Genomic DNA, 128,619 nt, shown 5'->3' on the forward strand with positions numbered 1-128,619 from the left:
TTTGACAATATGTTCAAGGTTATTTTTATGATTGTTCATGTAAGGTTTTATTTGAACTAACAAGTTCTTTTTTAAATATTTTTTATTTCTTGAAATGAATAATTTATTTTCTTTTTTTGAAAATTGGTTCAGTGGCTTCATTTAAGTCTTTAAATTGGAGTCTTTATTCGGTTTACATCGGATGAAAATAGGTACCGAATTCAAAGAAAGTTTCTGAATGTTTGATACATTAACCGAATGAAATTGAGCATTTGCTATTTTATCACTGTCCCTGTCCTCCATCTATACAGGAAAAAAACACTTACATTCCAGGGAAGGCGACATTTTTAATATATCAGTATACTAAACACAGTTTTGTTCACTGTTTTTAATTTATACACTTTTCTTTAATTAATAATATTTTTCATTTATTAAAATTAACTAACATTTATTAAAATGTATTCGTTAGTTTATTAATGGAGATACTCCAATTATCAATCCTTCATCTCCTCGTTTGATATGGTGAGGAATTGTCTTTGGAATCATTCTAAAACAGAAATTTTTTACTAATTATACCACTTGATAGCTACTGAAAAAATATATTAAAGCCTGGACTTGTGGAACCATAAAAGAAGACTGGATATTTAGATTTTTTGGGGGAATTTCAAAAATTATCGGCCACTTGCTACATACTTTACTGAGCAGATATGCAGGATTATTCACCCAATCCGTCCATTAAAAATTTATTAAGATCTAAAAGTGATACGAATTTGAAAATTTGAAATTAAGTTAACTTCAATGTGTACTATGTATTGACACTCTGTAAAATATGAACATTATGTGTTTAATGACTGCGGAGATACGCAATTTTAAAATTGGTCATTTCAGAGGCACGTTTTTAATTGAAGATAATATATCTCAAAAACGGTAATAGCTAAGTATAGGACATTATACATAAAATATATCTCAAATATTACGTAGAATCAGAAATAAAATAATATACTGAAAGTCCCATTTAAAATAAGCAAGATGACAGTTATTTCCGATTAAATCGGAAGTGGCAGGAAGTTGAAAATATTTTTAAAAAATAGTACATGTCAAAGTTAACTTAACTCTAGATTCCCAAATTCGTATCACTTTTAGATCCTAGTAAACTTTTAATGAACAGATTGGGTGAATAACCCTGTATAATACATAATTTCAATTAGGTGAAGGAAAATGGATTTCACCTTCACATGTGATTGGTTACTTCAAGTCAGCCAGTGAGATAGGAAATCGATAAATCGCAACTCATATTATCAGTGCGATATGAAACCAACCAATGACAGCTCGCATTTCCATTGACTGGTCTATCTATTTTATAGCAACAACTGTAAATATGTTGATTTCTTAAAGTTGCAATTTGAAATTAATAACTGATGATTTAGCAAACGAGCCATGAATATTTTTCCAAGAATATGTTCTTGTACTGTCTACATTTTCTCTTTATTATTGCAGTATGTGGAATATTTATATAGCATTTAGGCAATAATTCACGAGGTGGATGATTAACGAGTTGAGCGCGGTTTAGTAACTGAAAGTTCATTAATTTGATCCCTGATTGATTTTTGTAAATTATTGATCGTAGAAAAAATAGATTGTCCAACTTAGATGGATTATTCATGTTACTTTTAGACCATCAAAACTTCGCCCTAGTCTTACTTGACCGTCCTATCTACCCTTATTGTGCAATATACTTACTATTCTGCATTTTTTGAAAAATAAACATTCTTTATTTACAGTTTATAATGTTGAGGTGCCCTGTAGAATTCCTTATAAGGTAAAAAATAAGATTTACTTACGTTATGCAATCAATTATAGGACATACGGACATACATAGGGTACAGCCAGTACAATCATCAGTAACACGTGCAATGTGCGTATTTGCATCAAAATGAATAGCTTGATAGCCAGAATCATTGCAGGTCATGTAGCACTTACCACAATTAATGCATAGATCCTAAAAAAATGAGTTTAAAAAGAAAATTTAATAACAATATGAGACTTTTTGATCTAAATAACGAAGTCAATTTTCATCAAATTTAGGCGCAAAAAGTGGCTAATTAACTTAAAAGTGACAATTTCTCCTTTATTATAACTTACATCATCTATTAAAGCGACAACTTGTTGTTTATTATCCAATTTCTTATAAGGTCCAATATATTGAAGAGCACGACCGACGATATCTTCAATTTTTGGTGTTCTATTGGTTGCTTCAAAGCCCTTATTAGAATAACCTAAAGATGCTCCATTGTGATGAAGAGGTGTGTCGTTCGAATGTGGAAATTTTCCCTTCGTGTATAAATCTGCTGAAATCTCTTCTCGCTTTTGTTTGAATAGACCGTAATGTGGAAGTTTCTATCGAAAGAAAATGACAATAATTCATTTAGAACGTACTATTATAGCACATTTTCTTACTTTTCTTCCAAAAATGATTTAAGAGTTAAAAGATATATTCGAGAAAAAAAAACATACGTTTCCGACTGCATCATAAAGAGGATACACAGGTTTCCCTTTCTGGTGCTTGATTGTAGGAGGACTTTGACCATCCCACTCTGGAAGGCGTGCATCTAAGTACAGTAAGGCTTTCAATCCCGTAATATAATCGTCAATTAAGGTGAAATCTTGGTTTTGGACCGCACTGCAAATCTAATAGGTGCCCAAAAAAATATTTAAGTTAATGGCTGATAGAAGTTCCCTTTCTTTTATCAAGTTATTAAAATCACCAAATTTTTAATTAAAACTCACAATCAATATCGCTCAAGATCTTAGATCGCTGAGCAAATCATAAAAGAAATACACATATATTCTGCTTCTCTTATTCTTGCCGACAATGTAGTTTCAATTATATGTATATCAGAAGTTTCACTATGGTCTATTTCCTCTTACTTACCTGCACAGCACGTGCTCCTACTTGTAAGAATTCAAATGCAGAATGGGCAGAATCTATACCCCCAATACCGAATATTGGAAATCCTGGAAGGGCTTCTGCAATTGCTGCAACTGCACGTAAGCCCATGGGTCTTGTGGCATTTCCTGGAAATATTTAATTAATTAATCACTACGAATCGGGTGTTTCATATAAATCAACCACTGAATTTTTCTGCTTAAGCATAAGATTTTTATAAAAAGTAAAATATATGTCTTATAGCATTTTTCCAAGCTATCCAAATATCTTATCAAAAAACAGTTGAATCAATTTTGAATTCTCTTTGAACATGTTATCGTCATGTGTAAAAAAATATTTTTTCTAAAATCTGTTTCTCCCTCTAAATTTTAAAAAATTTCGTTCATCCTTCCTTGATGTTTTGACTTTGCGGATTCTTTTCAGTACGACCCTGATTTTCTTTATTGTTGCTGATTCGTTTAGCAATTTTTCAAAATGACACCTGTAAAGAAAAAATATAAAAAATATCGATTATAGGACGCTGTTGAACTATAACTGGAAAACCTATTTAAATAAGCAGGAATTTAAGCAAAAGCTATGACAATGCCAGAAATACGCATAGACAAAGAAAATTCTAATTTATACAAGGGCTCTAAATTTGGAAGTTAAATATCACATCTCAAAGCTTAAAAAACCAAAAAAGTCCTAGAATCTTTCAAATCTTAATCGAAATCGAGTTTATCAATTGAATATATGCAATAAATAATACAAATGCTCACTTGTTTTTCGAAAATATATTTGGACATTTTATTTTTTATAAAAATTCCACTATAAAGCAGAAAATCTAGTGAGGTCCAGGAGTTTCAGTTTAATAATACATGAGACTCCCTGTTAATGCAAAATAAACCACTATTTAAAGTTATTTTTCCAGACCTGAAACTCCGCCAAACGTGGTACGACGGGCAATACCAATACGAGGCCATGGTTCTCCCTTTGCATTAAGACCCATTAATCCTGAGACGGTATTAATGGCCGACACTCCCCAGGCCCCACCCTCATGGGCTGCTTTGGCTATCACAACAATGTCGGTAATATTGGGAGTGAGTTTAATAAAGAATGGTATTTCTATACTGTTTCGAACCCATCGACTTATGTTGCGAACCAATACTGGATCCTAAAGGAAACGTGGGGTATCAATAAATTAACAATCTAAATTTACTATGGTGAAGGAAATATGGGTAGGAGAATGAAACTACCCAGGACTTAGAACGTCATAATGGCGTGTATTGTCTGGTATTCTGCATAGCCAAACCATTTGGACGTCATTCCTGGAGAACTATCTCCTCCCCAGAGTCAAGAACCCAACTGGACCAGTTTGGGCCCAATCCGATTGTTGACAGATATGATCTACTTTGAGTTCAAAAATTTCTTAGTTTAACCATGAGTTTATTATGTATCATAAACTGGTCTTTCGGTTCTCTTACCTGACCACAAGCAAGTCCCATCCCAGATTCTCCCATACCGTGCGGACAACTTAAGTTTAATTCCAACATGTCTGCTCCACATCCTTGTGCTTTCTGGGCTAATTCTCTCCAGTCCTCTTCGTTATAGGAACACATGATCGAGGCTACAATAACCTTCAGAAAAACGTTTTTGTTATGTATCGTTGCGATAAAAATCTTCATAATGTACTTTGCTTGGAAAGTCCTTCTTGAGTTCCGCAATGCCCTTAAGCCAATATGCACAGTGCTTTTCTGATATGACTTCGATGTTCAAGAAAGAACTCTGATTTGGACCGAAATTGTGCCCCGAAGTTGTTCCTCGTATTATTCTTGGTGAAACGTTGGTCACTTCATCCTGCAAAAAAATCGTTCCCGCTTGGTTTCACTTGGAATTTTGTTGTTGTTCTTCATAAAACTGATATTTTTGAGTACAGACCTTATTCAAGGAGAAAGTTTTAGTAACAACAAAACCCCATCCTTGTAAGAAAGCTCTTCGGATCATGGCAGGAGTCGTAACAGGGGGTGCCGAAGCCAAACCAAATGGGTTTTCGAATCTAATTCCACAAATTTCTACAGATAGATCCACTTCATCGATAGGAGTATGAAAAATCGGTAACTCTGGGGTGGTATCAGGTGGAATGTCCTATTGAATCATACATGATATGATGATGAAATAAATATACAGTGCTTAAGGAAAGCCTTTCACAAATTCGATTAAAATTCAGTTTGTATTACGTTAAGGTTAAATTCATTATATTACAGTTAAAACTGGACATTAACTGCCACTGAAAAACCCTTTGCAACTTTGCCTCAATTTATCCGACTTTCTATCTCTTATGGTTGCCGAAAATCCCAAGTTAGTAGTTAAGTTTGCGACACCCTGTACAAGGTGGTCCAAATTCAGCGCTTACCATTGTTATCTGAGAAATTATGAAATTTTGGTTATCTTGAAAAATTGTACAATGAGTTACTCAATAGGATTGACTTTAAAAAATGTTTGCAAATTGGTTTTCATTATTTCATGATGCTGAAATGTTTAACATTTTATACCCATGAAGTTTTTCGAAATTTGGAAATTTTCGACCGTCTGAATCACGAAGTAAAATCGATTAACATTTACCTCTTTATTTTGGTTTTTCACTCTCAAAATTCATGCCTCACATCTGAATATTTTAAGATTAAATTTAATCTTAAAATAAAGTTATTTTTGTATAACTAAAAATGTACTAAACTTTAGGGCTGCACCTTGTAAGTTCTTTATTCGAAGTCTATTAGGGCGCGTCCCGACAAAATCGATCATTCCCCGCAAAAGAAAAAAATTGCATATCCGACCTCTCCACTCTGAATTCGATGCGAAGGTGCCCATTACACACCCTTAAAATCTTTCGAACATTTTTCTTGACTTGGAATTCTTTCAGCACATATTTTTTGAGGTTCAATTTCTCTTTTCATTTCGTCACCTTTTTATGCCCAACTAGCCTTTTTCGGTATAAAGGTATCTTTTCAAATATGTTTGTTTAATGGATAATTCCAGTAAACGTAATATTGTTGGAGGAGAGGTCCTAATTTGAATTCCAAATTACCCCTAAGAGGAGAATCTGACTGAAGTCCTTTTCACTTCTTATCCCTTTCCCGATTCACCGCTAAAGTAGAATCTTGAAAACCTCATCAAATAGAGGCGAACGCAACCACAAGCATAATCAATAAACCACAAGCATAATCATTTCCTTACATTTACATGTAAGTCTTGATATAAAAACGAGAAAAACGAACAGGTATTTACCTGCAAAGCGCAATGCATATACCATGCGGCGGTTTTACCATCATTAACCGACTCTACGGTGGTTTCTGCTATACCGCCCATATCGCCTCCTACCCACACCTTTTTATGGGAACTCTGCATGGTGTTGGTATTAATGATGGGTAAATTGCTTTCATTTAGTACTAAAGGATGCAGGGATTCTATAACTAAACGAAAAAGGGACTTAGTATAATATGAACTTTTTCATACCTGGTGTAATCATTAAGAACATCAAGGTGCACATACCATGCCTACCTCTAATATGCACGTAATATGCCATTTGGTAGTAGCCGGTAGTTTATGGAAACTACTACCTAGTGGTAGATCAATGAGGGAAAGAGTTTGTTAATAGGGAATTGCCTATATTGTTACCCGTTAGAAAAGAAGCTCATATCATGTTTTGTTTGAAGCAAATTATTGAAGAGAGATTCAAGATCCAATTGGGATTTGATAGCAAGAATCGAAGGCAAATTTATTCGTATGAATTTTTAAGGAAAAGGTATAATTCATTTGCATCAACATGAATACGGATAACGAATGTCTTCTACTAGTTGCCAAAACAGGAGAATTTTGCATTTTCCGGAACAGTTACATCTGACTATCCAAAATCTTGGATTTAGAGAATCCAAAAGTACAAAATCTATGAGATTCTAAGAACTTTAGCAACATACACCAATACTTACTGTCATTGTCCTCTAATCCAGAACCAAAAGCAGATATGACGAAGTCGGCTTTTAATGTCAGTAACTGGTCATTATCTGTAATCCATTTGCCATCTGATTGCTCTTCAGTCCGAGAGAACGTAACAGATGATATTCTATCCTTTTTCAGGTTAACTTTGTAAGGCGACAAGAACCCCATGAATTCGCAGTGTTCTTCCAAAGCTAAAGAAACCTCTTCTGGAACGGCACGAATATTTTGGAAACCTCTAAACAAATACCAGCAAAATCATTTCCATGCAATATGTATAATAGAAAAATACTGCACGAGTGCTTGGAATAAATTCAATTAAAAATCACATATAAGTCGGGGATTAATTGAATTGAAACAAACGCTTTGTTAATGCGATTCAGGGTGTCAATTTTTTTTTTAATCCACATAGCTCCTACAGTTCTTGAGATATTTATTTCAATTTTCAAGTGCATCTTAGGGCTCACGATTTGCATAATTCACCTTATCAAGTCATTGGTGCTGTGCACATGGCGTTAGTTTTCCTTATATCAGGCCTTCTATTACCATCCTTAAATTATTTTTAGAGCGCCATTGACTGATGCCATACATACGTTAAACAAATTGGACAAAAATGAAAAAAAAAAGTGCCTGGACTTACTTCCGATATATCACAAAGACTTTCCTGGCCCCACATCTCAGTGCTGTTGTGGCGCAATCAAAAGCGGTATCTCCCGCACCTAGCACTAATACTATTCCATGAAGTGGCACCAGGGAAGAAGAAACTGAACTGCAACCCATTTTTGAGCATGAAGCCACCGGTGGAAGGAAACTTTTTGAGGTGTAAAATCCATTGGATTCGGTTAAACCCATAAATATTTTATCAATCTGTAAAAGTGGTATTTATGTAGTAGACCTGTTTGCACAGTTTAAGTATAACTTAGCATGCGGTTAAACTTAAGATTATGATAAACAACAGAATATTTGTCAGGTCTGAAGCTTAAAATTCAGATCGATTATAATTCCTGGCTGCACAAAAATAGGGCTTTAATAAGTCAAGTGGTGTGTTTCAAATAATCAAAGCTCAAATCCGCTATGAAAATTAAATATCTACTCATGAAACGCTCTGAATTTGAATTATGCATGGTCCCTGAAATTGCGACAAATGATTAGTCGATAATCTTACTTTGGGATTTGGTAATCCAATTGCTATAAACACAGCATCGAACTCCTTCACCAGGCTTGCGACAGTAAGGTCACTAGCTGAAAGGCTCCTCTGAAATTCGATGGTAACACCTAAATCTCTGACCAGTTTAGCTTCGAAGTCAACTGCTAGTTGTGGTAATCGATACTGAGGAATCTCAGAGGTGCTGCACCAAAATTATTTAAATAGAAACAATTATATACATATATATATGGTATCTCAAAAATATAGAAAAATATATAATATAAATATTTACATAAACACTATAAGTATTTTCTTTAGACAAGAAGCACATATTCCCAGATCAAAAAATCTCATAAACAGATTTTATTAGAACCTCGCGTATGTTCGCTTGACATATCTCTTAGAAGATATCCTATGATTATTGAGATAATTGGACCTCTTTACGTTTTTGAGATATTATGTATAACGTAATAATACTATTAATATTTAATGTAAATAGTAAATTAAAATAGAGTTACAGAGATGGAAAATATAGTTACATGAAATTATTCACCACAAATTAAGCAGTTCAATCCTACCTTAATCCTCCGAGCCATTTCTGCTTCTCATATATGATAATATTCAAATATCCTAATCTGGCTAAAAATGTGGAACACGAAAGGGAAGCTGGTCCTCCACCAACTATGGCAATTTTGGCATCCAATCTCTTGGATAATGGAGTACTTTTATTTCTAATCTGGGGTACGCCCATTTTACTAAAAACCTAGTAAAACATTATGGTTTTACTACTCATCTCTTAGGCTACTTGCCGAAAAGAAAAAATCAAAATATTCAAATCTAAGGTTTTCACAGAACCACTACACGACCAACACTTCTCTGGTATTATGTATATGAGGATGGACTTAATACTCAAACGCAAACTCAACATACTTCAACTGCAAAATGTTGCAAGCCTCCAATATTTATGGCACCTTCTTCTGTGGCAGCTAAATTGCATCCCCCAACACAAAGATCACTAGTTGGACAGACCATTCCGCAAGACAGTCCCAGGGGATTATCACTTAGTATCCGTTTTGCTGCTCCATATGGATTTCCATTGGCAATTGAAGTAATGAACGCCTTTGGAAATAAATACATAAATACAGGGTGTCTCAACCATGAGGATTTCGATGATCGTAAAAGATACGAAATCGGCTAGATTGGGGCAAAGTTGCACAATTTAGAGTTCAAGAATAAGCCGTTTAAAATTTGAAAAAATCCAATGATTCTTGGAGGTGTTTTAAAAAAACTGAAATTGTGGAAACATTTTTCCTTGTCCACCTCATTTCATTAACCAATGCGGAGAGTCTTGAAGAAAAATGAATATCACCCGTTAAATTCCATTTTAAACAACAGAATCATGTTGGCCGGCATGTTCATCAGATCTGTCCGTGTTAGATTATTATTATTTACTAAGAACAATGAAAGTAAATATCATTTATTAATCTGTACCCACCGACATTACTGAGCGGTGAAGGAAGATTATCACAATTTAAAGGGCCAAAATAAAAAAGGGACGTTTTGAGAATTTAAGAAGACGCATAGAGCTGTGCTTGAAAGGAAAGTGCCAGCGTCGAATGGTTGCCGAAAATCAAAACGTTGAATTTCAAATATGGGATCCCTACATTGTGGAGGAGAAATAGTGTGATAATGAAATGTCAATCATTTTGAATCACCTCGACAAGTACGATAAGAAAAAATTATAAATGTTTTTCCAAGATTTCAGTTCTTTTCTAATTTCGAGAGACATATTCTTGAGCTCCAAATTAATCAAATTTACCCCTATTTAACCAACTTCCTATTTTTTATAGTTACTGAGATCCCCATGGTTGAATTCGAAAATGGACACTGTATAATAAGAAATAACAAAATCAAAATTAAGTTATTTAAGTAAAAATTTTGGCAATTGATGTCGCCTATAGATACGAATTTATAATAGGAATCGTACTTACTTTTATATCTATTTGCGTAGGACAAGATTTTTGGCATGGAGCATCCGCGCATTTAAGACACCGTGCTGCTTCTTTTAATGCCCCTCTTTCTGATAATGTCGTAGGTTTTATGTCGGAAAAGTTGTTTTCCAAACTTGTGCATGCCTTAGGAATTACAAATCCAATGAATTTATCAAAAATAATTAGTACCTCGAAAGAAAAGAAGTAAAAAGGTAAAAGGGTTCAAAATGTATTGTGCTGTAGGCAGCTCCGCACCTGATGTCTATTCGAACCTAAAGTTAAACTCGAAAAGTCTTTATGCTACATCTGGAAAACGAAGAAAACAGCTTTTTCCAGAGTATCATTTTCTTCGTAGAAATGTATATCAAAAATAGTTTTAGGCTTTATCCTAATCAAAACAATTTACGAGATATTTAACGTTAAAATAATTATCAGTTTTCCTATATTTCAATAACGTAAATATTTAGTTTTCGTTAATCTAAAAGTGACAAAGAATTTTCATAGATACTAAAATTACCTAGATTATATACAATATACAAATCTTTATCTCGCAAGAAACAGGCTATCGACCAATTGGTCTTTCTGCTCTAGATTAATATTTTCATTACAAAGCTTACATTGCATTGCTTCCCTGTGCTCCGTTTCCAGTGCTGTTTCCCTTTTTTGGTAGTAGCTGTAGATTGCAAAGTAGAATGATGTCGTACTTTAGGGTTTAACTCCAAAAGACTCTACAAATTAACATTTTTTAAAGCATGGAATATCCGTTAACGGGAATATAAAAATGTCGCAGTGCTCTTGAGATAGTTACCAAGGAGAAATCAGTTAATTTGTCATAAACTGAAATAAACACATGTGGGAATTACTAAAGTAAGGAATTATCAATTATTAATCCATTTCCTATATTTCTCCTTAAAATGAAGGTAAGGTGAACCATACACGTTTCCATATAAAAGGCAGATATTGTTGTCACAAAAACAATTGGTAATGGATGTGAAATTAGTGCAAAAATGAATAAATTACATAACCAGAAATTTTGGGGATCGGGATCGTTTTAAAAAATCTCTCGATTCGGCTTAATTTCGATTACATAAAATTTTCTTAACATGTTTATACTCTAAAATCTGCATGTTGAAGTAAACAAGGCATAAAAAATGATTTTCGGAAATTTGACTTTCTGACTTTAAAAAATTCTTAAATTTATTGATTCAGACATTCTAGAACCAATGGTGTCTCGATCTAACAAAAAGAGTAGGTTCAATAGGGGTTCAAACTGTAAAAAATTTAAGGGTGGCAGCTCTGAAACCCTCCTACCTGGATCGTATTTTTTATGAGCACGAATTTGCTATCCATTTATTAAAGTGATCTCATTATCTTTAGGAATTTAATATTAATATTTTTCCCTTTTGGTTGTGTTGTTGGGGGATGGATACAAAAGTAAAAATTCCAAAGGAAACAAGATGTATGACAGGATGTACGATCCAGATTGATTGGTAATTGGGATGAAAAAAATAGTATATCTTAGTAGGAGTAAAAATCTTTGTTGTGCTTCATCCAGTTGCTGGCCTCAGTTTTATTTGGTCTGCAATCTCTGACCTCGGCACAAAAAAAAACACTTTTGCTCCTAGAAACGTAATATACGATTACATGCGCGGAGGACAAGCAAAGCACATTTCTATGACTCTTTTGCAATTAATTGGAAAATGGGATAGATACAGGGCCAGCATTAGTAAATCTGGCGCCGTGGTCGTAATTTTTAATCACCGCTCCTCTTCACCCAAAAAAAACCACCGACCAGGAAAGTCTTCCCCACCTAGCCATCCCCCAACCTCGGCCCCCCATAAGGCCGCTGAGAAGTAGGTACACATAAAGATTTCTAAAATGAACTTCTCATTCATGTTGAGTTTTTTAATTTAATTTTTACAACTCTTAACACACTATAACATAATCTTAACACAGATTAAACACAGATATGTACTGTATTTAGTGCTGAAAAATCCAGTGAAACTTTCTATCATAATATCATAAGATCTCTTACCTCAATATCTGGAATATCCACACTCACTTTTGCCATCTTCTACTATATCAGACTTGTATGTAAAATACATGAAATGCATTGACTAAAAGTCTAGCAACCATTTAATTCTAGTTATCACATTAAGATTATGAGCTGTTTATATTTGTAATAATTTCTATATTATTACGAGGATACTGATAACTTATCCGAGTACTAAGCGTTACAACGGCGAATACATGTGCCAAGTGAAATAGCTGTACAGGGTGTCATGACGATGAAAGCCAATCATATATTCTTTGAACATATCGAAATCAGAGGGTAGCAAATTTCAATCATCTATTTTGCTCCCAACTCCTATAGTTTTTGAAATGCTATCATCCTATTTTTAGCATAATTTATTATATGTCTGGAAATCTAATTTGAAGCACACAAAATTATGCACTTCTTAGGATTAATAATTGGAAAACGGTGGCAAACACGTAAAAGACGCAAGAGATAAAAATAAAACTAAATTGAACAAATGGCTATCACATACCGCAAAAAAGTCTGATACGGAAAAAAGAGGACTGCAAAAGCCTCAACCAACTCGAACTAACCAAAAAAATATCACTTTGAATAATTGAGAAGTCTACATGTTTAGACTTCATACTCTCTAAATTCATATTGCATTTAATTGTCAATATCTCCGAAACTGCAGGAGCTCTCAGAAAAAAAATTAAAATTGAACTTGAACGCCTTCTGTGTACTTCTATGTCTTAAAGCTTTGAGAAATAAGAATCCAATTGGCTGGCTTTAGATTTTTTTAGGCACAACAAATCTGAGTTTCAGGACACTCTGTATGCCAGATTAAATATTACTACTTTTTCTTTACCTTCATGTCTCAATTTCTTTACCTTCATGTAAATCCCCATTGCAAGAATAGTTAAGCAGCATGCCTAATAGAGGAAAATTTACGTAGTAAGCTAATCTCGATGTTGTTTTCGAACAGTTAGCACATTAAAGAGTTAGTTGTTTCGGCAATGATAATTAATATTGTACAATAAATTGTTTTTACGAAATGTTATTATTAACATTATTGAGTATAATAATCGTCCTTATTCAATATGAACAACAAGATGCAAAATACAATGAAGGCGCGTTCATCATATAAAAAATAGTTTTGAGATAAAATCCACGATGTTGGACGTGGCATTTCCAACTGAATTGTCTCGTTTACATCACTAATCGATCAGGATACTGAACAGCCTGGCCATCATGGGTAATCAAAAACGGGGTTCCTTTAGGGAGGGCTGGAGAGCGAAGACACCCCACAGTTGGCCCAACGTCCATGCTTTGGAGGCATTTAAATTCTTTAAGTGGTTCTTGGGGCCTCGAGCCATCTTAGTATCTTTAAGGAAAGAAAAACCAAACTGCTTTAGTTTGACTTTGACACTGGTCACACTTATCTATAAATCTGTTTTGTCACCCGGTTAGGATGCGAAAACTGTCACAATGTTTGTTAAAGTTAGAAAAAGAAAAGAAATGGTTTAATTCTTCTATTTGTAATTTTCGGATTTTGCGTTTCAACGCAGTGCAAAAAATGATTATTACTAGTTAAAAGCTAAAGGGGGGAAGCTAAAGATGAAGCGGGGGTTCTATCGTCGCAATCCTCACTGAATGTCCCAATAGCTACCCTAATGAATTGTTTAGATATAACATTAAATTTTAACTCTTAAAACCTCTTTTCTAAAATTTAACATCTGTTCCCTGCAACCTGTGCGGTAGCAGGTATATTATCCAACAGTTCTATTAACGTAAATTTGTTTTGTAAACGAAGTTATATTTCCGAGTTATTTGTCAGGACTGCCTGTTGTGTACCCATTTTATGTTATGTGAGGCATCACTAACCGGCATCAGTGATGTCATAACCTACTGAATAATGTTAAATTTAGATTTCGAGCGCTAGTGGGAAAGTTGGGTAAGTTGATCATTTAGCCACATATTGTTACTGAAATATCGCCATATATAAGTGAATCAAATTTTCGAAAAAAGTTATTAGAACTGATGGAACATTGAGTGAATGTGAATGTGAGGTACCATGGCCTATTGCTGGGATAACCGAGTTGCATTTGTAGTGAGGTATCTGTATGGTAAGTACATGGAAGGCTGAGATCAAAATAAGTATCTCCTGATGTTTGCTGGCTGGAGCTTGTCGGTATTTTTAATTGACTAGATGCCGGGTAATGTTACCTGGACTTGAATTAAGCAGTTATTTCGAGAGAAAGAGTCGTTTTATCTTTGATACAAATCTTAAATCCACATACATATTAGACCCTTTTCCCATGATCACCTACGAAAAGGTTCATAAAACTTATTGCGTGGACGCTTGAGGCTCAGCAATAGCCTTCAGTAGTGAGTTAGAGAATCGTAACGTGGTAGGTTTTGATCAATCAGAAAACAGAAGAATTTTTATCAAATGTTGATAAAAAGTACATTTGTAATAGTTAATTAGACAACATATGTATATTTCAACCAATAACTAAACTACATGCTATGTGTTTCCAAAAGAGCATAATGATGTTAATTTGGAACATCAACTAAACATCAAAAGCATCAATCATGATGAAGGTGATATTATTGTTTGGTTCAGTGTTGCCGGGCTCGATTCCAAGTCCGGTTTATTAATTGCTAATTCGGGTTAGTTCAGGTTAGTTGAGAGGCACTAGGTGTGTATACCTATGCTGTAGTCATATAAGTTAATTTTTCAGGCAGCGACCTAAAACAGACAGAAAAATGCTAGTTTTACTGGCTAGTCTGGGCTGTAATAACCTTTTTAACGTTACCTGCGTGCTAAAATCATTCATACAGGAGCTAAGACACAAATTCATATTTGGTAAAACAGATTTTTCTTGCTAATACGGTTTGAAAAAGTTTAAAAAGGTTCAAAATTCCCGTACTTCTATGTAAACTGGTGACGTTACATAAAACTGTTTTTAAACCGTGGTCAAAAGTTTCCAATATGTGTTTTTAAACTAGATTGGAACAATACTCCGCATTTTCGTGGAATGGAATAATGACGGTACAGTTGAAATGAGGTTTAAAAATCTATAAGTATAAAAAATGTCAAATCAGAATTTTATCGACACAGGTCAGCGAAAAACTTAAGTATTTTATTGGGCGAATATGTAAATTTACTCCCTTACCGTTTGTCATAGCCTCGAGTTCGACTCGGCTAGAAATATTATATGACCTTTCGTCTCACCCCATAAAATTTTTTGAAATTGATAAAATTGATGAAAGAAAAGAGAAAAAAATAAAATGCAAAAGTCGAATAATAATTAAACACCTATCACAAAACAAAAACTAATTGTTAGAAGTAGGTAAGCATAATAAAAAGGTCGATGGATTATGGTATTACTTAATTGTTCCTTAAAGTATATTTATTGTGGTACATTATTTACTCTCTTAAACACAATTTTTGGAGGCGTTTATCTCATTTAGATATGAATAATTTTTACTTTCCATTAAAACCACATTTTCACTTCTAATTTTACCTCTTTAATTCAAAGTCTGTTATGGAAAGGAAATGTTATTTTCTTGAACTAGTTTCAGATTATTTAAGAGATTACTCATCATTAACTAAAATTATCGAAATACATATAATTAAGTAAACCAAACGTATAATTAGTTTTATCATATTTATCTACATGTTTTCCGCGTCATTTAACGTTTATATTACTCCCACTTGACCTGGAAAATCTGCCAAGAGATCATGTTAGTTAAATATCCTACGTATCTGTATTGGCCTAAAAGACAGGAAAAACGGAGGTACCTACCCGTCTATTATATAAGCGAATTACATAGTACATCTATGTACCTACATTTTTTGATGAAGTAAACGGAGGTACCTAGATCGATCGAATTTTTTCCTACATTCAAAATAGCTAATTACTACGCAAATGCAAATATATTCACACCAGTAAATTGCCCAATATGGGGATTTAAGACGGGATGTGCGAACTCCACACATAGTGGGCGTAAATAATAACATAATACAGAATTGAAAATATATTCATATCAAATTTCCTAGCAACATAACAAAGAGCTTTACATTGTATTGATTGGTTGATACTCGAATACAATTAAAACGTTGTTTCCAGATATTGATAATGATGGATATCTAGATCACAGAGACTTCGCCTGTTTAGCCCTTAGAGCCACAATAATCGAAGGTAAAGGGGAGTTTAGCATTTCCAAGTTGCAAGAACATCAGCACCTAATGCTAAGTCTTTGGGAAGAAATAACTGAATTAGCAGAATTTGACAAGGTAACACGGTTTTAAACAGAAATAAATTAGGAATCAAGCAAATTTTACAAAGTTTCGTTTTTAACATCATGCGTGGGTAGAGACATACATAATTTTCGGCTCATACGAAACAGTTTTTTCAGGAATTATTGGAATACGGAAAAATAACTGTAGATGAATTTAAACAGGCTGTTCAAAACTGCTGTATAGGAAAACACTATGAAGATCTCCCACAGGCTATGAAATTGTTTATAGGTAAAAGTATAATGTTAAATATTAGCAATTAAAACTAAAAATACACTTTTATATTTATTTAAATGAAAATTGCATAGGAACTTACCTACTTAATTTCACCCACTACCTCGCATTCATTTTTGTTCTCTTTTCGTATTTATTTTTTTCATTTTTTTATCTTTATGATTGAACATAAAGTACTCGAATTTTTCGATAACATGTCTTTATTTTTCAAACTAGATTCAAATTTTAAAATGGTTGACACAAACGATGATGGAGTTATAGATGCTAACGAATATCGGTTTAACTGCATTACCAAGTTTGCAATAGACGACGTGGAAATTGTTGACGAGGCCTTCAAAAGTATGTTAAACGTAAGTAATAAACTTTTCGGAATACATAAACAGACTGCTCACAAAAATGATCAAAATGACACATATTTTCTTCATTTTTGAGAGATCGTATGGCGGGAGGTACCAAATTTTAAGCGTTGACATTTTAGGAACCTTAAGAGCAATTGCATCGAAAATACCAATAAATTTTTTTGCTGCGATAAGCTCCGTCAGCTTACACTAGATGGGTCGCTTTGCCTCTTTCAGTTCCCGTGATATAAACTAACATTCATGTTGATTTTCGCGATTTTGAAAACTCGTCAAAATGAAGATTGCATTTTTATAGTCACAGGGCCTAAAGAAAAGTCTCCAGGATTAATATAGGATGCAAATTTGTCGATTACATTTACAATTACAATAAATATAATTCCAAAAGTTTGGATATATTTCTTTAAATTTCCAAATAAGTGAGAGATGCCTAATTCTAACCACTTTTTTAATTTTTAGGGCCGATATCTTGAAATTTCTTTCTATTTGACTTGAAAAGTTGTTTGTGTTGAAAAGTTGAAATAGGGATACAAAAACCATTTTCGCTACTCTCAAAAGTGCTAAACATGTTGTATTTGGAAGGTCACTGGGCGTTTTCAAATCACAGAAGCGCCTTGGATCGGCTTCCCAACATAAATATGAGAGTGAAGCACATTGCGATGCCCATTCGAAGCAGTTTGAGGGCCTGAAAGCATCCAATATCTCAAAAAAAGTTAAAAATCAAAAATTCTATAACACGAAACATGCTCAGGGTTTCAAAATGAACCCAAAAATGGCTAAATATAGATACAGTTTTAACAAAAAAGTTATCAGAAAACTAAGTAGAAAGCTAGCTAGTAGATACTCAAAACTGAGAAAGCCTCCAAAAATGATTTAAAAGCAGCTGTGATTTGACGACAAATTTTAAGCTAGAGCTGTAAAAAAAACACTGAATTTTTCCGACGAAAATATCATATTTTCAATATCCCAATTGAGTTTAAAAGTTTAAAGTACGGTCGATATGCACTAAGTGTTTTTGCTCCTAATACAAAATAATATTTCAGGATGATGACAGGAGAAGGGGTGGAATAACGTTATCAAGATATCAAGAACTCTACGCCGAATTCTTAGGGAATCCTCAAGAGACTAACGCTGTGTACCTCTTTGGACCTTTAGCGGAATTTTTTAATGAATATGAAGTCGTACAGTGAAGTTGTCTGTTTCTAGTTTAGTGTGTTTGTTGCTCATTTAATCTATATTCTCTTAATATATTCAGCGGTAGGTACTAAAGTACACTATCCATGCAGCGATAGCTACTGACCTTTCTGAAGGATACAGGGTGTTGTTGAAGTGCTAATCTTTCTTCTCGTAGCTGAATGGAATTTAAAACGCTTTACTTGTATATTCCAATATTGTTCAGCATTTCAGTCTTTTGTATCATACATTTCAGAATACAGACAGATTCTTTTATTATCTTGATACTGATTGTAATATTTTTATATTTATTAGTTTAATAAAAGAAAAGTTTGTTTAATTCATAAGACTTTTTTATTCCATTTCATCGTACATATGGAAACAAAACTGTGGAAGTTCTAATACAATCCTAAGTGCAACAAAGACATCAAATCGGTACCTAAATTCACATATTTGAAAAATATATTTAATTTCTAAGTATGTAGTACTTTAATTACTGGGTCTTACTAAAGTTAGAAAATGATCCAGTTGATCGTCGGGCCGAAGTTCTTAAAGAGGCACTTCGAATTTTTGGGCGGCAAAAGAGGTAGGCATTGAAATGCTCTCGGAATGCCTGACTGATGAAATAAAGTGCCACTGGATTCACGCAAGAATGGAAATAGCTGGACGCATAATGGAAATATATGTTTAGATTTAAAGTTGAAGAAATAAACTTACCTTAAGCAGAATCCGACAATTTTTATTCCAGCCCACATGTCATTGAATATCAATGATGCACAAGGTTCAAAATTAAACCAAAGAATAAACACGTTTTGGGGCAAAAAACAGACGAAAAATACTGAAATAAGTAGAATTGGGGAGTGCGTAATGCAATTAAAAATTTGCTAATCAACTTCATATCTTCATAAAAATGGATACTCACATAACACAAATATTAATACCATCCTTGCTACATGCTTCCTTGACTTGGTTTGGGCAGTTCCCTGAGTACTAACTATTTCACTTAATCTACTATTGGCGGAACTATGAAGTCTTATAGCCATCATAATGTAGAATGTTGATATGGTAATTAGCGGTATAACGTAATACATCAAAGCTCTGATGATTACACTATATTTGTCATAGTTTTTAATATCCGGGAAAGGATAACAAACCCGGATTGTTTGGTTGCTGGAAACGTCCAAAATTATGGAATTTTGTTCATATTTTTTCGAAGAAAGGAAATACTTATTCAGATTTTTCAAAATATGGAAGTATATTTTAAAGGTTTTAAGTGGTTTAACGTCGTAGGTGTTTACCTACGAAGTTAAGGGCAAAGATAGAAGTTTAACTTACCCCAATATCTCAATTGGCATAATTCTAGAAAAGATGGCGGTTGGTACCGCAAGTGATATTGCAAGAATCCATATGATTAGTGCATTTACTACGGTCAGCGGTCTCATCTGAAAATCATCAAAACACTGTATGTTTATGTATAGAATCTTAGTTTTTTAACGAATTTGGCAGATGTACAGGATATTCCATGGCTGCTCGAAAAAGTAGACGACTAAGAGCGCAATTCAATTGATAGATGCAGATAATAGAAAAATTATTTGCTTATTTTCTAATTAGTTATTCAAGACATTTTATTTTGTTACAATTTGATATTTTTGAGAAAACTTTTGAATCTCATGACATTTATGCTTTTAGTTCAAATGAATTTATTTCATTTTTAATCGGTTATTTATGACAATTTTGTTTGAAAGTATCAATATTTTTTTATTATATTCGCTATCCCGCTATACTTATTTGTACCAATACTGTTGGGACACCGTAAATCTCGGACTTCTCAAAGTTTTCAGTCCATAGAAACTATTCCTGGTTTATGCAACCTCTATAGACAATCAAATTCACTACTCTTAATTTAAACAGCTTCTGTAGACAACTAAGTGGGTTAGCTAGGAATATCAGTGATGGTAGCACAACTTATTCTATAAGAACTCCACACAATATTCCGTTGGTGGGATTCTCCCTGAACTAGTAATGCACATTTCTTTTACTGAAATTTCCATTTATTGTTACTTGACTCTCATCTGACCAAATAACTTTATATTGGAAAATTGGTAATGTGGAAAATATTGCGAATATTACTGAATGAATTTGTAATACAAAGTTATCTTAAAACCAATAAAAAATTTTTGCCAGGACTGTATTTAATGAAAAAGTTGACTATTTTTGACAAATGGAATATAATCAAAACTGCCATGTTGCAACTTATGAAAAACTGTAATGGAAAAGTGATTTTAATATTTATCTATCACTTATAATTCAAGGCAAAAGTAAAAAACAAATTGAAAAAGTTCGATTTTTTTCGAAATAAGTGAAAAACCATAAATTATTGTCTAGGTCTATTTGCATAATAAAACTATTCTCTTGAATACGCAAATTTAATTCTATTTAACCAAATCTGGAAACACTGTATATTATTTCGCGTTGTGTATCGATCGTCCTTTATGGTACGACCTATGAGCTGTACCTTTACAAAAGGCAGGCTGTAAATTTTTTTACATGTTTTCGTACCGATATCATTTCTTAAATAATTCAGTCGAGGTTTAGCAGCGCGACAGAGAAGATGTGCTATACCGAATAATCTAATAATCGGAAAAATCCGGTGTGGTTTTGTTTTTAAGATTCTTGAGATACTTCACTAGTGTAACTAGTATTTAGTGAGTGAAAGTGGGTGTCGCCAAAAACTTTTCTCCTCTTGTGGTGAAAGGGAAAATTGTGATACTCAATACTGTTGGTGCTCTGATGTGCGTTTCTCAATCCAGGCTAAGTAGAACCAAATCTCCATTCGTACTCTCTCACGTTAAACTCCGGTTTAACATAAGGAAAATATAGAATGTAAGGGCTAAGACCTTGCAGGAGGGAGGCAACTTTGAGTGCAGAAAGTAATTGCATATCTGGCTGAAAACTGGAATCAGTTCATTTTGGAGTAGCATTTCAAGTGAGATTTGAAGTCCTATTCGGTTTTGAACGTCAATTTTGGTGTTTTTTAATTTTTTTTTAAAGCTCCGGAAGTTACGCAAATAAAAAATTTTTTGCACTTGCAAAAAATTTTATATACGTATGACGTACTTCTTTTCATTTTCGTTTATAGATTCTACAAAAATGGAATGTTAAACACGATCGTTTCTAATAGTTTACATGAGCCCTATGACGATACCGTAAATTAGTCGTCAATTATATTCGAAAATTTAAATCTACAAACTGCTGCTTCCACAATATTTAATTAAAAACGAAACTTTTTAATTACTCACTTGAATCCTCTTCAGTGGATTAACAATAATCGAATATCTTTCCGCAGAAAGTGCTGTTAATGTAAATACTGAGACTCCTACGCTTACATCTTTTGCCCATTCCGATATTTTACAAACTGCCACTCCCCATGGCCAATATTCAACTGTATAAACTATAGAAGTGAATGGGACACATGTTAATAAAACCAGTAAATCCGCCACAGCCAGAGAAAATATGTATCTAGAAAACAAATATAGACACTTATGTATTTAAGAAAACCCATACCTTATAATAAAGTTTCATGCAGCAATTTCTTACATCTACTAACTAAAATTGAAGATTTTATAAAAGGACCTCACTTCTATAAAAAAAACTTACGTATTAGGAATGCTTCTCATCTCATGATGCCGCATAAAAATTGCAACAAGGGTACCGTTACCAACGATTCCCACAATAAAAATCAACAAGAATAAAACTGGGACTATGTAGGTCTCTGGTCGGTTTTTATATGGCGTATACCCCCCTTCTGTAGAAGTGAAGCTTGTGATGTTACAGTTCATGTCTTATGAGACACCTAAATGTACAAGAAAGAGTTGAATTTCATAAGACATTTTAAGTAAACATTGCAAAAAGTATTTTGCAAGGATATGATTTGTAAGGCAAAAAAGTGAAAAACTTGGCTGCCATCAATTATTATTTTCAGTTCAAAACATAATATGCATTGGAAATATGTAATTTTCATACGTACCTGTTAATTAAAAAAATATATTAAATATTGTGTGGTTGGCTGTAAATTCGAATTCTGGAAAATTTAAACGGAAAAAGCGAACTGCGTTATACGGCAGAACAAGTCTCCCCTATGTGTGGAAAGTGTATGTTGTTTTGTACTTAATGTCAAATAAAGATTGATTGAGAGGTTTTAAGTGTACGTGCAAATATGGTGGCTAGTGAATTTCTGTTAGAAAAGAATATAGTTGCCTGCACAAAAATAATACTTAAGGAATATTTGCTGTGAAAAAATATTGATATGGGATTCCGATATTCTGTTCAAATTAGTTTGTTCTACTCCTATACCGACAAATAGCAAATATCGTAAGAAAAACCTATAACCAAAAATCACCAATTACAGCTAAGCATTTATAAAGTTTCAAATTTTAACAATATTACGTTACAGTGTTGCATAATAAATTAGCATAAAAATACGAACCCTAATAACTATGTAAATGTTCAGGTATCATAAAATTTTAAAAATACTCAATGTCACTCCCAGATTTTTTAAAATACTCCATTTTACATGTTTTAGGAGTTTTTCACCACTTTTAAGGCGAAAATTTATAATATTTATTGCCAACATCGAATGGTATCGAAAAATTCTTCACATCAATACGGTTTTGGCAGCAGAACAGTAATTTCCTAATAAGGATTTTTCAAGCTTTAACTACTTCCAGTTTCTGAGATATCCCGATGATTTCTATTAATAGATCAACCAGTACTACTACCTTATTTGGATTAGGTACTCAAAAGTTTTTCTTTCAGCAACTTTTAAGACTTGCCACTCCCTTAATTTCTGTTTCCACGTGATTAGGATTCCGTTTTCACGTTTAAAAATACTTTTAACTTACGTCCACTAGATATATTAAATGGTACACCTATCAATGTGCACCAACTAATAACTATTTTTGGCGGAAAGTTGTTTGAACGTGACTTTGGACATTGGCGAATGTCATTAAACATAAACGACGTAAAAATTTAGTTCTTTTTTATTAATTAACCTTACATACTGTTTAGTAAATGTTTAATTTTAACATTAAACATTTACTGCTCCTTAACTTCTCTAAGACGTCTGACTGCGGACCTTACAGATGAAGCAGCGGTAGTTGCGTATACCCAGGCCCCTCCAGCGACAACTCGTTTACATCTTTTGCAAGACCAAATTCCAACAACTGACCTCTTCATGGCATCCTAAAACAAATAAATGTTCAAATGCTTACCCACTGCACACATTTTTTTTTTACAGTTATGTAATATAAAACGAGAGACATGATCTCTCTGAAAGTTCACAAATATAAGAAAACTGTCTTACTCTACCTACCTAAATTACCTTACCTACCTACCTACCTAAATTACACCCTGCATATTATTTCATTATTAAATTTACTACTTCTCTTTAACCATTTCAGCTCAATATTTCCTACGTCTATCTCTGCCAGTTTTTGAAATATTAATGTTTGTATTTTTTTTTATTAAGGTCCTAATCAAACCTGTGATACAACTGTATATCAGTATCACAAAATAATTTTAATTATAAGATTAGTAGAATGCTCTTATTGGACATAATTAAATAACTTTTTCTTAGGTCAGGATCAATTCTGTAAAGAACTAAAAAAATTGAATTGTAACTTACCTTTCCACAGAAACTGCAGGAATATTTACTGTGCTGAGTAATTTCCATTTTCTTAACCATTTTACGAAGGGAAGCGCCATAACGTGTTCCATACTTCCCGGTGATCCCGACCTTTTTAGTACGTTTGGCCTATTAACAAAAAAACTACTGTTAATAAAATAAATGTACAATTTTACTGGGCTCATTAATTTTTAAAATATATTCCATATTTGAATAGAGTTCACTGCAGATAATTTTATATTTCAAATTCGTTTCCAGTTTTAGGGCTTTTGAATATTTATGTCGTATTAAATTAATAGGTGCATAGTGTTAAATTTGCTTGTGAATGTACAAAAGTGTGAGTACTGATAATGTCTCTAGAGGATAGAGCATCACGTTCACACCAAGGTCTTAAATAAAATGGAAAAGTGGTTGTAGTTTTTACCTATCTTTTACCATAACTTAGGAAAAAATTTAAAGGGAATTCGGGAATTTTGATTTTTTCTAAATAATTGAAAACTGAAAATTATTTACTCTTTCTCCTTGATTTGTGCAACTTTTATCCCATTTAAACAAGTTTGTATCTATTACAAGATCTCCTTCCTAGATATTCTAATCTTGGCTACATTGTATGTAAAGGGTGTTATTTATTTAACAGGATTCAGGAATTTCAATAAAATATAGTCACTACTTATGATGGCGGTTCAGGTGGTTTTTCAACCCTTATTATTTATGGGATTGTGATATGAATGTTCAATAAAAATGTGTTTTGTTTACATTCCCTAGGATCAAGTAGCAGGCACCTTGAGAACATGTTTTCCAGTTTCAATAGAGTTTTTATTAAAGGTTTCCTTTGCAGGCCATCAATATAATGCCTGTTAAAAGCACCACCCAACCCACCTTTATTATTAATGGTAATAACTGTTAGGTTATTTTACCTATTGTTTATTTTAAAAAAAAAGCAGCAAAATACATTACATCGAAATTCTTATTACTCATCTTAGAAAAAATATCCTGGATGAGAGCAGTGTTTAATTGGGTATTTACCAATTATCTCACTTGAGCAGCACTTATGACAGTGGCTGGAAGAGTCCTGTATTGATACATTATGAGGGTAATTTGTCACAAAAATAACAGGGCTGATTAAATCACATCAAGAGCTAGTGGGCTATTGATCAACTACAGAGAGGGCGAGTTTATATTAGCTTAGTTCAATCATATTATTTTCCCAAGAAACCCAAAAAAATTTTGGTAAAAATATGACTGCAAATATATTAAACGGTTAACAAACAATTAATATCAATTATAATAAACTCTGTTTAACTTTAGATTACCATTATAATTAAAGATATTTATTTTAGAACGAACATTTTAACGATTTACTCACCATTTTTACGGGTTAATAGAAAATCCGCTGCTGCAAGGAACAACAACAAAACTAGAAGAAATTTCCCGTCAAAGTGTCAAAGTCATAATAACATGCAACGTCATGTGTCAAGTGACTGCATTGACAAATGATTTGTTTTAGAGTTTTTGCACACAGTTCACAGAACAAAATTGGATAATCTTTCCTGATAAATTGTGCCCGATTGAAACGAAGAATACAGAATCTTGAAATAATTCTCCGATCAAGTGATTTTTAGGAATGGATCAGAATTATATGAGGATATATATATTTTTATATACATGCATCTGCTGGTGTAAGATGGGAAGACCGAAGCCTATAACCAATAACATATTAACTCAACTGTCAATATCCTGTTCTTTGTTTTGTCACTATGTGGTGCACCATTACTATCACTACTGTCAGTCTGTCATCTTACTTTCTTTGTATTTTCATTTCTGAATTTTTATTTGTTTTTGTTTTTTCAAGCAAACCTAACCTCAACCGCTAATAGCAACAACGACGGCCCACCCAAGTAGGGTCACATACAGACCACCAATATAGCTTTCAGTTTTTACGTTTTACTTTGTTTTCGCCCCTATGTGTTTTATTTTTTTACCTTTAGTGCTTTAATGTTTAAGTGGATCGACGTGCATTGCGTTTCAACGATATCCCAGCAATTGCAATTACTTTTTATATCGTGAATACTAATAGTCCACAATTTTAAACTGTAATTATATTTCTAATGTATAAAACTTGCAGTGATAGTTCTATTTGTTAAGTAAATATTAATCTCTTTTGTTCACCACAACATCTGAAGTATATTTTAACAGTGATGAAGACACTCATTTTAATATCATCATGCTTAAGTTTCATTTTTTCAATTGACTGTCGAGCTCTGTCCTCCAGTGTGTTCCAAAACTTCAACAGTTCAGAAACACCATATATCCGACATACTTTTGGCGACAGATACTTGGATGAAATTCCTCGGTTCTGCAGAAGGAAGGCAACATGTGTACTCCTTTCTAACACTACATGCATGGGTGCTAAGCTACCCTATCATTCAACTACTTTGGATTTAACTGATTTAAGTAGTCAAACTAAAGTTCAAGAGAAGCTTCAGCTGTATGAACAATACTTGCGCTATATTCCCACTTGTTGGCAAGTAATTCAGCCATTTTTGTGTGCCTTGTATATGCCAAAATGTGAACTAGGAGAAGTAGATTTACCTTCATATGAAATGTGCAAAGTCACTTTAGAGCCTTGTAAAGGAATTTTTAATAGTACCTTATTCCCAGAGTTTTTTAATTGCAAGGACAATAGACTTTTTCCTTCTATGTGTCGAAATGAAATCCATGATATGAAGTTTAATTTAACAGGGCACTGTATGGAACCACTTATAGAAACCGATAATCCTGAATGGTACTTTAAAGGTAAATAGTCAGTGAAGTTTAAAGTTTAAGATAATATTTGATGGAAGTTGCCTGGTTAGATGCATAAGTGTTATTACATAAAAATTGCTTATTTATTATCTAAAGAAAACTTGTCTGCAAACTGCATTAAGTTGTTTTCATATTGTGCCAAAAAAGTTCTGGACTTGTCAAAAATAAATTTACCAAATTAACTTAAAATTTCTTTACTTTCAGACATAGAAGGATGTGGTTTGCACTGTATGGACGCCAGATACACGGAAAGTGAACACAACCAGATTCATCAACTTATTACTTATGGAGCGATAATTTGTATCATTTTAAATTTTTTCACTGCCCTGACCTTTTTTATTGACTGGAAGTCTGCTAATAGATATCCTGCGAAAGGAATATTTTTTATTAATATTTGTTTTGTTATTTCATATAGTGGCTATTTGGCACAATTTTTTGGTAAGTATCATTATAGATTTTATGAGACACATATTAGAAAATGTGTAAGTATTTACTGGTCGAACTACAATTTTAAGTACCTTGAGCGATTGCAAACCTCGCCTCACCAGCTCGCTTTGCAAATTTCATTCGCATTAGGTAACAACCTACTTACTACTACATTTGTTATGTAATATACTAGAACTAAAACTTGAAGTCTTTAATACATTAATTACAGGAAGTGATACAAGAGAAGATATTGTATGCAAAAAGGATGGAACATTAAGAAAATGGGAACCCAGTGCTACTGAGAACCTATCATGCGTTACAGTATTTTTCGTGGTTTATTATTTTTTAATTGCAGGCCTTGTTTGGTTCATGATTTTTTGCTATTCTTGGTACATGAACTCACTGCAGGCTTTAGGTAAGTATTTTTTCCTTCATGCTAACAGGCTGTAACACTTCAGTATTTCTTTTTTTCAGGAAAAATTCAGGAGAGAATTGACAAAAAAGAAGCATATTTTCATCTGGTTGCCTGGAGCTTACCTCTAATGTTAACAATCACTACAATGGCAATAGGCGAAATAGACGGTGATTATATTACGGGAATATGTTTTGTTGGCTTTGCGAATTGGGCAGCTAGAATTGGTCTGTTTCTCTTTCCATTTGCTGCCATTATGCTAGTTTCCATTTATATCATTATCCGAGGTAAAAAATGAACATAGTAAAGGATAGGGGAACATAAGCAAAATTGGTGTCTTTAGGTTTAATTCTCCTAATAAAAGTACAAATCGACAGCAAGGAGGTAATATCGGAAAATTCTACGAGAAAAATTCGATCTAATATTATAAGAATGACAGTTTTTACGATATTTATGGTGATATTTTGCGTGGTCACTATCGTTTATCACGTGTATGTGGCCTCAAATAGAGACCTGTGGCAAGCTAGTCTAGAAAATTATGTTTGGTAAGTTCTTTTATCATTGTGCATCTATGAAAAATCGGTTTTTAGTTGTTTCAGAGGGTAATAAGCCAGACAGATACTGTATATTTCAAAAACTTTTTATCTTCACTCTTCCCATTTGTTTCAATTTGTTTGTGTATCTTTTTCCCAGATTTTCATTAAAAGGGAAATCACAATGTATCTCCTCCTTCAATCACTATATAATCAAATCATATGATTTCCTATAGATAGCCAAACACCAAGAAGTTTACTTTTTAAATACTGCGTGTTCAGGGCGTCCCAGATTCAACGCTCGCCATTGTGATTTAGAATATTTAAGATTGGTTTTTGGAGCAACTTGGGACAGGCCTTGACGTGCTAATACCATACTTGAAATCCAACGTCTCGTTTCTTCAAGACCTTCATTAACTTTTTTTTTTTTTTCAGAAATATCTCATTTGCTGTACCTTTTGACCAAAATATTTATCCTGAAACAAAATTATTATTAGGAAAAAGTAACCACGAACATTGCAATTTCTATTTTTTTCCCTATTTTTGAGAACTTCGAAATGTTTAAAAGTGAAATTTCACGTCTGCTCAAATAGGACCCTTTGCACTCATTTAAATTAAATCGTATCTCTTACGATTTCCCAGTTCACAATGATTAGCCTGGAATTTGGAGCACCCTGTACCTACAAATGAGACAGTCGTTGGCTCTACGTTGGAAATCGTTGATCGTCCAAATCTGGAAAAAAAATTCTTATGTGAATGATGAATGAACACAAATAACTGAGATAGTTATACACCTAACAAATGTAAAAAATAGTACTTCCCCATACAACACTGTAGTTGTCCGAAAAACATGACGCGAAGGGTAGCTGTCTTTCTGCACGTGGGCAGCTTTTGGTAAAAATTAGACGAGAATATATCCACAAAGGTGTTAAATATCTTGTTGAATTTACGTAGTAAGTATGTTAAACCACATTCAATCTTCGACATGTTTTCTTAAAATTTGCTTTGCCAGATGCTGATACGACAAAATCACACATATTTTCAAAACGTCTAGAGATGTTTGATTGAAATTTTGTGCCTTATGCTAATAACTGTATACGTCGTAGGCTATATATATTGAAAAGTATTTTCTTCCATTACTCCAGGTCTTTTATCTAAGACTTTTCCGGGTTTGGTGCGATCAATGATTTCAAAGATACAACATGCGTAGTTCTTTGTATGTACATTATTATATATCCGGTATAGGTATACTGCTTGGAAAAGGGTGTTTGAAATTAAATAACTTGATAACATATAGAAAATTATTTTATCAATACATTTTACTAATGATATATAGTTTTAATCAATTATTAAACATGTAAACTAGTCAATAATATTAACATAAACTAACTTATAACGCATGCCTTTGGGACTTTTTAGGTTTACTTGGGGAATCTGCACATCTTCAAGTCTAGCATGCTGGAAGGTATGTCCTGTATTTTTAGACTAATAATTGTAGATTTACTAAGTCTAGATTTGTAGTAACGCTACTTTTAATACTCGCTTTTCGTGTGACTGTGAAATAATGATGTGAGCATGATGAATGTTGTTTTTTTTTCTTTTGACGAAAAAATAGACTGGAACTCGAATAACGTATTTTTGATCTGAGAAATCTGCGCGTCATTGTTGTTGAAGTTCTGTGAGTAAATATTGCGTTATTCATTTGTATCCACGATGTTGTGAACCAAATCAATTAGCAAGAGCCATAATTCAAGGTTTCAATAAGCTAGCGTCCAAAAAGGTGTCGTTAGTGAGTAGAAAAATGTTATACAGAAATCCGTCTATCCATCAATCCATCCTTTTGCTCTTTTAATCAGTTTCTTCAAATAATTTTTTACAATTATTTTTACGTTATAAATGGTTTATGGGAATTCCCGAACGCCTGCCATTATAACCGAATCTACAAGTTGCTTTTCTTCTTCTCAATCGTGTCTGCCAAACAGTACCTTGCCCTTCCTTTTTCGCACTAAAGAGGAAAAGAAAATGGAAATTTTAAAAGTTTAGATACCACAATGACCTGCGGTTATTAACAGTGCAAGGTTTTAAAAAAGTCGGAAGTATTATATTGCAGATTAAGGTGGCAGTTTAATAATAGCGAGGAAACACATACTTTAAAAACATTAAAAAATATTACATTTGGATATCACTGATAGGATGCTCTCTATACAAAAATTTCCCAGTAGATTTACCCAAAAAAATTACCTTCAAACAATTAAAAAAATTACTAAGTACTTACAATACCTTGGACATCACTTACGAAGGTTAAGTTACACCTACAACCATTAAAAGTGTTCTTATTGTAGGTGTAAGCTTACAAGCTTTGGCACTGGTTATTCACATTGTAAGCAGTCTGAGCGACCGAGCGTTGCTATGCTGCAGTTGCATCTCATAGCAGTTTTTGGAAAGGGTGCTGCTATGGCGTCGTGGGTGTGGTATAGTGCCACTTTGCATGCTTGGGGAAGATTCATCAGGAAGTGAGTACAGAGAAGTTGAACTTAGTGACCTCAATAACGAGCATACGTTCCTCATGAAGATAATGGGACATACTCTTCTCTGTAATTGTAATTTGTATTACTTATTACATTTTCAATATTAATGCACGACGTGATGTGAATTGTTTTCTATACGTTCCAGAAAATTTCACTGCGAAGTGGAAGAGCCGCTGAAAATCAAAAAACATAAGATAATTGCCCGCGTCTTTGCTAGAAGGAAAAGATTTAATGAAGGGGGCGTCATATCTATTTGTAGCGCCAATCATACTGACCCCGTCGGATTACAGTTCGAATTGAACAGTGCTGCAAGCAACGGTCTAAATTTAACTTCCTGGGCAAAAAACTTACCCAGATTGGTGAATCGACGTCCGGCGGTTCCTAATGACGTAGGGGTTGATAATAGCTACCAGTCAATTGATAGTGTTAGCTATAGGCAAGTAATATTAATCATAGATATGAATAAAACTTGTAGACAATTTTTGCCAAATATGACTATTTTTATTTATTTGATTTATATTATAGACATGTTAGTATTGAATCCCGCCGGAATTCTGGTGATAGTCAAGTGTCAGTACAAATTGCAGAACTGAAAGCAACAAAGAGAGTGAAAACGAGAAGAATGAGAAGATCTGATAGGCACCAATTCAGAAGAAACTCAAGAAATATTGGTGAATTTTCTCAACTATTTTGCCTAAATTCTTTTATATAACCAATAAAAAACCAAGACACTAGCATTTATAGATAATCATGTCATTTCGCATTTGTAATATGAAAATAATAGCCTTTTAATAAAATACTCGACGTTTCTAGGAAACTCAACGCGTGCACCTTCCCGTAGAAGTACAAAGAGGGGCAGTAGTACCAGTTTGGATTCCAATTTGCAATTATTGAACGCTTTAGCGAACGCCAGTGACGGTTCAAAATTCGCTCCAAACTTGGGTAGGAGAACTGCAATAGCAGGTTTGGATGGAGCTCAACTTGGACAATTACTTTCCAATGGAAAGCTAAGTGAGTTAAAGATGGCGATCTAATAAGGAAATAAAGAACAAATAAATGACATGTACGAAGAAAATCGTAATAGGCGTATATGTTTACAGTTTTTTTTCTTCAAACATAAGATGCTAAGGATTCAAAAATGATTATCACTTTTCCTTCCTTGCTGGAAAAATTTTCAAGATATCTAGTTAAAATTTTGTACGCTTTTGTTGCTTCTCAGTATATACAAGATTACACTTTGAAAAATCAAACCCGAGATTGTCAAAACGGCATGTCTCTAACTTTAAAAACAACTCAGAAACCCCTTAAAATGGAATCTGAGACACCCTGTACGATTCATACTTTTAGTAGATATTTTTTAAAATTACACCATTTCTATTGATTTTTCAGTTTTACCACCGGCAGCTCAGTCTTGTTCCGAAGACGAAAACGTGTCGGTTACCATTTCAGAAACTGCAGTCAGTATGCGTGTTGCTAATCAGAACCTTGATCTGAATGATCATTTCACCATCAGCCAACTAAAACACGGATTATGTTGGCAACCAGCGAGTTCTGAAAGCGAACACGAAGAATACGAAAGCCAAATCTGTCCACAAATTCAAAAGAAATCAAGGTACGCAGTTGTATGATTTGTGTGTTATATTGCAGTCGCTCAATTGCTAAGGCCTAAAGCACATTTTTTGTGAAAATTAGTTTTATACACCAAGGAATTCTAAATTGTAAGTAAAATAATGTTATGGTGCTTATCTCGCTAGATTTTTTGTTATGCTTTATAGTTATTTACATTTTGCATCACTCTGATTGGAAGTTAAAATTATAAAATTACAAATACCTTTATAACTGAAATTTATTATATTATATGCTTGCGTGTCTGATTCATCACTATATTTTTCATCATTTTTTCTTTAGAATAAAGGGAAGCTCAGAATCTAGGCTGTGTCTACAAGCTCTCGCGGATACAAACAGTGATAGTTCAAGCGAGTACGAATTAAACCCGTTGGACAAAGACAATGTGGCTAAAAGCAAGCAAGAAAAAACAAGGGACAATAAACGGTTTCGCAGAGAAAGCAAATCAAAAGAAAAGTATCAATGCGACGGTACTACAGACGAGAAACGCGAATTATGCGATGAGTCGGGTAGAAAATACTGGGATAATGACGAAGAAGTTCTGTTTATCAAGGGTAAGAGCCAAGTCTTTATCCAAAAAAGTAAAGAGTTTTAGAACTTCGTGGAATAGACTGATTCTGCAGACTTTAATTTGAATATTAATTCTAAACGTTTTATATGTAGGTACATATATTGAAATTCTTACGTAATAAGGTTTCAATTTTGTATTCATCTCAGTACCAAAGGATTCAATTATTATAGATTTATAACTGTTAATACTTTGCTACTGTAGATATATCCTTTTTAAGTACAGATTTTTTGGTGTTCTTAAGCATGTAACCCAAACAAATATATTCCGAAAAAACATTAGGTTTTCCCCATGGCAAACCGTACAAAAAATAGCCTCTAATGTTTATTTATTAATATATTAAAACATAATAACATCATATACATATAGAAAAGGTAATGTTTAGTCCACAACATTAGAATCGCTGCACGTTCTCTTCCGTTTTCCCTGATTTTTATGACTTTTGGACATCTTTTGGTCACCCAACCTGGAATCAAAGCTCAGTCAATGAAAGTAAGAATCTCTTTAGTGACTGATTTAGTATATAAGTGTTTTTATAAAATATATATTCAGTAAAAAACCTAAAAAATTTATTTTACTTAAATTTGCATCAAATTAAATATATATTTAATTATCGGCAATCAAAATGACATTTTAAAATCACGTATTGCTACAAACTCACTAATTTACTCATGAAATCTATATTGTAGCAAAAAAATGTGAACGTGAGTTATAATCATTTCAGAAAACCTTGTAGGTATATGTGCATTTAAAATATTGGTAAGTATATATTCATTTTTGGGATATTAGATACTTACATTGTCTGAGAGCGCGTACCTGGACCCCAAAACGGTAGCGGATTGGTCTGATACCTAAGAAGCCCTTTTATCTTTGACTGCGGATTGGCTTCAGGATGGAGCTGGAAAGAGTACTCCCTATCCGGAACCTGTTGCAATATTGAGCAGGCAACATTATTGCCTGCAATAGTTTTTTTTGATGCTGGATGCAGTTTTTCCCAGGATCTCATTATATCCCACACTACTTTAGCGGGCGCATTCGTCTTCACTGAAGTTTTATTCATATGTGTACAGGATACTTTATAACCAGCATTTAAAATTGCTGACCTGTGATAAAAAGAAAATTCAAATGCAATTTAAACAATTAAATATAGAAGGAAAAAGTACAGATAGACAGTGCCTCTTATTTGAACGGTTTCACTTTAGTCATACTTGAAAAGATACAGAGAGTGTGATTCAAATAAGAAAAAAGTTTCCATCTTTGAAAGATTTTGATATGCCGTTGCCAACAGTATATTAAAACTATTCATTAATGGCAATTTTTTTCCAATTTAACCGATTTCGTAACTCTCTTGTCATTGCAAATATGATAGGCAATAGTGGAACAATTAAGATATAAGAGCCTATTTTTACCTTAAAACTAGCATTGACGGCGTTTCTACTCTTATTGTGCCAGATAACCGATCTAAGATGTAATATAACGGCACATCAACTAGCTCCTCCAATATAACGCTTAATACACCCTGAATTCTTTTATATGTGTTTAATCTTGGGTCGGCCGAATTTAAAACTTCTTTTACAAACTCCATTGAATGAAGGGGGGCGGACCATATAGGACCACCTATCTAAAATTGAATAGAAGTAAATATTTATCAGTTATTCGGTAAAAAGGTTTAACTTACATGATAAGAACTTCCACAATGGTCACATCTGTTCGAAACCGGCGGACCAGTAGGAACAGAAAACTTGACTAATTTTTCGTTTTTCTCATTTTGTTTAATAATCCCCAAGGGGTGTAAAACAAAACTATCGCACCCGGTACAATGGTATACATGGGATAATTTGCTAAAACAAAGAAAACTCTGTATTGCTTAATTTATAGTTTTGTTAACGTAAGCCGTAACTTTAAGACGCAGGAAAAATTAATATATTGATAGCATAATTGTCGACTGTTCTACAGAATATTTAAAAAATGGAATTTAGTGCCTGCAACAGATTGTCCCTTACCTTGTAGTATATTTACACTTGTGTGCACCAGTGTAAATTCTGACAAAAACTCTAATGTAAAAATCAGCGGAAAGAGATAAAATCGGCACAATGTAACGACCGTATCTATTAGCGTGGGCCTCAATGCACTGCAGCAATATTCGCAGAGCCATTTCGTGACAGGACTTGATTTTAAGCGATACTGCGCCATATTTGACGTAACACGTTTCAGGGCTATTTCCAGCCAGAACTGCCATATCGGTTGCTGTAACTAAAAGCAGTCCCCCATTCTTAATTGATTGGACTGCAGAATCCAAGAAAATAGAAGGACATCCGTAGGGATCTAGATCAATTACATCAAAACGGTCTTCTCTTCTATGTTGGTACATAAGCATCCTAAAATTTAGAGTTTTGTAACTTCTGATTAAACTCACGCCCGCTTCAAAAATGTATTAAGGTGCCTTCCAATAATTATGCTACAGTACTTATTATTTTGTCCCTATTAGGAGCGACTACGTCGAAATCTTAACAGCTTTACCAAGAAGAGAAAATTCATGGAAAAGATGAAATAAAGACAGAGTATTGGTCAGTTTGGTGATTTCCGCGAAAATTATCTTCCAGGTAAAGTTAACAGTATACTAGTCCTAAGTGCAGAAAAATCAAAGTCCAAGTAATATTATTCAAAAGATAATTTCCATAGAAATCATAAAATAAGAGCACTTCATTAGCTTTTTCATGGTTTCCATGGAGCCTATCTTCCAGATAAATTTGTCAAAATTTTGATCCATTATACTAAATAAGTAAACAAACATTTCAACAAATATGATATTCACTGACAGAGCCAACAAATCAGAGTGATGCCAAATTTATCTAGAATATACATATATTCTATGGAGACTTCTAATCTGATCAATGCTCCGCCTTTATTTCATTGTGTTTATGGGAGTTCTACTAATAAATATACCTGAACTTTAACTTTTTGAAGAATCAGAAAATAAGTAAATACCTACGTTGCATCATATTGGCTCGCAGTAACCAAGTGATTGACTTCATTAAGTCGAATATTATTATTGATATTGGTTACAGCTACAGCGGATATATCATTAGCAATAATATTTTTCACGCCTGGTATTTCTTTGGCATATCGGATACTTCGAAGGCCAGTTGCAGATAAGGCTTCCAATATTGAAATGCCATCTTCATATTTAATCCCAGATTTTCGTGTTTCATTAAGTGCAGTCTTTTCTGTGTGTTGCTGTCTGCTGTACGCAGATATAACTGCAATACTGAAAATGCAAATTGTTTTAGTTAATAAAATTTAAATGACTATTTAGGAAATTATTTTGTACCAGACTAGGACTTACACAGTTGCATTAACATCATACCTTGATTGATAGATAATATAACATATAAAACCCATTTGCTGTCCAGTTATTAAATGGACCTCATTGCCCTTAGACACTTTTAGCATAATGTATGTATTTTAAGTGGATAGAAGAAAATTGAAAAATGCAAGACCAAGAAGACACATTTAATTAGTAAACAATATATACCTTAAATCTCTGTTAAATTCCTGTACAGGATTATAAAATACACTGCCAGCTGCTTGTACCTTGGCAAGTCCCTCTGCTATTTCTTGGATGGGTTCACTTACTTTTGTTTCACTCATTTCTTCAATAGTAAAGTGATTTAGATCAGGGTAGGTATATCCCATTTAAATATAATTTGCAAAACAAAAGGCCATGGAATCTTTTATATTTGCCCATGTATTCAAGCTTCCATGACCTACGACCTTCTTGCACATAATAAAAAAGAGTAATGCTGAAAATATGTTATGGTTTTGGAACACCCTTTATATTTGAAAATATAGTTTGCTTTGATGTTATTTATACAGGGTGTTAATGAATAAGTATTACAAACTTAGGTAATGCAAAATTGACCAACTTTTAATTATTAATAAACTCATACTAAAAAACCTGCTTACTTACTGAAGTTTTTCAAGAATCTTAAAATTAAAGAACATGTCGCTTTGGCACCTCTCATTAATTAATACAAACAGGCAATAATATTAAAATTCCTACATCGTAATATCTGTATTCAGTGGTTATTGCCCAAGTGCATCAAATTTACAGATAGTTTTGCATGAAACTTTGTTGTCTAAAAACAGCACGAGTTTATTTGCGTATTGTAGCAAAACGGTCCAGTTGCCCAAGAAAATTTACCTACTTTCTCGTACAGTAAGAACACTTGGAAGCCTACAAAATATGGCCACAAATTACAATGCAATTATTAATGTACGACAGATCAGTATTTCCTGGACAATCGTCTAAATGGACATTTTAAAATTTAGAGTAGAAACAAAACCGATGTAAATTCAAATTTAAGATTGAGGTTAGGGAAATCAAAACAAACACATACAACGCGGTCATTACTAAAATAGACGCGTGGTACTGGGCTATATGACATATTGCCGTTTTCTGTCAAAGCCCACGTTGCTTTGTATCGAAACTATCGATTCTTTGAATTTATGCTTTTGAATGTAAAATGAATCCAATACTTCCATAGAAGAGCAATTATTGAACTCCTCTGCTATTACCGGATTGTTATTTTCGGAAAATGTCTGCACATTTTCCTTTTTCGGATTAACAATGTACATTCGATGTGAGATGTCGATTTTAGTTCGAACTTCCTATGTCCTATCACTAGGGAACCGATTCTTTAAGGAGATGTGAGAGTGAGAACGAACATTTGTATCCAATGAAATTGGAGAATGAACATTTTTGACCAATCAACATTAACGAAAATTTCCCTCTCTTTCACAGTTTCCTAAGAATTGGGAGATCAGTCATGTCCTCTGTATTTTTTAACCTATATGGCGCGTCTAATGTTTACATTTTAGAGGCTTTACTTTGTGCATTACATTTTTAAAACCGTGTATTTAGGTTCCCTATTTCTGAATTCTGGTATTGCTGCTTGTGGATTTTGTACCTTAATCCCAGAGGAAAGTTATAGGTTGTAAGCAGTATAAGCAGAACCTGTCAAAGTTCAGAAAAACAGCTCCAAAGATCTCTTCAAACCATGGTTATGGAGAGCAAACGGAAAGCGGAAGATTTTGCCTTGGTGCCCGTACAAAAGAAGGCTAGAAATGAAGTGGTCCCATCTAAGAATAAACAAATAACCCAGTTGCAACCAGTAAGCATAAAAATAAAAATCTCTTTACCTCAAGTTAAAACTGTAGATTTGAGCCAGATTTATAGATAGTCATAGCATAACAGAAGAAACGTGAAACTTGCAGAATATGTGGGCCAACTTATAGATGCACTAGTTTAGCAGAACATAGTAAGACACAATATACAACCATGTTTCTTTTTTTGGGTTGTAGTATGTTATGTATCTTGTGTCAAGCCAATCAAAAAGTGTTGTTTTGAGTGATAAAATACACAACAACAAACACTACTCATGCATTGAGTTTCACAAAGTACTTATGCTATGCTTGTCTTGTATTATGTCATATCAATCTATAGAACACCTTATTATTTAGGTTCAGAGAAAATATCATTTAGTTTACAAAGGACAAAAAAAACTTATTTTCATAATGTTCTATTTAGTTTTTGAGTTTTTCAATGCATATACTCTGAATTGTTGAATACATAGTTAGGATAGCAACAGAAATGTATCTGCATAAAATAGTGAATGAAACATTTATATTAGACTGCCAAACTAAAATCCTATTTGTTATGGAGTTCATGAAATATGTGACTTTAGTATCTCTATCTACATATAATTATCATAGGCACCGGCTCGTACATCAAATCTTTTTGCACCCATCATGGTATGTGAAGGCCATGAAGGTGAAATATTTACTATTGATTTCCACCCAGAAGGTCAATATTTTGCCACATCAGGATTCGACAGAAAGATTTGTAAGTAAAATATAGAATGAGCTTAAAAAGCTTCAAATTGACTTTTCCCTTTTAAATCCATTTTACAGTTTTATGGAGTGTATATGGCGAATGTGAAAACCTATCAGTTCTAACAGGGCACACTGGGGCAGTAATGGAACTTCATTTCACTACTGATGGGGCCAATATAATTACTGCCTCCACTGATTATACCTTGGGTCTCTGGGATGTGGTTACTGGTCAGAGAATTAAAAAATACAAAGGTGTGTTTAATATCAAGGCCGCTTTACAGTTGTCTATTTTTCTTTCTTGTAACAATTAAAATTTTTCCAATTTTGATTCAGCAGCATACACACATATAACATTATTACGCTGCCATCAAATTACAACAATATTTTTTGCCGACACAGAATGTCGCAGGCCAATTTCCAACGAACTAATTAACTCTTGTTGATATCTTTTTAACCAGTTCTTGCAGAACTTAGTTGAGGTACCACATTTTTATTAGTGGCAAAATTGGCAGGTAAAACACCTTGGAAATTTACTGGAAAATTTATTAACTGTAAAAGGGCCTTTAGAACCTTAAAATCAAAGTCTTAACACCAATAAATTGAAGGTCATACCACGTTTGTTAATTGCGCACAACCATCGAGAAGAGGACCGCAATTAATAGTATCGGGAGGTGATGACAGTACTGTGAGAATCTGGGATCAAAGGAAGAAACAAAGCGTTAGCATTTTAAACAGTTTGTATCAAACCACTTCTGTTTGTTTCAATGACACGGCGGAAAATGTATTCAGCGGAGGGATTGATAATGATATAAAGGTAAGTTCAATAGTTCGACTCCATGTAGATGTTGTAACATCCACTGTTGCTGATGACGGCTTTTAAAACTTGATATAACTATTCCAAAATGTTTTCAATAAAATAATAGTTCAGTATATGTGTTGGAAATACGTTACAAAATAGATATGCATGGTATCAAAGTGAGCAAAATTACAAACTATAAATTTGCAAATTGTTACATTGCCACAAAGAGAGCAATGACGATAATATCTCCCCTATATAGGTTTGGGATATTCGAAAAAAAGAAATAACCTACACAATGAAAGGACACACTGATACAATAACAGGCCTTGCCTTGAGTGCAGATGGTTCATACCTATTAAGTAATTCCATGGATAACACCCTAAGAATATGGGATGTTCGACCTTATGCCCCGGCGGAAAGATGCGTTAAAGTGTTCAGCGGACATCAACATAATTTTGAAAAAAATCTTTTACGATGTGCTTGGTCTCCTGACGGTAACAAGGTATGTTATTTTGTTAAAGAAATAGAGAATAGAGAAATTAGGGTCCCTTTTTCGAGATGGGATAAATGGTAAGTAATAAATTATAATGTGATGCTCGCTTCTTTAGACTTTATTAAAAGTTATTAGTTCTTCCGTTCCACAGGTGAGTGGAGGATCCGCTGACAGATTCGTTTACATTTGGGACACAACATCTAGGAGAATAATTTACAAATTGCCGGGGCACACAGGATGTGTCAATAGTGTAGCATTTCATCCAAACGAACCCATCGTCGCATCTGTAGGTAGTGACAAACTAGCCTATATCGGTGAAATAGATTAAACTGGGTAACAAATTGTTCAAATTCTTTATTTCTTCTTTTCCACATAACATTAATTAAACTTCGCAGATATTATTTTTAAGTTGTATGAATATAGGAATATGATGTATAGAACATTTTAAAAAAGCCAATAAATGTGAAATAAAGGTACCAAATTGGATATGAAAGAAGTACATCTTTATTAATTTTGTATAAAAAATGACGCGGTTACTATGTTTCCTTTACGTGCATCATAGAAAATAAGTTACAATTAGATTGCAATGGATTTTGCTTGTATTTTGTATGATCGAATATCTTTCAATGTGGAATATAAAGTAAACGTCTTTTTGAATTTCTTATCTGATGTTTTGGCTCCTCTTTACAATATAGTCAGTTTCTCCAAAAACTAAGTTTTAGGGTGTTTACCTACTTTGAAACAATACTTTCTGCATATAATTTTGCGTCGAAATATATACAGGGTCTTCGATATTGTTTAAATTATAAAAGCTTAAATATGGATGCGGTGTTGCCAAATTTCATTTTGTTTACGCAATACTAAAAAAATTTGAAACTTGAAATGTTGAAACCGTTTTTTCAAGATAAATTCAAAACTAGGGATTGTACAAAAAAAGTTCAATACGAAACATTGTTTTTTTAAGCCTTAAACACTGGTCTCAATACATTTTCTTTCCGCTGTTTAGTTACTTATATTGTTTTTTTTATTTAGTTAATTATATTGGCTCTTACTTAATTTTTTTAAATGTTGCTCTAATTTTTTTTGCATTTTAGAAATACATTTTCTCAAAAATTCATGATATATCACACGATTACATATTTCACCATTCCATTTGGAAGAAAAGCTATATATTACTATATGTTTTGACCAAAACTCAATTTTAAATAACAAAATTTATATTTCTTTACATTATATACAATAAATTATTATAAACATGTATTAAAATCTATTCCGTTTGCGTTATCGGAAGAGTACTTCTTAAGTCATTAATTGAAAATAGCAATTCAGCTAAATAAATGCTTTTTATTACTGGCTAACATATTCTAGTGTGACATCACAAAACCTACGAAACTAATTGCATAATAATTAAATAATGCAAAATGCCTTACTATGTTGCATCATAAGTTTTACTGAAATCCCATGAAAAGTTGGAAAATCTAAAAATCTACAACTTCGTACCCCGCATGAACTTTCTAAAGTTGCATTAGACATCCGGGTCTTTGATACAGCAGATTTTGGTCTATAATTCCTAGCAACTAATGGGACATAGAAAAATATGTGAAAAAAGGACACAAAAAGAATCTTTTGATACAAATTTTGATTAAAATCGGATTTTTTGAACAGAAATTATATTGCTTGTTTCTCCGTTAATGTTTCGACTTCCGTAGGACTAGAGCTATTAAAAACATAATATAATGACGCCCATGTTTGACTCTCAGGTGAATATTAATCAAAACATGAGAAGCAATAAAAAAGGGTTAACTAAAAACACATTTAAATGTAGTTTTTGCTTAGATCTAAGTCCGATGGGATCTTAGTACGCTTTGCATTTACTTTTGCAATTGCTGTTTTTTAAAAGACATCTTAATGATGTGAATACTTGTGTTCCAACAATTCAGATTAACTTGATACTGTAAACCTTAGTAGTCATCCCAGGCTGCACTTATCTCTGGAGACAGAGAAAAATAGAATCGTACCATTTTTAGGTATCTTATTTATTGGACACAATGGCAAATTGTAAACGGACTGATATCACAAACTAACATTTTTTTGAGATTTTTCAATAGTCATTCATACATATCGAAAATTAATATTATCCACACATCCACAGTTCCGTAAAAAAATATAAATAAGATTATTAATGGTACAATTTATTTAAACAATTTTACATGCCCCCAGTGATAACCGGAGCAATGAACTTAATGGTTGCAGTTTCGCATGTCTAAAAATATCGTATATTGATTTATATGTATATATATATATATATATATATATATATATATATAATAAAATTAAGATCCAGTAAAAATCGGTTTTAAAACTGAAAATATTATACTATTGATAAATATTTCTCCAAAAAAACAACCAAAACATTTAAGTTGACGTAGAGTTACGTCGTTTATAGGTTACCATAATAGTAGAGTAATAGTAAGAATTACAAACGATGCCAGTGTCAGAACGAGGAATGCCTCTGTAGTATCATATAAACCTGCTTTGGCTGATCACTTTTATTAGCTCTTACAATTTTGATTCTGTAATTACACCATACTTAAAAAAACAAAACAAAAAAGATTTTCAAGAAATGGTCAATATAAACTTATAACGAAACACAGTGAAGAAGAAACAAGATACTGACGATCTTAATTCTGCATATTCTAATATCATTAAGAATACCCCCAAATTTAAAATATTTAAAACATCTAGATAACACAATGATTATTAATAATATAAAATTACATAATGAAATAGAGCAAATAAATTCGCTTCTTATATATGAAATGCTTTTACGATCTACCTGTATACTTTACACTTACAATCATAACTAATAACGATAATAATCAGACTCCTTATCTGTTTATTAAATTTAGTATGGTATATACCTTCGCACAGCTCGGTTGCACTTAAATGTTATATCCCCCTATATATATAATATATATAATTCCATATATATATTTAAGAGTTGATTGAAATGACAATTCTATTGCGAGTTTTTCTCTGTCTCCAAACATTCCATTCATATGAGCCAAACATGAATGTTGTTATATTATATTTGACGTTGTCGTGATGATGGTTTAAAATATAGAAGCCGAAAGTTGGTCAAAAAATCGATTCTAAACGCACAGAATCTCGATTAATCTACTGATTCGGTAGGATCAATGCTACAAACTACAATATTCATTAGGTAGGTTACTTTTTGATAATTATTCCCAGCTTAAATTCTTTACGATCTTCTTTTAAATTTCTTATTTACGTTGATTCGGAGGTACACACGACCAAAAATTTTTCCAATAAGATAAATACGAAATTCTTCCACAACAAAATCTTAAATATGAAAGATCTGGGTACAAACCAGCTTAATCTTCATGCACGCTTTGTACGTAAATAATATTCTCAAATGCCACAAAAAAAAAACAGAAAACTCATGTTGCAAACGCGAAACAAGATAGAAAAACAGACATTTTTAACTTATTTAGTTTAGTGTCGTAATTGGCGGGAAAATACAATTATCGTTTTGCGCTTCATGCTAAAAGACTACTATATATGGCCTATAATTTTAGCATATTTCCAACTAGTAACGCCTTGGTAAATTTGCAAGTCCAGACAACAAAATAAAGATCAAATAATTCAGTTTACGGTCAAATTTCTCTTTGCCATAACCCACAACTTAATCCTAACCATTAAGAAACCTTCACGCACGATGGAACTCAACGAAAATATATATTAAGACGCTTAAGAAATTACAAATAATTTAGAACGCAATTCCCTTAAGTATCTTACTTGTACAACCAATTTTGATAATAAGTAACGGACGCACGATATTGCTGGAATCCACTTTAACAGGTACAGAGTGTACCACATATATTATTAGCTGCTAATGAACCCCGCGAACTATGCATCTAAATCGTTGATAAAAAGTACTTCGCGGTTTTTAAGTCCAGCCTGCTCTAAAGTCTGCACTCGATCCGCCTCGTGGGATGGTTGACATTTAAGGACTCGCTTCGGAAAATTTGTGGTAATTTCGAAGGCGTCCGGCGAATGGGGATGACAGAAGACAAAATAGAAAACATGCTGTAAATATTAACACACTATAATCCGTAGAAGTTTAAGCGATTTTCCTGACTTACCTCTAAGGAATGACTTTTCAAAAACCTTCTCTCTAATCGAATTCCTGAAGGTAACTTAAATACCACATGTACAGCGTCCGGGTGTAATGCGTCGGGTTCTGATGGCACTTTATCTACTGATTCGATTTTTTCTCTTTGTAATGCCACTTTTCTTTCTTCTTCCTCTCTAGCTTCCTGCAAATGGAATTACTTATTTAGTTGATAGGTGTAGGAAATGGCCAAAAAGAAAGTTTCTAATAGTGGCAGAGGGAATTACCCAAAGCCCAACTTTCGACGGAAAGCATTAATCGCACGATAACATTAAATATTTTTTTTGGAACCTTGAACAGTTTTTAGAACTTCAGATTGTTCGATTTATCAAATTTGACATTTTTCAACTTGAATTTTTTTAGCAAAACTCATGTAGTTACTTCAGAATCACGTTACAGAAAATGAGCTTACAACGCTTTCATAAATTTGTAGTTATGTTTTTTCTAGCTTCCATATCTCATCCAATCGCATTCGTACATGTCAATCATTTCCTAATATGTTGCCAAATTACTGTTTGAAAAAGAAAATCGTTTAAGGTGTCTTACCTGCTCTTGCCTTATGCGCTCCTCTTGTTCAGCTCTTCTCTGCTCTTCTTTCAGTCTTTCTTTCAATTGGTCTGCTTTCAGACTTTCCAAAAATGCTTCATCCTGATGTTGACGAATAGACCTATGACATGAATTAAAGAAATGCAAAAAGTTTCAATAGTTCTGTATACCTGTATCTTAAATTGTCAAGAGTTTTTTTTGGGGGGAACGATATAAAATTAACAATAGCAATATTATACTTCTTTGAAATGTAACATTCTTACCTATTTATGCTTTGCTCTACCCTGTCAGCTCTCGCTTGAATAAGAATACCTTCAAATTCATTGACGACTGTACGCAGCCTCTGAAGTAGCAAATCAGGACTTGAATATCCTTCTAGTCTTCCCACTGTTGTTAATCTGAAATGTAGAACACAATTTACACTGAAGAACTATAACATACATACAGTAGTGGCCAAAAGTAGATAGACAAAGTGATTTTTCGACGTAAAAAGTAAAAACGTGATAAATTAAATAACATTTTTAATCGATATAATACAATACCTAAAAGCAACAATAATTGTTATAATAAAAATATATAGTTCTTCACGAAGTGTTAAAAAAATATAAATTTATGAAATTTAATTGGACAAAAGTAGATAGACAATCTGTATGTGCGCATGAATTATGAGAAAATACTGTTAACCCTTTACAAATATGAATAAAATCTATTCAATATTTTGTAAAGTAGCCATGGTTGTTAATTACTTCTTGACATCTTCTTGGCATCGAATTCAATAAGTTGTCAATTAGTGAACTGTCTATATTCCTCCATTTTTCTTCCAAACTAGTAAAAAGACCGTCACTTTTTGAATAAGTTTCATCCCTAATTTGACGATCAACAATCTCCCATAAATTCTCAATGGGATTTAAGTCGGGAGACTGTGATGGCCATTTGACAACATCAATTTTTTCAGATTTTAAAAATTGTTTTACTAATTTGGAAGAATGTTTGGGGTCGTTATCTTGCTGAAATTTGAAAATAATTGGAAGATATTCTTCTGTGAAAGGAATCATGACATTTTTGAGTATTTCACGATACATAAATTTGTCCATAATGCCATTAATACGGTATAAAGGTCCCATTCTAAAGCCGGAAAAGCAGCCCCATACCATAACTGAACCGCCACCATGTTTAACAGTGGGTATTGTATATTTGGGATTCAAACGAGAATTGGTAGGTCTTCTTACGTACTGAATACTATCAGATTTAAATAAATTAAATTTGGATTCGTCACTCCAACACACTTTTTTCCATTGTTCTTTAGTCCAGTCCAAATGCTCTCGTGCAAATTCTAATCGGGCCTTCCGGTTTTTCTTAGATAATAGAGGTTTCTTGGCAGGACGGCGGGAAAACAATCCTATATCCACTAATTTTCGACGTATTGTTCTTTCCGAAACATCTGCAACGCCTAATGTCTCTAATTCGGCTTTTATTTGTCTTGATGACGCGAAAGGATTGATTTTACTAATTTTGGATAGTTGTTTAACGGCGAAAGCACTCATTTTTTTAGGACGTCCCGTCTTCTTTCGATTATTAAGAGTACCGGATTTACTGAAATCTTTAAGTACGGCCCATACGGTACCTCTTTTCACCTCAAATTTGCGGGCAATCTCAATTTGGCGTAATCCACTTTTATGAGCGTCGATTATTCGCGTTTTTAAATCTAATGATAAACGTTTATCACGGGACATTTTGCGATCTCTAAGTAAACTTATTGCAAACTGAACACAAAATGCCCAATTTTTCCAGTTAACAAAAAAGTAAATATTTTGTCTATCTATTTTTGTCCAAATGAATTCTGATAAATAAGATTTTTTGCATTTATTGAAGATAGCCATTTTATCTGTGTTATCATTTTTGACCTGCATTGAAATAAGAAATTATAATATACATACATACTATATAAATTATTTCTAAATAATCATTTGTTTTATTGTAAATTGGAAAACTAGTTTTGTCTATCTACTTTTGGCCACTACTGTATGTACATTACACAGATTTAATTAACTCTTAAATGATCTCTCAGTTCAATGATGTTTCAAGTGTTTCTTTACTGACTATACATAATAATGATAAAACTCTTCAAACAAATACACTTTTAGAATAATAATTTACCTGTTATCTTTTAAAACCAACAAAGCCATAAAAGGAAACTGTCCACATCTAACAGCATTCATTGTTCGCCTGCCTTCATCCGACTTGGACGAACATGCCCAAAATAAGAAGTTACTATTAATGTACCGAATTATTTCAAAATTAGACAATGTATTTTGACAAAATGAGTCACAATCATTTGATTCGGGATTGTGCAAATAAACTGCTAGAAATCGAAGCTCCCTTTTTGCATCATTTAACACCTGAAATGATTAAAATTATATTTACCATTAATGTAAGCAATAAAATGAAAAAGGAGCTACAAGGAAAGAGTTTGTACCTGTGAAAATGTGCCTTGATAAAATACTGGATGCTCACATCCATACTTCTCTTCATATAACTGAATAAATTCCATTACTTCTTGCAGCGCTTCTGTTCTTGGTCTAAATTCAAGACCTGTAATAAAAAGTTATAAATCTAGGTACAAGCAACATTTTTTATAATAGTAAAATTTACCCAAAAGTCTTCTGGTAATCTGTAAGACAGTTATAATAGTGCTATAACATACATTCCACATAAATCCAAATAATGCTCTAAAATATCTCTTAAATCCTGATTGAGAGCCATCGATAGGTGGAGCGGTGTATATCAATTGCCCCAATAAATCATTGACCACCGCAGGTGGTCTAGATTCAGTGGCATATACTGAAGGCCTTCCCTCTCGGATATTCAGTTGTTCTTGAACAGCTACTTCTAAGTTCCATTGATGACGCTGGAGAACGTCTCTACATATGGTGATATCTTCGATACCTGTATGAAAATAAAAAAACAGAGTTATTTAATATGAGTATGAATCTATGAAAAGTAAGAACAACATTAATTATTTAGAAAATGCTGACGCTTTTCTTAGGGGCGTGAAGAAAACTATTGAAAGGACAGTTTTAATGGTGAACTTTTAATGAAGTAGAAAAGAATATTTTATAACTGCCTGCAACTTTAACTCCAAATGGACTAAAATTAACTCTTTTGCTGACTGTAAGGCCCACTACAGACTACAGACTTTTGGTCAATGTAAAAAATTTCAAAAAGATATTTAGCAAAATGCAGGATGAGCATCTGAAATTCAATTACAAGGTGTGGCCTATTCCATAAGGAAATTGACCATTTAACGCATACCATCTTACAGGAAGGCATTAGCCATAGCAAGATATCTGCCATTAAAGAGTTGCTAGCTTCCTGAGACAAGCAAGAAGTAAGGAGCTTCTTGAAACTATGTACCTACTACAGGAAATTTGCAGAAGAGTTTGCCAACATTACAAAACCACTAACAAACTAGAAAACAAATCATCTTTTTCACAGTCACAAATTTAGTTAGAAATGTACAAGGTAGCTTCTGATCCAGCCCAATCTTGACTTATTCTACAGGGAAGAGGTTTTTCATTGTAGCACACATGCAAGCAACAATAATCTAATTCCAGTACTCTTTCAAAGGCAGAACTAGCAAGATAGTAGGTAGAAGATAATCAAGTACTACAATAAGGTAATGAACATGTCAAAAAGGGTGCTACTGCATTATTAAAAAGAAACTGTTAGCATTTGCTAAATCAATCAAGCATTATCACCACTATTTATCTGAAAAACGTTTCTTGATTAGAACTGACCATTAAAATAGGTATAGCAAATTTTGCAAAAGGATATGTTCCCACCAGAAATTAAATTACTGGTAATTTGTCATCATTACTGGAGCTGATATCATGTTTGCTCTGAATTTCAAACAGCTGTATCAGTTACATAACTGTTACCTCTGTGTTACTCTCTAAAAAGCCCCAATGAATAGTAATGCGAAAAATGATAATCAAAGGGAAAGCTGCTAGTTGATATTGGGTAGCCAATGGCTGTCGCATATTTAGTAGCCAGTGAAATGATAATTTTGCGAAGTTTACAATGCAGAAGTGATAAATATTAATACCTGTGAGGTCCTGAAACTGCAAAACTTTATCAGTTTGTTGGGTTGTTAATCCCAGTGCACCATTTTCATTAGAATAATCCATTGTGTAAGATAAGTAAAGACTGTGCGGAGTTAAGAACTGTGAATGATAATTATTAGTCAAAAAGACATTAGAATAGAGAATTACAATTAGAAAATAAATGTAACTACAAGTTTTTCCTGATTACTATCACAAATCAACATTCGAAATTTTCATCAATCTTCAGATTTTTGTCATGTTTTTGTTCACATGTCGGATGTCAAACGTCACGTTTTTTGTGTTTCGATGACCACCCGTCTCATTAACAAACTTCAGCCAAACGGTTTTGTTTTTCAATATGGCGGACGAAGACTAATCTGGGCCTGTCATGCCTTAAGCACACTGTATACATATATATATATATATGCATGTATACATACTGTCCATTTCTAAAAAATTCTAAGCTTAAACTATTTCTCGCAGAAAACAAATCTCTATTTAATTGCTACTGTTCATGCTCTACTCCGTCTGCTCTGCGAGTGCAAAAACGAACGTAATGCAAGTAGCCATAAATCATTTGTCAACTGACAACTCCAGATCAGATAATCAGACGTTTAACGTCATTTCTCATTCAGTGGTTGATCGTAGTCGTCTTTCGTCCATCTATTAAAGTAGTTATAATCGTGATTGTTTTTTTAAGTTGCTATTTTAGAAAAAAAGCACTATTTTAATTCTACTTTAATTTTTATATTATTTCTTTGGAAGTACATTTTGTGTTAAAAAATTACAGTTAGTTGTGCACAGTTCCTATTTGTTTGTATATAAGTAAGTTCGAAATGTAAATTTGGATGGAGAATACTGAAGTGGAATGTGGACAAACATTTTTAAGGTTTTTTGGCGAACTTTTAATACCTTTTAAATTTGATGAGCTGCATAAACGTATGTTCAGTTACATCTCCCAGTCATCAATTTCTTAAATATATTTAATATTAAATTTAAACCTTATACCTGTTGGCCCAGCTTTTAGCCCATATTACACAATATTATGTTCATTTTATACTGAATTCAAACTTTCGTAAAGTTAATAAGCACATGATTCCTAGGATGTCTTGTCCATGGGCAAATATTAAGCAGCCAGAGTCTATGAACTTGGCTGATATTATGTCTGAAGAGTTAGCTAGGGATTTGCAGGCAAAAGCTGAAGCAAAAGCATATGAGAACATCAGTGACAACAAGCATGAACATGTTGGTAAGTTGACTGCAATATTGGGCAATAGTAATTTTGATAAAGGAAGATTAATCAATTTTTAAGATGCCTCAAAATCCTAAATTGAATAGGAAGCTAATTGTAAAATCTGGTACATACCTAAGTGAAATCAGCAATAATTCTCATAATCTTATTTCTAATTTTAATAGGTTGCTTATTTGTTATTAGTTTTAACCTATTTTCCCTAGGAACTTGCAGTTACAAAATAGCTTTACTACATGCATTTGGGAGGTGAAAGTAACACCAAATGCTTGTTAACTTTGTTGTTTGACTTAACCCATGTATTTGACTATATTAATAACAAGTCAAATTTAATAATTATATTAACTTTTAACACTATGTGTCTCAATAATGAAGTGTTTGTAACATTTTGTTTAAATGAAAGATCAAGTGAAAAATCATCTTATTTTACCTAAGAAATGACTTTCTGAAATATTTGCATGTCTTTTTTTTGGATACTTACAGAAGCAGATTAATTTGGCTGTGGCTATGCAGCAGCAATACAGAAAAGACTTCCAGTAATAATTGTCTTGTCCATCTCAAATCATTAAGATCATCTATAAGAACATGAAGAATGCTGTCTGTCCCAATGAATTACTTAATGTATAATTCTTTAAAAAAATTAAAACTCATATGATGCAAAAAATCTGAATGGTAAAAGTAGATTAAAATTTAAAAAGAAATTGAGTTTGGGAGCTCTTTTAAATAAAATGAGGGACAGAATTGATGCAGTCTTACATGCTCCATATCGACAGTTAAGAACTAACAAGTTAGTAGTAGTGGTTAGTAATTCATCTAAGTCACATGTCAGAGCGTAAAAGGGCGGACCAACAGAAATTAGCTCAATTTATGTAACTCAAAGAAGCTACTTCATTTGGGGACATTTCATTTAAAGGCTTAAAATATCATGCGGATAATTCTGTAAGGATAAACAATTCGGTCAACCAAACTCAGAATAAATAAATATATGATGTACTAATGTATTGATAAGTTATTCTTGTATCTTTTTAGATGTTGGTAAAGAGTCTGAAGCCAATGCGCGCGTCACAATAAACAGTCAAGAGGCAGTTGATAGAATCCCAGATGAAGTTCTTAAGGCAATTTCAAATGAATCAATGGAAAGTGACGCTTTGATAGCACAATTACTACAGTTGCAGTTTGATAAAGAATATAATGAAAGTTTGAAAAGGTCAGAACGGAAGTTTAATGGCTCCTCAAAAGTTTCAATATCATTTAAAAATTTTAAAAGGTTACCAGAACCTTATGGTAAGTGTAATATTTTCTGATTTTCAAATGTTCAGATATTCAAAATGCAATAGGAACAATTGTATGTTTATATTAATAATCAATGTAAAATTTAAACTACAAGCAGACTTTTTTGTCTCACTCAAGACGTGAAACGAAATTCCATTGAGAATTCGGTTTTGTGAATATAAAGTTTTAGAAAATGTCGCACTCAGGTTTGTTAGTTTAAAGAAGTAGTGCTCATATATTTTTACCTTTTTAAAAAAAAACACCTTTCTAAGACGTATTATTGAAATGCTTACTTTTTTTTGCCAATATGAAGTGTGTTTTGTCGCTCATGAAAAAAAAATTTAGGCGTAGAATCTAACCTTGAGTTTGAAGATATTTAATTTGAGCAAGACGCTTTCGCTGGTTTTTGCGCTGTTGGAAGAAATATCAATCTTGTTTTTAGGTTCAATTTTAGGGAAAAAATTAAGACGGATATGCAAAGAAAAACCGTTCCGTCATTTTTGTCAAGACCAGAATTTCACGTTTTTCTAACATTTTCGCTATTCTTTTTCCAGGTTTTGAAAGTGATGAAGAAGAAGAAATTGAGGACATCCGTGACAGAAAAGATTGGGATAGATTTGACAGTCTATTGAGGGACCTAACTTCTATGCCAATTTGCGGATATAAGGTCAATAAATTAAATATTGTTACAATGAAACGTAATATTTCACAAAATGATTTGAATCATTAAAGAAATCTTAATTATATGACGAAAATAGTTTATAAGTTTAGTGATTCGCTTGATAATATGTTTATTTTACAGATCAATGAAAATGGCGAACTAATTACCAAACATGATTTGGTTAATAACGGCAGAAAAAACGCCTGTAAGCTTCTGTCTTTTCCCCCAGAGTTCCGCACTGGTGATGGAGAAGACTTCGATTTAAAGCTTTCTAACAAAGTTTTTAATACGTAAGTTATGTCATTGTTTTTATCATAACTTTCTTGTTTTGACATATAGATAAACGCAAAGCGATCGTTTTCTTAATTGAAACTAGTGATTATAAATTATTCATTTCATGATGAAAGCAGATACTTTTATTACTTACGTCAGTTTATAACCGGGATCAATAATAAGATTTGTAGTGGTAATTCTGGAGATATAGGGTGCATTGATTGAAGATTAAATTTTTACCATTTTCTTCTGATTTTTTCGTGGCAAAGCAAAATTAGAGAAAAAATCGTCAAGAAATGAAAGTCCAGAGACCTCACTCTATAGGAACTCCAAAGGTCTTGATTCTTTAAGAACATGTAAAAGTGAGAATGAAATTGGTTATTCAATAAGACTTCTCAGTTAAAATTTTTTTATCAATCAACGTCTTTAAAAATTTTCTTCTCATTATCACATGTTCCTATAGAATAGGGCCCTGGGTATTTGGTTTTAGATTGAAAAGAAAAGCTAACTCTCCTTATTCATTTTATATTTCATAACTTGGGTAGTTATTTTGATGTAATTTATAGTTTGAAGGCTCATTCAAAAAAAGAGCAAGTACGCAAGCATAAACTTAACGACAAGAAGTTAGACATTGCCATCAATGAATTTGGAATCGATGCACAAACTCGTATTTGTTTATTCAAAATGATTGACTCTCGCTTTTTGGAAATAATTGACGGCCTTATTAGCATAGGTAAGTAAATTGTTTTTTCATATTCAACTCCATTCATTTCAATTACCATATTGTGCAAAATATAAAATTAGTAAAACGTACCGAACGGTCAGTTTGGTTAGTGAACATTAAAAGTATGAGGTTTGCAAACTAGTAAAAGCCAAAATTCTACTGTAATGTCATTAGCCGTCCTACCTGCTGTAAATCACCCGTCAATATCATTTTATACGTAAAACTATCAACTATTACTATCATTTTTATCATATATTTAACTTATTAATATATATCAACTTATACATATAATCATTGAAATGTAAAAATAATTCTGCCCATAAAAAAGAGATTTGGCTACGTAGATATCATTTTCAATTCATCTTAACTGATATTTTTTTACAGGAAAGGAAGCGGTTTTATTACATGCCCAGACCAGTTCCGAATATCCATATGCCAAAGAGCCGTTACCACCCGAGTGCGCTATAAAAGTGTTTAGAACTATATTAACGGATTTTAAACGCAGGGATAAATATATTAAAGACGATCACAGATTTAAAGATCGAATTGGTAAGTAATTAAATAAATAAAACTTCACATATGAAGGTTTTGTAATATTCAATTCCACATAGGCAATCAAACATCTAAAAAAGTCATTCATATCTGGGCAGAAAAGGAGATGGTTAATTTAGCAAGGCTTAAAAAAGCAGGAATACCATGTCCAGAAGTGATAACCTTGCAGAAACATGTACTTGTTATGACGTTTATTGGAAAGAACAACGTTCGAGCACCCAAACTCAAAGAGGCTCATATGAGCGAAGCAGAACTTGTTCTCGCTTATGACCAGGTACGGATTTATTACAAAAAATAGGGAAAATTTACCACTGTCATTTCTCAAAACCAGAAAAAAACACAACCAGATTTATAATGGAAAATTTCGAGAAGTTACAATTTACAATTCTGTCAGTCGCTGATTTCAAGCAGACTCCAGATAAGTTTTGTTTTACGTTTAGTAAGTTTGAGTATTGTAAGGTGAAATGGAATCAATCTTAAGTAGCTAAGAATACTAAACACTCTCCTAGACAATACCATTATTTTTTATTTTTTGTAACTTCACAAAACAAATATATAGTAGAGCATTTAGTTTAATTTTTCTGTATCTTTTTTAGGTGATAAGCGCAATGAAAACGCTGTATACCAAGGCCAATCTTATACATGCCGATCTCTCCGAATACAATATATTATGGTACGGTGATTTGTGTTACTTTATCGATGTGAGCCAGTCAGTCGAACCCAGCCATGAGAATGCGTTCCATTTCCTGCACAGGGACTGCTGCAATATTATTAACGTGAGACCTTCAGACTACTTATTCCTAGAGTTTTTAAGCTGCTAAAGAAGTTTCACGATATCAGAACTAATCAAAACTAAAACTTTTTTTTTCAGTTTTTCACAAGAATGGCAGTTCCTAATATCCTAACAGCTGATGATCTCTTCGAATATATTGTAGGTTGTCCTTTCACTGACCAAATTACCCTCTTGGCCCTTCAAAAAACTACTAAAATGAAACCTCATCTCATGAACAGGCCAGGTGTAGAGTCATCATTTGCTTTTGAGACTGCTTGGGAACAATCACAGCAACAAAGTGCTTTACATAAACGACTCAAAATCAAACCTGATGAGGATCAATGCATGGATTAAACGCTTAATGATATTGCTCCAGTAGCGGTAGTAAGCGCCCTGAAAATATTTGAGAGTATATTTGTATTTCGATACGAGCTTGTGAAATTATTGCAAATACTATGGAAAATTAATTCAATAAATAAATTTCAGGTGTAAGTCGTATATGTTGCTTAATGGATTAAAGGTATTCATATGTATTCACTGTTCTAAATCGGCTGATGAAAAGGATTGATGTAGACTGCACGGGTGTGCGAATATACCCGATCCTACTAAACTATCGGTCGATTGTTTGGTGGTTGTCGACTAATGAACAGGTTGATAATTAAAATACCGATATTAAAATCATTGGTTTTACTACATAAGATTTTATCATTGAACATAGCTTAAAATAAGATTCAAAAGGTACGCTAGGAGTTTCCAGTGTTTTTTGTTACATATAAATAGTACAAACTGCACTATATAACTAAACATTTATCATATTATGTCGGATTTGAACCTTAGAACATTATCCATACGAAACCCCTAATCATTATCCATCAAATAATTTTGGTATTAAAAATTAACAATTATCTTAGATACTTTATACAAAAGTGTATGTTTTACCAAAATGGACACCAGCCAATGTAACATTGACAAAGGTTTTCGTTGCTGGTGGCGTGTTGAATTAGTAATTCTACTTGTTTTGAAATGTCCAGCATTTCTTCTGAATGGAAATCTTTACTGGTTAATTTATCTCGAACTCTAAAAAAAGATTAAAAAAATACAAGTCCTGATACAAACATTTTCAGTTAGAAATTTGAAATTATAGAAATATCCATTAAATTTTAATTGCTTCAGTTGTTTGTTTCGTAGCTCTTTTGGAGCGTTGCATTATTCGACAATAAATAGAAAACTGTAACTTTACCTGTTTATAATGGTGACAGCTTTTTTGCTGACCATTTCCGGTTGCGATCCTTCGTTGACTGTTTCGGCTAGTACAGATCTTCGGTGTATAACACTTAGAGACTCTGATAGGTCATCCTGGGAAGTTCCTGTCGAGTAGCTACCGACTTCACCCGTATTGGATCTGAAACAGAGTTCTGCTTGTTATTCATTATTAATTTTAGAACTTGAACGTAAGTACTTTCTATTAAAAAATATTAAACTATTATTGACACACAACAGTCTTTCGATGTATACAATAAAGTTATTATGTTATAAGGTTTGGTAAAATTATTAAAAAATCACATATGCTACTTAAATGTAAAAAATAACTGTATTTGAGGGTAACGGGACTTAACAAAATATGCCTGAATATTTTTTGTTAAATCTCGTTCTATTAAAAACACTAACTTGTTTCTATGAGGAGTCTCGATCAGACGCCAGTTCAACAAGGGATCGTACACAAAGGCCTCCAAGACCGCCATTAAGCTGTCCTTGTTGCGATGCAACACCGACATCACGCTTTCGCACGTGCGTCGATAAGTTCCTTCAATTCCCGTGACCTCCATTGCATTAATCAGCATACGAGTGAGCCGGAAAGGAATTTTCTCAGGAAATTTCTCTCTGTCCATAGCAACCTTAAAATCGAATTGCAAAAAAAATAACATAAATTCTGGAAATTAATTATTAAACATTACTTCAAAGCAATCCCCGAAATCGATATGAATAATTTTTCCACTTAAGCGATCTAACATCAAATTAGATGGGTGTCTGTCTCCCAAGCCTAATATGTAGCCGACCATAGACATCACAGCCAAAGATCTCGTGTAATTTGTCCTTCTCTCAAACCACACTTCTGAAGAGGGACTTTTGAGCCATAGCAGTCTGGCTAAGTCATCTCCATGCGTGTGTTCTAAAGCGTGCTCAAAAACTTCAACCTAGAAAATAAAGGTTTGTTAAATAATCCTTGTTAATATTATACAAGGTAACCTAAAGCCAAATAAGACAAAATGTTCAATTTAAAAGTTGTAAAGTATCGTTAGATCCGTAAAATTATGCCTTCATATTTTACACATTCAGTATAGTTTCATTTTCTGCGTTGAATACTACATATTCTGGTTACAATTAAAAGTATCCCGTCAACCTTATAAATTTTTTTAATATTCTTCCATCCACCCTTTAACCCATATTGATAAAAGTCTAAGTCCAATTTTCATGGATAATAAGATTCATTAAATAAGTGGACACTAAACACAAAATATGTAATAAGTACATAGCAAATAGGGAATTAAAGAGCTTTATTCACCTTTGTTATGTAGTCACTTACCTTTTGCATTACGGTTAGATGGTCGTAATCCGGAGCCATTCTCAACATAATCCTATGCTCGATATTTAAAAGAATTTTCTTTTTGTCCCTGTAGTCTCTAATTAAGGTGTGCAGTGTGTCGCAATGTGGGACCCACCCAATCAACCCGCTTTTCGTACTTAGCGGTATTACGACATAACGCTGAATTGTTAAATTTCGACGGAAGGTATCGGGATCTTTTTGTAAAAGCGTATTAACTAAACCGAAAAGCTGCATCACCCTTTCGTCTTGTCTAAGATCCTCGTGGCCCTTTAACAGGAACATGTAATCCTTGCCATTGCTTCCACGAATTATCAATTTTCTCGGTCGTTGTTTGGACGTTATCACCTTAAATAAATGGTATTTTTAAGGATTATCTTTAAAACCTGGACGTATTAAGATTATGTTAATGTAATACATGTTTGTTAGACGTTTCCAAATACAATTGAAGGGCGGCAAAGCTAAATGCTCTAAGTGCCAAACTACAGAGTCAAAATGTTAAGCGCAGAATGGCATAATGTGGTCAACTGAAAGCTCTTTTTACTCTACCATTATTTACTTACTTCCAATGATCTTTGAAAATAAGCAATTCGTACAATAGGTTGTCCTGGCGCATAACTTCCTGGTACGGCAAGTTCTAAGTCTTGACATTTCAACAGGTTGGGTGAAACGTAGTGTAATTCTAGAGACGTTAGTTGCGGTAACTGTCTAGAAATTCTTCTGAACACATGGTAATACAAATCCCAAGCCTGATTTAAATCCCTTATGTTCCCTAGAATTAATAAATGCATTCTCAGTTAACGAAAGAATAAATAATGTATACGTAGTAGTTTATTCCTCAAAAAATTAAGATTCTTAACAATGAAATATGATAGTATGCATTTCCTAAATACGGTGGCCAGTTGTTGTGCCTACAATAGTCTAATTGGCTAAACAACGTACAGCAGAACTCTTAATTTAATAACTAACAGTAATAATAATAATATACATATAAAATTATGTACTGTAGCAGTTTTCCTAAATTAAGTATTTAAAGACTTTTGTGTTTTTTTCGCTGCCTTTTAGTTCTTACAGAAATAGTTAATCACTTGACACGTGTAAGCAAGAAATCAGTAAGTCTTACCAGACGCCCGATATTTTCGACACCAATCGTGTGCTTCAGTTAAATCTCGTCCATACGCTTGAGTAAAACTGGTCTCCTTTAAAGTTTGTGGGCCTCTTTGCATCATTTGATGCAGTGGATCCAGAATTCTAAGCATCCCATCGACATTCCTTTCACCGAAAAATAACCTGAAATAACGAAAAAAAAATGAATATTTAATCAACGAAATAATAATTACTGAATAAAACTTAAAAATTAAAGTTCGTCATATTGTAATGATGCACAGGGTGTCCTTGAAATAACTACAACGCTTGATCAAAAATTCCCAAATTAAAAATAAAGGGTTTTAGGCAAATTCACCTATATCCAATGTGGCTTCGTTTTACCGCTACAGGGCGACAAAGTTTTCAAATTAATATCGTTTTTTTCCGAAATCATCTCGGAACGAAGAGATACTACATAAATTGATGTATTTTTTTTATTGCGTGGAAATATATTAAAATAGCGCGTGGTTGGTAACTAAAAGTATGTATTTTTGTTACTTTCTGTACAAATGACTCATTTTTTTTGTCTATCACAAACTAATTTTATTTTTAAACTTTTTGGTTTCGAATCATCAAACTTTTGCGAGCATTGAAAGGCAAATTATGGAAACGGGTAGTTTTAATCCAAATAATTTTAATTAAAGACGCCACAAATTGAGAAGAAAAAATATGGTGCTATAGCAGTTAATTCATAGAATATCTAGAGAAGTGGAAGGTACCAAAGAGACCCATTCCTAATGGAGTCTCTAGTAATTCCCATTATGAAAATAAATAGTAAGAAAGCTTTCGGGAGATCTATCGAGGGGAAAAATTATTTTTATATATTTATGCAAGTATTGAAATTACCTGCATAACTCAGAAACGTACTATTAATAAAAATTACAAATTCTGGACGATTTGATGAAGGAAAAGATGCTATTGCAGGATCGCGACACGATGTTTATGGCTATTGTTCATAAGGGAATTAAATTTATAAGGTCACGTATGTTATTCAACCCTTCGAAGTTGTTTTTAACAGACCGAGATAACATGTTAAGGTTAATTGTGGCTTTATCTTTATTATATGCGTATGTATATTAATTATGAACATGACGTATGAAATTCTGAATTAGTATTGCTGTCGAAAAACATCAGATTTCTTTTTCGATCAAATTTTCTTTGTAATAAGAAATGTCTTATTTCGTCGGGGTATGTTTGTATAATGAAACTACTGCTTTGAATTCGCAACTTTTCCTCCATTTTACTAAATCTGGAAACATCGCATGTTATTTTCTATCGCCTATAATTTCCAAGACCGATCAGCTGTACCTTTACAAAAGGTACGTTGTAAATTTTTTGTACATTTTCGTACCGATATCACTTCGTAGATGATTCATTCGAATGTTAACGGGGCGGTGAACAAGATATTCGTAATGCACGCTGCATTAATAATCGGGATGATCGGGTTTTCTTTTGTTCCAAAAACTCTTGAGGGACGTCGTTAGTATATCCATGACTTAGTGAGTGGAAGTGGATGTTGCTGACGTGATTCTGGCTCACGCTTTTGGTGAGTTCTGATTGTTGTTTCTTGTTAGGTCAGAAAAGTCTTGTCAGGTTTATGAAAACGACGTAATTAGAATTTTATTTGAAAGTCGAAATTATTTGCAGTTTTGACAATTTTTTTAAAGGTAATTAAGACCATATTTAGATGTGGCCGAAGAATGATATTGTAACTTGAACTGCTTTGAAAATTTTAAAAACTTTTAAAGAATTAATACTGTTTTTTTTGTGGTTCAGATCTCGAATTTGTACGTCTCTGCTTCCAGTCGAAATTAATTCGAAATTTTAATCGTTTTGAAGATTTTTTCATGAATTTATATTCATTTTTTTTTTCAGAAATTAATGTTGAATTTTTTTGTATCACAGAATTCTGAACCATCAAACTTTCACGAGTATTGAAAAGCAACTTAAGAAAACGGGTAGTCTTAATCCAAATGATGTTAATTGAGGATGTAATCCTACAATTAACATTGTGGAGATCGAAGAGGCAGTTTTAAACAAAATTGAAGATGATCTCAAACCAAGCTGTAGACGCTTGGGATTCGAATTGTTAATTTCCGAAAATACCAATTAATAACATTTTACGAGAGCAGTTACTCCATCTGTACCATGTGCAATACGTGCAAAATCTTTTGGATGTGAATCTTGAATATTGGCTGACATTTGGCCATTTTATTGAAACAATGAGAATAGCAAAAGCGACCAATTTTTGGTCAAGAGTTGCACAGTTATTTCGGTATATAATCTGGTGATTAAGGTTATAGTTCCTTTCCAGTGTTCTGTATGTAAATATATTGATAAGTTCATTGTTGCATTATCATAATAGTATTATTGCTTTTGTTTAGTTGATTTTAATAATTTCCAGTAATTAAGTTTTTGAAGTGTTTTCTAATTGTACTGATGAATTTTGTTGATTAAAAAATTGTTTGTTTAGGAATTTATAATATGTTAAAACTAAATTTTAACCATCACCGAAAAATGCAAGTTTACTTTCATTTAACCCAAAGATTTTAAAGTTACCGAGACCTTCATGTTGGAAGTGGCGTTTGAGACACTCTTCACAGCATTTAACTAGTATATTACTATGATTTAATGTTTACCTAGAGGCTTCTTCCAACCCTTCATGCCACATCTCATGCCATAAAATAGCAACTCTGATAAGCTCCTCAGAGGCTGTAATGGCCTGTCTGACCAAAGTCGGAGAATGTTCGCTCATGGACTTTAGAATTTTATTAGCGGCACTTCGCCTGAGCGCTGAATTACTTTTTGACGCCACTGTCAAAGGGTAAACAAGTGCCTAAAATTTAAAAAAATATATTCCAAACTGCCGAAAGTATCAAAGGTTTGGATGTATCACACTTACCTGAGGATGTATTTTTCCAATATCAACCAACAAATAATTTATACTTTTTGACACCAGTGATCTGTTTGTGTCTATGCGGGCAATTAACTGAGGAATCACTTGCAACCATGTGTTCTTATCGACCGTGCGAATACCGTCCGATATGGCTTCGGATACTTGAGGCGATGTTCCGTGTTCAAACCACAAAGTTAACAAGCGCAACGTATCCTGAAGGGAACTACCCCTTGATAGATCAATGGATCTAATGTTCAAAAGAAAATGATTATTAATAATGATTTATAATCGAAATCATCACACGCACTTAAAAAATCCCTTGACTGCAGATACCGTGTGTTCAGTAAGATCAATTTCTTGACTGCTTCTCTCCATCTGACTACTGTGTGAATTATCTGGATCCTTTTCCGATTTGTTGCGGTACAAGAGTACAGTTTCGAAATTAATGTAAGCCCAAGAGTGCCAGGCCTTGTACCAGTTTTTATCGTACTCTGTAGCTTTTTCATAGCACATCAAAACGGATCGAATAGAAACGGGATTGATGTCATCTAAACTTTCTTGCCACGTTCCCAGTTTTAGGTAACACCTGAAATGTTTTCATGTTGAGCTTATAAAGCTTTAAAAAGGACTTTGAACTTTGCTGTCTAAGCTCCCACACATTTTTTTTGTTTAAACGAAATTACTTATAAAGGTACCTTGCTAAAAGTCTGTGCCTTTCCTCCACGCTGGAATCTACTCCTTCCATTTGAACGTACGAAGTCAGGAACCTCTGCAATTGATCAAATGCTCTTTGCCTTTCTCCCACATGCCACAAATGTTTGCAGTAGGCATAAGTAACTTGGGGTTGGGACACGGGTAATGGTTTATGTGGGGTAAGTTCAGGATCGTAACCCAGCAGCATAATCAAAGTTTTACCGGATGGTTTCTAGAAAACGTATATTTGAATAAATCAATCAGAATAAGGATCAAGTACACGGAACTAAATGTGTTAGATATAATTTGCAAATTGCCTCCCTGTGCCAGTGAGAATTGTGTCCTCTTTTGGGATAGTTTTGATTTATTAGAGTAAATGTTTGTATTGTTTTTCTAATTTCTCATTGTACAAGAAAGAAAAAATTAGGTATGAGATTCATTAGGAAACAGTATTATATTGCAGGATCCCCCTTCGTTGGCCCCGCAGAATCTCATTCGTTACACAAAACTGTGCAATTTTTAACTGGTTGAATAAATAGCTACGTTACTTGATTTTATAACAGAATTATTAAGATTACATTAAATCGAAAAAAACTCAGACAAAATATCATCCTTACCACAGAACCGTTTTTCCTACAGAGGGCTGCATACTTCAACCAAGAATTTACGTCCTCGTGGGGCTGAAGAACTAAGGAGTGAACTTGAATTAACTTTTGCCAGTCTTCCACTAACTTTTGCCCTGCTTGCAGCCTTTCCCACCACATTTGCTTTAAAGTTTCTCGCCGTTCCGGGACCAATTTATATTGCATGACCTACACAGTTAATTGAAAGCATGAGCAAAACATATATTTTTACTTGAAACATTTTGCAAATTTGATTGAAAATGAGTAAGGTCTTCTTTTATAGTTCTTATTGAAGTAAATATTTTTTAGAGATTACAATACTACAGAAACGGTTATTTACTGTCATCAGAAAAAGAATAAACACATGAAATTTTGACGTCCTGTATCACGCAAAGTAAAAGTTTCCTACCTCAAGTTTAAACAAATATTGTTATGCCATATTTTAAAAAGTTGTTTCAGTTTGCACACTGCACTTATAATACACATATTCTTTCATAATGACCAATGTTTTAAAGAATCAATTAAAATTTTAATCTTCACGTACCTCTTCCAATTCACTTAGCATTTGCACATGCACCATAGCGCCGTATGCCCTTTGATAACTCTCTCCAGCCATAGCTGTCAACTCTGTATCGATCATATCTCTGGAAATATTAATGAAATCTTGTGCTAATTTGTACTGTTCTTTATGTATGGCCAAGATAGCTCTATAAAACGAACCGTCCAGTGTATCTTGTGGAATAACCTTGACAAACCTATCAATTTACGAATTTAGCCCATAGATTTGTACTAAACGATGATTCTACATACTTTTCCATTGAATGATAATTATGCAAACCAAAGGCAGATGCTAACGCTAGCCGACAAGCCTTCTGTTTGTTATCTTCCACCAAGATGGAAGATTTATTTTCGAAAACTTCATGTAATTGGCCCCATTCACCTAGAGCTTCAAGGCACCTAAAAATTTGTAAAACTTTATGATCGACATACTATTAAGATATAAGCAAAATATTAAAAATATTCTGTACGTTGGAAACCGAGGGTTTGTATATATACCCTTAAGACTAAACATGCCTTTGAAGTTTAACAAAATCAATTGTATTGGTGTATATTACAACCTACCTCATCTGCCCCAAACAGGCATCCTGATCAGATGGATCGCTGTTTAGTTTATCCCTATACATTCCCAATGCTTTATCCCAATTATGGAGTTTTTCATACCATTGTACCTTTAACGGGAAAACAGTTTAATCATTCTATAGAAAACCTAATGTCTTCGTTCATGCTTATTATAGATGTTCATATTAAATAGAATTAATTTTTTTTGTAACTCCGCCTATTTTAGAACAATTACCTGTACTTGCACTTCGTTTCCTTGACAAATAACACATTGTAACAAACCCTCCGCAGACTCTTTTTGTTGTAATTTGTTGTTAATCGAAATTAGTGCCTCGATAACACGATGATCTTTGCTGCCACCCCGTATAAATTCGTCTTCTTTATAGTGCAAAGCTTTGGCGTAAGCTCTAAACAGACAATATATTTTGGAATCTCAATTTGCCATCAAATTTTGTATAATTTAATTTAATTAACAAATTTTTGCACAAGGGAGGAAAGTGATATCTTTACTTCCGCAAATAAGGCTCAACCCAAAGCGGAGGGTATTCATGTTCGAAGGAGTAAAAGACACTTTCTTTCATAGGTGTGGATCTAATTTTTCTACAACCAAATTCCAGTATTATACGAAAGAAGCAGCTATTATATGTATTTAGTATTATATTATGATACATAAGGAAACCTACTTGCAAGAGTAATATAAAGTAGGTCATTAAATAAAAGTATGAGCAAAGTGAAGTTAGGGTAAACTATGATGAAAGATGTCTTTTTTACATGGTCATAGAAAAAAAGTTTTGGCAAAGAGTAAAAGCGCGATTTTACTTCAAAAATTAAGAATTTTATCATTACCTGCAATGCATAGCATACTCGCCCAACAAATGGCCTTCTAAAGGCAGTGGACCTTTATCGCAATGTTCCATAAACTCGGCTAAATTAAGGATAGTTTGGGTGATTTCCGGGACATCAGGCACTGTTAAGGCTCGTTCCAAACAACCTAAAAAATTGGGCACATATAATAATTAAACAGAGGCTTTCAAATTTTCTTATTATATGTGTAAAATAATGGACAATCTTGGAGAGAAAATCTTAGAAAAACATGCTTGCCAATAAGTTCTTTTCGCATGTTCTCGTTTAGTTCCGTCCAGCAACTAACAAAGGCAGCATTGAACAAGTCTCGAGGAAGTTGTGAGTACGTTTGAGCCAATGGCAGGCATGACCTGAGCGCTGGTATTGGGGATTGCTTCAAAAGTTCTAAACTTAAGCCTCGAACCCATTCCAACCAATCATCCTATGGAAATCATTAGTTTAAATTCCTTTGAAATGTGACTTTTTTGTCGAATAAAACAAAAATTTCTTTTGTCACGAAGTATAATTTTGAAGCTTCAGAAAAACGAATGAATTGCTAATAAAATTAGTTACCTACCTTAGATACACCTCTAATGGGAACCCAAGCTTGTTGTAGGTTCTTCTCAGACACCTTCAGTCTTTGTGGCATTGCAGATAAGTCTCCAGAAATCCCGACATCCCGATTTTTCCGTTGCCTAAAGAAGTTGTTGAATTCAAGATTCACTTCAATTTAACAATTTCAATAAACACTCGACATTATTTACCTATTACGCGGTATAGGCAAATCTAACTCATCAGCCATTGTAGAATCATTTTCAATGGACGAAACTAGAGTTTCCCACCTGCATAAATTGTAAAGCAAGTAATTGGGATATTTTGGTCCACACAGTACACTTACCTTCTGTGATTAATTTTGTGCTTCACTACCACCCTCTGCACCATAGGAACGAATATGCAAAACTTTCTACCCAGTTGCGTAACCAATGAGCATAACGTGTCCATTGCTGTATCGCGTAACTCGGGATTTCGATCTATAGTGCGTACTAGAGGATGGGTAATTCTAGATATATAATCTGAGAGATCTATTAACTCAGCCAATTGATCTATTGTTTCTAAAGCCTGTTTGGAAACAGGCACGGGACAGTCGGACGCATCGATAAGTCTGAAACCCAGAGCAATTTCTAATAATGTATTATATTCAAAATTGTTTTTGATCTAACCTTACGATAGGTGGCAACACTAGATGCATGTAATCGTCTAAATTATTTCCGAATTTGTGTAAAGCTTTCAATAACTTTATCGTATGCTGCTTCTCTTTGGAATTATCGTGATTTAATACGCGTAATATCTGAGGTATTAACTGAGGCAGGTAGACCTTAAATTCTGCCCCTAAAGCCTCAGCAATATTCTCCAGAAGCAAAATTATAGTTCCTGGACAAAATGTTGTCACTAAAAACATTCTTCATACAAGAATATTATCTACCTTGTATAGCACAATACGGTGTCCAAAATTCCTTAATTAATTCACATATGTCGTCAAGATAGTTGCGAATATGTTGTTTAACTATAGCGATCAGCTGTGCTAGTTGTTGGAATAAGAACTCTCGAGCATTAACATCAGCGGATCGAACAACATTTAACAAACTTGGAAGAACCTGCGCCGAAATATGAGTCAAGAATAATGAACTCTTAGCGGGTAATAAATACAACCTGTGCTATATACGGTACGCACTTAATTCCTAAACTTTTGAATGTAAATGTTACGGCTTGAACCACTATAGTATGGTATTGGGATAAAGCTGGATCCCGAATGATCTTTAACAATGTAGCTATAGCCATGGCTAAAATGTATTTAATAATTAATATCATATTTTAAGCATTTCCAATTATGACTAAAGCTAATTTTCAACTTCAAATAAAATTAAGTTATACAAAGACAATACAGTATAGCAAAAAGTAGAATAGGAAGAAAATAACTTACCTAAATAATATTCCTCTAAAGTACTGGAACTCATATTGACAAGCATCTCACTTGAAGTAAGATCACTGTCTTCGTTTAAATTTTTGTCCGGCATAGGAATTAACGTAGGAGCTTGCGGAAGGTGGTCGATTTCACCTTTTTGCATCTTATGCCTGTAAGGATCCAAAGCTCCTGGAACGTTTTAAATGATGAATATAAAATGTCTGTTACTTGTAATGAGATGCTTTTACAAAGATATTTTACACAAGATATTACAATAAATAATAATAATAATAAAGGGCTCTCCAAAATAAATAAATAGGACCCTTCGTAACTTGGGGTCTAATTTACCTAACAAGCCTAAAACTCGAATAGTTTCACGGCGAATCGTTGGATGTTGCTCAGTTTTCAAAAATCCAAGTAACACGTCCAATAGAGTAGGATATTGGCTGTAAGGTTTGACTACATGTCCCGTTGCACCTACTAGTTGACCTAACGTAACCAAGGCAGCACATCTTTTGTCAGGGGCGGAAGCGTCACCCAAAATCTCTAATAAAGTGGCCTACAATAATAAAATCACTTATTTATTGATAATTAACAGTAAAACCAACATTAGAAAAAAGGTTATAAAATCGATGTAACCAAAAGCCTCCACCTTGGTATTAATAACCTAAAATTATAATCCATATAAAAAATGTGACAATCCTGTCGTACAAAACTAAAATCTGTCTTTTTTACCATTAAGTCCTGCATCCAAACTTGAAGCTCTGAATCGCCGCCTGTAACTTCTGCAAGGTCTCCAATAGTAGAAAGAACAGAAATCATCACTCCGGGATTTGGCTCGCCTTCCCTTAATTTAGGAACTAGTACCTTAAATTTTAACAAAAAGCACATAACAAGACCACAGAAAAACAGCTTTGAATGAAGCAATGTCGATGTCAATTTAGAAGAAATGTGTATTAAAATTTGATTATTATCCACTGGTATCAAAAATTCTATGTATTTACCTTTAATATAGGCTCCATATAGGGTCGAATTATCCTAGGTGCCCTCACTACCAAATGATCAAGAAGAATAGCTCCTTGTTCCTTATTTCTTCCTATTCCAGAGTGTTCCAATTCTGTGAGGAGCTGCACCAACACCTTCCTTAAACTTGGTGTAATATATGATGGATTCATACAACTCAGACGTCCTATGGTAAATAAAGCTACCTAAAAATTGTTTCTAATAGAAAAATAATTCCCTTTAAAGAAAAGAAATTGAAATGTAGTTAATTTGGTTGATGAGGGCACTTTTTATGGGTCAAATTTGAAAGAAATACCTCACGTATCCGAAATTCTTCATCTTGCAGGGCGATAAATAATGCTTCCAAGGACTCTGCTTGAGCTAAGTGGTGATCAAAAGTAGGGTCTAAAGATGTAAGCACTCCATAGCGCACTTGAGCTTCACTGTCAATCAGACCCACACCTAAAAGAAAAAATTATCTTGTTGAAACTTTTTTTTGTACGTAGAAAACAAATGCTTATGTTTAATTGCACAACAATTTTGTAAAAGAAAATTAATAATTCTACGATATATTTGACGGATTTTCGAAAATATCCAATATCAATAAGTTTTATAAAGCATATTCTATTCCGGTTTTCGACGATTTTCTTATGTTTATTAAAAAAATATAATTTTTTGCATTTTTGAAGACTGAAATTTCTAGAACGAAAAAAGGTTGAAAAGTACTTAAAAATTAATTTAAAAAAAAATTCCGTAAAAAACAAACGTGTTGATAAATTGAACTTTTTAGTTTAGAATGAGTTTTAACCTAACTGACAAAAAAAATACTCACTTAACAATTTCTGTAATACATCAGCAACTGTTCTGGACACCGTCTCACTGGGACTCTTATCAGCGCTTTTTACAGCATGTCTTAACAGACGACTAGTGGTTTTTACTGCCTCTAAACGAATATCCATCACTTCGTGCACCAAAAAGAAGTTGGCGCAACGTTGAACAAATGGCAGAAGTCTTTGACCTTCGAAATCAAACGTTCCTAAAAAATTATTAGAAGTAAAATAATTAGTAAAATTGACTTTCATGGGCAGTTTATTTAATTAGAATAAACGTAGAAATGTAACGTTATATATTAAGCAGCATAACTTTAACGTTTTCAGTTTAAATGTATGTATATCTGACTAAGTTGTCACCTAAAAATAAAGATAAAACAGAAAAACAAACAATTTTTACTTACCCAAAGTATGAAGGGCTAATACAATCAGCTGAGTATCATTAGTGTCAACAAATGAATTTATGGGAAAATTCGAAGTAAGATTTCTGGGCATTCCAGGATGTAACAAGGGTCTATTTAAAAGAATATGAGAAAGAATTTTCAGCAGTCCTAAACTGATTTTGTCTTTATGGATCGGAACTTTCTTAGCCAATTCGCGAAGGCATATTGTTAACGACTGACTCAATCCTGTTGCCAACATCTGAAATTAAACATTAAAAGACAAGAGTCAAATAGATTTTTTTAAAGATTTTTAATAAATATCAGATTACCAGCCATTATTAAAAATTCACCATGTAAACTACCTGTTCTAATATGTTAGGAATTTCCATTTGGTCGTGTTTCTTTAAAGCTAAAGCCAAAAATGTAACACACTTGAACACGCAACTGTCTATAACAGGACGTCTTTTGCCGGGTGTTTCTGTTTTTGGCAGAGACAGTTTTATCAGCTCCATCACCCTTTCAACATAAGGATCAAATTCTTCTTCTACGGCTACAGCAATCAAACCTTAAACAAGCAATAAGCGTTAATTATCGTTTTAGTTGAAATAGGAGCTGGTAGATTGAGGAATTCCACTTGAGTACTTCTTTATTATAAGCGATTCCCGAGATTTATTTAAAAAACTATCGCATTATTAAAAATTAAACAATCACTATATTAAAAAACGTATATGAATAAACATATGAAGTGTTCAAATTTCAAATCACTTTTCGTTTTTTCTTTATACTTAAATTGATTTTGGGGCGGTAAAACGGGAAGTGACGCTTTAAAAAATATCATCCTGTAGATTTTTGAATTGGCTTTTGGGTTGAAATTTAACTACCAGTTACGCAAAATCAAGGAAGTGTAAGTAATATTGTGACTTACCAATAGTTACAAAGGCGCTGTTTCTATCTTTTTCCCTCCCCCTAAGAATGCTACACAAATAATTCATTGTGCTTGGAAGATACTTCTCTACAAATTTTTCTTTATTAAAAGCTGCCAATCGGGGTAAAATTGTTAACAACGTTTGCTGAACAAAGTTAACTTTCAGTGACCTAAAAAGAAATTATGTTCTTATAACTATAATACATAATCAATATAAAGTTAAAATTATTGGCAAAAAAAATTCTTTTTGCCATAGAACTACAATTATTTAAAATATGTGAAACTTGCCATAATATCAAAAACTTCTTACTTTTGGGCCAAAACATCAATGCATATGTACTCAAATTTCTCTGCCACCAACTGTCGACAAACAGAAGACTCAATAATGATTGGTTTCTCAGGAGAAAGAGTAGATGTAACCATATTTGTAATCATACTTGTAGCCTTCTTCTTGGCATGAATTGGGTACATGAATGGCGGTCTGTTAAAACTAAACTGTTCAATCTCAAGATCTGGTTTGGGATCTGTACTCTCTTGGAGCGAGAGATACTTGCGCTCCCATGTCGCATTTGAACAATACAAGAGCTCATTCAAAATTAATAAAGAGCCGTGAATACGGTCATCCCGTACACGTTCACCTTTATCGACTGATAAAAGCTTTCCGGATACGTCATAACATTGGCGATACCTAAGTAAAAATAAGCAATAATTGGCGAAGTAACTGCATGTTGAACGAAAAATGGAAAACATCTATTTGAAAACTTACCAAGATGAGGAACCTCTATGATTATCTTTGGCATTTTCTCGCTGAGTCGTAACAACTAGAGTTGCCCGCAAAGCCTCAATAGCAGCTTCCCGGATGGCCTGTTTAGGATCTTGAATTGCGTTGAATATTGAATCAAAAAACTGCGAAATTTGTTGAAAGAAATACGTGGGAAGAGCAGTGGCAAATTCTTTTAAAACTAATACGGCAGCATGGCGTTTTGACTAGAATGTGAAGATGTAAAAATTATGCAATTTACAGTAAAAAAATTATTACCTCAAGTCGATCGCCACTGAGCCATTCTAACGCGGTTTTAACTTCAAATTCAACATATTCAGAAGCTTTTGAACCAGAAGCTAAAGCTAAACTTGCTGTAGTTTTGGCCGCTAGTTCCATCACGCTAACGTCATTAGAAGGCAATAAATTTCTTACATAATATGCAAATCTGCTGATTCTTGTAGTCATGTTTCCCACGTCTGCTCCGATGAGACATACTACAAAAAATAATATTTTTTTTACATCATTATTAAATAAAATAAATATACTTCATTTAGTAAAATAATGTTTAAAACCTAATTTAGGTTATACCTACATATACCTAATTTAGGAATATGGTTATTATTAAAAGTTAAAAGAATATAGTTGTCTTACCAATGGCCAATATGCCTCCCTTCTTCTCATTGACATCTGCGCTTGAAACCATTTCAAATATATGATGATTGAAGTCATCAAGGAACACAGTGATTTGCTCTGGTGTTGCATCTCTTAAATCATTCTTCACGTATACGTAAAGTTCCTTGGCAGCCTTTGTCCTGATTTGTTCATTCTTTGATTTTAAGTTGGAAACAAACTGGTTCATAACCACTAGAGACATCTTAAAATGGTTGTGTTTTCACTCGGTATGAAATATAGGTATTTATAAAGATTGCTGGTCCATCATTTTTACATTCCTCAGTCCTCAGAAACACTTGCAACTCTCTATGAAATAGATATCAGAGTAGGTAAAATTACATTCTGGCAATGAAAACATTTTACAGTTATTAGCATAACTTTTCCAAATTTAGATAGACTCATGGACCAACACTGGAGTCAACTAAAAGAGATATAAATTGGATTAGACAGATCAGATTAGCTACATCAACACATACAGTGAATAAATTAAACAACAGATAAAGGAACCACCAAACATAACCATTAAAAATATATTAAAATAAACTATCTCCAGCATAATACATCAGTTATCTTATTTTCTAACAAAAGATGTTTGATTTTCAAAGCAATAAAATTTTTCTACAATTAATAGATACACACTACTGATTTTCCGAATGAGGGCATGAAATAGTAGTTTGGAGATTTTGGTGGACATTTGAGTGAATAATAGCAGATATTGTGTTTGGAAGTTGGCAACAACTATCTATGAATCTGGCTTTAAGCATCCCATAGCAGAATAAACAAAGCTCTTTCATTATAGAGAGAGAAAAATCTTTATTTTACAAGAAACAGGCTATCGACCAATTGGTCTTTCTGCCTCTTTGATTATATTATCATTAAAAACACTGTTTTTAGAACATCTCTCTAAATACCTAATATGAGTATACCTACATATACATAATATATATAACCCATGATCATTAAAAAAACCTTACAGTGGAAAATAATGGTTTGTAAATGTAAGGTTGCAATGTTAAGTCTTATCAATGAATTTCGTGTTTCTTCAAATCTTACCTTGGCACTTCCTTGCAACTAGTACCATTAAACTTCCCTGATTTAAAGAAGCCAGGAATATGGTGCTAATGAGTAATTCAGTTTCTTTACAACTTATTATTAGCCTCAAAATTTGAGGCAAAAGTACTGTACAGTGTAGTATAGAGCGTATAGAAATGGTCTCAAACAAAAATTGCAACTCAACGTGGGGCTGGGTGCTGGAATGAAATTCTTAAGAATATGAGTATCCAGAAATGTAGATCACAAATTTAGATTGCACTACCGCACTCTCGCTTCCTGGTTTCGAAATGAAAAGCGGAAAAATTGTGAACAAAAATAAATATAATAAATTTCCACATTCCACAAATTCCGGATATGTTTTCTTTCAGATGAGAAAAACGTAATCGGTTCATGTGCTATGAGCATTATCTCTCCTTCCAACACCCCTGGAAATGTCTGTTTGCTTCTCTCTTTTTTTGTGAAAAATTCATATATATATGTATATATTCACAATGTCCTTGGTCATTGTCACGTCATTAGAGTCGATTGTCGTTTTTGTGCTTTATTTCTGTTTAACCATCGGTAATATATGACCAAATTTTTGAGTATTGTGCAAATTTAAACAGTGTTTCAGATTGCAGTTGAGTCATTACATATTAGGGCGTAATAAGCGTCCTGTTATTTCCTGAGTCCCATTAGTAAATTTGCCACTTGCGAAACATCATGTAAGTGTTTTTAATTGATGATTGTTGATGCGCTTCTAGGTAATCAGCTACCCCAGGGCCGGCATTTTATGAACCTCCAACTTAGGTTTTATGCCACTGGTCGTAGAAACTAAATTAGGGGGTTATGTTATAGACGGGATATATTAAGTCTATCACTTGACTTGTTTGTGAGCTTCACCATTTCCATGGTAGGGCTGTTCCCATGTTGGTTGGCTCCTGATATGAATTTGTTGTTCTGCTATCTCAGCCACATTGGCAGTAAACAAACAAAATTACAAATTAAAATTTGCAAGCAGAGATTTTGCAGAAACTCGTACTATATTAAGGAATTTTATCCTGCAGAATCTTGCTCCTTACGATGCTTTTCCTAATAGACTACACAAACAGTTACAAAATAACTGAATAATTTTGAAATATTAAGGATGTCACTTCCACTGCCCCAGTGCCTAAGAAAATCTTGCATATTGAATTTATTAACTGATTCTATATTTCCCACTCAGGGCAAAGCCTGGTACTGAGTCAGATGCAGAACAAAAAGAGAAAAAAAAAGAAAGAGGTAGGGATCGGAAAAAACGTTCAGAATCTGGTTCAAGCAGCAGTGACGATAGTCGAAGTAGGTAAGAGCAACCACATATCACTATACAGGGTGATTCACGTAACTGTTTCATTAGAAACTTTTGTACTTGTAACAAATCTAAATTTTTCATATTTGGGAGTTAAACTAATATAGATACACTCTACTTTTTTAAAATATTTTGAAGGTCATATCACTTCCGGTTATACCGGAAGTTGAGGTCAACTTCCTTATTTCAAATAGAACACCCAGTATATTTTTGCATTTTTGGAATCTAGTGATTAAGCTGATTAAATTCTTATGAGATATTCCTATACCTAAACCTAACCGTTTTAAATATATTTTGGTTTAAAAAAAAAATCTTTTTAAAACACCATTTCTATAAAATTTCAAATTCTCAGCTATTATTGAAGTTGGCTTTATAAAAATTTGCTGACATGTTAACTAGATATGGTAGATTAGGTTAATGTGAAAAGTTTTTATAAATATCATACAGGGTATCCAAAAAACACGTCATATTTAAAGAACTTTGATGGCAAAAAAGTCGCTTATTTTAAATGGAACACCCCATATATTTTTATATGTCTAGAATCTAAATTTAATTCTGAATTGATTACTATTAAGCATCCCTATACCTAAAATTAACGCTTTTGCTCTAATTTGCGATTTTTTAACATTGTACGATAATAATTGTACAATATTAATTGTACATACAGGGCTGCTTCCTGTAACATGCGTTAAACTGCTGAGCGAACTTATTAAATTGATAATTATATTAACGCATTTTACAGGAAGCAGCCATGTTCTTTTCAAAGCCAACTAAGATACTTACAATTATTATTGTACAATATTAAAAAATCGCAAATTAGAGCAAAAGCGTTCATTTTAAGTATAGGGACGCCTAATAGTAATCGATTCAGAATTTAATTTAGATTCTAGACATATAAAAATATATGGGGTGTTTCATTTGAAATAAGCGACTTTTTTGCCACCAAAGTTCTTTAAATATGAGGTGTTTTTTTGGATACCCTGTATGATATTTATAAAAACTTTTCACATTAACCTAATCTACCATACCTAGTTAACATGTCAGCAAATTTTCGAAAAGCCAGCTTCAATAATAGCTGAGAATTTAAAATTTTATAGAAATGGTGTTTTGAAAAGATTTTTCCTTTAAACCAAAATATCTTTAAAACGGTTAGGTTTAGGTATAGGAGTATCTAATAAGAATTTAATCAGCTTAATCACTAGATTCCAAAAATGCAAAAATATACTGGGTGTTCCATTTGAAATAAGGAAGTTGACCTCAACTTCCGGTATAACCGGAAGTGATATGACCTTCAAAATATTTTAAAAACGTGGAGGGTATCTATATTAGTTTAACCCCCAAATATGAAAAATTTAGATTTGTTACAAGTACAAAAGTTTCTAATGAAACCGTTACGTGAATCACCCTGTATATATATATACACCATATTAAGTAAATAGAAAATTATTTCTATGAAAGTAACTATCCATTCTTATCTATCCAATATTGATATTTAAAACTTGATAACATAAAATAACATGGTACTCAGCAGATAGAAATTTCATAGCAGTTTGCCTTTCATTCCAACCATTTATTGACCTGTAGTTATTTGAAAAATGCTACTTAGTATGGAAAAGGGACATGTTTGTGACCTGATACTCAAATATTTACTTTCCAGGACTAAATAAGCTTTGTTTGCACATTTATATATTATTTTTTTGAAGTTCATCTGATAGCAGTACCACTTCTTCGAAGTCTTCAAGCAGCTCAAGTTCAGGCTCTTCTTCACGCTCCAGCAGTTCAAGTTCTGATTCCTCCAGTACTTCAAGTGGAAATGGTAGAACTCGTCCAAAACAACGGTAATTCATATTATTGATATATATTTTTTTAATTAAAAAAGTCGACGTTCAGTATTTCCATCAAAAACAACGTTTAACATGGATTTAAATATTCATTATGCTATTTTACGGTAGAAATATTAGGCGATGTATTATTCCATATAGTTCAGAAAACAGCGATCAAAGAGCTTCATTTTTTCCCTCACTTATATACATATGTATATATATTGGTATGTCACATATCTTCATAATCATTAGATCTAGGTCGACTACTAAAAGATTGAAAACTGGAAGCAAGAGCCACAGTAAGGAAAGAAAGGAGAATAAAGAAAAGGATAAAGATGCAAAGGAAAAAAAAGACGACAAAGAGAAATCTGATGTGAAGAAAGAGGACAAAGAAAAGGACAAGAATGTTCAACCTGGAGAAAATAAAGATAAGGATAAAGACAAGGATGGGCGAGATGCCAGGCACCGTACAAGGTAAAACTATTTTGATGTCTTTTAATTATGGTATGAATTTAGAATGGTCTAGTTTTGGTGATTAGCTTTCCATCTTTAATTTGGTACAGTCTTTCAGTTATTCTTGTCGTGTGGGGGCGTTTATATAGTAATCGGTTAATTGTTTAACGGATTGTCGGGAAAATCATACTTATTATATTAAATTTATTGAAAAAAATATACAACTATAATATAATTTGGTATTTTAGGTCACGCTCTCCTCGCAAGCGCCGCAAGAGATCGCCTACTCCTCGGCCGACCAAAATTCATATTGGACGTTTGACGAGAACCGTAAACAAGGATCACATTTCGGAGATTTTCGGTACTTATGGCGTAATTAAACATGTGGAATTTCCAAAGGTATGATGGAATGGTGTTTATCTAGTTATTGCAACATAAAAAAACTTTTTATTGTACAGAGCGCTCCGAAATTTAGTGGCCAAGAGAAAACGGCGAGATCTACAATAAAAAATAATATTGGGTTCCTATATGAACTATATTTAGAAACAGTCGTTTTTTCTAATAGTTTATATTCAAAGAACAATAATTTCTGGCATTTTGAATGGAAACTAAAATACTACAGAATAAATTAAAAAATCGAAAGGTTTTTGCCCTTGCATGTGAAAAGGAATTTGGTTCAAATAATAATACTATACAAATAGTAGCACCATATTTTCACTTGATTTTGCAGCTATCAACATTGTTTACGCTCTAATTCTGTAAAAATTAAATTATCATCAACTTTAACGACTTTCTGACTTACGATTTAGACGATACTCATGTTACTATGCTCATGGAAGTCCACGCTAAATGGTGGATTTAAAATATTGTTGCATTAACAGAAATGTTTTTTACGTATACTTAATTTATGAATATTTTATAACTTTCTTTAGGATCGCAATCATTCTAATCTGGGTGCAGGATATTGTTATGTCGAGTATAGCACGCCAGACGAAGCAGAAAATGCTATGAAGCATATGGATGGGGGTCAAATAGACGGACAGGAAATTACAGCCGCACCAGTGTTGATTCCAAAACCCAGGTAAATTTCCTTTATTCAAGTTGTGCTATTTATTTCTAGTCAATACTATACTTAGTCCAAGTTCATCTATTTTTCCAACTTTACAAAAATTCCAGAAATGCGCCACTTAGACGTTCTCCATTACCACCGCTAAGGCGTGGTCCCTATCGTAGGACTCCTCCTCGATTTAGAAGGCGATCACCGCCCAGGAGGATGAGAAGTCCTTTGAGGCGGAGACCTGCCCACTCAAGGAGCCCGCATCCCAGAAGGAGAAAGAGATCCAGCTCGAGCAGTTCAAGATAATTATTTTTGCTTGGTTTATTAACCATTTTGACAAGTGGCACTTGGCTTTCTTTTTTAGCAGCATGTTGCTGTGTATTAATTCTTCAATAAAATTGTGCTGCATTCGCGTGTTTTACTTCACAAAACTCCACATTATACAGAGTCTCCCACAAACATTGATTATTTTTGCACTGTATATTTATTTCTGATCCAGTATAAATTTAGAATAAAACTGCAAGGAACTTAATTAAAAATTCTCAATATCTATTTATTCATCCTCCTTTATTTACATCGTCTCAAATGGTGCAGTGTTGGAGGTACTGTAGTTAATAATATTACTTAATTAACTTCAAAAACCGAATTATATACATTTATTTACTACCTATACAGGCTGGTTTCCTCACCTTAATAACAATAAAAGTGTCATAAAATTCCTGTTCATTGTATTGACGGCACCATTTTCATATTTATATAACAAAAATACTAAATTTGCAACCAATGAATTCATCGAGGAACAATAGAACTATTATAAGAAATTTAGAATAGACACAATATGACTAACAAAAGAGAACAATTTTCGCATTCTAAATACCTATGCTTAAATATAATCTTGAATTGAATTAAATTTCATATACTGTTCGTCAGTTTTTATAATGTTCACTCACTGGTCACATTTTTATACACCCCACGATTACCTCATAATATGTAAAATTGATGCTTCTCGGACAAAAATGATCACAAAAGACATTTCGTCCAGGTTTCTGAACGCCTGGAATGTACAAAAGTATGTAATCCAGTGAAAACAATATCCCAAGATAGTTGCACGTTCATTCGATATCCGAAGACATAGCAACGTCCCCGTTACTTATAACTAGAGCGTCATCTTCATTAAAGTCTAGACTTAAAACCGAAGATCTCCTAATTCGTTTTGAGTGCGTCCTATCTAACTCATTTTCCGAGTCCGTCCTTTCTCCATCACAAACACCACTATTTTCACCGTTGGTCCTTCCGTTAGTAACTCTTAACGTACCATTTTCTTTTTGTAAAGTTTGCGCGAGGTCCTTTGACCGTTTTAGTTCTGTTTGTAGAAACAATATAGTGCTTTGCATTCCTTCGACGTCTTCGTCCAAATCCGCTAAGAACGAATCTAATTCGTTCTGAGATTGCCGCACTTCTTCCGAGAAACTCTTTTGCAAAGCCAAATCGCTTTCTAACTTTGCTATCCGTCCGGAACTTGTCAGTTTTCCTAACTCTTCGTTTTCTTGGTATAATAGTCTGCACTTTGCCATTAGTCTTTTACCCGTATTACTGTCAGGCGTGAATTTCCACGCAGAGAGCTCATTCTGAATGTTTTCCAATTTCGTTTTGGTGTCCTGCAACTCCAACCTTAACTGCTGTAATATACTGTTCACTGCTGGATCTAACATTGCGGATCTAAGTGAGGGAATTGTCGGCGCTTGGCAGTTTTTCAACTCATTTAACTGGCACTGTGAAAAAAAAGTGTATTAGAAATGAACGTGGTTCCATTGAAAAATAATATAGGGTATATAGGGTGCCGCACGTCATTGATTATGGAAAAACTATACAGGGTATTTGAGATCTTTTAATTTCATTTTTAAGAGGAAATTAATAATCTCAAAAGAAACTGATTACGCATAAAACATTTCAATAAAAGTTGTGAGGATAGGAGGGGAAAAAAATAAATTGTTTGAAACATCATGACTCTCCTTCTGTAACTTTTATTACGTCTTTTGGGCTTAATCATCAGGATGACTCATAAATAAAATCGCAGGACTTCAAACACCCTGTACTTAGGTAACTAGAAAACTCCCAAGAACTTGCCTCTACCAGGTGCCACAATTCATATCTGAAAACAGATTTTTTTTATATTTGGCTCCTGCCCACTTTAATATACAGGGTATCACAAATTGTAGATTATTAAAACAGGGGGTTTTGTAAACGGTCCAAAATTTCTTAACTAACGATTCATTTGAAATACACCTTACACATTTATTATTATTATTATAAAGAAAATATGTAGTATATTCAGTATGTTATTGGTTCTACATGTATTGGGTACTGGGTTTCCGTAAGAGATATAGAGTAGGTTAAATGGGAAACGTTTTAGAGAATTATATAAGAAACTCATACCTGGCTTAAAAATAGTTTTAGCAGTAGTTTCAAACCAACCGAGGGCGACTTTAAAAATAATTTAATTGTATTAGGACATTTTATTTATAGAAATTGAACAGACGGAAACTATTATTCGCTCTTATGTCTTGGAAAATCACAGAAAGTAATATGTAATGTAGAAAGAATCCCCAAATTCCTGGGGATGCTAATGCCATCACCATATGTATTGTGCTAATTGGACGTAGAATTTCAGACAACAAATCAAAAATCAAACTTTTTTAATAGTTGATTATCTATTACAGGACTATGAAATTCCAAAAGATTACACTAATGCAGGACTGCAATAACGTATCAAAAATAATTCTATAGTCATTTGTTTTCGAATTCTGCGTAGTAATTTTGTAAATTTTTTTGGATGCCATATTGAATTTTCACTTTTTCAGAAGGAACTTAGAAGATTTTTCCAATAATGTACTTGTTATCTGGAAAAGATGCGAAAGGATTATGTACGTCTGTCATATTCAAGGTGTACGGCGTGGTTATCGTAGAATTTTGTGTAATAAATTTGACGGTTGCGGTGATTTGGAATCAAAGGGTATTTAAAACGAAAGTTTGGGCTTTAGAATGCACCCCCTCTGAGGTCAATCAGGTACAGAGGGTCAAAACGGTGGCTTGTAGGCATGGGGGCAAATAGGATGAACCATACAGGCTGGCCCATATGAGAATGGACAGCATAAGGGACATTGACACAGTTTTAGGAAATACGGCATTCCATCTTACCTATACAATAATAATTAATTCGTCTCACTATCACTTTTTATCTCTACAAACCAACAATATCTGATTGAAAATATGACATTTATTATTGTCACAAGCATCCATGTACTATCAAATAACCCAAAATATCAAAAAATCGGCTAGTATAGAAACTATTCCTCAATATAGGGTTTTTAATGAAGCAAAACCCCTTTTACTTCTAATTTAAAAACTTTGTATTTTCTAAATTAGCATGAGACCCTGGATAATTTGAAATATTTCAAATAGGAATGGGCGACCACTTACTCAATGTAAAACATCACGGCATAGAAAATGTTCTTAACTGTGGCTAGATGATGCAGCGTCTTTTTCAATTATTCATTATACTACATTATTACTAAATTATATCGTATGCGTTGTTGGCACTTGCTCTTTGATACTTTGCTTTTCAACGAGAGATAATACAGAATTCGCGCCTATTCTTTGCCATTCATTGATTTTTCATTAAATAGACAACGGTATATTCTTTGCAGTTCTTTACCACCTTTGAAACAATGTAGGTGCCAGCAATTATTGCCACTGTAAGGTCACTTTTCCAATGTACTTGGCTCAAGCAACGAGTGCCTTCTTCCTTTTAAAAACAAAGTTTAAGCCTTAAATTAAATAATTCTTAATTTTGGAGAGGAAGTAGGAATGAAATTGAAGGCACGCTAGACTATGAGTCTTAACGCAGGTTGATTAGGTACCACTCTCATATGTGGGTCACTTCAAGGAAAAAAACTATGAATTACTAAATATCTGTAAATGCCATTGGAAGCATCATTACAGAAATATTAGAAACGCAATATACCTTTTTAAATGGCATTTCTTTTAAGTTTTTTAAAAATATTTCAGGAATCATGATATATCCATTTTTAACATGGATCCGCAATGAGTATTAAAATGCGCAACTTCTTCTTAACTTAACAGCCCCTGTAAGAATTAGAGCTGTTTCAAATATGCAAGATGGTCATCCAAATAATTCCGTTTATTTCGTATATTTGACTTCAATGAAACTTCATTGAAGAACACGCTACGATAAATGTTAGATCTATTATTGAACTCTTTACCTTTTGGCTAAAAAAATGGTGCTATTTGTCAGTCGCTGTGTATATATGAAATGGTGCTTACCTATCGTTTCGAATACGAGCGCGCATACCTCAACTAAACTTACCTTAGTCCAATAGTTGATAGTTCACCTTGGAAAATAAACATTTTATGTTAAGTAAATAACTTATACATTATATGCTGTTCCAACTTAATTAAAATCGGGTGGCGCCATGGACATCAATTGTATTGGCGAAACAGAAGTAAAGTGAATATATAAAATATATGAAATACTCTGAAAATTCATCCTCTCAATCACTGGGGAATGATAGTTTTTCACTTCCAACCCTAATGAACACGTAAATTAATATTTTTTTAAATTCTATTAAAAGCTTGAAATAGGCTACTTGCATGTTTCCAATACTTCCATGGATGATAGGCAGTGTCTGCGCATCATTATCAAACATTCATCTCTAAAGATGAAAACGATACTTTTGGTAAGGGTATGTGAAAGTTCTTATTTTTACGTGGTCATTAAAAAAATCAATTTTTTATATGGGGACAACCACAGGATAAGGTAGTTTAATCGTCATGGCTTACTATTGCTATATCCTAAACTCTTAAATTGGAGTTAGAAGATCGGTTAAATACGGAAAAGTTCCCAAATTTAATGATAAACTAAGACATAAAAACAATCTTACCAAATTTTATTTGGTATATATAACTTTGAAAAAATTTAAATATGTAAAGTTTTTCAAAACAAATAGAAAAAGAAGTATAAAAAGAGGTACTATAATAAGTGCAAGGAAAATTATCGACAATTTTTGGGGTATTGTCAGGAACGCAAATTAAGTTGAAAAAGAGCACGAGTACATTTCTATTAAATTTTTTAGATTCCACTAATATGTCTTAAGAAAGTATTAATTATTTCTCAATTATATATCGGATTGCTGAGTTATAGAGATCTCTTAGGAGAATCAAGTGTTGAGAAACCCACCGTAGTAAGAAAACTGAAAAACGATAGAGGAATGCGGTTTGCACCCATAATTTTTTCTTCAAAATCGAGCCCAGGAGGTATTAATAAGATTTCCAATATCTCCTCAAGACTCTTAAAGATCCCTAATTTCAACGAATTTGAACCATTGAATATACTGTCCCAAATTGACCTTCTATAAATGTATTAAGATTCCAATAGAATATAAATCATGAAGCCGATTAAATTGGGAAAGTTCTGGATTGTAATGTTGGTGTCATAAGGATGTAAACAGAACAGGTCTAAAAACCCCCGTAGGTTAGCGACTTTTTGTCAGTCGACATTTTAGTCGTGTGCTTAATGCTTAATATGTACATTAAATATAAAATCGATCGATAAACACTCGCATAACAGTAACACACCTCGATCCAACTAAACTATCGGTATAGTGTTTAGTCTGTGGGAATCTTAACTGTTCCTATTTTTGATAACAATTTTGAGAACACGTATAATCGTATATAACCATCACCAGTGCACCGATATTAGGTAATAGAGCTGGCCACGGTACAGGATAGGAATTAGTTTTTGCGTAATAAATAAACATTAATTATGGTTTCAGAAAACCGAGGTGTGGTATTGACATTTCAACTGCAAAGGCAAATTAAACTAAAAAATTTGCTTCAGCAATATTTTTACAAATTTGGATTATCTACGAAAACAAAAGATTCATAATGGTTCTTTTCAACCTTATGCTACTAACATTATGTTCTAAAACTTTCACCATTTAACCAATTTCATAGCTCCTACACTTTTTAAGATCCCAATACACGAAAGACAATTTGGGACAGATCGTATATTTGCCATTTTTCGATTTGACTGAAAATAAAATTCTAAATATATTTTGTCTAGTATATCTCAACCCGACTTTTGATATATGGCATGGATATTTAAAATATGATCCTTTAGCACCTTCAAAGGTCGGAGGTTTAAGTTACAGAAAAATGGTTTTTACATCTATATCTTGACATTTAAAATAAATCTAAGCAGTTATTTTGATAGATATCAAGAATATAAAAAAACTTAAGAGGTCAAACCGTAAAAAACATAACATCAGATTCATCTTGTGGCATCGGTAACAGTTATAATTCTATAACTCTGGTGCAATGTAATAGAATATTTTTTAAAACGTACTGCCAATTTTTTATCGGGCAACATCGTTCGCACGGTGCAAATGTGATCGAGGACTTATACTATTACATTAAATGCCAAGATTTCTTGACTTATATTTTCTAAAAATTTGTCTATTAACATGCACTCGGGAAGCCAAATGCGAATTTTTCCAAGCTCAATTTTTTATTTTAATGTATGATTTGATTATAGGCGGCTAAGTATAAACGAAATAAAAAACATGGTGTTGTTCTACTTGATGGTTACTCAGCAGCCAGAGACAGGCCATAAAACATTCAATTTCTGTCATCTGTCTATCTGCTACAGGTCATGGTTCTGTCACTACCATCGGGTTTAAATTTTTGAAATGAGGAACGTGCATACCCTTAAGAATAGCGAACGCGTTCATGTGTCACCGTTAAAATTGGAATTAAGAATTATTTTACTTACGTTAATAACTTACGTTAATTCAAAATTAAATTTTCTTCAAGAACCATGACCAATACCTACAGTATGCGGAAAAATATTGTAACCAACACCTGTATTCATGGGCCATTAATATAATTATTGGTTAAATAACTATAAACATATATTTCTCATAATTATCAACTTTAACAATTTTTTTACTCACAGGAGAAAATGAGAATTTTAATACTAGTGTCGTTTTAGATGTTCCTAAATGATCTGTACTCTGTACATCCGAACTACTACAGATTTCGAAGGCCAAAATTTGATTATTTAACTCAACTTACCTTAGTCTAAAAGTTGGTGCAAAAACACTGTCTATACTTAGATTGACTACCATAATATTGAGAATCGCGGATATCGGAATATATTAGTTGTACGATCACTTCAATGAGGAAAGAATTGCAGTTTTAGGCCACCATGGCATACCTAAATTTTTTGAAATCACGTTTCTTATACAAATTTCAAGTTTTTACCTGTCATTTTAGTGGTCTATGGGACTTACCATTTAATAGTTGATGGCAAACAGTATTATAAAAAAATAATATAAATAATTCTATAGGATGCCATGGATATTGATGCATATTATATGCAGTAGTACATTTTAACATCAAAATTGAAAAAATTGTTCTAGTTTCTTGCACAGCAATTCTTTTTCTATTTAGGTGACTTAGAAACTTGGATACAATAACGATTTAACGGATACAATTGGATTATATCTGTTAAACTGATTTTTAGTTTATCATGTATTTGGTTACTTGTTCGTTTTAAACCTCTTTAGTGTTAAAGTTAAGGAAATACCTAATATAAAAGCTTTATGGCAGAAAATTTAATAGCGAATTGAAAACCAATTTGACCTTGTAATTTTATTTAGTACCTAACATTTCACCAAATAGTTCTCAATTGCTAAACAAAAGTAGCTAAAGAGCAAAGTACCTAACAACAAGGACAATAATATCGGGAATAATATAAAGTAATAGTCTTGGTAATAGTTCTTTTAAAAGTCTCAAATAATATAGTTCTCAAAACACATACATTACTAATGAAGTAATGTTTTTAAAAGCTTCATGAAAGTAAATCCTCGGTTGACCACGACTCTTTAGTACTCTCACTACCCATCCCAGGACCCATCCCTTCCCAAAACCACTAGTAAATGTCGATAGGGCCTCAAGATCAACAGACCAACAAATATATCCAATTTCAGTTATTCAGCCAGAAGATATTTTTCAAACCGCACTGTCACTAGTCATCAAACACAAAGTTAAGAACATTTTGAACCGGTCATTTCATATACTGACCATATAATCTTGAGTTTCTTGTTCTTTTGCTGTCAAACGCCTCACCAACAGTTTTTCCCCTTGTTGGGCCTCATGGAGTTGGGTACGAACTCTGTCATTGGTCTGACGCAACTCGTGGATATCCCCTACAAGATGGGGTGCATATTACAAAGCACTCCTTTCCACGATTTGTTAGTGTTAAATTTCGATACACTTCACGACACTGCACCAATGATAACAGGATACAGCACAGGGCTTAAAACACAAATGAAGTAACCGAGATAGAAACTGAACTAAGTACCTTCTTGAAGACTTAACTTCCTCTCTAAAGTGGTGATGTAGGACTCCTGTTGGTGCCAGCGGTTTACCCACTCAGCTGGAGTTAGGGATGCTATTTCTGACTCGGAGATAAGAACTCTGGAAGGCATTTTATCCTTTTCAGCTGGGCTTGTGGGCTGCAATACATCGCCTTGTCCTGACATGCCTAGAAACGAAGAAGATCTCTTAATAGGTATTGGTTACGAAAAGAATATAGAGTGGGCAGCCATTTTTCCCCAGCCCGGCCCCAGCCTGCAATAAAAATGTGGCAAACATAAATAAAACTTATAACTTACTTTTGTTTAGCTTAACCCAAAGCTGAAAAAATCAGCATAAACTAAAGAAGCACTGAATACAGTGGTTAGCTAATTTCTTTTTAATTTACCCTCTGAAAAGTAATGAAAACACCGCCAATTCAAGAATCACTACACGCGAACCGCGAACGCCATTTTACTTTTCGTTTAGATTCGGAATTCGAATGTCACGGATACTTACATCTGTCAAATAGAGACACGATTCCGGATATTTTAAACTGAGCAGTTTGAACGCGAGTAGTGCACGTGTGAATTTCAATGTTCGGTTTTTCTTCATTTAATATTTTTTTAGTAAAAATCCACATTTCAGCACGATTAATTATTCTTCTCCATTTAAAACTGTCCAAAAAATTTAGATAACCTAATTAGTTACTATGTTCGTTTTTACAATTAGCGAAGTTAGATTTCTTGATGGCATTCGTGTATTGCGCATCGATCACTCTAAGTGCTTTTCGTTTGTTTGAAATGCTTTCTAGTGTTTTATAACAACTTACTTTGATTAGATCTTGAAAACGAGTGGACTGATTTTTTAAAATTTAATAACACAGGAATGTTAATATGAAAGACCCCTTGATATTGTGGTGGAGGATTCCTAATCCGAAAGTTTTTAATGTAAGGGTGAAGAAACTTAAATTTGAAAGAGATCTTGATGCTATGGTGAAGGAAAATTCGTCGTGATAACTAGCCGAAAAATGGATTGTAAACAAGGTTAAGAAAAGATCAGCAGGAGCCCGCAAGAGAACGTGTGACGTTAAATGTCTCGTAATTTAGAGGCCACTTAGAATGTTATAAAGGCGTGATGAAAACCCCATAAAAAATAACGGCGGAGTAATAAAAGTACACTCTAAGGCTATTGAAATGCGTATAGCGTTGCCATATTCCATATATATGTAATTACGTGTCTTTATACGCTAAATTGTGCAGTTTGCGCAATAGTAATTTTCCGTTAGAGACCACGGTCTGCGGCCACGACAAAAACAAAACTATTGGCAACACTGAAATTTACTTAAGAATCTTACTATCTAACCTCAATTCATGATCTCTCCTTTCAGCATATCTAATAAATAATATTTTCATAAATGTACATTAATAAACACTACAAAGATTAATAATAATTAATAAACAAATGTAAGATCATAACTTTATTCTGCAAGATTCAAATAATGAACTGAATTTCCAAAAAGTTCTTCAATGATAACAGAGTGCCTACAAAGATCACTCAGAGCGTAAACATCAGGGTGTAGTGTCCCAAGTAGATTCTCATTCGGCTGTTCTCATGTCTTTGTGATAAAGAAGTTCGTAATTACTTATTTAATTCAAAGTTAACCCTGTATATTCCCTAGTTCATTACCAGAGGCACCTTCTGACCTCACTGCTAATTAATCTTTTTAATTATATTAACTCAACATTTTTTAGGCCTCAAGACAAGGAGTCTTCATACCACTTTGTACTTATAAAACTTATAAGACTAATCTAAATATCCAATTTTGTAGGACCAACTGTAGTTTCAGTCACTTTATAGCTATAGAAATTAATTCTCCTTTGATATTACCTTGACTTCAAGACACTGACACCACAGAAATTTTAGTAATCTAATGTAGGGCCCAGAATCAACAATAGATGAATATTGTTAATTTTGCAGGCTTATTTATCTGCGAGTACATTAATTGCTAGTATTAGGTCCTACTGATTATTGTAGGATGAAATAATGCAAGCAATTACCTCTTAAAATTTGTTAACATACGTTTGTATCACTTTGTACAAACTAATCAACTTATATCTGCTGTACTGTTAAATATAATCTTGTGGGATAAGCGCGAACTTTATTATTACTTTTTAACATTCAATAACATTGATGAACTGAATCATTTTTTATTATTAAATATTCTAGATTCAGAATAGATTTGAGGCAACAAATTTAGAATGTATAGTAAGAGATACGCCATTTCTGATTGCCCCAATAGCCATGTAAAAACCAGAGTTTGCAAACCTAAATATATCATTAGTTCCCAAAACAGAATTTTGCCTCCAAAAGGATATTGGAGATTTGGATGAAATTATGCCAACTTGAAGAAAAATTTAACCCTAAGATATCTAAAATTTGTTCAACTCATATTAGACTTAATGATTTTGAAAGGGATGAGCTGTTAGGTAATTATTTAATACAGGGTGTCTTTTCAATTATGCCATTTGAAAATATGGCTAGACTACGTTATGGATATTTTTGTTACTACAAATAAATTACTTGGTTTCGCTACTGGGTAACATGGGATGCACAGCTTTTTAAAAAAAATGTATTTGCTTGTAAGTTTGCTAACTAGAAAATGGCTTTTTTCTGAGAAAGCTAAAAAATCGACATGTTTTGAGGTCCTCTACACGCACCTGTTCTGTGTCGGTTGCGTTACGAATCACCCTGTACATTAACATTTTTTTTGTCGTTAGGAAAACTATATTCGAACAAAAATCGAAGGTTCCAATATATTTCTGGAATATAAAGCTCCTAGAGCAACAATGGAAATGTTTCGAAAAAGACTTACCCAGGATGTGAGTACATATCAAAAAACATCCCATTCAATCGCCCATTTCTGTTAGTTTTGAATTCATTAAAATTTTCTCTTAGCTACCATCATACGACTTGTACGAATTTTCTCTATGGCTTACGGGAAGGTTTGTAATCAGAATTGAAGAAGGATTAAAAAATGTAATCAAAAGACATGAGCAATGTGCCCAACAACTCCATAACGGTGTGGTGGAAATAGATGTTGAATAAAACAACTCTAATGACAATTAGATTTGAAGTTATTATACTTAAAATAAGTTTTTGATTACTGCGTTAAAACTACTCAGTTCGGTTATTTATTTCGGCAGATCTAAAGCGGTTGTTGTTTGATTATTTTTCGGTGAAATGATTATTAAGCAAAACGGCATCACAAGCCAGTCCGGCTCCAGCAATCATCCGAATAAGCACAACATAACGGGAACAATCCTTTTTTGTAATAGTAATACGTTTTTTAATAAAATAATTAGCACTGTGTTCATCATTATCCTTTTTTTCTGGCAAAAATAGGGTTGGAGTTTTTTGTCAAAGACTGTCTTCAGTAACGACAATCAAAGTTCCCCCAAATGTGGTTGGCTTCGCTATGAAAAAACGAGAACTGAGAATTCATCGTTAACACGTATATTTAGAATGTAGGGATTTTTTTCAGTTACCATTTGGAAATCAGTGGTGGTTTAGGCCCAACCACAGGGAAAGTTTGGAGAATTGGTGTAATGGGGTACAACGCCATGGCTAAAACGTTTCCTTCACTTTAAGCGTACTGAAGGAAACGTTGGAGCATTGCAATAAGAACATTTCAAAACTTTGATTCAATAAACTTACATTATGAATTATTGAGCTGCTTTAAATAGAATAGATCCAGATAGATAGAGGCAGCGGTCTAATGAAATTGCTTCCTGACGCTAAGTCCATAACTGCAGTACCATCTGCATTATCAAAGGCGCTGAAGTAACTGCCGAAGTTATCTTCCGTAATTTTCGACATTGATTGAAGCGGTAACCATAGAACTATTCTAGAGAATTGAACGGGTAATATGCATCATTAATCCTTAACCAGAATATTAACTTATCCCCCAATTATCTTAGCTAGAAGATTTCGTAACTACCGATGGCCTCAAAGAGACTCTAACCAGCTCCATTCAATTGGCTCTAACTACTGCGAAAAGCAACCAGGAAATTATTGCAAACCATACGGAGTCTCTGTATGAATATCTGGATATTAAAGAGACTACCACCACTACCACTACTACTACCACCACCACTTCAACGCCACCACCCGCCAGTGATAAGACTCCAGAGCCGGAGGATGATGGCGCTGCCAGCATTGGAGGGATGGGCATGTTAGGGGTGGTTTTGATGGCTTTGTTGAATAGTTGGCATGGTTATTTATAAGTTTTTTGAATACAGTGTATTGAAATTGTTATGTTAGAATAAAGAGGCAAAATCAGTTTTGTTTCAGTGCAAAATGGAAGAAATAGGCGGATATTACAATGATCTTCATATTCCACAAAATAGAATAGATGTTTCAATGCGGTTTTTGTAATAAGCTTATGAGGTCTATCCAAGCGATTATTTTGAGACAATTTGAACCTCAAATTCCAGAGGTGTCGAAGGTCAAAATTCGGAAAAAACAAAATATGATGGACATCTCAATACCTCGTTTGTCTCAAAATGGCAATCACACTGTTCTCTTACGATCACCTCATTTAAGAAGTTTATTAGTGCGATAAAGACTGCGATATTACGACGGTTGTTCTGGATGACACCAATAACATTGAAAAACGACCCTTGACTTGTCTCAATTGAGGTTCTGGGGAACAGTTTGAGATATCAGTCATTTTAAAGATACTTTTAAAATTAAGGAAATCAATACAAAGGTGACGCTGTATATAAGAATCTAAACGAGATGTCCCGCGCTAAGTTGCTTAGGTTGATAGAGAGGAGCACAGTAATTTTGAAAAATGTTTTGACTCAAATCTACCAATTTGCATTCTAGATTTGCTTTTTAAATTAAAATCTACACGTAATGTTGAACTCAAGAGTAGTGTAAAAAGTGTAATTTTCGGACGCAACTGTTGAAAACAATTGACACGTCACATATACCGCCAATGAATAAAGTTCACTGATTACGTTCTAAAATGCAATTTTTTTTGATAATTCCATCCAAGAGATACTAATTACCCCTCATTCAAACTGTATTCCTGACCCAAGCCTCTTTTTACTCCATTAATTTCAGAATGGTTCCAAACTATAAAAATCAATTCAAAATCTCAACGTTAGAAATCAAGTGAATACATATTTATGTAAGATAAGAAGACAGAGTATAAAGGTATTAATGATTTTTATCAGAATACAGGAGTTATGTGTATAAAATAGAATTGTAAATTTGGAATTGCTGATGCATATGTTATGTGAAATAATTGTGTTAAGATATTGGGTATTCATAGCAGGACCAATTAGGAATAAATGGTGGATGCGAGAGAAGAGATTTTTTTCGTGTGGCGCCATCTGGAAATTAGGGATGCAAGTTTATTCTTTGTGTGTTTTTGCAGATTTCTTCTTCGCGTACACTTGTAGATTTCTTGTTTGTGGTAATTTTCTGTTCATCGTGAATGACAATAATGACATTTTTCAGTAATGATGCTGTGAGAGTTTTTTGTTTGTTTATTTATACAAATTAAAATGTGAAAATTAACTTAAAAGCATGCGTTTGAATGGAAAATGTGGAATTTAAAATTGAAAAGCAAAAAATAAAAGTGGTGTCATCTTAGTCGATCGATAGAATATCTGTGGAATTAGGAACTAGGAGGTAAGAAGGAAAAGAAACCCATTGCCGAAGGAGCTTTCAATAATTCTCCATTTCCAATACCTATTCTAATACTTACAGACCATACAAACTATTAATAAATATCCCTTTTTTCTAATGCAATCAAAACTTAATTTTGGTACCGTCCTAAAGAAGTTTTTTCATAAAGATCATTGTTTTGCCTCAAGTTGTACTTGTCATTGGAGGTTATCTCGTGTGAGTTGCAAGATTAGTGGGATTCCAATACTTTTGTGTTTAATTAATGATATTTTGAATATTACATTCTTCGTAGAAAGATACGTACTATAGCTGCCTGTCTCTTCTTTTCAGGACAAGAACTGCAGCCAAAGATATGAAATTGTGGTTCCACCATGAATGCAGCGAAAAAGATTGTACCATATCTAGGAAAGTGCAAGTTGCCTGCTAGTGGAAGTATTCTTGACAGCGACAGAAAAAGGTAGGAATTTAAAATTTTTATAGTGTTAGATGTGAATGAGAGTTACTATGCAATGGATTAAAATAATTGTTATCAAAGAAACAATTTATATTCAAAATTAATCCAATGAATATTACAGCAGTGAGTTAATTTGAAAACGCCCCACTTTTGATATTTCTGGGATTATAGAAAATGTGTTAATATACAAAAATAAGTGGATTTTATTTTCAAGAGGGATGTTTTTCTTTGGGATTTTTTTATTAAATTGGAAGTACTTTTTAGTAGGGGTGAAAAAAACCACTAAGATTTAAAATGGGTAGCAAAGTTGAGTGATACCTAATTTGAAAGGTTTTTTTAGGAAAAATAATGTTTAAAGCATAAAGAAGCTTCATTATTAATGTTATCGAAGAAAAATTAGTTATTAAGATGTTAATTATTCTAAAGGGCGTTTATTATTTGTCAAATAAGAATAAAGTGAATTGTTTTTACACTTTGATATTTATAGAAGCTTACACTTGAATTTGCTTGCATGTAGTGGTAAGTTTACTTAAGCTTTGTTGTGAATTATCATATGGACGTCACTTTTAATTTGTTTTTTTCCTTTTTTATAGTAAGACCTTAAAAGTGAATAGAATAATTACTTTTAAGAACGTTTCATACCAATATAGGTTCATAAACGTTTTGTTTTAAAGATATCGGGTGTGGAAAACTTTAGGAGAAATTTTAATTATTTTTCATAACTTTTTTAAAATAAATTTACCTAAGAACTATTAACGTTTTGTCGTAATTATTATTTAAGTGTTATGGATCAGGAATATGTAGTAATTTAAGATAGAAAATGAACTATATATTATTTTTAAGGAGATTCGGTAGGTATTATTATTTAAGTTTTTAGATGATTTTAATATGTATATAAGATAAGAACACATAGTGCAAAGGTACTAATGATTTTTATCACGATACAGGAGTTATGTGTATAAAATAGAATTGTAAATTTGGAATTGTTTGATGCGTACGTTATGTAAAATAATCGTGTCAAGACAATGGGTATTCATAGCAGGACCAATTAGGATTAAATGGTGGATGCGAAAGAAGAGAGATTTTTTATGTGTGGCGTCATCTGGGAACCTGGGTTGCAAGTTTCTTCTTTGTGCGATTTTACAGAATTCTTTTTGGTGTCTCTTTGCAGATTTCTTCTTCGTGTGTGCTTGTAGATTTCTTGTTTGTGGTAATTTTCTGTACATCGTGCATGACAATAATGACATTTTTCAGTAATTGTATCCTGAGAGTTTTTTGTTTTTTTATTTATATTAAGTGAAATGTAGAAATTAACTTAAAAGCGTGCGTTAAATGAAAATGTGGAATTTAAAATTGAAAAGCAAAATACAAAAGTGGTGTCATCTCAGTCGATCGACAGAACATCTGTAGAATTAGGAACTAGGAGGTAAAAAAGAAAAGAAACCCATTGTCGAAGGAGTGTACAGTAATTGTTTACTTTTAATAACTATTCTAGTACTCACAGATTAAATAAATTTGTCTTTTTTCTAACGCAATGAAAACTTATTTATGGTAGCGTCTTAAAGCAGCTTTTTGATAACGATCATATTGTTTTGACTCACCTTGTACTTGTAATTGAAAGTTATCTAGTGTGAGTTGCAAGATTGGTGAGATTCCAATACTTTTGTGTTTAATTAATGATATTGAATATTAGATTCATTGTGGAAACGTAGGTACTATAGCTGTCTGTCTCTTCCTTTCAGCACAAGAATTGCAGCTAAAAGATGTGAAATTGTAGTTCTACTTTGAATGCAGCGAAAAAGATTGTACCATATCTAGGAAAGTGCAAGTTGCCTGGTGGTGGAAGTATTCCTGACAGCGACAGAAAAAGGTAGGAATTTAAAATTTTTATAGTGTTAGATGTGAATGAGAGTCACCATGCAATGGATGAAAATAATTGTTATCAAAGAAACAATTTATATTCAAAATTAATCCAATGAATATTACAGCAGTGAGTTAATTTGAAAACGCCCCACTTTTGATATTTCTGGGATTATAGAAAATGTGTTAACATACAAAAATAAGTGGATTTTATTTTCAAGAGGGATGTTTTTCTTTGGGATTTTTTTATTAAATTGGAAGTACTTTTTAGTAGGGGTGAAAAAAACCACTAAGATTTAAAATGGGTAGCAAAGTTGAGTGATACCTAATTTGAAAGGTTTTTTTAGGAAAAATAATGTTTAAAGCGTAAAGAAGCTTCATTATTAATGGTATCGAAGAAAAATTAGTTATTAAGATGTTAATTATTCTAAAGGGCGTTTATTATTTGTCAAATAAGAATAAAGTGAATTGTTTTTACACTTTGATATTTCTAGAAGCTTACACTTGAATTTGCTTGCATGCAGTGGTAAGTTTACTTAAGCTTTGTTGTGAATTATCATATGGACGTCACTTTTAATTTGTTTTTTTCCTTTTTTATAGTAAGACCTTAAAAGTGAATAGAATAATTACTTTTAAGAACGTTTCATACCAATATAGGTTCATAAACCTTTTGTTTTAAAAATATCGGGTGTGGAAAATTTTAGAAGAAATTTTAATTATTTTTCATAACTTTCTTAAAATAAATTTACCTATGAAATATTAACGTTTTGTCGTAATTATTATTTGAGTGTTATGGATCAGGAATATGTAGTAATTTAAGATAGAAAATAAACTATATATTATTTTTAAGGAGATTCGGTAAGTATTCATATTTAATTTTTTAGATGATTTTAATATGTATATAAGATAAGAACACATAGTGATGTTAAGGTAATAATGATTTTTATCACGATACAGGAGTTATGTGTATAAAATAGAATTGTAAATTTGGAATTGCTTGATGCATACGTTATGTGAAATAATCGTGTTTAAACAATGGGTATTCATAGCAGGACCAATTAGGATTAAATGGTGGATGCGAAAGAAGAGAGATTTTTCTGTGTGGCGCCATCTGGGAGTCTGCGTTGCAAGTTTCTTCTTTGTGTGGTTTTGCAGATTTCTTTTTCGTGTGTTTTTGCAGATTTCTTCTTCGTGTAAACTTGTAGATTTCTTGTTTGTGGTAATTTTCTGTACATCGTGCATGACAATGATGACATTTTTTAAATAATTGTGTTGTAAGAGTTTTTCGTTTGTTTATTTATATCGAAATGTGGAAATTAACAAATTAACTTAAAAGCGTGCGTTTGAAAAGAAAATGTGGAATTTAAAATTGAAAAGCACAACAATAAAAGTGGTGTCATCTTAGTCGATCCATAGAATATCCGTGGAATTAGAAATTAAGAGGTAAGAAAGAGAAGAAACTCATTGTCAAAGGAGTTTTTAGTAATTGTCAACTTTCAATAACTATTGTAGTATTCGCAGATTAGATAAATTTGACTTTTTTCTAACGCAAGGAAAACTTATTTTGGGTACCGCCTTAAAGCAGCTTTTTGATAAAGATCATACTGTTATGATTCAACTTGTACTTGTAATTTGAGGTTGTCTAGTGTCGAGTTGCAAGATTGGTGAGATCCCAATATTCTTGTGTTTAACTAAAGCTATTGAATATTATATTCTTCGTGTAAAACGTATGTACTATAGTTGCCTCTCTTTTCTTTTCAGGACAAGAACCGCAGCAAAAGGATGTGAAATTGTGTGTGCGTGTGTGTGTCCACTCGGAATGCAGTGAAATGATTGTGTCATCTCAGAAAGTGGAAACTGTTTGCTGGTGGAAGTATTGCTGATGGCGACAGAAAAAGGTAGGAATTTAAAATTTTTATGGTGTTAGATTTGAAGGAGAGTTACTATGCAACGAAAGAAAATAATTGTTATCAAAGAAGTAATTTATATCGAAAAGAATTGAACGAGTATTACAACAGTGTATTAATTTGGAAACGAACCACTTGATATTTCTGGGATTATAGAAAAGGTGTTAATATACAAAAATAAGAGGATTTTATTTCCAAGAGGGACTTTCTTTTGGGGTTTGGTATTAAATTGCAAATACTTTCTTGTAGGGATGGGAACAATCACTAAGATTTTAAATAGGTTGAGTGATATCTAATTTTTTTATTTATTTTTTTTCGTTTTATTGAAAGGTTTTGGGAAAAAATTATGTTCAAGCCGTAAGGAAGTTTCATTATTAAATGTTTTGGGAAAAATGATGTTTAAACTGTAAAGAAACTTCATTACTAAATGTTTTGGGAAAATATGATGTTTTGTCATTAATGGTATGGAAGAAAAATTGTTTATTAAGATATCAATTATTCTAAAGGGCCTTTATTATTTGTTGAATAAGAATAAAGTGAATTGTTTTTAAACTTTGGTATTTATCGAAGCTTTTACTTGAATTTGCTTGCAAGTAGTTATAATTTTTGCAGGTAAGTTTGCTTAAGGTTTTTGTGATTTATCATACAGCTTTTACCTCGATTTGTTCTTTTGCTTTTTTGTAGCAGGACTTTAAGAGTGCATAGAATAATTACTTGGAAGAACATTTCATACCAACATAGGCTCGTAAACGTTTTGTTTTGAAGACATCGAGTGTGGAAAATTTTAGAACAATGAGGTTATTTTCATAACGTTTTTAAATTAAAATTACCTATGTACTATTAAAGTTTTGTTACAAAAAGGTGGGCCACCGTATTTAGTATTTCATGGTGTGTTTTATTATTGCAAGTTCTAAAATTGAAGGAGTTCTAACCTAGATGAAGATTCGCGGTTTTTTTTGCGACGTTGCCAGTTCCTCCCTTTTCTCCGAAAACGAAAATGGATGATATAATTTTCATTTGATCTTTGAATTTCACGGTGAAATAGCACATTTAACAAATTAATTGCTCAGGGAAATTATTTATCATCCTATTTTAAATAGGAAAAACCATCCCCGAGGTATTTCGGGCAGTAAACGTGTTAAAAAACACCTAAGAAACCGATGATGTATCAATTATTACTATTGGGTCATGAGTATTTGCATTTATTCGATTTAAATGGTTGTTTTAATAATTATTATGAAAATTTGGAAACAAAAACACGTGTAGTAAAGGATACCGATGAAGGAACGGTAATAATTGATACATGATTGATTTATTAGTGGTTTTTTAACACATTTACTGCCCGAAACACCTGGGGTGGTTTTGTCTATTTGAGATATGATGATGAATGAATTTCCGGAACAGGGAATTTGTTGAATGTGCTATTTCACCGTGAATTTGGGGAAGGTGTGAAAATGATAATTTTTGAGAGAAAGGGGGGATATTTTTGCAGAGAAAATGGGGATTTTCATCCGGGTTAGAATTTCTTAAAATTTTAGGATTTCTTGCACAAGCCGGCAACACTGTACGGCACCGGGCCCAAAGAGGGCCCGGACAAAGTGACGGACGCGACGCAAAGTTACGTGGAGGCGATTGGCCTCCAGGTAACTTGGCGAGGAGTCGGCCAGTTTGGCCGACCCCTCTTTGGGGGTCTTCAACCTCGTTTTTCGGATTCGGCAGAACGACAACGTCGACATATCGGAGTCATCCCCTTAGAGAGCGGGGGAACGCGGGAATTATTCATGGGGCCAGCATGAATAAGGCCTTTGTTCCCGGCGCTCTCCGAAAAGATGGCGGCGACATGCGCCGCTGCCGTTAACTGGTCTCGAATCCCGAGTAGATGAAGACGATGGGAATCGTCAAAAGCGCGAATGTCTATACACTTAATTTTCTGGAAGCGGTAGGGTTTTCGCGTGGCTCCATCTTTTAGTTGTCGGAAAAGGAAGTTAAAATTGTAAAAGACGAGAATGAGATAACCTCGTGGATTGTCAAGAGTGTCTGGAAAAAGTAAATGAAGATGTAAAATTTTGGAAGTTAATTATTAAAAAATAAAAGAATTGATTATCTACTGGATTCAAGATTAGAAGATTGCGATCCACAAATTTACAAAGTAAGAAGAAAGTAAAGAAATACTGGATTTTTCCATAAAATTTACTCTAACAGTGGAATTTGAAATGGTACCGTGGATGGAGAAATATTATAACAAAGAGGTAAATTAAGGATCTAAGAGCATACATTTCTAGGAAGCAAACGGAGGGACGTATTAAAAAAGGGAACACAGAAAGAGTGGGTCTGGAACAAGTACCTTTTTGGTTAGGTTTACAAGCACGAGATTAGTAGTGAGGATTTTAAAGAGAAAACCTAAAAGGATGGACCGAACGTTTAACCTACACATTAGGAAGAAAGAAGGTCGGTTGCTCCTCAGATTTGATATAAATAAGATTAAACCATTAAGATTATAGAGGATTTCCTCGACAGATCAACAATGACCAAGGAGCCAGAGGTAGACACACTTAACTTTATCCAAAATTTGTAAGGAAAGTTGGATTATTGCTCGTATTCATCGATAGGAAAGACACATTTTTGAGTGGAGGACCGAAAAGAATCTAGGTTAAGAGCAAAAAGATACCAAGGTAGTACATTGTAGCTTTATCGAAGAATAGTGCTTTATTTATTTCTTCTTAGCGAAAAGGATATGATTTATAAGGGAAGGAAAGAGGGTGGTTACTTGGATACATGGAATTTTGAAAGACAAAAATAGGAAATTACAAGAACAGCAAAAGTGAAAATGATCGAATAAGCTGACTGGGGCCGAGTAAAGGGAAAAAGAAAGGCAGCCAAAGTATTTTTTCATCAGGAAGGAGATATAGAGATTTGGAGGATTGCAAGTAAGTGGATTATTAGGAGAATGCTTTTTGTCTTAAGAGGAATAGGAATTTCTTAGTTATTTTGATGCATCAGAAGGACATTTGATTAATTTAAAAGGAATTGTGTGAAAAATTGTTCCATAACTTATGGATTATTTTGGAATTGAATATTTGAGAAAATAGAGTATTTAATTGGAGCACCGTACTACCGGAAAGGGTAATTTTATTTTGAATTTGTATGTGAGTATAGTAGGTAGGGTGTTTTATGGATATTTGGAAAATTCACCATTATAAGTATTATTTGTCTTATTGGAAATAATTTATTTAAAAGGTAAGAGACAACAGAAGTTATTACACATTGAAGATTAAAATTGATTTATGTAGAAATGGTGAAAATATATTGTTACATTAGTAGATATTGTAGGAAATTAAATTGTGATTATTATTTAAGTGTTATAGGTAAGGAGGATGTAGTAATTTAAGATAGAAAATTAACTGTGTATATTATTTTTTAAGGAGAAAAATTAGATAGATTTCTGTAAGTATTGATATTTAATTTTTTAGAAGATTTTAATATTTATATAAGGTAAGAAGAAATGGTGTAAAGGTACTAATGATTTTTGTCACAATATAGGAATTACGTGCATAAAATAGAATTGTAAATTTGAAATTGTAGATGTATATGCTATGTGAAGTAATTCTGTGAAAATATTAGGTATTCATAGTAAGTAAAGGTAGGGATATAGTACAGGATTTCTCAGGGTATTTTTCTTTTGAGGGAGTGGATAAAAGATACGGAGGAGAGGTAGATGGAAAAATGTACGAGAAACATGCATATAGAATGTAAAACTTTAAAGAAGAGGAGAGATTTAACTACTAAAATAGGACTTTATTTATTATATGGAGGGATAATATAGACATGTAAGAAGAACGGGAGGGAAGGCAAATAGCTGCATAAAAGAATGGAGAAATTTGTTAGTAGATTATTTGTTAACAGCAAAGATTATTCCTCCTGGATTTCGAGAATAAGACTAAGAAAGAACATTTATTTCAGAAGGAACAAATGAGCATGCATATTAAAATTAACGATATTAATGAAGGTATTAGGTAACTTATGGAAAACTTGTTTGGAAGGATAGAATAAGGAAAGTTACATTATTATATTTTATTAGTGTTAGTATGTAGTCATTGCCAACTAGGAGCTTCCTAAAATTGTAGAGGAACTTTAGGGCTTAGAAAAGCCATTCGGGCGATTTTTCTCGGAAGATCTTTGGAAAAACACCGTTTTTTCAGGATAACTTGGGGATTCTTGTACAAAATGGTGAACGAGATTTATTCACTGGAACCGTGAAGTTAGGAAAAGTAATTACAGGAAAAAACCGAAATTGTGAGGTCTAAGTGGAATTAGGGACGACGAATTTGGAAGGTTTAGCGATTTGGTGTTTTTGGAAATTTTTAAGCAGCTCAGGAAGGGCTGAAAAAAGACTTGGAAGAAAAAGCATTGGACAAGTCAAGTGAGAAGTAGAGATTGCACGGGGGTACAGTATTCATTGGAAAAGATATAAGAGAGAAGGTGGAAAACAAGATTGGTTTATTTTGAGGAGGGTTTGAACAAGTGGAATGGTGTGTAAAATAAAGGGATGAATTTGGACGATATGGCAAATGAGGTTTTCTTTAAAAAATATTAAAAGGAAGATGGATTATAGAACGTTATAGATTTGAAAGATTTTTAAAGAAATTATTTTAATTGTTTCTAAATTAACATTATGTATGATAATTTTTTATAGTGTTGTTTACGTATAAGTAGGATATTTATTAGTTTTTAACTTTTGTAATTGTAAACTAACGCAAAAGAGATAATAAGAGGGACAGAGGAGGGTAGGTTGACGTAGCCTTTTTAAGATAATAGGATGCTCCACATAATTTACACACAAGTGGGCCAAGTGTGCAAATTATTGGGATAACATTAAACTGGCACCAACAGGTACTATCACGGTTCTAAAGGATTTATTAGAACTGGGAATTTGCTAGTCTGCTTTTTCGTGTTTTTACTACATTTTATGATTGATTAATATTTTATACTTTGTTTCCTACAGTAGTAGATTCTTTATGTAGTCTACACACTGTGCTGGTGAGATATAATTTGTATTATTTCGGAATTTTATTAGTGTTTTAGCCTTTTGTGAGATAGAAAAGTAGGACGTATGTTCTATTTTAATTATACAGGGTATAGGGAAATAACTTTGTCAAATTTAACCGACGATCGAGAACATTATTTGAAACGTAAAGTTTTTTTGAACAGGAAAGAGAAACGTTTGTAAATTGACGAATTTTTATTTAGAATTAGAAAATTAGAAAGGCTAACCCGAACTAACCAGGATTAGAATGGGAAGTACGAAGGTAGCAAAGTTATTTCCCTAACACTGTATGTTATATTTACGGCGGGTGCGTGTAATCCCCGGCGAGTTGGGATTGACGAAGCTAGAAACGTAACGTTGCTTTTGTATTTAATGAGAAAGTAAAGCTAATAGGGAAATTACCGTGATATTTGAGGAGATTTAATTTTTGGACGTCGTCGTAAAGAAGGGAACTATTAAACTGAGTCATTTAAAATGGCCATTCGAAGTTGAATCATTAGTAGAGTCAGCTGTGGAATTTTACACGAGAGAAATAGAAGATGAAAAGTAGGTCGCAGCGGGATCGTACGAATTTGAACGACAGGGGAGAGTGAGGTTATATTGCTTTATTTATTACTACTTTTAACTTTGAAGATTTCGATTAAACATTTAAGCAATTTTTTAAGAAAAGAGGTCGAATTGTTTAAAGAATGAACAATAATTGTCGAAAATGTCGTCCATTCACTTGAACGTACAAGTTTACCAGAACTTTGATACTTTTGAAGACAGTGTCGAAATTTCTGTGGTGATAATTGGTCACTGCCCAAATTCGTGCTTTGAGACTTTGATTACGTGTACTTACGGTGTAAAAGTGTTATTTTATAAAACTGGGAACAAGAAGCAACCCAGAGGTGTGATGTGCGGGGGCCAAGGTGGGTAGATATGCTTAGTGCACGAACTTATTAAACGATCGATTGACTTCTCGAAGGTAAACTAAGGTTATAAGAGCTGTGGTTATATTATGTTGAACATAACCGTGTGGTAATTTGTCTAAAATGTAAAGCAACTTTTTGATAAAGATGTGATTGTTTTGAGTTAATCGGTACTTGTACTCTGGGGTTATTTAATGTGAGTTGCAAAGATTCCAACGTTCTGGTATTTAAGTAATGGTATTGAATATTATATTCTTCGTGGAAACCTATGTACTATAGCTGCCTCTCTTTTCTTTCCAGGACAAGAACTGCAGCCAAAGGATGTGAAATAGTGTGTGTGTCTGTGTTCGTCCTAAATGCAGTGAAATGATCGTGCCATCTCCGAAAGTGGAAGCTGTTTGCTGGTGGAAGTATAGCTGACGGCGACAGAAAAAGGTAGGAATTTAAAATTTTTATGCTGCTAGATTTGAGGGAGTGTTACTATGCAAAGGAAGAATATAATTGTTATCAAAGAAACAATTTATATTCAAAACGAATCGAAAGAGTATTAAAACAGTGAGTTAATTTGAGAACGAATCACATTTGATATTTCTGGGATTATAGAAAAAGTGTAAATATACAAAAATAAGGGGATTTTATTTTGAAGGGGGACATTCTTTTGGTGTTTTTTTATTAAATTGCAAGTACTTTCTAGTACGAAGGGAAAGAACCAGTAAGAATAAAATTGGAAATTGTAAATAGGTAGCAAGATTGAGTGATACCTTATTTGAAAGGTTTTTTTTTAATTTTTTTGGTTTTCTGGAAAGGTTTTGGGAAAATTGAAGTTTAAGCCATAAAGAAGTTTCGTTAAGAAAGGTTTTTGGGAAAAATGATGTTTAAACCTCAAAGAATCTTCGTTACTAAATGTTTTGGGAAAAAGGATGTTTCCTTATTAAAGGTATCAAAGAAAAATTGTTTATTAAGAGGTTAATTATTCCAAAGGGTCTTTATTATTTGTCGAATAAGAATAAAGTGAATTGTTTTTAAACTTTGATATTTATCGAAGCTTTCACTTGAATTTTCTTGCATGCAGTTATAATTTTTGCAGGTAAGTTTGCTTAAGGTTTTTGTGATTTATGATACAGCTTTTACCTCGATTTGTTCTTTTGCTTTTTTGTAGTAGGGCTTTAAGAGTACATAGAATAATTACTTGGAAGAACATTTCACACCAACATAGGCTCGTAAACGTTTGGTTTTGAAGATATCGAGTGTGTAAAATTTTAGAACAATGAGGTTATTTTCATAACGTTCATAAATTAAAATTACCTATGTACTATTAACGTTTTGTTACAAAAAAGTGGGCCACCGTATTTAGTATTTCATGGTGTGTTTTATTATTGCAAGTCCTAAAATTGAAGGAATTCTAACCTAGATAAAGATTCGCGGTTTTTTTTGCAACGTTGCCAGTTCCTCCCTTTTCTCCGAAAACGAAAATGGATTATTTAATTTTCATTTGATCTTTGAATTTCACGGTTAAATAACACATTTAACAAATTGATTGCTCAGGGAAATTAATTATCATCCTATTTTAAATAGGAAAAACCATCCCCGAGGTGTTTCGGGCAGTAAACGTGTTAAAAAACACCTAAGAAACCGAAGATGTATCAATTATTACTATTAGGTCATGAGTATTTGCATTTATTCGATTTAAATGGTTGTTTTTATAATTATTATGAAAATTTGGAAACAAAAACACGTGTAGTAAAGGATACCGATGAAGGAACGGTAATAATTGATACATGATTGATTTATTAGTGGTTTTTTAACACATTTACTGCCCGAAACACCTGGGGTGGTTTTGTCTATTTGAGATATGATGATGAATGAATTTCCGGAACAGGGAATTTGTTGAATGTGCTATTTCACCGTGAATTTGGGGAAGGTGTGAAAATGATAATTTTTGAGAGAAAGGGGGGAATGGGGGATATTTTTGCAGAGAACTGGGGATTTTGATCCGGGTTAGAATTTCTTAAAATTTTAGGATTTCTTGCACAAGCCGGCAACACTGTACGGCACCGGGCCCAAAGAGGGCCCGGACAAAGTGACGGACGCGACGCAAAGTTACGTGGAGGCGATTGGCCTCCAGGTAACTTGGCGAGGAGTCGGCCAGTTTGGCCGACCCCTCTTTGGGGGTCTTCAACCTCGTTTTTCGGATTCGGCAGAACGACAACGTCGACATATCGGAGTCATCCCCTTAGAGAGCGGGGGAACGCGGGAATTATTCATGGGGCCAGCATGAATAAGGCCTTTGTTCCCGGCGCTCTCCGAAAAGATGGCGGCGACATGCGCCGCTGCCGTTAACTGGTCTCGAATCCCGAGTAGAAGAAGACGAAGGGGGTCGTGAAAATCGCGAATGTCTATACGCTTGTTTCTTTGGAAGCGGTGGGTTTTTCGCGTGGCGCCATCTTTTAAGGGTTCGGAAAGGTAGTTAAAACGGTAAAAGACGAGAATGGGATAACCTCTCAGATCGTCACGAGTATTCCGAAAAAGTAAATAAAGATGTAAAATTTTGGACGTTAATTATTAAATAATAAGAAAATTGATTATCTGCGGGATTCAAGATCAGAAGATTGGGATTCAGAAATTTCCAGAGTGAGAAAAAGTAAAGAAATACTGGATTTTTGGATAATATTTACTCTAACAACGGAATTGGAAATGGTACCGTGGATGGGAAAATATTACAACAAAAAGGTAAATTAAGGACCTAAAAGCATACATTTCCAGAAAGCAAACAGAGGGAGTTATTAAAAACAGAACACAGAAAGAAATGGTCTGGAACAAGTACCTTTTTGGTTAGGTTTACGAGCAGGAGATTAGTAGTGAGGGTCCTCAAAGGAAAACCTAAGAGGTTAGATCGAAAGTTTATCCTAGATCTTAGGAAGAAAGAAGGTGGGTTGCTCCACAGATTTGATATAAATAAGATACACCATTAAGATTATAGAGGATTTCCTCGACAGATCAACAATGACCAAGGAGCCAGAGGTAGACACACTTAAGTTTATCCAAAATTTGTAAGGAAAGTTGGATTATTGTCCATATTCATCGATAGGAAAGGCACATTTTTGAGTGGAGGACCAAAAAGAATATAGATTAAGAGCAAAAAGATACCAAGGTAGTACTTTGTAGCTTTATCGAAGAATAGTGCTTTATTTATTTCTTCTTAGCGAAAAGGATATGATTTATAAGGGAAGGAAAGAGAGTCGTTACTTGGATACATGGAAATTTGAAAGACAAAAATTGGAAATTACAAGAAGAGCAAAAGTGAAAATGATCGAAAAAGCTGACTGGGGCCGAGTAAAGGGAAAAAGAAAGGCAGCCAAAGTATTTTTTCACAAGGAAGGAGAAATACGAGATTTGGAGGATTGCAAGTAAGTGGATTATTAGGAGATTGCTTTTTGTCTTAAGAGGAATAGGAATTTCCCAGTTATTTTGATGCATCAGAAGGAAATTTGATTAATTTAAAAGGAATTGTGTGAAAAATTGTCCCACAACTTATGGATTATTTTGGAATTGAATATTTGGAAAAATAGAGTGTTTAATTAGAGCACCGTACTACCGTAAAGGGTAATTTTATTTTGAATTTGTATGTCAGTACAGGAGGTAGGGTGCTTCATGGATATTTGGAAAATTCACCATTATAAGTATTATTTGACATAATTTGTTTAAAAGGTGAGATAACAGGTGTTATTATAAATTGAAAATTAGAATTTATTTGTATACACATAGTGAAAGTATATTATTTTTAAATTAGTAAATATTGTAGGAATTGTGAATTACATTATGATTATTATTTAAGTGTTAAGGATAGAAAGTAAACTGGATATATTATTTTTTATAGGAAAAAACTAGGTACATTTTTGTAAGTGTTGATATTTAATTTTTTAGATGATTTGAATATTTATATAAGATAGGAAAGGATAGTGGTAAGGTACTAATAATTTTAGTGGGGATATAGAAATTATGTGTATAAACTCGAATTGTAAATTTGAAATTGTAGATGTATATGCTAAGTGAAGTAATTGTATTAAAATATTAGGTATTCATAGTAAGTAAAGGTAGGGATATAGTACTGGATTTCTTAGGGTATTTTTCTTTTGAGGGAGTGGAAAAATGTACGAGAAACATGCATACAGAACGTAAAACTTCAAAGAAACTGGATAGGATAGCAATTAGGTGTGTAGGCTGGATGCGAAAGAAGAGTAGGGATTTAAACATAAGAATAGGACTTTATTTATTATATGGAAGGATAATACGAGCATTTGTAAGAAAAATGGGAATGAATGAGAAAGAATGTATATTAGAAAAGTAGAATTTGCCAGTAGGTCATTTATGTATTTATAGTTCATAAGAAAGTAAAGATTATTACTTTTGAATTGTAACAGTAGAGGTGAGGAAGAACTTATGTATATTTTAGAGGTAAATAAGAGGAGCTTTTAGAAGGAACAAATGAACACGTACATTAAAATTAGAGATAATTTATGGAAAACCTATTTGGAATGATAGAATAAGGGAAGTTATTACTTTATTATATTTTATTAGTATTAGTAAGTAGTGATTGTGAACTGGGAGCTTCTTAAAATTCCAGAAGAGCTTTTGCAGGAGCTAGAAAAGCTATTTGGGCAATTTTTCCTGGAAGATCTTTGGAAAAACACTGTTTTTTCAGGATAACTTGGGGAGTCTTGGACAAAATGGTGAACGGGATGTATTGACTGAAATTGTGGAGTCAGGAAAATTGACTATGGGAAAAAACCGAGATTGTGGAGTCCTAAAAGGGGTCTAACTGGAACTTGGGATGATTAATTTAGAGGATTTAGGGATTCGGTGCTTTTAAAAATTTGTAAGAAGTTCAGGAAGGAAGGGAAATGGTCAGTGGAGATAAGATTTTTTCCTGAAAGAGGAGAACTGGAAAAAGACTTGGAGGAAAAAAGCATTAGGCAAGTGAAGCGAGAAGTAGAGATTGGAGTACGAAGGTGCAGTAGTCATTGTATAAGACACGAGAGAAAAGACAACTAACAAGATTGGTTTATTTCGAGGAGAGTGGGGAAAGTGATAGGATGAATTTGAACGATAAGGGGAAAGAGGTCTTCTTAAGAAGACATTAAAAGGAAGATGGATTATAGAACATTAGAGATTTTAAGGATTTTTAAAGAAATTGTCTTAATTATTTCTAAATTAGAAAACTATTTAGGGATAAGTAGGATATTTATTAGTTTTTAACTTTTGTAATTGTAAACTAAGGTAAAAGAGATAATAGGATGCTCCACATAATTTGCACACAAGTGGGCCAAGTGTGCAAATTATTGGGGTAACATTAAACTGGCACTAGCAGGTATTTTCACGGTTCTAAAGGGTTTATTAGAACTGGGAAAGTTGCGACGGTAGAGACAAAAACAGGTGGCGAATTTGCTAGTTTGTGTTTCTATTCTTTTTTTATATATTTGCTTTTGAAGAAACACGGAAAAGTATTTTATATTTGTGCGTTTTACACATTATCTTTAAATTGAAGAATTTTTCACGAGTGCTGTAGTCTTTCGTTAGAGAGACTATCATTTTATTTTAATTATACATCGTGTCGGGGAAATAACTTCGGAATAGGAAAGAGGAAGAAGATTCGTAAACGTAACTATTTTGATTTCTTTGGAAAAAGAGAGACACATTTGAAGAATTGGCAATGTGTCTTTTAGTTTGTTTCATTTGGATACTTCTTTAGAAAAGGAGAAATCAAAGTAGGAAAGTTATTTCCCTAACACTCCGTACAATTAGGATAAGTGGGTGTCATCGTTAGTTACTTGTGAAGGACGACGAAATTAATATTAAATTGCAACATTGCTTTTATAAGCATGGAGACGAGGAAGTAACGAAAAGAAAGAGGACGGGATGATTCCCGCGCATTTTCGGAAGTTATCGTACCGAGGGAACCATCAGAACCGACATCTGCACCGAAAATTGACGTTCGAAGTTTGCACGAGAGAAACGGAAGACGAAAAGTAGGTCGCGAGGAACGCATCGCGTAGCTCGACCATTTTCTGTCAAAAAGAACTTTTTGACAGAGCGGAGAGAGGTTACGTCGCCATATTTACTTTGTATTTCGAAGAAGTTAAGGCGTATGACTAATTTTTAACAAAATTAGTCTAATCGTTCGACAAATGAACAATAATTGTAGAAAATGTCGTCCATTCACTTGAACGTACAAATTTACCAGAACTCCGATACTTTCGAAGACATCGCGGAGAACCGGTGGGGTGATAACTGCACACTGCTCAAATTCGTCCTTTGAGACTTTGATTAGGTGTGCTTACGGTGTAAAAGTGTTATTTTATAAAACTGGGAACAAGAAGCAACTCACCCAGGGGTGTCAGGTGGGTAAATATGTTCGGTACAGGAACTTATTAAAGGAATGACTACATTCTCGAAGACAAACTAAGGTTATTCGAGCTGTGGATGAAGGAATTTGTCTAACAAATAAAGCAGCTTTTTGATAAAGATGTGATAGTTTTGAGTCAACCGGTACTCATATTCTGAGGTCATGTAGTGAGATTTGCCACGATGAAATGTAAAGATTTCAAAGTTCTCATGTTTAAGGATATTGAATATTAAATTCTTCGTGGAAAGTATGTGCTAAAGTAGCCTCTCTTTTCCTTTCAGGACAAGAACTGCAGCCAAAGGATGTGAAATTGTGTGTGTGTGTGTCTACCTCGAATGCAGCGATAAAGATGGTGTGATCTGGGAAAGTGCAAGGTGTCCAGTAAAGAAAGTTTTCCGAAGGCAACAGAAAAGGTAGGAATTTAAAATTTTTATTGTGTCAGATTTGAGGGTTAAGCAGTTGAAGAAAATAATATTGAAAAGAATTGGAAAGAGTATTCTAACAGGGTGTTAATTTGAAAACGAACCATCTCTGATATTTCTAGGGTTATAGGAAAAGTGTAAATATACAAAAATAAGTGGATTTTATTTTCAAGGGGGATTTTGTTTTGGGGTTTTGTATTAAATTGCAAGTACTTTTTGGTAGGGGTGGGAAGAATCACTAAGATTTTAAATAGGTGAAGTGATACCTAATTTTTTAAAGAATTTTTTGTCTTTTTATTAAAAGTTTTGGGGAAAAATGATATTTAAACAGTAAAGAAGCTTCGTTACTAAATGTTTTAGGAAAATTGATGTTTAAACAGTAAAGAAGTTTCGTTAAGAAAGGTTTTTGGGAAAAATGATATCTAAAGAGTAAAGAAGCTTCGTTACTAAATGTTTTGGGAAAAAGATGTTTTCTTATTAAGGGTATCCAAGAAAAATTGTTTATTAAGATGTTAATTATTCCAAAGGGCCTTTATTATTTGTGGAATAAGAATAAAGTGAATTGTTTTTAAAGTTTGATATTTATCGAAGCTTTCACTCGAATTTGCTTGCATGCAGTTATAATTTTTGCAGGTAAGTTTGCTTAAGGTTTTTGTGATTTATGATACAGCTTTTACCTCGATTTGTTTTTTTGCTTTTTTGTAGCAGGACTTTAAGAGTACATAGAATAATTACTTGGAAGAACATTTCAAACCAACATAGGCTCGTAAACGTTTTGTTTTGAAGATATCGGGTGTGGAAAATTTTAGAACAATGAGGTTATTTTTATTTATAACGTTCTTAAATTAAAATGACCTATGTACTATTAAAGTTTTGTTACAAAAAAGTGGGCCACAGTATTTAGCTTAGTATTGCATGGATGTGTTTTTATTATTGCAAGTTCTAAAATTGAAGGAATTCTAACCTAGATGAGGATTCGCGGTTTTTTTTGCGACGTTGCCAGTTCCTCCCTTTTCTCCCAAAACGAAAATGAACGATTTAATTTTCATTTGATCTTTGAATTTCACGGTTAAATAGCACATTTAACAAATTCATTGCTCAGGGAAATTATTTATCATTCTATTTTAAATAGGAAAAACCATCCCCGATGTGTTTCGGGCAGTAAACGTGTTAAAAAACACCTAATAAACCGAAGATGTATCAATTGTTACTGTTGAGTCATGAATATTTGTATTTACTCGATTTAAATAGATCTTTTGACAATTATTATGAAAATTTCGAAACAGAAACACGTGTAGGAAAGGATACCGATGAAGGAACGGTAATAATTGATACAGGATCGATTTATTAGTGGTTTTTTAACAGATTTACTGCCCGAAACACCTCTGGGGTGGTTTTGTTTAATTGAGATATGATCGAATGTGCTATTTCACCGTGAATTTGGGGAAGGTTTGAAAAACATGATTTTTTATTTTGAGAGAAAAGGGGGGAATTGGGAACTGTTGGCAGAGGAAACTGGGGATTTTGATCCGGGTTAGAATTTCTTAAAATTTTAGGATTTCTTGCACAAGCCGGCAACACTGTACGGCACCGGGCCCAAAGAGGGCCCGGCAAAGTGACAGACGCGACGCAAAGTTACGTGGAGGCGATTGGCCTCCAGGTAACCTGGCGAGGAGTCGGCCACTTTGGACCGACCCCTCTTTGGGGGTCTTCACCCTCGTTTTTCGGATTCGGCAGAACGACACCGTCGAGAACACATCGGAGCCATCCCCTAGAAAGCGGGGGAACGCGGGAATCTTTCATGGGGCCAGCATGAAAGATGCCTTAGTTCCCGGCACTTTCCGATAAGATGGCGGCGACATGCGTCGTTGCCGTTAACTGGTCTCGAATCCCGAGTAGATGAAGACGGTGGGAATCGGCAAAAACGCGAATGTCTATACACTTGTTTCTTTGGAAGCGGTGGGTTTTTCGCGTGGCTCCATCTTTTAAGGGTTCGGAAAGGAAGTTAAAACGGTAAAAGACGAGAAAGGGATAACCTCTCGGATCGTCACGAGTATTCCGAAAAAGTAAATAAAGACGTAAAATTTTGGACGTTAATTTATTAAAAAATAAAAGAATCGATGATCTACGGGATTCGAGATGAGAAGATTGGGATCCAGAAATTTACAGAGTAAGAAAAAGTAAAGAAATACCGGAATTTTGGATAATATTTACTGGAACAGTGGAATTCGAAATGGAAACGTGGATCGGGAAATATTACAAAGAAAGAGGTAAATTAAAGACCTAAAAGCAAACATTTACAGGAAGCAAACGGAGGGGCTCACGGAAAAACAGAACACAGAAAGAAAGGGTCTGGAGCAAATACCTTTTAGGTTAGGTTTACGAGCACCAGATTAGTAGTGAGGTTCTTTAACAGAAAACCCAGCAGGAAGGATCGAACGTTTAACCTAAAAATTAGGAAGAAAGAAGGTGGGTTGCCCCACAGATTTGACATAAAAAGATGGAACCATTAAGATCATAGTGGATTCCCTCGACTGATCACCAATGAGGGAGGGGTCAGAGATATAGACAAGGAACTTTACCAAAAACTGGTATCGAAAGTTGGATTATTGCCCAAATTCAAGGATAGGAAGGATAGATTTTTCACCGGAGTAGTCGGATTCAAAAGAACTTAAGTTAAGGGCAAAAAGATAGCAAGGTAGTACTTTGTAGTTTTATCGAAGGACAGTGGTTTATTTATTTCCTCTTAGCAAAAAGGATAAGATTTATAAGGGAAGGAAAGAGGAAGCTCACTGATATAGATTCTTGGAACTTTGGCAAGAGAGAAGTAGGAAATTACGAGAACAGCAAAAGTGAAAATGATCGAAGAAGCTGACTGGGGCCCAGGAAAGGGAAAAAGATAAGGGCCAAAGTATTTTTTCACAAGGAAGGAGATTTTGAGATTTGGAGGATTGCAAGTAAGTGGAACATTACGAGATTGCTTTTTTGTCTTAAGAAGAATAGGACTTTGCTAGTAGTTAATAAGTAATTTGTGGGTTTAGTTTTGAAAGTGAATTAAGAATTTTCTAGTTTCTAGTTATTTTGATGTATGAGAAGGATATTTGATAAATTTAAAAGGAAATGTGTGAAAAATTGTACCATAACTTATGGATTGTGGATGGACTTGTGGAATTGTAATTTGAGAAAGTAGAGTATTTAATTGGGGCACCATATTACTGTAAAGGGTGATTTTATAAGTTAGTACAGTAGATAGGGTGTTTGATTAATATTTGGAAGTGTAAGGTGAAAGATTCACCATTATAAGTATTATTTGAAATAATTGAGGATTAGATTTTATTTAGATACACATAGGGAAAGCATATTATTTTTAAATTAGTAGATATTGTAAGAATTGTGAATTACATTATGATTATTATTTAAGTGTTAAGGATAAAGATGTAGTAATTTAGGATAGAAAGTAAATTGGATGTATTATTTTTTATAGGAAAAACTAGGTACATGATTTGTAATTGTTTAGATGATTTGAATATTTATATCAGATAGGAAAGCATAGTGTAAAGGTACTGATGATTTTTGTGAAGGTACAGGAAATATGTATTTAAAAGAGAATTGTAAATTTGAAATTGTCGATGCATATGCTAGGTGAAGTAATTCTGTTAAGATATTAGGGGTATTCATAGTAAGTTGAAGTAGGGACATAGGATAGGACTTTTTAGGCAATTTTTCTTTTGAGGGAGGGGATGTAGGTGGAAAAATGTAACAGAAACATGCACATAGAATGTAAAACTGCAAAACTCGAGAGAAATTGGAAAAGATAGGAATTAGAAGTAAATGGTGGGTGCGAAAGAAGAGGAGGGATTTAAACATAAGAATAGGACTTTATTTATTATATGGAAGGATAACTTGAGCATATGTAAGAAAATAGGAAGGAATGTATATTGGAAAAGTAGAATTTGCCAGTAGGTCATTTATGTATTTATAGTTAATAAGAAAGTAAAGATTATTTCTTGTGAATTTTAAGGATAAGAGTAAGAAAGTACATGTATTTCAGAGGGAAGTAATTAGAGCTTTTAGAAGGAACATGTAAATTAAAATTAGTGATATTTATAAGGGTATTAGGTAACTTGTGAGAAACACGTTTGGAGGGATAGAATAAGGGAAGTTGCATTATTATATTTAATTAGTGTTAGTATGTAGTCATTAGATATGTGTCAACTAGGAGGTTCCTAAAATTGTAGAGGAACTTTAGGGCCTAGAAAAGCCATTTGAGGAATTTTTCCCGGAGGATATTTGGAAAAAAGTCTGTTTTTAAGCAATACTTGGGGATCCTTGGACAAAATGGTGAACGGAATTTATTCATGGAAATTGTGAGGTCTTAGAAGGGATGTAACCGGAATTAAGGAAGAAGAACTTGGGAGATTTAGCAAAGGGGAGAATTTGAAAGAGGCTTAGGAAGGGCCGGAACTGGTGAATGGAGATAAGATTTATTCTGAAAGATGAGGAAAAAGACTTGGAAGGAAAAAGCATTTCCAGCAGTGGACAAGTCAAGTGAGAAGTAGAGATTGGAGCACTGTGGTGCAGTATTCATTGGAGAAGAGAAGAGATAAGAAAAAAGGTGGAAAATAGGATTGGTTTATTTTGAGTATAGTGGGCAAAGTGATAAGATGAATTTAAACGATATAGCGAATAAGGTCTTCTTAAGACAGCATTGAAAGGAAGATGAATTTGAACGATTTTTAAAGAAATGGTCTTAATTGTTTTTAAATTAAGATATTGTGTATATACGATAATATTTTTATAGTGTTAATTATGTATAAGTAGGATATTTATGTAGACTGAAGGGGCCTTTTTAGGACGCCCCACATAATTTGCACACAAGTGGGCCAAGTGTGCAAATTATTGGGGTATTATTAAACTGGCACTACTAGTAGGTACTTTTACGGTTCTAAAGGATTTATTAGAACTGGGAAAGTTAAGAAAAAGAGAGGTAGGGAATTGTTCGTTTACTTTTCCAAATTTGTACTACATTTTATGATTGATTAGTATTTTATACTGCGTTTCCTATAGTAGTAGATTCTTTGTGTAGTTCACGTACTGTGTGGGTGAGATATAACTTGTATTATTTTAGAAATTTATTAGTGCTTTAGTCTTGTGTGAAATAGACTATTAGGACGTAGGTTCTACTTGAATTGTACAGGGTATAGGGAAATAACTTTGTCAAATTTAACCGACGATCGAGAACATTATTTGGAACGAAGAGTTCTTTTGAACAGGAAAGAGAAACGTTTGTAAATTGAGGAATTATTATTTAGAATTAGAAAATTAGAACGGCTAACCGGAACTAACCACGATTAAAATAGGTAGTAGAAAAGTAGCAAAGTTATTTCCCCAACACTGTACATTTACTGTAGGTGTATAATTCTTGGCGGGTTTCGATTGACGAATTTTAGGTTAGCATTAGCAGTCAGCGGTGGTAATTTACACGAGAGAAATAGAAGATGAGAAGTAAGTCGCAATTCGATCATGCGATTTGGAATGACAGAGTAGAGTGAGGTTATATTAATTTATTTATTACTATTTTTAAGTTTGAAGATTTCGATTGAAAATTTAGGCAATTTTTTAAGAAAAGAAGTGTAATTGTTTAAAACATTGATAATAATTGTGGAAAACTCGGTCCACACTCATTTGAAAGTTGAAGTTTACCAGAACTTTGATACTTTTGAAGACATTGTCGAGAACTTGTGTGGGGTGATAATTGCACACTGTCCCAATTCGTTCCTTGGGGCTTTGATTACGTGTGTCGATTGTCTCGGAAGTAATTTTTGAAAACTGGGGACAAGAAGTAACCCACTGGTGTAAATTGGAATCGGTCGAAGGATTCCACATAACATTCTCGAAGATGAACTGAGGTTATACGAGCCATGGCTCCATCACCTCGGACATAACCCCATCTTACTTTGTCAGGGTGTGGGGATGAAGGTATTTGTGGAACAAGTAATGGTGCTTTTCAAAGTATTTGAGGATTATTTGTATTTTAGATTTGCATAGTTTGAGAATTTGCACATTCCGAGCTATGAAAGTAGGTATTATGACTGAGGAGTGTTGGGAATGATGGATTCAGAAGATTATTATGTGTATTATGTGGTGTCTCATTGAACTAGGTGCAATGAATTGTCATTGTTTCAGATTCCGAAGGATGAAGTACTCGGAACACTTGCATTTGGTGATAGGTGCCAGGAGATAAGTCGAGGGGACAATGTCTTCAAGAAAGCATTGGAGGTTTCAAGCAGCTTAATTAATTTTGTGAGAAAACAGATGAAATGCATAGAGCAACTGAGAAAGGAAAAGGGTGAAATGGAAGGACCAATGGTAGGTAAGTGATGAAACTAAGAAGTAGTGATAGGTCGAGGGATTTGAGAAGAAGAGTATTTTGTGAGGAACGAAAAGTGAATTGTACTTTTTCCTCTAAATTTGAGAGTCGAGTAGATGTGTAATTGGTACTCGAGCAGTACAGTTTGTGATATTGTGTGGTTCTTTAGCATTGCTCATGACTCGTGTAACAAGAAATGGTGGATTCTTTTGAATTGTAAAAGGGGTTAAGGGATAAATAAATGGAAAGATTTGAAACTACATTGAAGGGTACTAGTTTCTTAATGAATTTTTGAGAGAAACATATGAATTTAGTAAAAGTGCAAAGAAACTTTTCGTTCCTAGATAGGAAATGAGTGTATTTTCGATAAAAGATGAAATTTAAAATTGAAACAACTAATTTTCTATGGTTTATGTATTATTTAACTGATTTTTGATAACATTTCTGTTTGTATTCTACTAACTGGATATTATATTTATTAAATTTGTGACTCTTTTTGTATTACTTTTGATGACTCGAAAGAGTACTTGTCGAGGTGATACATTGGAGTGGTGGTATATTTGGTAACTGTATATTATTTATTATTATTATTATTTTTGAAGAAGCTTTTAGAACTAAAAGAAGGGTGTTTCTTCTGACTGCAAATAATAAAAGCAGAATTGAAGGATTTTGTGTGAGATTATTTCTAAACCTGTTATCCGACGAATAGGAAAGTGGTCTTTTGGGATTGGGGAGAGGATTGTCTTATTTTGTGGAAATGTAGTAACTTTTTATAGGTATTGTCTATATTTTTGGAAACATTCCCCGCAGTATTATGACTGATTTAGAGCTTGTACTTTGTATATTTAGTATTTACTGATTTATTATTATTGGTTTTTCTATGAATGAAGAAGAGATACATGGTCTGCATTATATTGAGAGATGAGTAAAGTGTTTCTAAAGACATGTACTCTTATTTATTTATAATTAGAGGATAGTTTAGATATTTAAAAAAAAGTGACACATTAAAGGGTGGTATATATTGATTATTAAATTGTATTGTGAGGGTCAGGATGCACTGTGGAAATTTGGGGATGTAGGGAAGACAGAGAAACTAAAGTAATTTGTATTTTTCTGATTTGACTGTCTTTTGAGAAATTGAATTTGAGGACTTTGAATTTTGAAGTAAAGGGGAGATTATTCTTTGGGAAAGGTCAACAAGTGATTTAGATTTTTTGACTTAAAGTGTGTAGTAGATTTAGGGGGACATTTCCAGTGTGATTTTGCATTTTTTAGATTTTCACGGGTGTTAGTATTAATTTGTAATTATTTAGATAGAACTATTGAGATAATTTTTGTATTTCTTTATTGCTGAGATGATGTATTACTTTATTTATTTGTCTGATACTGCGGGGAAAGAGATTAGATGATTTGGAAAGTATTTAAAAAAAAAAGGGACATTCTTAGGGAAGATGAGATTTGGGAGGGGGAACTGAGGATTTTAGAAAAAAGGGAATAGAAGAAGATGGGGGATTAAGGGACATTATGGAGGGAAATTGGGGATTTTATTAATAAAAGGGGCTGAGGGATAAGGGACAGGAGTATTTGGATACTATAAAAAAAGGATGAGGGAGAGGAGTATGGAAACATTATAAATAGGAGATGAGGGATGGGAGTATTTGGATATTATAGAAGAGGGATAAGGGACAGGAGTATGGGAACATTTTAGAAAAGGGATGAGGGATGGGAGTACACGGAATAAGGATGAAGGATAAGAGTGTACTAAAAGGGGATGGAAGAGATTAAGAGGAAGGATAAAGGGGGGACTAGAAAGGGATGAGAGATAAGGTGAGTATTATGAAGGAGCAGAGAGGATTGGCAGGATAGGAGAAGAAGAAGACGACGATGCTGAAGCAGAAAAGGGGGACTAGAGAGGATATAGATTTTAAGGAGGAGGGGGAATGGGGGCTTTTATGAGGGATGAAGGAAGGGGGGCTTTAAAGGAAAGGGAAGGAAGGCTAGAAGGTGAGTATTTTAGAAGGAAAAGGGAGGATAAGAGAGAGAGGGGGATTGAAGGCTTTTGGAAGGAAGGTGGGATTATGAAGGGGATGGAAAAGGAACGAGGAAAGGATGGGGGAATGGGATAGGGATGAGAAGTGAGGGGACTAGGAAGGGAGCTAAGAAGGTGCGAGAGGGGAAAGGGGGACTATAGGGATGAGGGAAAGGAGTATTTGAATTGGGAAGGGAAAGGGATGAAGGATAGGAATTCTTGAACATTAGGGAAAGAAGTATTGATATTACAGTGAGGGAAGAAAGTATTGATACAATCGGGGACGAACGATGAGGGACAGGAGTACTAGAACATTGGGGGAAAGAAGTATTGCTATTAATGGTGTGGGAAGAGAGTATTGATACAATGGGGGAAGAATGATGAGGGTGCGGAGTATTCCAACGGGGGGAGCAGAGGACGAGGGATAGGAGTAAGCTAACTAGAGATTGAGAAAGAAAGGGATTAAGAAGTGAGCTGGGGGGACTAGGATGAGGGACAGGAGTGTGTAGATATTATTAGAAGGGATGATGAATAGGGGACTAGTGAGAAGGGGATTATAGTGCTATAGCGGGGATAAGAGAAGGCACGGAAAGAGATGAGATGGAAAGGGTGAAGGGGAGAGATTGGAAAGAAGGGATGTGTCTTTTAGGGAAGGAAGTATTGATATTACTAGAGAACTGGGATGTAGTGGAAGGATTCGGAGATATTTCCAAGGGAACTCGCAAGCGGGGGATTGTAGGGATTAGAGAGAAGGGGAGAACTGATATTTGGGGAGATGAGAGAGTGAAGAGAACTAGGAAAGGGATGGATTAAGAGATATTAGAAGCTGTGAGAGAGAGAGATACTGAAGGAACTATTATTGTAGGGATAGGAGATGGGGATGAAGGAAGGAAGTAACTGAATTATGATAGAAGTAGAAAGCTATTTGTGAAGGATTTATAGGAGAGCTACTATGATTAACTGTGTGAGAAGACTATTTAGAAGGGACTAGATGATTTACTGAGTATAGAAAGGATAGCTATGAGAGATATTTTAGGAAGGAGGGAACTAGATACGGAATTTATAAGAACTGTAGAGAAGAGACACTGATGGGATATTATCATGAGATTATATTCCTGACGAATGGGGAACTACTGAGAGACGGATGATTTGGGCATTGGGGGAGATGAGAAGCGGATGGATTATTAAAAGAACTGTGAGATTTCTAGAGGATGGTGAAGTATTAGATAAATGAGAGAGAGATAAGAGTGTGTATTGATAGCTAGATGATGGATTATTAAGAGAACTATGAGAACATTGATATTTTACTAGATTAGAAGGATTTATTGATGATTATCGAGCAGGATTATAGATCTGATGACTATATTATAAAAAGACTGTAGATATTACAGCGTGGGGAATGAGGAGAATAGAGATACTAGTATTGAATTTGAGAGAGATATTAGGCGATGGGGATAACTAATCTAACTTATGAGAACATAGGGAAAGATGAACGAACTATGGATATTATAAGAAATGTAGGTACTATTTGGAAGTAGCTAGAGAGAAGTATTGATTAGAAAGGAAGGATGGATATCAGTGTATTTCTTTGGATTTGATGGAAAGGGGGGAAGTATCGAAACGTACAGAAGATATTATGAAGGGATTAGATTGATATAGGATAGTGTGAAATTACTGGAATATAAGGAAGATATGAGATGGTGGAAATAAGTACTAGTATTGATGATTGAATCGGACATTTCGGACTTATTGAAATAGAAAGAAAATAAGGAGATCTGAACTAACTATCTAAAACAGTAACTTTTAGTGCTCTTAGGAATTAACAAGAAACTTGGGCAATTGTGTGACTTCTAGGATTATTGGAGAGATAGGAACTAAATGATTAAATCATTACTTCGAAGGAATATACGGATACTTGCACTTTTTTGATACTTTCTAGGATTCATATAAGAAACAAAATAAATCCTAATTAACCGTCTAAAACAACAATCTTCGAGGGAATTGATAAGAACTTGAACTTCATGATATTTTTCGTATTTTCTAGGATTCTGAAAAAGAAACACAATAAACCCTAACTAACTGATTATGGAACTTTGGAAGATAACAGCTATTCTTGAAGAGTGTGAATCAACTGATTAAAACAAAGTAATTATAGGAACTTGCATAATTTAATGAAAACATAGAAAACTGAACTCACAAACTAAAACAACAAATTGTAAAAGAAGATAGATTTAGACTATTTCTAGCAATTTAGGATTTATAGTAACTTTGCTATTTTTCATACTTTTCAGTATCTCTTCGTGATGACTTGACTTGATTTGAAACGAGACATGATTAATCGACTAAAACAACACTTTTAGGGAATTTCATAGTAACTTGTAACTGAATATTTTCTGTGTTTTCTAGGAATTTACAGAAACGTACAGGCTTTGATTATTTAATTTATTTCTTTGTAATTTTAAGGGATTTATGATATTTCTTAGAAAAGACAAAATTGACTCGAAGTGAACAATTTACAGAAACATACTTTTTGTACGATTGAAAGGATGGACGGATTAAAGGATAATTTCTCGGGTCAGCTAGGATTTGATTATTTCTTCGTAACTTGATGATTTTCTAGGATTCTCAAAGGAAATTGAATTAACTGACTGAAACAGTACTTCTTGACTTTTTATGTACCCTTTGATTTTTAAGAATCGAGACGGAATTTACGGGAAGACACTTTTTGTACAATTTGAAGGAATTCTCAGGTTAGCTAGGATTTGCTTATTTTATTTCCTCGTGATTTTATAAGAACATAGGAAACCTTAACTAATCGACTATTCTTGAGAAGAAGGGAGAAGAGACGAATTTGGAAGTTTTAAAAGAAAAGAAGGGAAACATAACTAACAACACTTTTCGAGCAACTCGATGATTTTCTAGGATTCTTCACACTTCTTATAAATTTGGAAGTATAGGGATTTTACAGTATTTAGACGAGTCTTCATAATTTTAGTAACTTTAACACTTTTCTAGGATTCTTAAAGAGAATTGCACTTTTAGACATTTCTTAGGAATTCACAGTAACTTTGTCATTTCTTGTACTTTTCATAGATTGTAACATTTTTCACACTTTGCCGATTTAGCTAGGATAAGACACTTTTTTCGATTTTCGCGTATTTTTAAAAGAAACGAAACTAACCGGACTTGTAACAAAAGAATACTTTTCTGTGATTTTAGGAATTTACTATGATTTGGACATTTTACAGAGATTTGAACTTTCTGCAATTTATATGGATTTTGTAGGATTCATGGGAACTTTGTACTTTTTAAGGATTTCTAGAATTAGACTCATTTTGTATGATTTTGATAGGAACTTGAACTTTTTAGACTTTTGTCGTGTCTTGGGAAATTACTATACTTTCGACACTTATCGATTATAAATGACTTTTCGGATAACTGTGCTTTTCACGGTACTTTTTAGATATATTCTATGATTTCCACTTTTTGTAATTTTGAAGAGACAAAGGAAACCCGAACTAACTAACTAAAACAACACTTTCCTATGATTCTTCATACTTTTAATAACTTAGTAATTTTTGAGACTTTTAGGGATTTTACGGTACTTTTAGCATTTCTACGATTCTTCGTAAATTTAGATACTTTTCGTCTTTTGTAGAGAATTTCATATTTTCGTGATTCTTAGTAATCGAGATGATTTTCGGATTTGCTAGGATATTTAGACGCTTTCTTATATTTCTAGGAATTTACAGGAACTTGTATTTTGATATTTTTTAAGGATTTCTAGAATTAGACACTTTTCGACATTTCGTGTGATTTCTTATAGAACAAAAGAAACCCTAACTAACCGGAACTAAAATAAAAGAGAGAACTTTTTGAATTCCTTGGGGATTTCACAGCTTCCGACTACTTCTATACTTTTCTGTGTTTCTTAGTGAATTGGGATTCTTATTGTCTTTTCTTGTATTTTAGTAAATTATGATACTTTATGAGATTTCTTGCGATTCTTCAAAGAACAAAAGAAACCCGAACTAACCGAGAATAAACAACTTTTGGAGTAATTGTACTTTTCATAGTACTTTTGATATTTTCTGTGATTCTTCTATGCTTTATGATTTTTCGTAATTTAGGAACTTTCGGATTTATTAAGATTCTTAGGGACTGACATTTCTTGTGATTTCTTAAAAGACAAAAACTAACCATTTTCTGACTTACTTCGTATATTTCTTAGTACTTTGGCATTTTCAGTGCTTCTTCGTGATTTAGGATACTTTTTCGAGTAACTACATTTGTGCTCTTATGGGACTTGATGGATTTGCTGTGATTCTTCGAATATTTTGAATTTCTAGAGTAACTTTACAAGACAAGACTTTCTTTGGATTTTAGAAGGATTAAGATACTTTTGTATATTTGTACTTTTATGGGATAATTAGATATTTCTTGGATATTTGCATACTCTTTGAAATTTCTTGTGTTTCTTAAAGACTAGAAGAGATTTAAACTAACCAACTGTAAACAAAAGAACACTTTTCTGTGCTTCTTCGTGACTTTGTACTTTTACGTGATTTCTCGGATTCTTAGTAATTTAGATGCTTTGTGCTTTTATTGCATTTTACGTGTCAGCTAGGATATTTGGATTTCTTATAGAACACGCGAGATTTATACTAACCGACGATAAACACTATTTTTGATTCTTTGTGCATTTATAAGACTAGCAAACCTAACCGACTAAAACATACTTTTTCGTCTTTATTTAAAATTAGACACTTTGTGAAGTTTCTTGTATTATGGGATATTTGCATACTTTTTCACATTTCTTGTGTTTCCTAGGATTCTTAGATATTTCTAGATTTCTTGTGCTTTTTATAGAACAAGGGAAATCTGAACTAACCGAGTATAAACGACTTTTTACGGTATCTTCGTAAATTTAGATACTTTTCGTGATTCTTCGTAAATTTGGATACTTAATTATATTTCTAGGAATTTACAGAAACTTGTAATTTTAGACGCTTTTTTTCGTACTTTTAGGAATTTCTAGGATTAGATACTTTTTGTCTTTTCTTGTATTTTAGTAAATTATGACTCTTTCGAGCGTTTCTTATAACTTCAGAGTCGGATTATACAGGATTAGGATATTTAGATACTTGGACATTTTTTGTGTTTCTTAAATATGACAAAGGAGACCTAAACTAACCGATTATAAACAAAAGAAAGAACTCTTTTGTGTGATTTGAGATACTTTCGTGTTTTCTATTATTTTACAGAAACTTATACTTATTATTATCTTGTGGATTTTACACGATCACACATTATTTTCGACATTTCTCGTATTTTCTTAAAGGACGACACTAACTGACTTGGATACTTTATTCACTTTTTCCAGTAACTTGTCAGGATTGTACTGATACTTTTCGTGTTTCCTCATATAATTAGAGTAGTTTTCTAGGATTTCTAGTGTACTTTACGGAACTTTCGATCGGATTTGCTAGGATATTGAGATACTTTTCACTTTCCTAGTGTTTTTTAAAAAATGACAAAGGAGATCCGAACTAACCGAGTACAAACACTTTTTTGTAATTTGAGATATTTCTTTGAGTAACTGTACTTTTCTTGGATTTGTAACGATTCGTGGAGACTTTTACATTTCTTGTGTTTTCTTAAAGACTAAAGAGAGATCTGAACTAATCGAGTAAAAACAACTTTTCTGTAACTTCGTAGATTTAGACACTTTTGTATGTTTCTTGTATTCTGATAGGATTTTTTTTTTATGTTTCTTAAAGACTAAAGAGAAATCTGAACTAACCGAGTAAAAACAACTTTTCTGTAACTTCGTAGATTTAGACACTTTTGTATGTTTCTGGTATTCTTATAGGATTTTTTGAGTTTGATAAGATATTTAGGTACTTCGACATTTTTTATGTTTCTTAAAGACTAAAGAGAAATCTGAACTAACCGAGTATAAACTAGAAAAAGGATTTAGGATACTTCGTACATTCTTTGTGCTTTTATATGACTTCGCGTTAGCTAGGATATTTAGAGATCATTTCGGATTAAGACAGACACTTTTGTGTTTTTTTTTTTTTACTTTTATGGAATTCGTAGTCTTCTACCGTTTCTAGATTATTTTTGACGTAACTTTCTGTCGGATTCGGAAGGATTGGGATATTTACGTATTTCTTCGTACTTTTCGGTGTTTCTCTTTGTATAATTCTACGATTCGTAGGGACAATTTTTTATGACTTTTAGTAACTTCTCCAGTTTGCTCATATATATATTATATATATATATGGAGAGTAGGATTTGATTATTTCTAGTGTTTCTTAGAACTTCGGTGTCGGATTATTACGAATTAGGATATTTTTATGCGTCTTCTAGTATATTTCTCAAGTTAGCTAGGATTCTTATAACACTTTCTTGACGAATCGAGATACTTTACTGTGTTTCTTAGATTCTTACGATCCGTGGAGACTTTTTTTTTTTCCCTTTTCTAGTAAGTCTCTCGGGTTTGCTTAGATTAGGAGAGACTATTTCTTATTTTTTCTAGTGTTTTCACAACATATTTAGGTATTTCATAAAGGATTAGGATATTTTGTAGGATTTGCTTATATTTTCACGGTTTCCTATGAACTAAACTTCGTGAATTTAGATACTTTTCACTCTTTCTTAGTGTTTCTTATAGAACAAGAGAGATCTGAACTAACCGAGTATATACTTTTTTAGTAACTTTGTACTTTTCGGTGTTTCTTATATTCTTCTATGACTGATTTTGAGAGATAATTTCGAGTGGCTTAGGATATTTATGTATGATTCGTAGGGCTTATTTCTTATAAGACAAAGGAGATCCGAACTAACCGAGTACAAACAACTTTTTCTGTAATTTCGTAAATTTAGATGCTTTTGTACGTTTCTCGTATTCTTCTAGAATTTTGACATTTTGAATTATTTTAGAAGGATTAGGATATTTTCGTACTTTTCTATGCTTCTCTCGGGTTTGCTAGGATATTAAGACACACTTTTCACTTTTCCCTTTTCTAGCGTTTCTTATAGAACAAGGGAGATCTGAACTAACCGAGTACAAACACTTTTTCTGTTTCTTCGTAGATTTAGGTACTTTTGTATATTTCTTGTAGTTTGCTATGATTCGTAGACTATTTCGGATTTTGACATTTTTCTTAAAGAACAAGACTAACCGACTGTAACATACTTTTTCGAGCTTCTAGGAAATTTGAGATACTTTTCGGTGTGTGATTCGTAGAGACTTGAACATTTTCTAGTTTCTGAGATTTTTGAGGGATTATTTTACATTTTTCTAGTAAGTCTCTCGGAATTGTAACGATTTTGGGATACTTTTATTACTTTTTCTAGTAACTTCTCGGGTTTGCTAGTATTTTCAAAGTAGTTTTAACTGTGTTTTCATACAACTTTAGAGTGTTTCATAAAGGATGAGGATATTTAGATACTTCTACATTTCTTGTGTTTCTTAAAAAATAACAAAGGAGATCCGAACTAACCGAGTGTAAACTAGAAAAAAAAAAAAGGACTCTTTTCTGTGTTTCTTGGTAATTTTAGAAACTTGGTACATTAGAGATTATTTCGGATCAAGACACTTTTGTGTGTTTCTTGTACTTTTCTAGGATTCTCTCGGGTGTGCTTATATTTTCTTGTTTCTTAAAAGGACAAAGGAGATCTGAACTAACCGAGTACAAACAACTTTTCTGTTTCTTCGTATATTTCTTGTACTTTTCTATGCTTCTCTCGGGTGTGTTAGGATATTGAGATACTTTTCACTTTTTCTTGTTTTTTAAAAGAATGACAAAGGAGATCTGAACTAACCGAGTATAAACTTCGTAAATTTAGATACTTTTCGGTGTTTCTTTACTTTATACGATTCTCTCGGGTTTGTTAGGATACTTAAGACACTTTTCGAGTTTTCTAGTAATTTCAGAGTAGTTTTCTAGTGTTTTTAACAACATCATAGAGTATTTTTATAAAGAATTAGGATATTTTGTAGTATTCTCTCGGGTTTGTTACTGATTCCAGAGATACTTCTCGGGTTTTCTAGGAATTTCATGGTAGTTTCAGAGATACTTCTCGGGTTTTCTGTAAATTTCAAAGTGGTTTTCTAGTGTTTTAGATACAACTTTAGAGTATCATATAAAGGATTAGGATATTTTGTAGTATTCTCTCGGGTTTGTTACTGATTTTAGAGATACTTCTCGGGTTTTCTAGTAATTTCAGAGTGGTTTTCTAGTGTTTTTAACAACATATTTCGGTATCATATAAAGGATTAGTTCAGGTTAGTTCAGGTTAGTTCAGGTTAGTTCAGGTTAGTTCAGGTTAGTTCAGGTTAGTTCAGGTTAGTTCAGGTTAGTTCAGGTTAGTTCAGGTTAGTTCAGGTTAGTTCAGGTTAGTTCAGGTTAGTTCAGGTTAGTTCAGGTTAGTTCAGGTTAGTTCAGGTTAGTTCAGGTTAGTTCAGGTTAGTTCAGGTTAGTTCAGGTTAGTTCAGGTTAGTTCAGGTTAGTTCAGGTTAGTTCAGGTTAGTTCAGGTTAGTTCAGGTTAGTTCAGGTTAGTTCAGGTTAGTTCAGGTTAGTTCAGGTTAGTTCAGGTTAGTTCAGGTTAGTTCAGGTTAGTTCAGGTTAGTTCAGGTTAGTTCAGGTTAGTTCAGGTTAGTTCAGGTTAGTTCAGGTTAGTTCAGGTTAGTTCAGGTTAGTTCAGGTTAGTTCAGGTTAGTTCAGGTTAGTTCAGGTTAGTTCAGGTTAGTTCAGGTTAGTTCAGGTTAGTTCAGGTTAGTTCAGGTTAGTTCAGGTTAGTTCAGGTTAGTTCAGGTTAGTTCAGGTTAGTTCAGGTTAGTTCAGGTTAGTTCAGGTTAGTTCAGGTTAGTTCAGGTTAGTTCAGGTTAGTTCAGGTTAGTTCAGGTTAGTTCAGGTTAGTTCAGGTTAGTTCAGGTTAGTTCAGGTTAGTTCAGGTTAGTTCAGGTTAGTTCAGGTTAGTTCAGGTTAGTTCAGGTTAGTTCAGGTTAGTTCAGGTTAGTTCAGGTTAGTTCAGGTTAGTTCAGGTTAGTTCAGGTTAGTTCAGGTTAGTTCAGGTTAGTTCAGGTTAGTTCAGGTTAGTTCAGGTTAGTTCAGGTTAGTTCAGGTTAGTTCAGGTTAGTTCAGGTTAGTTCAGGTTAGTTCAGGTTAGTTCAGGTTAGTTCAGGTTAGTTCAGGTTAGTTCAGGTTAGTTCAGGTTAGTTCAGGTTAGTTCAGGTTAGTTCAGGTTAGTTCAGGTTAGTTCAGGTTAGTTCAGGTTAGTTCAGGTTAGTTCAGGTTAGTTCAGGTTAGTTCAGGTTAGTTCAGGTTAGTTCAGGTTAGTTCAGGTTAGTTCAGGTTAGTTCAGGTTAGTTCAGGTTAGTTCAGGTTAGTTCAGGTTAGTTCAGGTTAGTTCAGGTTAGTTCAGGTTAGTTCAGGTTAGTTCAGGTTAGTTCAGGTTAGTTCAGGTTAGTTCAGGTTAGTTCAGGTTAGTTCAGGTTAGTTCAGGTTAGTTCAGGTTAGTTCAGGTTAGTTCAGGTTAGTTCAGGTTAGTTCAGGTTAGTTCAGGTTAGTTCAGGTTAGTTCAGGTTAGTTCAGGTTAGTTCAGGTTAGTTCAGGTTAGTTCAGGTTAGTTCAGGTTAGTTCAGGTTAGTTCAGGTTAGTTCAGGTTAGTTCAGGTTAGTTCAGGTTAGTTCAGGTTAGTTCAGGTTAGTTCAGGTTAGTTCAGGTTAGTTCAGGTTAGTTCAGGTTAGTTCAGGTTAGTTCAGGTTAGTTCAGGTTAGTTCAGGTTAGTTCAGGTTAGTTCAGGTTAGTTCAGGTTAGTTCAGGTTAGTTCAGGTTAGTTCAGGTTAGTTCAGGTTAGTTCAGGTTAGTTCAGGTTAGTTCAGGTTAGTTCAGGTTAGTTCAGGTTAGTTCAGGTTAGTTCAGGTTAGTTCAGGTTAGTTCAGGTTAGTTCAGGTTAGTTCAGGTTAGTTCAGGTTAGTTCAGGTTAGTTCAGGTTAGTTCAGGTTAGTTCAGGTTAGTTCAGGTTAGTTCAGGTTAGTTCAGGTTAGTTCAGGTTAGTTCAGGTTAGTTCAGGTTAGTTCAGGTTAGTTCAGGTTAGTTCAGGTTAGTTCAGGTTAGTTCAGGTTAGTTCAGGTTAGTTCAGGTTAGTTCAGGTTAGTTCAGGTTAGTTCAGGTTAGTTCAGGTTAGTTCAGGTTAGTTCAGGTTAGTTCAGGTTAGTTCAGGTTAGTTCAGGTTAGTTCAGGTTAGTTCAGGTTAGTTCAGGTTAGTTCAGGTTAGTTCAGGTTAGTTCAGGTTAGTTCAGGTTAGTTCAGGTTAGTTCAGGTTAGTTCAGGTTAGTTCAGGTTAGTTCAGGTTAGTTCAGGTTAGTTCAGGTTAGTTCAGGTTAGTTCAGGTTAGTTCAGGTTAGTTCAGGTTAGTTCAGGTTAGTTCAGGTTAGTTCAGGTTAGTTCAGGTTAGTTCAGGTTAGTTCAGGTTAGTTCAGGTTAGTTCAGGTTAGTTCAGGTTAGTTCAGGTTAGTTCAGGTTAGTTCAGGTTAGTTCAGGTTAGTTCAGGTTAGTTCAGGTTAGTTCAGGTTAGTTCAGGTTAGTTCAGGTTAGTTCAGGTTAGTTCAGGTTAGTTCAGGTTAGTTCAGGTTAGTTCAGGTTAGTTCAGGTTAGTTCAGGTTAGTTCAGGTTAGTTCAGGTTAGTTCAGGTTAGTTCAGGTTAGTTCAGGTTAGTTCAGGTTAGTTCAGGTTAGTTCAGGTTAGTTCAGGTTAGTTCAGGTTAGTTCAGGTTAGTTCAGGTTAGTTCAGGTTAGTTCAGGTTAGTTCAGGTTAGTTCAGGTTAGTTCAGGTTAGTTCAGGTTAGTTCAGGTTAGTTCAGGTTAGTTCAGGTTAGTTCAGGTTAGTTCAGGTTAGTTCAGGTTAGTTCAGGTTAGTTCAGGTTAGTTCAGGTTAGTTCAGGTTAGTTCAGGTTAGTTCAGGTTAGTTCAGGTTAGTTCAGGTTAGTTCAGGTTAGTTCAGGTTAGTTCAGGTTAGTTCAGGTTAGTTCAGGTTAGTTCAGGTTAGTTCAGGTTAGTTCAGGTTAGTTCAGGTTAGTTCAGGTTAGTTCAGGTTAGTTCAGGTTAGTTCAGGTTAGTTCAGGTTAGTTCAGGTTAGTTCAGGTTAGTTCAGGTTAGTTCAGGTTAGTTCAGGTTAGTTCAGGTTAGTTCAGGTTAGTTCAGGTTAGTTCAGGTTAGTTCAGGTTAGTTCAGGTTAGTTCAGGTTAGTTCAGGTTAGTTCAGGTTAGTTCAGGTTAGTTCAGGTTAGTTCAGGTTAGTTCAGGTTAGTTCAGGTTAGTTCAGGTTAGTTCAGGTTAGTTCAGGTTAGTTCAGGTTAGTTCAGGTTAGTTCAGGTTAGTTCAGGTTAGTTCAGGTTAGTTCAGGTTAGTTCAGGTTAGTTCAGGTTAGTTCAGGTTAGTTCAGGTTAGTTCAGGTTAGTTCAGGTTAGTTCAGGTTAGTTCAGGTTAGTTCAGGTTAGTTCAGGTTAGTTCAGGTTAGTTCAGGTTAGTTCAGGTTAGTTCAGGTTAGTTCAGGTTAGTTCAGGTTAGTTCAGGTTAGTTCAGGTTAGTTCAGGTTAGTTCAGGTTAGTTCAGGTTAGTTCAGGTTAGTTCAGGTTAGTTCAGGTTAGTTCAGGTTAGTTCAGGTTAGTTCAGGTTAGTTCAGGTTAGTTCAGGTTAGTTCAGGTTAGTTCAGGTTAGTTCAGGTTAGTTCAGGTTAGTTCAGGTTAGTTCAGGTTAGTTCAGGTTAGTTCAGGTTAGTTCAGGTTAGTTCAGGTTAGTTCAGGTTAGTTCAGGTTAGTTCAGGTTAGTTCAGGTTAGTTCAGGTTAGTTCAGGTTAGTTCAGGTTAGTTCAGGTTAGTTCAGGTTAGTTCAGGTTAGTTCAGGTTAGTTCAGGTTAGTTCAGGTTAGTTCAGGTTAGTTCAGGTTAGTTCAGGTTAGTTCAGGTTAGTTCAGGTTAGTTCAGGTTAGTTCAGGTTAGTTCAGGTTAGTTCAGGTTAGTTCAGGTTAGTTCAGGTTAGTTCAGGTTAGTTCAGGTTAGTTCAGGTTAGTTCAGGTTAGTTCAGGTTAGTTCAGGTTAGTTCAGGTTAGTTCAGGTTAGTTCAGGTTAGTTCAGGTTAGTTCAGGTTAGTTCAGGTTAGTTCAGGTTAGTTCAGGTTAGTTCAGGTTAGTTCAGGTTAGTTCAGGTTAGTTCAGGTTAGTTCAGGTTAGTTCAGGTTAGTTCAGGTTAGTTCAGGTTAGTTCAGGTTAGTTCAGGTTAGTTCAGGTTAGTTCAGGTTAGTTCAGGTTAGTTCAGGTTAGTTCAGGTTAGTTCAGGTTAGTTCAGGTTAGTTCAGGTTAGTTCAGGTTAGTTCAGGTTAGTTCAGGTTAGTTCAGGTTAGTTCAGGTTAGTTCAGGTTAGTTCAGGTTAGTTCAGGTTAGTTCAGGTTAGTTCAGGTTAGTTCAGGTTAGTTCAGGTTAGTTCAGGTTAGTTCAGGTTAGTTCAGGTTAGTTCAGGTTAGTTCAGGTTAGTTCAGGTTAGTTCAGGTTAGTTCAGGTTAGTTCAGGTTAGTTCAGGTTAGTTCAGGTTAGTTCAGGTTAGTTCAGGTTAGTTCAGGTTAGTTCAGGTTAGTTCAGGTTAGTTCAGGTTAGTTCAGGTTAGTA

General features: G+C 33.5%; 13 protein-coding genes across 27 annotated transcripts; 6 read left to right on the forward strand and 7 right to left on the reverse strand.

Moving 5' to 3' along the window:
• Positions 1-354: 354 nt before the first annotated feature.
• On the reverse strand, positions 355-12,201 carry su(r) (dihydropyrimidine dehydrogenase su(r)). The gene is made up of 18 exons (XM_066403565.1): positions 12,072-12,201; positions 10,654-10,764; positions 10,037-10,180; positions 8,976-9,164; positions 8,624-8,808; positions 8,064-8,247; positions 7,539-7,765; positions 6,892-7,136; positions 6,191-6,375; positions 4,844-5,050; positions 4,598-4,762; positions 4,390-4,542; positions 3,839-4,079; positions 2,912-3,054; positions 2,494-2,667; positions 2,122-2,376; positions 1,821-1,978; positions 355-526 (listed from the first exon to the last, which is right to left on the reverse strand). The coding sequence occupies exons 1-18, from the start codon at positions 12,105-12,107 to the stop codon at positions 445-447; spliced, it is 3,084 nt and encodes a 1,027-aa protein (XP_066259662.1). The 5' UTR covers positions 12,108-12,201; the 3' UTR covers positions 355-444.
• A 1,735-nt stretch (positions 12,202-13,936) lies between these two features.
• Positions 13,937-18,462, forward strand: LOC136417754 (sarcoplasmic calcium-binding protein 1). The gene is made up of 5 exons (XM_066403555.1): positions 13,937-14,179; positions 16,190-16,356; positions 16,479-16,590; positions 16,810-16,943; positions 17,993-18,462. The coding sequence occupies exons 1-5, from the start codon at positions 14,128-14,130 to the stop codon at positions 18,137-18,139; spliced, it is 612 nt and encodes a 203-aa protein (XP_066259652.1). The 5' UTR covers positions 13,937-14,127; the 3' UTR covers positions 18,140-18,462.
• Positions 18,463-18,572: 110 nt separating this feature from the next.
• On the reverse strand, positions 18,573-23,009 carry CCHa2-R (CCHamide-2 receptor). Its single transcript, XM_066403605.1, has 6 exons — positions 21,780-23,009; positions 21,422-21,641; positions 19,458-19,564; positions 19,045-19,292; positions 18,840-18,960; positions 18,573-18,784 (listed from the first exon to the last, which is right to left on the reverse strand). Exons 1-6 carry the CDS (start codon positions 21,959-21,961, stop codon positions 18,616-18,618), a joined length of 1,047 nt encoding a protein of 348 aa, XP_066259702.1. The 5' UTR covers positions 21,962-23,009; the 3' UTR covers positions 18,573-18,615.
• A 136-nt stretch (positions 23,010-23,145) lies between these two features.
• RpL37A (ribosomal protein L37A) lies at positions 23,146-25,292 on the reverse strand. Its single transcript, XM_066403606.1, has 3 exons — positions 25,172-25,292; positions 23,806-23,934; positions 23,146-23,363 (listed from the first exon to the last, which is right to left on the reverse strand). The coding sequence occupies exons 1-3, from the start codon at positions 25,172-25,174 to the stop codon at positions 23,217-23,219; spliced, it is 279 nt and encodes a 92-aa protein (XP_066259703.1). The 5' UTR covers positions 25,175-25,292; the 3' UTR covers positions 23,146-23,216.
• A 316-nt stretch (positions 25,293-25,608) lies between these two features.
• On the forward strand, positions 25,609-32,927 carry smo (smoothened). Its single transcript, XM_066403757.1, has 11 exons — positions 25,609-26,601; positions 26,815-27,048; positions 27,266-27,451; positions 27,511-27,735; positions 27,792-27,993; positions 30,324-30,494; positions 30,655-30,945; positions 31,035-31,180; positions 31,323-31,520; positions 31,899-32,121; positions 32,418-32,927. The coding sequence occupies exons 1-11, from the start codon at positions 26,004-26,006 to the stop codon at positions 32,728-32,730; spliced, it is 2,787 nt and encodes a 928-aa protein (XP_066259854.1). The 5' UTR covers positions 25,609-26,003; the 3' UTR covers positions 32,731-32,927.
• Positions 32,928-33,029: 102 nt separating this feature from the next.
• On the reverse strand, positions 33,030-36,813 carry Trm1 (tRNA methyltransferase 1). The gene is made up of 8 exons (XM_066403758.1): positions 36,674-36,813; positions 36,239-36,356; positions 35,696-35,971; positions 34,707-35,081; positions 34,382-34,544; positions 34,113-34,324; positions 33,501-33,806; positions 33,030-33,169 (listed from the first exon to the last, which is right to left on the reverse strand). Exons 1-8 carry the CDS (start codon positions 36,726-36,728, stop codon positions 33,085-33,087), a joined length of 1,590 nt encoding a protein of 529 aa, XP_066259855.1. The 5' UTR covers positions 36,729-36,813; the 3' UTR covers positions 33,030-33,084.
• An 885-nt stretch (positions 36,814-37,698) lies between these two features.
• LOC136417803 (U5 small nuclear ribonucleoprotein 40 kDa protein) lies at positions 37,699-40,364 on the forward strand. The gene is made up of 6 exons (XM_066403612.1): positions 37,699-37,877; positions 38,479-38,608; positions 38,677-38,850; positions 39,204-39,412; positions 39,657-39,899; positions 40,042-40,364. The coding sequence occupies exons 1-6, from the start codon at positions 37,764-37,766 to the stop codon at positions 40,216-40,218; spliced, it is 1,047 nt and encodes a 348-aa protein (XP_066259709.1). The 5' UTR covers positions 37,699-37,763; the 3' UTR covers positions 40,219-40,364.
• Positions 40,365-41,089: 725 nt separating this feature from the next.
• On the reverse strand, positions 41,090-48,991 carry Faf2 (Fas-associated factor 2). Its single transcript, XM_066403589.1, has 8 exons — positions 48,737-48,991; positions 47,284-47,577; positions 47,108-47,223; positions 46,789-47,030; positions 44,895-45,029; positions 44,632-44,752; positions 44,057-44,230; positions 41,090-44,000 (listed from the first exon to the last, which is right to left on the reverse strand). The coding sequence occupies exons 1-8, from the start codon at positions 48,816-48,818 to the stop codon at positions 43,821-43,823; spliced, it is 1,344 nt and encodes a 447-aa protein (XP_066259686.1). The 5' UTR covers positions 48,819-48,991; the 3' UTR covers positions 41,090-43,820.
• A 382-nt stretch (positions 48,992-49,373) lies between these two features.
• On the forward strand, positions 49,374-54,729 carry LOC136417808 (serine/threonine-protein kinase RIO3). 3 transcript variants are annotated; one of them, XM_066403618.1, is made up of 10 exons: positions 49,374-49,559; positions 49,838-49,983; positions 51,013-51,267; positions 51,810-51,922; positions 52,058-52,206; positions 52,756-52,922; positions 53,298-53,462; positions 53,525-53,739; positions 54,062-54,241; positions 54,337-54,729. In XM_066403618.1, the coding sequence occupies exons 2-10, from the start codon at positions 49,839-49,841 to the stop codon at positions 54,589-54,591; spliced, it is 1,644 nt and encodes a 547-aa protein (XP_066259715.1). In that variant the 5' UTR covers positions 49,374-49,559; position 49,838; the 3' UTR covers positions 54,592-54,729. The 3 variants fall into 3 exon arrangements, with proteins under 3 accessions (XP_066259715.1, XP_066259714.1, XP_066259713.1); XM_066403617.1 differs by lacking the exon at positions 49,374-49,559 and having other exon boundaries at positions 49,763-49,983; positions 51,810-51,929; positions 52,065-52,206; XM_066403616.1 differs by lacking the exon at positions 49,374-49,559 and having other exon boundaries at positions 49,763-49,983.
• Positions 54,730-54,909: 180 nt separating this feature from the next.
• On the reverse strand, positions 54,910-72,108 carry Tor (serine/threonine-protein kinase Tor). The gene is made up of 38 exons (XM_066403615.1): positions 71,751-72,108; positions 70,677-71,118; positions 70,302-70,519; positions 70,029-70,249; positions 69,573-69,950; positions 69,263-69,432; positions 68,700-68,902; positions 68,359-68,596; positions 67,957-68,160; positions 67,441-67,586; positions 67,127-67,330; positions 66,858-66,989; positions 66,471-66,681; positions 66,141-66,311; positions 65,870-66,000; positions 65,643-65,814; positions 65,380-65,590; positions 65,058-65,321; positions 64,924-65,001; positions 64,737-64,854; positions 64,418-64,601; positions 64,163-64,307; positions 63,552-63,723; positions 63,320-63,426; positions 63,008-63,154; positions 62,742-62,952; positions 62,192-62,386; positions 61,577-61,806; positions 61,189-61,467; positions 60,888-61,128; positions 60,625-60,821; positions 57,963-58,129; positions 57,403-57,611; positions 56,822-57,187; positions 56,193-56,432; positions 55,906-56,132; positions 55,478-55,639; positions 54,910-55,314 (listed from the first exon to the last, which is right to left on the reverse strand). Exons 2-38 carry the CDS (start codon positions 70,897-70,899, stop codon positions 55,173-55,175), a joined length of 7,314 nt encoding a protein of 2,437 aa, XP_066259712.1. The 5' UTR covers positions 70,900-71,118; positions 71,751-72,108; the 3' UTR covers positions 54,910-55,172.
• A 230-nt stretch (positions 72,109-72,338) lies between these two features.
• Positions 72,339-76,820, forward strand: RnpS1 (RNA-binding protein S1). Its single transcript, XM_066403620.1, has 7 exons — positions 72,339-72,454; positions 72,955-73,071; positions 74,781-74,915; positions 75,159-75,374; positions 75,602-75,752; positions 76,286-76,434; positions 76,530-76,820. Coding segments are annotated over exons 1-7 (957 nt in total). The 5' UTR covers positions 72,339-72,452; the 3' UTR covers positions 76,717-76,820.
• Positions 76,821-76,938: 118 nt separating this feature from the next.
• On the reverse strand, positions 76,939-85,369 carry fl(2)d (female lethal d). The gene is made up of 4 exons (XM_066403619.1): positions 85,167-85,369; positions 84,854-85,036; positions 84,574-84,698; positions 76,939-78,182 (listed from the first exon to the last, which is right to left on the reverse strand). The coding sequence occupies exons 2-4, from the start codon at positions 85,032-85,034 to the stop codon at positions 77,523-77,525; spliced, it is 966 nt and encodes a 321-aa protein (XP_066259716.1). The 5' UTR covers positions 85,035-85,036; positions 85,167-85,369; the 3' UTR covers positions 76,939-77,522.
• A 5,028-nt stretch (positions 85,370-90,397) lies between these two features.
• On the forward strand, positions 90,398-114,553 carry LOC136417820 (uncharacterized). Of its 13 annotated transcripts, XR_010752861.1 has the most exons (9): positions 92,277-92,426; positions 92,743-92,870; positions 94,622-94,758; positions 97,050-97,215; positions 97,269-97,439; positions 97,492-97,694; positions 101,023-101,157; positions 107,407-107,538; positions 113,734-114,553. XR_010752861.1 is itself a non-coding variant. In XM_066403632.1 (5 exons), the coding sequence occupies exons 3-5, from the start codon at positions 103,936-103,938 to the stop codon at positions 109,942-109,944; spliced, it is 420 nt and encodes a 139-aa protein (XP_066259729.1). In that variant the 5' UTR covers positions 102,510-103,650; positions 103,703-103,873; positions 103,926-103,935; the 3' UTR covers positions 109,945-109,987. The 13 variants fall into 13 exon arrangements, 2 of the variants coding, with proteins under 2 accessions (XP_066259729.1, XP_066259730.1); XR_010752859.1 differs by lacking the exons at positions 92,277-92,426; positions 97,050-97,215; positions 97,269-97,439; positions 97,492-97,694 and adding exons at positions 90,398-90,549; positions 90,877-91,003; XR_010752864.1 differs by lacking the exons at positions 92,277-92,426; positions 92,743-92,870; positions 94,622-94,758 and adding an exon at positions 96,802-96,983.
• Positions 114,554-128,619: the final 14,066 nt, after the last annotated feature.

The sequence above is a fragment of the Euwallacea similis genome, chromosome 30 (genome assembly GCF_039881205.1).
Source record: "Euwallacea similis isolate ESF13 chromosome 30, ESF131.1, whole genome shotgun sequence".
In the NCBI taxonomy this organism is placed as follows: domain Eukaryota; kingdom Metazoa; phylum Arthropoda; class Insecta; order Coleoptera; family Curculionidae; genus Euwallacea; species Euwallacea similis.

Coding starts and splice junctions, on each gene's coding strand:
- LOC136417754 (XM_066403555.1), top strand. CDS start 14,128: ATGGCCTATTGCTGGGATAACCGAGTTGCATTTGTAGTGAGGTATCTG. Junction 16,357..16,478: donor AATTAGCAGAATTTGACAAG/GTAACACGGTTT, acceptor CAGTTTTTTCAG/GAATTATTGGAATACGGAAA. Junction 16,591..16,809: donor GGCTATGAAATTGTTTATAG/GTAAAAGTATAA, acceptor TTTTCAAACTAG/ATTCAAATTTTAAAATGGTT.
- CCHa2-R (XM_066403605.1), bottom strand. CDS start 21,961: ATGAACTGTAACATCACAAGCTTCACTTCTACAGAAGGGGGGTATACG. Junction 21,642..21,779: donor ATGAGAAGCATTCCTAATAC/GTAAGTTTTTTT, acceptor TTTGTTTTCTAG/ATACATATTTTCTCTGGCTG. Junction 19,293..19,457: donor ATGCCAATTGAGATATTGGG/GTAAGTTAAACT, acceptor GGACGTTTCCAG/CAACCAAACAATCCGGGTTT.
- RpL37A (XM_066403606.1), bottom strand. Junction 23,364..23,805: donor CCTGCAGTTTCTGTGGAAAG/GTAAGTTACAAT, acceptor TATTTGTTTTAG/GATGCCATGAAGAGGTCAGT.
- smo (XM_066403757.1), top strand. CDS start 26,004: ATGAAGACACTCATTTTAATATCATCATGCTTAAGTTTCATTTTTTCA. Junction 27,452..27,510: donor GAACTCACTGCAGGCTTTAG/GTAAGTATTTTT, acceptor TCTTTTTTTCAG/GAAAAATTCAGGAGAGAATT. Junction 27,736..27,791: donor CATTTATATCATTATCCGAG/GTAAAAAATGAA, acceptor TGGTGTCTTTAG/GTTTAATTCTCCTAATAAAA.
- Trm1 (XM_066403758.1), bottom strand. CDS start 36,728: ATGAGAGGTGCCAAAGCGACATGTTCTTTAATTTTAAGATTCTTGAAA. Junction 34,325..34,381: donor ATTGTGGAAGTTCTTATCAT/GTAAGTTAAACC, acceptor ATTCAATTTTAG/ATAGGTGGTCCTATATGGTC. Junction 33,170..33,500: donor GGTACGCGCTCTCAGACAAT/GTAAGTATCTAA, acceptor CTTTGATTCCAG/GTTGGGTGACCAAAAGATGT.
- LOC136417803 (XM_066403612.1), top strand. CDS start 37,764: ATGGTTATGGAGAGCAAACGGAAAGCGGAAGATTTTGCCTTGGTGCCC. Junction 38,609..38,676: donor AGGATTCGACAGAAAGATTT/GTAAGTAAAATA, acceptor TCCATTTTACAG/TTTTATGGAGTGTATATGGC. Junction 39,413..39,656: donor GGATTGATAATGATATAAAG/GTAAGTTCAATA, acceptor TCCCCTATATAG/GTTTGGGATATTCGAAAAAA.
- Faf2 (XM_066403589.1), bottom strand. CDS start 48,818: ATGGATTATTCTAATGAAAATGGTGCACTGGGATTAACAACCCAACAA. Junction 45,030..46,788: donor TTGGTTTTAAAAGATAACAG/GTAAATTATTAT, acceptor TCTACATTTCAG/ATTAACAACAGTGGGAAGAC. Junction 44,753..44,894: donor GTAGAGCAAAGCATAAATAG/GTAAGAATGTTA, acceptor TTCATGTCATAG/GTCTATTCGTCAACATCAGG.
- LOC136417808 (XM_066403617.1), top strand. CDS start 49,827: ATGATTCCTAGGATGTCTTGTCCATGGGCAAATATTAAGCAGCCAGAG. Junction 49,984..51,012: donor CAACAAGCATGAACATGTTG/GTAAGTTGACTG, acceptor GTATCTTTTTAG/ATGTTGGTAAAGAGTCTGAA. Junction 53,740..54,061: donor TTGTTCTCGCTTATGACCAG/GTACGGATTTAT, acceptor TATCTTTTTTAG/GTGATAAGCGCAATGAAAAC.
- Tor (XM_066403615.1), bottom strand. CDS start 70,899: ATGTCTCTAGTGGTTATGAACCAGTTTGTTTCCAACTTAAAATCAAAG. Junction 68,903..69,262: donor CAGCGCCTTTGTAACTATTG/GTAAGTCACAAT, acceptor TGCTTGTTTAAG/GTTTGATTGCTGTAGCCGTA. Junction 67,331..67,440: donor AAGAATTTCGGATACGTGAG/GTATTTCTTTCA, acceptor AACAATTTTTAG/GTAGCTTTATTTACCATAGG.
- RnpS1 (XM_066403620.1), top strand. Junction 75,375..75,601: donor GATGCCAGGCACCGTACAAG/GTAAAACTATTT, acceptor TTGGTATTTTAG/GTCACGCTCTCCTCGCAAGC. Junction 76,435..76,529: donor GTGTTGATTCCAAAACCCAG/GTAAATTTCCTT, acceptor CAAAAATTCCAG/AAATGCGCCACTTAGACGTT.
- LOC136417820 (XM_066403632.1), top strand. CDS start 103,936: ATGATTTATAAGGGAAGGAAAGAGAGTCGTTACTTGGATACATGGAAA. Junction 104,130..107,406: donor CGAGATTTGGAGGATTGCAA/GTAAGTGGATTA, acceptor TTTTCCTTTCAG/GACAAGAACTGCAGCCAAAG. Junction 107,539..109,850: donor TTCCGAAGGCAACAGAAAAG/GTAGGAATTTAA, acceptor AAACATTTACAG/GAAGCAAACGGAGGGGCTCA.